This window comes from Antennarius striatus, chromosome 3 (genome assembly GCF_040054535.1).
Source record: "Antennarius striatus isolate MH-2024 chromosome 3, ASM4005453v1, whole genome shotgun sequence".
Lineage (NCBI taxonomy): Eukaryota > Metazoa > Chordata > Actinopteri > Lophiiformes > Antennariidae > Antennarius > Antennarius striatus.
The window spans coordinates 8,414,415-8,521,866 of NC_090778.1; the positions used below are offsets into that span (position 1 = coordinate 8,414,415).

Consider the following 107,452-nt stretch of genomic DNA (forward strand, 5'->3'; position numbering starts at 1 on the left):
GGCAACTACAGAGGAATAAAGCTGATGAGCCATACAATGAAGTTATGGGAGAGAGTAGTGGAAGCTAGACTAAGGGCAGAAGTGAACATTTGTGAGCAGCAGTATGGTTTCATGCCAAAAAAGAGTACTACAGATGCAGTATTTGCTTTGAGGATGTTGATAGAGAAGTACAGAGAAGGCCAGAGGGAGCTGCATTGTGTTTTTGTAGATCTGGAGAAAGCTTATGACAGGGTGCCCAGAGAGGAACTGTGGTATTGTATGAGGAAGTCTGGAGTGGCAGAGAAGTATGTTAGAATGGTGCAGGACATGTATGAAGACTGTAAGACAGTGGTGAGGTGTGCTGTAGGTGTGACAGAGGAGTTCAAGGTGGAGGTGGGACTGCATCAGGGATCAGCTCTGAGCCCCTTCTTGTTTGCCATGGTGATGGACAGGCTGACAGACGAGGTTAGACAGGAATCTCCATGGACTATGATGTTTGCAGATGACATTGTGATCTGTAGTGAGAGCAGGGAACAGGTGGAGGAGAAGCTAGAGAAGTGGAGGTTTGTCCTGGAAAGGAGAGGAATGAAGGTTAGCCGCAGTAAGACAGAGTACATGTGTGTGAATGAGAGGGACCCAAGTGGAATAGTGAGGTTACAGGGAGAAGAGATCAAGAAGGTGGAGGATTTTAAGTACTTAGGCTCAACAGTCCAGAGCAATGGAGAGTGTGGAAAAGAGGTGAAGAAGCGTGTCCAGGCAGGATGGAACGGGTGGAGGAAAGTGTCAGGTGTGATGTGTGATAGAAGAGTTTCAGCTAAAATGAAGGGAAAGGTGTACAAAACTGTGGTGAGACCAGCGATGTTGTTTGGTCTAGAGACAGTGTCACTGAAGAAAAGACAGGAGACAGAGCTAGAGGTAGCAGAGATGAAGATGCTGAGGTTCTCTCTGGGAGTGACCAGGAAGGATAGGATCATGAATGAGTACATCAGAGGGACAGCACATGTTAGAGGTTTTAGAGATAAAGTCAGAGAGGCCAGACTGAGATGGTTTGGACATGTCCAGAGGAGAGATAGTGAATATATTGGTAGAAGGATGCTGAGTTTTGAACTGCCAGGCAGGAGGTCTAGAGGAAGACCAAAGAGGAGGTTTATGGATGTAATGAGGGAAGACATGAAGGTAGTTGGTGTGAGAGAAGAGGATTCAAAGGACAGGGCTAGATGGAGGAAATTGATTCGCTGTGGCGACCCCTGAAGGGAAAAACCGAAAGGAAAAGAAGAAGAAAGAAAGAAACAGATGAAAAAATAATCCAGCTGTCAAGCATGTTTATCAACGTGTCTTCGACGTGGAGCTGTTACACATCAGCAAATAGCCGGTTTTAACTCCGTCCATTCTGTGTCCATGTGGACATGGGTCAGACACATTAACGTCACAGCGGTTTTTGTCACAGGGAGACGCTGCCTGGATAGAAAAAGTTTCGGTTACAGCGTCCACATGACAATGTAGAACCGGCGGTTTCAAAAAAACTTTGGACAGCGTTTTCGTCCCAGATTTTTGTGTTGTCATGTGAAAACTGCAACGTGATTCCTTCTGGCAGATGCGCTGTGATTGGTTGGGCACTTGATTGACAGTTAGTGGGTGGAGTTAAAAGCATGACACCGTGAGGTTTTCAAGTGAGCTTATTCAAATATGTAGGTAGGGAGATATCTCTCTCTACGTGTATATATGGTATAAACACACACACACACACACACACACACACACACACACACACACACACACACACGCACACACACACACACACACACACACACACACACACACACACACACATGTATAAGCATATACATATGCATCCCCAAGTTCCAGATACAAGCTGTTATTAAACTCAATACTTTTTGATAATTTTAGAGAGTATTGTGTCAAGTTTGACATAAGGAGGAGACACCATATGTGTCATAAACAACTTTAAATACTATGTGGGGCAATACTGTCATTGTATTTTGAGATTAAAAGTGGACAGTTTGATGTGATGTTGTCGGTGTCCTGGTGTTTATATTAGAAACTTATTTCTGATGTTTGCTGCCCTTCTGGGAAAGACAAGAAAACTGATGTCACTACCTTTTTAAAATGTTTTTAAAATGAATTTTCTCATTGATGTACTTTCAGTAAGAATCTTGTTTTTCTTCACAGACTTTAAAAACGGCATTTTTGTTTCTTTTTCTTCTTATTTCTGTGGTTGTGTTTATGATGCCTTTAATTCCTCTTTTGTCTGCATAAGCCAACCCTAATGACTGCAAATAGGCATGCACAGAAACACACTCAATAGATTGTTGTAAAATACACACTTTCTTTCTTGTTTCTTTCTTTTATTTGTCATGAGGAGAGTAGTGGATTTTAATTTGTGGCCGTAAGGGTTAGGGTTAGGGTCTAGCAGTCTCCATGAACCTTTTCAATCTGTTTAGAAGTCTGGTGAGCGAGCATAACATTGACTAATGTAGCCTACAGACACACCAGCAAATTTAGAAGAAGAGAAATGAATAGACAAGGATAGGAGGCAATGAAGGTCAGAATGATAAAGTCTAAAAAAAATTAAGGATTTCTGACTGGAATTGTTCACAGGGTGTTTGCCAAGCACAATGGTCAATATGTATTATCTCAAAAGAAATCTCAGGACTTGGATTAATAAAAAACAACCCAAGCCTTTCCAAATCATCAAGAACAAAAATCTTAAGGATTATTCACTTAAGCACTATGTATTCACATAATTCTATGAGAATTCAATCAATAGTAGAGATTAATATAGGAAACAAGTGTAAAGCTGCAGAGACAGCTGTAGAAACAGAGTGAACTTAAAGGAGTGTGGCAAAAAAAGAAAGAAACAAATGGGGGGAGGGGGGAGAAATAACAAAAAAAAGAAAAAAACATAAGAGAGGAGAACAGATATCTGAATAAAGCCAGAGGGAGGGAGACAGACAGATGAAGAAATGAAGAGGACGATATCATGGGCAGACATGGTGGTCTGAAGACGTCTGCTCATCCTCCTCTCATCATTCACTCTTCTCTCATTCTTCTGTCTACAGTGCTCTCCTCCCATCTGTTTCTGGCTTCCTCTGTCTTTCTCGGTGTGGTTTGAACAAAGAGAAATCCCAGTTCATTGTCACATAAAGGAGTATTTCACTTGAAATGATGCAATTTTTACCATAACATTCAACACACTGGTAGAGTGAATGTAGAAATGTCTTCTTTGAGATGCATTTTGAGTGTTTCCAAACTGACCTAGCATTTTCTGGTGTATAAAAATCTGTTTCTTAACTCTAAAAAACTCTTTATCAAGTTGTAGGCTTTAAGATTCTACTCTACTGATCCAGAAAATGGTTATCATATTTGACGGAGTTTTGACTAATATACAAATAATTTTCCAAATTTTTGTATTTTTTCCTGAAAACACAATCAGACTCCTGCATTTGCTTTTGGTTCAGAAAAGAAGATTTTCAGGCAAATATTTCATGTTTCAGCCTTTCCAGGGTTAATTCATTTAAATCTAAAATTTTGTCAACGGATTATTCCTCTAATTTTTTAGTGGATTTAATAGTTATAGTATACAAAAATGTGGCCTGAACATCATTTATTTATTCATTAAGAACCTCATTAGCATTACCTTGAAGCAAAAGATAGTCGTCTGATTATTCCACAGGTGTTCGTTGGAATGATCAGAATAAAAGGCCACTCCAGTATTTAGAGTTTAATTACACATTGCAATGCCACAGATGTTGCATGTTTTCATGCTGGCATGCTGACTGTTGGAATGTCCACCAGAGCTGTTTCATGTTAACTGAATAGTCTTTTCTCTAACATAAGCTGTTTCGACATTGTTTTGAGTGGTTTGGCTGTACATCCAATTAGCTGCACAACCACAGGTCACATGTATCTATGCCAGTCTGGAAACACACATGCGACTTCTGGACGGACAAGATTACATTTGTATTGTATTTACTCATGACACTTGAGGTCAATACTGCAGTTCCAAATAAATGTCGCTCTCTGTATACATTGAAGGGAGTAACCCTTTTGTCTGAGTAGACAAGGTCTGTGATATTTAACGTCAACCCAAGAAAAACTGGAACAAAGACAAGGCTCTTGCATGAGCATTTGTACCAAGTACACCAGTGGCTTGGGGCGGCAGTGGCTCAGTGGTAGAGCGGGCGGTAGAGCGGGTCATCCAATGTTCTGAGATTGGCAGATTGATTCACGCTCCCACCCAAAAAAACATTTGGAGTGTGAGCTGACAGCGGGAGGTGTAAGATCACTTCTGTAACACTGACGAGGCGCCCTTGAGCAAGGCGCCGTCCCCCTTACAAGTTGCTCATTTGGGCACACCACAAAGGAACTCTACCTCCCCCTGCATGCGTTGACACTCCACCTCCCTGTGTGCGTTTGTGTGTTCAGGGCCTGTACACACATATACAGTATATACAGTATATTCATGATTCAATTCAATTCAACTAGAGTGTGCCACTAATTTCCCTTCGGGGATTAAAATCATTATATAAAAGAAATTAAAAAAACATTGCCAACATGTTGTAGATAGATAGATAGATAGATAGATAGATAGATAGATAGATAGATAGATAGATAGATAGATAGATAGATAGATAGACAGACAGACAGACAGACAGACAGACAGACAGACAGATAGATAGATAGATAGATAGATAGATAGATAGATAGATAGATAGATAGATAGATAGATAGATAGATAGATAGATAGATACATACATACATACATACATACATACATACATACATACATACATACATACTTTATTAATCCCGGAGGAAATTGTATTATTTGAGTGCTTGTCCACTAGAGAGCGCTTCAAAGATACTAGCAGAATCGACAAATTCCGAACTTTTAAGCGAGAAAAAACTAAAGACAAAACTGTATTCGTGGAAACATAAAGAATACTGTATATGGTTTTCTTTTTGTTTTTTGCTTTCAAACAAAAATCATAACAAAATGTGTCATTTGTGACAAAAATATCTGTTTTGGTCGTTGTTTTCTCTTGTCTGTGTCTCTTATTGCAACTGTGTGGGTTTGTCTATGCTCTACTTGCCTTGCTTACCTTGTTTTTTTGTGAGCCATTTTGCTTACACTACAGCTGTAGTACCCAATCAGTGTAGCTGGTTGTTATATGGATGTCATGACATTATTTCTAATGTGACAAACACACAGGCGAGGTGCATCAAAAAAAGAAAAAAAACATCCACACCTACCCCCAAGATAACTGTGATTTTCCTCTATGTTATAACCAAACTCTACAACAAATGTAGCAGTATTAAAAGAAAAATATTACTAAAAACCTTGGGTGCAATTGCAACACTTTTAAGAAAGATGGGTTTGGTTTGTTCCGTCTCTCAGTGATGATACAAGGTAGTGAGCATTCTCTCTGACCAATCAATGGTTGACAGTGCTTCCATGCTCGCATTTGGTATTGCTTAAGCTCTATTGAACTAGGTGATACCAAACATTCTCCAGGTAGCAGGTTCCAAGATTAGAGCCCCATTCTGTATGGGGTTTGCATGCTCTCCCTGTATTTGCGTGGGTTCTCTCCAGGTTATGCCCACCTCCAAAAAAACAGGCCCTTCAGGTGGATTGGCAAGTATGAAGTTGCCCGTATGTGTGATTGTGTGCGTGAGTGTTTGTCTTGCTCGGAGTGCCACCTGCCCCGTGCTCCCGGTCATCTGGAATAGGCTCCAGCACACCCCGACCAGCCACAGCAATCAAAATGCAGGTATAGAAAATGGATGAGTGGATGGAGCAGGTTCCAAGTTTGTGAAGTAACTGCAAGGTAAATGGAGTAGAGGCGAGGTAAGCTGATACAATTTTATGTAAAAGGCCATTAGTTGCAGCCAGAGATAAGCTTTCTGGTAAACAACATATTGACATTAAAGATTGAGGTAGGCAGTAGGATGATGTAGTCTTTTTACGTATAATATGAACATGTAAAACAAATTATTTCAATCTATTTGACTTTAGGTGATAAACTTTAAACTCAGCCTTATTTAGAGAAAAATAGTCAGAGAAAATGAAAGCAGAGCAGTCTGCCAGGCTTTTTAAAAAAAAAAAAACTCCTATGATCCTCCCACCTTCTCCTTTTGCTGCCACTTTGCTGCTCCTGCTGACTGGGGAGAAGGAGGAGGAGGAGGAGGAAGAGAGATGCCGGGAGCGTACACCTTACCTCCCTCCTTTCCTCTCTTTTTTCCTCCCCTGTCTGTCTCTCTTCTTCACTCCACAGCGACAGCAGCACTCACCAAACACACTACAACACACCACCACTGTTGTTGGCACGCTAACACACACACACATACACACACACACACACACACACACACACACACACACACACACCTACACACACGCACACACACACACACACTTGCATACTGAGCAGCATCCTCATCCTCATCACAACCCGAGCCGCCCTTGGACTGCTGCAAGCGAGGTGAGTTGGTAAATATTTAAAACATTCTGTGTGTGAGTGTGTGTGTATGTGTATGTGTATGAGTGTGTGAGTGTGTTGTGTGCTTTATTTTGTGTTTTGTGTTTGCATTTGTGTGTATAGTTTTTTGTGTGTCTGTGCAGCTGTGTTCACTATTTGCATGTGCAAGTGTAGACTCTCTCTCCCCTTCTCCTTCTTCTCTTTCCCTCTCTCTTCTCTTGCTCTCTTGCGCTCTGTCTGAGTGTGTGTGTGTGTGTGTGTGTGTGTGTGTGTGTGTGTGTGTGTGTGTGTGTGTGCGTGCGCGTGCATGTGTGTGTTTGTGTGTGGGTCCGGAAACCTGTCAGCTTTGAGAAATCTCTATATGTGTGTCTATGTTTGCTAACTTGTAGAGGCAAACAGTTGTGCCAATGCTACTTGTCAAACAGTGAGTTGTGGTTGTTGTGGCTCTAAACCCTATGTGCGTGTGTGTGTGTCTGTGCGTAGATTGCTCCCTTCAGGTCACACACACTTTTAAAGCTTATTTGTACTATATGTACTGGCATTGATATAACACTCACGGCATCAAACACTTGCACCTGAGTAGGCAGATCTACTGAATAGAAAGAACTAGATGATCTTTTTATAGTGTAGAATCCCTCATTGATTGATTGATTGGTTCATTCATTCATCCATCCATCCATCCATCCATCCACCCATCCATCCATCCATCCATCCATCCATCCATCCATCCATCCATCCATCCATCCATCCATCTATCCATTCATTCATTCAGTTTTGATACCGGCTTTTGTCCACTGTCATGGGTCACAGTAGTGTAGAATCATGTAATATTTAATCATCCATTTTTTGCTTGTTAAATCTTACTGTTTCACTTTAACTTAAAGTTTTAATTTGAATTTGAATAATCTACTAGTTCTAATTCTACTATTGGTCTAACAGTGTGTGAAAACTTTGTGGAAAAAACAAAAAACAGGGAACCTTACTAGAAGAACCAGGGGCAGAACTGCTTGTCACTGTAAAAATTGAAAATGTGTTCAATACAGGCAGCCATTCCAAACTGATAAATGGGAAGAAATGCTTTCTCAATGTAAAGCCTGGCTTTAAAGTTTTTGTCTGCAGAATATAGTTGTGATCAGTGATGTGCAGTGAGGTTCATGGCTGGTGAGGCACTGATCTCATCATAATTACTGTAGATTTACAAACATATGAACCTACAGTGTAGCTTATTCACCATTTAATTATCAACTGTGAGTGGGTTATTTTTAAAGTCTCAGAGCAGAATTATTAGAATTATTTACACGTACAAACTGAAACACACAAATAAGCACATTTGATTAAAAAATATGTTATGTTGTTTCCTACATGTTTGTTTATATGTTACGTTTATTTATAAATGAAGTCCATGCGCCGCTCCTTCTGAACAAAAGCAGCGAAAAGAAATTATATAGTAAGGCAAGGCGAGTGGAAAATAAATGATGGCTGTAAGTGAGCTGTCACTTCTTCTACGGCCAAGGAAGAAGACTCCTAGACCGAATTCTTTGGATCACCAGCGCCCCCTACCAATGTGGCACGACAGCAGTGCCTTGTCCCAGCGGTTTCAGGACCGCTCAACTCAACAAAGACATCACACACATGCAGATGTTGACAAAAAAACACTGTAGATTATACACATTACCTAAATTATGGAAATTTAGTTCATAGAGCAAATGTGTTTGAACATTTTAATTAGTGCTGTCAGGTGATTAAAAAAATTAAACTAATTAATTATAGGATTTGTAATTAATTAATCTAATTAATCCTATTTTAATCTCATACCTGCTAAAGGCCCCCAAATAACATTACAAAATTGTAGTGCATGACTAATCAATAGAATACGGCACGGTGGCGTAGTGGTTAGCACTGCTGCCTCACTGCTGCCTCACAGCACGAAGGTCAGGGGTTTAAACCCCATCATTTCCAACGTGGCCTTTCTGTGAAGAGTTTGCATGTTCACTCTGTGTCTGAATGGGGGTTCTCTGGTTTCCCCCCATTATCAGGAAAAAACATGCATCTAAGAAATATTAGGTCATGTTGGACCTTAGTGGCGGAGCACCCAGGGTGCAGCAGCTCTGGACCAACTATCTGTTGGGCCTTGAAATGTTGTTGTACCATCCCTGTGTGTGTATAATGACAAATAAAGAAAGTTTGACTTTTGACTTTTTGTTTTGACTTTGAATACACCAAGGAGAGAAGATTTGAAATCCACATTTTTATTGGTTAAGTGTGCTTTATAAATGAAATTCAAAAGAAAAAAGGCCAAGCACATCAGCAAACCAATTAGGCCAGGTGCATTTCTCAAAAATGCAATACGAATACAGTTAAAGATAAATGAAATTCAGAAATAAAATAAGGCTGAGTCTCAAATAGGCACATAAGCAGACTTTCAATCAAAATGAATACTTAAGCTGACTCAATACAGCAATTCAAAATGAATAGTATAACATGCCTCTAAATAAGACACCATCAATAGCAAAATGCCAACAGGCATCTCCTTTAAAAGTCTAAGGCCCCGTCCACACGATGAAGGTTTTTTTAAAACGCGACTTTTTTGTTGCGTTTACGCCTTCCGTCCACACGACAACGCAGATATCCGAAACGAAAACGCAACTTTTCGAAAACGCTGGCCTAGGGGGATTTTTAAAAAAACGCTGGGTCTGCGTTGTCGTGTGCATGTTGTATCCGCAACTTTTAAAAAACGTTGACGTCTTACCTGCGACGAAAAACCACTGTGACGTCGTATTTATGGGCCCGTGTGTTGTGACAACAAAACATGGAGGATTCCTATTGGATAAAATTTGACTCAATACTGCCACCACGTGGTTTGGCATGCTTATAGCCGTCTTCGAAAATGCACTGCTGTGTTTACGTGTGGACGGAGATTTTTTGAAACACTGTCGTGTGGACGCGAATCGTTTTCGATGCGTTATTAAAAAGTTGCGTTTTAAAAAAAATCCGTCATCATGTGGACGGGGCCTAAGCTAACGTTCAACTCTGTGTCCTTGACATGTTTTGCATTTAAACGATACGTTAGGCTGGAGCTGCTTCGGTGATATGAAAATTCTCTTTTACAAAAGGTACATATAATAATTATTGTAATAATAATAATAATGGATTAGATTTATATAGCACTTTTCTGGACACTCAAAGATGCTTTACATCGGATCCATTATTCATTCACTCCTCATTCATACTTGGTGATGGTAAGCTCTGTGTGCAGCCACAGCTGCCCTGGGGCAGAATGACGGAGGCGTCTACAGCGCAGAATCACTGCGTTTTTGCTGATAGTCTCGTCTTTGTTCTTTTTAGAAATAAACTTTCCGCCCAAAGGTCCAAGTGGGCTTGCCTCGCTCTCCTGTGTCGCGTCCATCTCTGTTGTCAGTCACCCTGCTTTTGACTAGTGGCGCAGGTAGGAAGTGACGTCACTGCAACTTACGGGTCCCTCAATGGGCAAAATTTAAAGTGCTTGCGCATTGACTTGCCCCTCACGATTAATTGCGTTAATTTTAATAGCGCATTAATTTGCAGCGTAATTAATTAATCTAATTTATGCGTTAAACTGGCAGCCCAAATTTTAATAGCGACATATAGAGAGATGTATAGCATGCCAGCACACCTAGTCGATCCATTGTGCAATCCACAATGAGGCTCGGCTGGCTGGTGCAGGTCTCTTCTCCGTGTTTCAGTGGTAAATGCGAAAATTCAGCTATTTTGAGTAAAAAATAACCTAAAATTGGTGATGTTGAATAGAAAATAACTTTATAATACCATCACTTGATGAATATTACCATTTCATTTATTTATTCCATCTTTCTTTCTTTTTTTCTCTCATTATGGCAGGTGAGACCCGTAATTGTCTCTTCAATCATTTATCCGCTTATGTTTGTTTGGGTCATGGGTTTACTGGAGTGGGGTCCACCCATTGACAAGTCGCCAGTTCAGCTTCGGGCAACACATTGACAAACACCCATTCACACACACATTCACACCTGTGGCAAATTTGAGTAGTCAATTCACTCAAGTTGCATGTTTCTGGAGTAGTGAGGAAATCAGCGAACCAGAGAACCCATGCAGACAAGAAGAGAACATCCAATGCTGCACAGAAAGTAGAATTTAAACCAGTGAACTCCTTGCTGTGAGGCAACAGCGCTAGCCACTGTGCCACTATGCTGTCCTGAGTTGACTTTTCACACACTACATATTTTGACAGCAGTCATTGTGAAGTTTAAAAGACACAATTACTTTTTGTGTCTTGTTAAACTTTAAAAAGACACAAAAAGATATTTAAAATTTAAAAAAAAATTTTTTTTAAACAACTTGCTCCCAGGAGTCTGGTGGGAAGACCAACCATTAATGGGCTCACCTGCCTTTAGAAAACCAGCTCAGTAGTCATGTTGTTTTTGTGTTACTGCGAATGAACATGATTTCTGTACTAAGCCTTTTTTCTTTAAGCCTGAGGTTGAGTCATAAAAAGATCAGAGTTCAAATGGGAGGGGTTTACACTGATTTCCGTCTGCTCAAATTCAACTGAACTCTGCTGACCTCTCAACTTCTCAGACAGCTCTGAGAATCTGAAGGCTTCCCCTCCTTCTTTTCCCAACTCTGTATTTATCCATCATCTTTCCAGTTTCTTGATCTATCTGGCAATTCATGTCATCCCAAAACTAAGCAAAAATGAACAGATATGAACTTTGGAAAACTGGCAGAAACACTAATCTAAATAAGTCCTTTCACTTTTTCATTTAACAACTTAAAAAAGATTTTTTTTTAATTCAATGTTTCAACAAGAAAATAAGCAACAAGCTTGCATACACATGCAATGCTAAATCTCTTCACAGAAACTATTCTACTATGAAGTTTGAACCTTGGCGCTATATACACATACTGTATATCCAGTATGCTGATTTTATTACTGTGACAATACATTGCTGCTTCATCTGTTGAGCCAACATTCTGTTATACAATATTCCAATTTAATTCTAACCCTTACTAATTCTTAACTGAATGTTTGAAACAGGTGTGCTTTTTGTGTAATTAATAACTGGATTAAAAAAAGACTAATCCATCACAGGGGGTGATGTCCTTGAAAAGGTGAAAGAGGTCCTCTCTGGCTGGGCACCAGAGTGGATCAGATTTGTCTTAAAGACCTTAAGATTCACCTTGAGTACCATATTGTTGGAATGCATCTCCAGTATGGCCAGCAATAAATCTAACCTGTTCCCAGTGACATTTGGTCTTTGTCGGTGATTCTAGTTTTCAATAGAATTTCTAGATACCACAACAGAGTGAAGGGTGTACAGTTTAGGGAATCCAGACTTGCTTCCCTGTTTTTTGCAGACGATACAATACTGTAAGTTTCACAATGCTGTGATCTTTGTCTGCCTTTGGAATGGTTTTGCTGCTGCGTATGACATGTCTGGAATTAGAATCAGGACCTCAAAGTCTAAGGCCATTTTTCTCAGTTGGAAATGGATGGATGCTCCCTTCAGGTCAAGGATGAGTTACTGAGTTTAGGTATCTCAGGGGCTAGCTCGCGAGGGAGGGAGAATTGATAGATGAATTTGGGCAACATCTGTGGTGATGCAGGTGATCTACTGGTTTGTTGTGGTGAAAAGAGACTGAAGTCACAAGGCAACAGTACAGTACCTACCTACCTACCAAAAATCCACGATGAGGTGAAGTCACGAGTGATGATACGCAAATGTGCGAGGTCGCATTGTATGTCTCTTGGCTGGCCTTGGTGTACCCCCAGAAGAGCTGGAAGACATGGTTGTGACAGGAAAGTTTGGCGTGCTATGCCATGGATGGATGGATGGACGGATGGATGGATGATAGATGGATGGATAAAGAAATAGCTGGACGCAATTGAATGAAATTCACCCATGCTTTGTAAGACCCTGAAGACATGCATCTCACAAATGGTTTCCTTATTTTTTTTTATTTCAATCTCTTTTGAACTTTAGGAATTTTCACATCAGTTCACTCACATTTACCGATGGTACACGTTATGGTCCACATCCACAGAAGTCACAGAATCATCTGTGTCCCTGCACACAAATTTGGTAGTGATCAATTTTAACCCACAAAATGTAGATAAAAATTAAAACAGCATCCATTACAAGCTACCAGAGCCTGAGATTAAGTTTTCTAATTTCCTGTTTTCTCTAATCGACTGCTCAGAAATGAGGTTAAGGTTGCAACTCAGGTGTCAGTTAGAAAAAAAGTGGTAAACACTCATTCACATTTTTCATGCTTCTTGGATAAATGAATGTAACGATAATTCAATCATCAAAGGTGATCATGTGATACTGTGTCTGGCTGATGGCAAGCACTTGCTAATAAAGCTCCAGTATTGGTCTGGCATATTGGTCTAACTACTCCAGTCCAGCCTCCCAGGGGACAGACTACTGTTGTCTGTCTGTCTGTGGAGGTTGCCAGTGCTACAAAAACAAGACAGTGAGGCGAGGGGCCCCACGGGGCTGTCAGGGTGGGGATGGCAAAGGGGTAAGGGAGAGGGAGACAGTCAGGATGAGGGGACTGTGTTTACTTTTGTCCTCTGTGCTTGCTTTGCCTGGCTGCCTGGGAAATGACAGTAAGAGGGAGGAGGAAGGAGGAAGACTCTGTCTGGACTAGCAATAGGCAACAGGCCGATTACTGAGCAAGTGTGTTTGTGTGCATCTATGTGTGTGTTTGTGTGTGTGTGAGAGCGAGAGACAGAAACAGAGAGAGACAGAGAAACAGAGGGAGACACTCAGAATATGAGATGAAAATATGAATTTTGTGTGTTTTTGGCCATGGGTGCATGAAATTCAATATGTGTGAGCTCTTCTATATCTTTCTCTCTGAGGGCTGATTTCTGTTGCATGAAATACTTAAGGCCAAGTCCGAATATTTCAGCCAGTTGAAAATACTCTGGTAACATAAATTGTTGTGTCATAAATTTAGGACAAAGTGAAGACAGTCTGATAAACATGTCGCAAATAGAAGCTATTGTGGCCAAAGAAGAGTTTCTAATCAGAAGAAGAATACCATGTTGAAATGAGGAAGATTAACCTAGTGAAGCCCTTCTCACAACATGAAGATATTTAAGTGAGGACAAGGAACCCAAATAAGAATGTCTCTTCTGAATAAGGAAACTAAGAAACATTAGAATCTCCTTGGTTTGCCAAGGACAGTTTGCCAAGGAGAGTATACTAAGGTGAATTGAGGACGTTATGGTAAAGTTACATAACATAATGCTTTGGAAAACTTAGAACGTGTAAAAATTATAACTGTGGCAAGACAATATAATAGGTTGTTGAAATGGAGAACTGTCTTTAAATCCTACATTTCAACCACTTCCCACAGTAGTGGGCCTTTTGGAGCTGGCCGGAATGTCAGGTAAAGATTGTGACTCAGGTGTCTGTGATAACCAAAGTTATGGTTGTAGCATGGAGAAATGTTGTATTGTACCACTGATGGTCAAAAATTCTTAAAATCTTAAATTCTTGTGAGCAGCAAACTCAGAAGCCCCTGAGTGAACAGGACTGCGAATATGAGAAAGTCTGTGGCTGTGTGTGGTTTCCTTGTGAACTGTATTTGCATACCTGCATGCTCAGTATTCACTGTGTGTGTGTGTGTGTGTGTGTGTGTGTGTGTGTGTGTGTGTGTGTGTGTGTGTGTGTGTGTGTGTGTGTGTGTGTATTCAGTCACTACTGCCTGTGTGTATACACATGGGCGGTTGTGTCTGACTGAGTGTCCATCCCCACTCTCTCTCCCTGTATGTGTGCGTGTGTACGTCTACATGTGTGTGTGTGTGATTTTGTGTGTGCATGTGTGTGTGTTTGGATTTACTCCAGCTGTGTCTGGTTGGATAATGAAGTCCAGGTGTCTGCTGCGCCTGCTTTAAGACACCTGTCACCAATATTTAGTGCCAGAAAAAGCCAGACTGCAAACAGGGCGAGACGAGCGGCTTGCTTATTTTAACAAGGCTGCCTAACTGGACCTGTGGACACGAGATGTACTATGAACTGTTTCCTAGAAGGTCTGTATAAGATTATCTGAGGGCAGCCTACAGAAATCGTTCACCTCGCCACAACTTTTGCTGATGAGGACCGAAACCAAGAGTGTTTCCCTGACTTCAAAAAGTTTAATTTGTGTTTCCTCTTGTGTAGGGAATTTCATTATCATATATTTATTTTGTCTCTTGTTGAGGAATTCACAAATTTTTGATTGTTACAGCACACATCTGTTTATCAATGGTGCCTTGTGTAAGGGCAGTGTGTGTGTGCAATATAGTGTGTTTATGGATAAACGATCGCATATATTTGAATCTTTTCCACTTGTAGTTTTGAAAGGTCCTTAAAGTTCAGAGATGAACTCTGCAACCTAACTTACTTCTCCAATAATGATTTTTACACATAATAGGTTCAAAATAATTTTTTTTTTGCCAAAATGTGACAAAATACAGAACAGGTTGTTTGTCTGTCTCCTGTTCTCTTTTGGAGGGTTTCCCTGACAAAATCCTTGTGCAACTTACCTTGTGACCAGACTGGTTTACAGATGTTGACCTAAACAATATTATCATTCAAACATATCAAACATTCTTTTATGAAACTAAATAATATACTGTGTGTACTTTTACATTGCATATAGTATGAGAAATTTTGCATGGTAATCTACAAGTGACAATGAAATATCTAGTCTTGGGGAAAAGAACCATGCCTGAATTAATTCCCATTTCTGCTTAAATAGTATTTCAATCAAACAAGACAAGTGTTTTTAGTAAATTAAATTGTTTATTACATCAACATATATGTAATTATTAGTCTGTGGTGTCACAGAGTCTTTAGAATCTCAACTTCTCAGGAATATCTGTCATACCATCTGTCCTGAGCAGCATAAGATATGTATTCCTCTTTGACTCCAGATATTCGTGATGGTGGCTGATGATTCTGATAAACCTGATGAATGTCCAATTTTTTTTTTATGTCAGCCTGGATGATGATGGAAAAGTAGTCCATGCACAACATAGTAGCCTTAAAGTAAATAAACAATGGAGAGAGTCATAATTTTAAAAAAAATAGCATAGATAATGGTTGACAATATAAGAGTGTTGCTCTGCTATTGGAGAGATTGGTTGATGAGAACCACTGATATCTTGATTGACAACCACGGACAAAGACAGCAGGAAAGAAAGATTGAGCATGCCGTATAGTTGTGCAAAAATATAGATGACTGAATGTCTGCTGGAGCTTAATTTAATCTCGACTGATTAATTTCCTTCCTCTTTGACTCAGTTCCCTCCCCAAACCTTCACCTCTTATCCCTCCCTGCTTTCATCAAGCACCATTCATCCTTTCATTTCTCATCCCTTAAGTCCTTTTGGTCCCATCATGACAAATCCACAAAGCTGTAAGACAGAAACTTATACAGTATTCCGTTAAATCAAAAGCTTCATTGAATCATTAAAGTCATATACGCAACTATGCAACAGGAAAAGGAGGGTACTTGAAGTTCCCTCATTCTCCTGTGTCTGTGCCCGTTCATATAAGCCTTTACATACAGACGTCTAAATTTTGTTGTAGTCTGAGGAGCCAAACAAAGGACTACCTGTGCAAACCTGTGGAAAACTTACCATCGTTATTCCAGCACATTTAGGCCTGTTTAACTTTTGCATGGGCCCCTCTGCTGTCCAACTCCTGTCTCCAACACTTGTGCTTCTCAACAGCCTCTCTGTGTCACTCTCCACATGCCAGTGCCAGCCTGCCATTGACTGCCAACAAATTCAAATGCCCACAGCTGGCACTCTGATGTAAGCGTTTAAATGCATTGTCTGAGAAAATTCCCTTCACTTGACGTGTCATTGTTCCTTGGAAATCTGACGTTGCAAACTTGGTTTCATTCACAACAAGGTGCAAATGATTCTTTAATCCATGACATATTTCAGCTACCAGTTTTGAATGCAGCCACAAGAAACACCTTCAATTCCATCAAAGCAATAATTTATGTCAGGCAGGAGCCTTGTACACACAGTTTATGAAACTGTATTTGGGAAACTGCTGGTCAGAGCAAGAATGTCTTCATTGAGGGTTAGAATAAATAGCCTAAAACATAAGCAGCAATAAATGAAAACATTGTGTTTGTCAACTAATTTTGAATTGCAATGGGATTTATTTATTTTTTACATCAATTGCCATTTCTCATCTTTAGATTGCCTTCCCTAGCATGCATGTAAATTTGTATTTTAAAAATGTGTGCAGTGGTAAAACATACAGCAGCTTACGGAGTTCAGGTAGCCCCTGTTAACAACCGCAGATGCTTTTTGAGGCCAGAAATTTCTCAGGAGAATCAGAGAGGAAATAACATGACCACAATGTGTTCTCGCAGTGTAAAAAAAAAAATCCAACTTCATACCCTTTTGTGGGTTTGGAAGCTGAGAAGTTTCAATTTAGACAGGGAAAAGACATGAATGAACACCCACATGTCTCAGCAACATATTCAAAACCACAATCATATAAGTGTCTGGATGTGTGTTGTCTTTTTCAGACTTTGAAAACTCATTAGTGGTTATGATTTTCCTCTTCATATACTCCAGACTCATCATGGTGTACTTCCATCCAAAAACAAACAGATTTTTGGCCCAAATTCCCTCCATTAATCATAATGTTGACTGTTCAGTGTTTGGTGAAAACTGTCAAGTGTAATATTAGTTGAGCGCTGAACATTTGAGTGGTTCCTGGCAGGTGAGGCTTTTTCATCATGGAGAGGACATAAGGCAGACGCAGAAAGGAACATTAGTACTGCATATACACATTACCCTTACATTTGCCTCTGATGGTGGCTTACTGTTAGGCACTGACAAACATGCAATCATTTTAAAACTTAATTTAGGGTGGTATAAGTTTATTATTTTTTCTGCTATCAAAATCGCAATAGTAATATACAAAGCAGTACTTGATGAAGCTGGTCAGAGTCACATTTCAGATATTTTGGTGCACATATTAAGTGTCTCTGTCATTATTTTTAACTTTTTTTTCTCTCCAGGATGAGGGTGTGGTCATGGGAAAATTGCAGGGAGATGGTTGTGGTCCTGTTCTGTTTCCTGTCTCTGGCAGTGTCCATGGGTAACCTGTCCACCAGGGGGTTGCAGGTACACAACACACAGGAAAACACTCTGATAATGCTTTGGAGATCACATTTTAATTCAGCATTTACTGGCCAAAAAGCTTCTATTATTCTTTAGTTACCTGTTCAGCACAAATTTTGAAATAGCAGCTGTACACAGGTAGCCCTTTACGAGAGTGAATTAAGACGAAAATTCCCTATACATGTAGTTCAAAAGAGATTGAAATAATAAAAAAAACAACTTTGGCATGTAGATTTAATGATTAGACCTTTGAAACTATTGAAATACATATTTTCATTAATTACAGAATTAATATTATGAAATTGCTGCACATTTTATGGGCAGCATGATGGCGCGTGGTAAGTACTGTTGCCTCACAGCAAGAAAGTTCTGGTTCTCCTGCTTCATCTGACCTCCAAAAACATGCTATTTAGGTGAGCTGACTCTAAATTGACCGTAGGTGTGAGTGGTTCTTTTTCTTTGATTGTGGTTGTCTCAGCTTCAAGAAAGTAGGTGGATGAGTGTCACATTGTCCTGGTTTAAGAGTTTTCCAAAACCAACTGGTACAAAGAAAAGAACTGCTTCACTTAAGGATTCTTACAATTAAAAATACAAATAACTATGGGAGTATAGACAATGTGACAACTAACATGTTTACTACACTGGACCTATATTAATGCAAGAAGTTGGCCACTATTGTCACCAATAGTGGCCAACCTCAATTTGAAAGATGTAGAATGCATAGCCAAAACCTCCTACAGTGGAATTGCCCCAAGCCACTGGATCAAGCATGTGAATGACAGCTGGGTAAAAATGAAAATTTAGGAAAGGGAAGCATTCTCAATGTAGTGGACTGCAGCATTCAGTTCAAAAAGGAGATTTATTTGACAAAAGAATGTGGCGAGTTGGTGGACCAGATGACCAGGCTGAGCAAGTGAATCGGCAGGAGATAAGTAGTCAAGGCAGGCAGGCGGGCTGGACGGGTAACAGTCAACAGGCACGGACCGGAACTGGAACATGGAGAGAAAAGAGTTATCAAAAAGTCAAGGTTTGAGTTTACGAGAGCCACGGTGCAGATATTGACAAGCAGTACAAACGAACTGGAGATGAATGGTGGGAAGCTGGTCCTCATGAAGGTCTGGAGATTGGTGATTGGAGACAGGTCTGCTGCTCTGCTGCCAGCAACAGCCACACCCAGGTAGGTGGGAGCCAGGAGTGACTCAAAAGAGGAGGGAGAGAGAGAGAAGTAACTGCAAATCCTGACACTCAGGAGGATGACACTCAGGGACAACTGCTTTGGATTTCGGTACTGAGTGGTGCAGTCTGACAGGAACTGAACTGGACCCTCAGTGTTGAATAGAGGTTTATTGGAAACCCACCCACAGAGACCAATACCTACAATTCGACCCAAAACAGATCACAGAGAGGAAAGGCAAATGGAAAGATGTCATCGCCTCTTACGTGACGGGAGTATCATAGAACCTGAAATGGATCTTTTGTCAACACATCATCCATGTAAACTTTAAGCCCACCAACTGTCTTGGAAAGAGGTTGGTTTAACCCAAGATCATATTCCCAGACATAAGCTGAGTGGTGTAGTACACGCAGTTCAATGCAATGAGTTCTACCAGACTTCTACATTGGGTAGAAAAACACAACTAGTTCACAAGTGGATGGTGCAACACCTCAGGGCAGGACTCAGAAGTCCATTAGCCTAAAGGACAAAGGCCATTTGTTTGAAGATAACAATGTACGCATCTTGGCCAAGGAAGACAGATGGTTGGAGAAAGGGTTTAAAGATATGTTAAATATCTGGACTGCCACACCAGCCATTCAGAACTAAAGAAGTCTGTTGGATGGGAAGCAAAATATCTAGAAGAAGAATCTATTTGAATCTACATTAATCAGCTATGTATTGGTAACAGTTTGGTAACAAACAAAAAAACAATGCAGTTGAAACAGTCTACCATAACTCTGAATTACTGAAAGTCTCATAAAATTATACAGATGAAATCACATCTGTTGACATTTCATTGTTCAGTTGCTTTTGTACAGCAAGAGGTTTAATGTAACTTTTCCTCACCTTAATTGTCTTCATAATTCAGTATCAGATCAGTGAAACAAGCAGCGTCAGCTGTAGGCCGGTCCCAAACCCACATAAGTACAGATGATCGCAGCAGGAAGGGCATCGTGTGTAAAAAGCTTTGTAAAAATGCTGTGGTGACCCCTAAGAGGACAAGCAACACAAAAGTTAGTTAAGCTTCAAGGTACTTGTGCTTACCGTCAGTAAAGATACTTTCAGATACTATTTATGTTTGAAATTCAGTTTAGCAATGCTAATCTAAGAAGATCTAGTTAAAAAATCTAGTTAAAAAGATGCAAATCAAAGTTATTTCACTCTGTGAGATAGGACTTTATTAAGAAAATTCTCAAGCTATTCAACAGTTAGGTTAATTGCAGTAACTAAAAGCAGCTCTACATTTACCAGCTTTGCCAGAAAAGACAGACTTCATCTCAGGTAGGATATCTGCACTTCACCTTTACCTCAATGTCAAAGAACAGCTACTGTTTTAAATACATCCTACTTATGTTCATACAAAGAGGACTTACAGAACACAACAAAAGGGAAAGTCCATCTACTGGTAAAAACTGTGAAACAGACATTAATTTAAATGATTGTAACTGACCAAAACCAAGTCAATTTCAGGACCAAAAATTACCATTTTTTAAATAAGACTTCATTTGAAAAATCACTGAATAAAAAAATTATTTAATTATAAGGCAAACTGATTTAATATTAAATTTGAAAGGAACACACGCTATGTGAAAACTGATTTGAAGAAATGAAGTTGCTGACAGACTGACCTGTCTCTTTTCCTTCACTCTCTCTTGGTACCCATCCATCTTTCCCTGTCTCTCTCTCTCTCACTTACGCTGTCTGTCTGGTATTTCCAGTGTCTCTCACCCTCCCTTACAGCTGCTTTATCTCACACCTTTACAAGGAGCTCAGTGCACATTCCAGCAGTCACACAGATAAATCTGTCTGAATGAAGTGATGCAGCCATCGGCCTGAATTAATGCTGCTCCTGCACATCAGGAATGTGTGAAATGCTGACTCTCTTCACACGTTGGAGCACAAAACACTCTGACCCTTTTTGTCATTGTTTTTATGCCCCTGCCAATGAGGGCATTTAACTTGCCTCTCTGTACACAAAGCAGAATAGACTATCCACAGCACCTCAAAACAGATGGTCAGAATTCAATTACATTTTCCATATGCTTTAAAGGTCACTTAAAAATTGGAATTCAGTAATTGTTTTTTTTTGTAAATTTCTTTTTTTTCTTTTCATTTTTTTTTTAAATTTTAATTTTAGCATACTCACATTTGAGAGTTTTTACCTGTGGTGTGGATATTGGTGTGCTTGGGCACAAATTCTGTACAGGTATTTGATTTTGACACATTCTCCCATGATGATTCAATCAACAATTACTCAGTGGAATCAATGTATTAAATATCTTTTAAATAATGCAATATGTTGCTGTTATTTATACAAAAATATATGAAAACCACAACATGTTTTAAAACTGTTTTTATTCCTATGATGCCTAGCTTTTTGACAACTGCTCCTCCTTTTTTTCTTTCCTTTACTGTAATACAAATTAATACCACTCTTCTGAAACTACTTTAGCTTTGGATATGACTGTAACCATCATAGGAGATGTCTAAAAATACAATCAAATGGACCCAACACTAATTAGTTAATTTGCTACACGATTTAAGAGCTACGCTTCTTCTCTCCTTCAACTAGTGTAGAAGGATAAGTTATGGCTGATGGAAAACACAGCCAGAGTTCAAGGTTGTGTTGTTGCCATGTCATCCACCACATTCTGATGGTTTTATTTACACTCTGTTGTATGGGCCAAATGGACTTCAAAAGCACTGGGCCATCATTCACACTGAGTATTTAGTTTCATTCTGACATTCTCACAAATCAAAATGCACAGATACAGACATGGTGTGAACAAATGTAAAAAAACAACAACTGAATATTGTTTGATTCATTATGTTAGCTGAAAATATGCTCATTTGTATTTTCGATAGAAACCACTGCATCTCTACAGGTCCTAAAAATGTTGATATGTTATGCTATATACAACATATACACAGTACACACACATGCATGCAACCATGCACACACACACACACACACACACACACACACACACACACACACACACACACACACACACACACACAAAGAAGCCATAAATATTGTCTATAAGAAACAGATATGTGTTGTTTTTTTTTGTTTGTCTCTTTGTGTGTAAGGAGGAAAGTGTTGCATCCAACAGTCTGGAGGAAGAGCTGGAGGTGATCACACATTGGTGGGGCGAGTGGGCCAAGTGGACAGCATGCACTCGTACCTGTGGCGGGGGGGTGATGTCACAGGAGAGACACTGCCTCAAACAGAGGTATGCTACTGCTCCACACCTGGGCTGCACTTCTCAAGTTTTGAGATTTTATCAATAGAATAAAAATAACCAATTTTTACTTAACATATGAGACTTCATTACCAACTTTGGAACATTTTGCTGTTGATTTTAGCAATGACATTCACCTGTTACTATGTTCATCATTCAGCTGTTTTCATGCACATTTTCTCACTCAGACACACAAAAAGCTGAATGGAAATGTTGAAATTAGAAACGCTAATATTAATATTTTTATTACTATTATTATTGTATTATTATTGATATTAATAATATAATAATAATATAATGATAATATCAACTCCCCACCTATGTATTTGAATGAGCTTACTTGAAAACCTCATGCTGTCACGCTTTTTAATTCCACCCGAAGTCAATAATAACAATAATTATTGTTATTATTATTATTATTATTATTATTATTATTGCCAGTTTAGTATGTTTACAGATAAATGAAACCTAGATTTAAATTTTGCATATCCAAGTTGCATTATTAGAACATTATTATATTATTATAATATGTTGTTACTACTCCAAATGTTTTGTTGTTGTTCAAAGAAAAAAAGTTGCTGCTGGGAAGAACAACATGACTTGTACAGGAACTGCTAAGAAATATCACCTCTGCAATGCTAAAGTGAGTCACAGTTAATGTATTATCACTTTGTTAGTAGAGTCCGGCATCCATGAGTGACATATTATAGCATATTCCCAAGTGTCCCTGAGTAAATGTTTGAAAATAATTTAGTTGTGTACAATTATATAATAGTATAATATATAATATATAATATAAAGTGTTGACAAGGCCTCTAATGTCTCGCTGAAGGAATGTCCTGCTGCTGGGAGGAGCTTCAGAGAGGAGCAGTGTTGGTCTTTCAACTCTCAGCTTTACAATGGGAGGAACTATCATTGGAAATCTTTGTATCCTGGTAATAACATCCATATCATGCACTGCCATCCTCTAATTACTCCATGAAATGGGTCACAAGTGACCTGAGGTCATTGCAGTCTGTGCTGCAGCAACACAGCCTGCCTGCATCCAAACTAATAGCATCTTTCATATATACTTTGCAAGACATCAATCCACTGATACATGGATTTATGTCAGATTGATGTCATTTAGAAGACGTCCCTGTCTGTTCAAGCGGACATTTTTTCACAGTTGTAGTTACTATACTGACAAAAAAACTGTTGAAGTTGGTGATCACAACACTTATCCCACAGAGAATTTTTAAATGCATTTGCATCCCAGTATTTTTCAGCTCATAGTTTTTGTCTGACAGGAGATGCACTGTTCCCATTGACAGCAAACAGCTGTTATCATCAAACAATCTCTGATAAACCCATTGGATTCTGTTTAAAAGCAGTTTAAAATCCAGACATATTCCTTTTCAGTTGGTGGACAGCAAAACCAAAGCTAAAGGCAGTACAAGCATCTGATATTCAATTTGCAGCAATAATGGAATGAATAGGAAGTGGTACCAAAGATGTCAGTTGTCCTGGAACATGTGATTAAAGGTAGGACACTGCTTGCTTTGCACTGATAATGATTATCAGACAGTTACCTGTGTTCCTCCTCCACAGATGACTATGTTCACATCTCCAGTAACCCCTGTGACCTCCACTGCACAACCACCGATGGCCAGAGGCAGCTGATGGTCACGGCACGAGACGGCACGTCCTGCAAGTACAGCAGTTACCGTGGTGTCTGTGTGGATGGTAAGTGTGAGGTGAGTCCAGCATCTTCTTTACTTTGTCCTTGATTTACACCCCCTCAAAAGAGCTCACTCCAGTTTTACTTATCAGCACAAGAGAAGCTGTCATGCCTAGCAACACCTGCAGAACCACAGGGAGGAAGCCACTGCTTCATTATCTCAACTTTCTGACAAACAATGAATGTTTGAGGTACAAATCCATGAAAGTAACTTTATATCTTAACAGTTACAGATGATGCAGTGGTTTAAGTGTACCTAATGTGCAGAGTCCATGTGCAGTGGATGAGGGTTCAACTCTGGTTTGCGGCTCTTGCTGCATATGTTACACTCCGAAAAAGGGGGCATTAAAATCACCACACAAGCAATGCCATGTTTCTTAATCCAGTGGTGTATATTTTTTTAGTTTTTCATCCTTCTGTCCACACAATGCTCGCCAACTTTTTTGTCTGTCTCACTCTCTTTCTTTTCTCTATTTTTTTTTCTACAAAACCCAGTGAATCTTTCCCATTTTGTCGCAGACCGAACCGATCCATCTTCATATCCATAGATCCGGACATTCTTAGTCTACACAAATTACACGTAACAGATTTTCATTAAGCAATAAACAAAACTCCTGAAGTGAATAAATAATTGTTATAGCATTTTTTTGTTTCCTCTAACAAATAAAAACAATGAAATAAACAACAATTGTCCTAACCATGTTTTCTTACAACTGCGATAAACCCAAAATCAATTAAATTAATACATTACATTTGTCATTTTCTCATATACAAACTATGCCAAAGTATGAATGGTGATTTGAAATTCTAAATTGTGCAATTCATTGAAACAACTGCTTACTTAAATATCACCATATATCATAAATCAAACAGTTCCACATTCTTCAGGATGGACATTAATAAACACAAATTTGCATGTATGCTTTACTATTTGTATACTGTTCCTTTTTGTCACGTAATAGCATTTTTTTAAACTCATAGATTATTACTATCCTGTATTTTGCTTTTTCTTACAACCCAACTACTATCTCCTTTCTTCATCTCTTTACCCAATTTCTATTTATTGTACTCATTCCTTAACCTAATTAATATCTCTTTTCTTCATCTCTTAACCTAATTAATCTCTCTTTTCTTTAACTAACCTATTTCACTTGACCGTGTTGTGATATTTCCTTTAACATCTCTAACAGCTTTCAACTTCAAGTTTATTCTTATATATCCCAGATTCACAAAAAATGTCTCAAAGGGCTTTATAATCTGCACATGGACGATATCCCTCTGACCTTTGTGTACTGTGAGCAGTACAACCCTCACATCGGATAAGGAACAACTCCCCCCAAAACCTTTTAACAGGGGAAAAAAATGGATGGGAGAAACCTCAGGAAGACTGCAGAGGAGGGACCCCTCTTCCAGGAGTGGACAGATGAAGCAATAGATATCACATGTACAGATTAACAACACAATAATAGTAACAGTGACTGTAACAATAACAATAATAAATGTATGATAAAGTCACGCTGATCCATCCAGTGGAGTGAGTCACCACCAGCCAATGAAGCACACAGAGGTCACCAATTGCACAGGATCCACCACTCTTAGGACAGCCCAAATAATGCCTAAGTCATTGTTCTCAAAAAGTTGCAGTGTATGATTACCCCTGCCAAAACCCAAAAACCACAGCTGAACCAAATGAGATGGAACCAGACTCTCCTAGTGGATAGTGAAGCAAGTCCATTGTGTAGCTTTTGATATCGCCAGCCAAGGAAGCAGACAGAGGTCACCGATTGCCAATGATCCACCACACAAAGGCCTGAGGGAAAGAGCAGGAGAGGGAGAGAGATAGAGATAGCAGGGGCGAGAGTGGTGCAGGAGGGACCAGAATGGCAGAGGATTAATGGGAGACAGGGGCCTAAGTAAGAAATCCTACAGTTTGTTGACTAGGCTAACCTAAACATTGAGACTGCCCCCCCCCCTCAATATTAGTTATATGTTAGGGAGAACAGATATGTTTTGAGTCTAGATTTAAAGATATCTACGGATTCAGACTTTCTAATATCTATGGGGAGATTATTCCATAGGAAAGGGGCATGATAGGAGAAAGCCCTCTGGCCAGCTGACTTCTTTTTAACTCTAGGAACACACAAGAGACCTTCACTCTGAGAGCGGAGAGCCCTAATCGGAGTGTAAGGTTTAACCAGATCAGACAAGTAGGTGGGAGCAAGCTCATTAATGCTTTTGTACATCAATAGAAGTACCTTAAAGTTGGATTTAACATGAATCGGGAGCCAATGTAATGCAGCTAATACTGTGGTGATATGGTCAAATTTCCTAGTTTTAGTTAATATTCTTGCTGCTGTATTCTGAACCATCTGAAGGCCCCTAGTACCAGACCGAAGCAACCCCGATAACAGAACATTGCAATAGTCAAGTCTAGAGGACACAAAAGCATGAATCAGAATCTCTGCATCAGCCATGGCTAGAGAGGACCAAATTTTGGAAATATTACGTAGATGAAAGAAGGTGATCTTTGTCACCTCTTTAATATGCTGGTCAAAGGAGAGAATTGAATCTAACGTTACTCCAAGATTCTTGACTGTTGAACTTTGGGTTATTGAACAGTTATCTACAAATATTGTTAGCTGTTTATATTGGTTTCTATGTCGGGCAGGGCCATTGATTAACGTCTCTGTTTTGTCTGGGTTTAGGAGCAAGAAATAACTGGATATTCCAACTATTCATGGCAGAAAGACAGGCCTCTAGTTTAATTAATTCAGATTGATCATCTGCTTTTATGGACATGTAAAGTTGTGTGTCATCAGCATAACAATGTAAACTTATTCCAAAGCTGCATATAATTTGACCGAGAGGTGCAACATACAGGGAGAATAACAAAGGACCAAGTACAGACCCCTGAGGTACGCCGTACTTGACGTCGGAGAAGGCAGAAGTTTTATTATTGTAGGAGACACATTGTGTCCTATCAGATAGATAAGATTTTAACCATGCAAGAGCTAACTCACAGACACCAAACTGCCTCTCCAGTCAGTCAAGGAGTATACAGTGATCTATAATGTCAAACGCTGCACGAAGATCGAAAAATAAGAGAACAGAAGTGGCATCAGAGTCCATATTTAATAGGAGATCATTTACAACTTTAGTTAGTGCTGTTTCAGTGGAATGGTGGGCCCGAAAAGCGGATTACAATGGTTCGAAAAAGCCGCTTAATGATAAATAATCTAAGAGCTGTGGAGTTACTACCCTTTCTAGTATTTTAGATAAGTGGAAGATTAGAAACTGGTCTATAATTTTTAAAGACTCTTGGTCAAGATGTAGCTTTTTAAGCAGAGGATTAACTACGGCTGCCTTAAAGCTAATGGGAACAACACCAGTTGCAAGAGAAAGATTAACTACATTTAACATAGTAGGGCCCAGCAATGGCATAATTCTTTCACAAGTTTAGTTGGGAAAGGGTCTAAGAGGCATGTAGTAGGTTTAGGGGTTTAGACCAACTTTGATAATCCTTCAAGAGAGATGGTCTCAAAGTGTGTTATAAAGAGACTAATTGGGTTTTAACACCCAGAAAAGGAACCACATTAAACTTTGATCTGGGTGAAGCTGAAGAAGTAATCTTATGTCTAATGTTATCAATTTTACAGTAGAAGAAATCTTGGAAATCATGAGCTGTAAATAACAAGCTGCTTGCCGTTGGCTGTTTCTGGGTCAATCTGGCTACGGTGTTAAATAGAAATGGAGGATTGTGTTTATTTTTGCTTATTAGGCTGGAGAAATAGGCAGCTTTAGCGGTAGACAGAGCACGCTTGTAGTTTAAGACACACTCATGCCAAGAGATATAGCTTAATTTAGACTTCTTATCAATTATCCACTATTAACTATATTACTATCTATTAGACGCATACTACTACTATTACTATTACTATTACACACTATTACACATGGCTAGCCTTTTAATGATGACAAAGTAAAAAATTTTATTCATTGTAAAAAGATTACGTACACGATGACATTGAGTCAGGGAATAGATTTATACACAGAACAGTGCAGAGGATTTGGAGATCTCAAATGTAAAAAAAGGTAAAGCAACAGTTAGTGTTTTTTTCTCATGGAAGTAAATATATAAAGTGACCTCAAAGGAAAAATTCATGGATGTGAACATAAATGAATCAGAGAGTCTGTGTAAAGTATGTGTAGAGGGCTTGACCCAAACATAGTAATAGTCAACTTGGGTTCAACTAAGTTTTGTATATTTTTTTCACTCCAAATGATATATTGGGTCACCCAGTCCAAGAAACCACAAAAAGCTGAAACTGTTTTAAGGCCAGCAATTTTAATTTTTAAAAAACATGATTAATCCTCTTTTCTTCCACTTCCTGTTCTGCCGCCCAGCCAATCGGATGTGACGGAGTACTGTTTTCCTCCAACACCTTAGATAAGTGTGGCATCTGTCAGGGGGACGGTAGCAGCTGTAGCAGAGTTAATGGAAACTTCCGCAGAGGGGCTTCGACTCTAGGTGAGCCTCTAATTGCATTCCACGAAGCGGTGATGTACTGTATTGTAATTGTCAGTGTTTGTGTGTTCGTCCGTCCACCAAATATCTTCACAACCGTTGCAGATAGAAGGATAAAAGAAAAAGCACATTACTCGGGCAGCAAAGGGGATGAAAATGAGATGATGACCTTCACCTTGAGAAAACTAGGTCAAGGTCTAATTCCAACTTTTGTACATTTTTTTGCACATCTCAGGAACCAAATAAGATAGAAAGGAGAAACAAAAGGCGATATATTCAAGAAAGCAAGGGTATGAAAATTAGGTCACAATTAATTGACCTTGAAAAACTAGGTCAAGGTCAAATTCTCACTTTTATACCTTTTTAGGTACACGTCTCTGAAATCTGATGATATAACCACAAAACAAAAAGCAATATTTTCAGGAAGCCAGAGGCACAAAAAATGTGTAGGTCAGGGTAAAATTTTGAATTCAGGGGTGTTGTGGGATTTTGTAGTCTGTGACTGCCTTGTTTAATCCTGTGTTGTCACCAATATTTTAAAAAACAGATATGAGAGGCACGGTGGCGTAGTGGTTAGCACTGCTGCCTCACTGCTGCCTCACAGCAAGAAGGTCAGGGGTTCAAAGCCCATCATTTCCAACATGGCCTTTCTGTGAAGAGTTTGCATGTTCTCTCTGTGTCTGAATGGGTTTCCTCCGGGTTCTCCGGTTTCCCCTCATTATCAGGAAAAACATGCATCTAGGGAATATTAGGTCATGTTGGACCGTAGTGGCGGCGCATCCGAGGTGCAGTGGCCCTGGACCATTATCCATCTGGCCTTGAAATTTCGTTGTACCATCCCTGTGTATAATGACAAATAAAGAAAGTTAGACTTTGACTTTTGAGAGTTCTGATGTGAACTCAAAGAATTCATAAAATCTACACCAGTTTTTAGTCAAATAAATGAAATGTCAAAATCTTAACGCATGCATTGGCACTGATGACTACATGTTTTCTGTCTTTAAGGTTATTCTTTTATCACTCAAATCCCTGAAGGGTCATGGGACATTCAAATCATTGAGAGGAAGAAGTCAGCTGATGTTTTAGGCAAGTATTTCTATTTGTAGAACATGCTCACTGAAGACAACCATGCAATACTGAACTCTCAATTGCTAAATAAAAATGCATATTTTTACATGATGAATTTTCTTTTAACTTGTTCTTCAGCTGTTACTGACCAGGCAGGCAACTTCTTTTTTAATGGGGCTTATAAGTTGGACAGTCCACAGAACTTCCATGTTGCAGGAACTATTTTCAAATACCGTCGGCCCATGGATGTGTATGAGACTGGAATCGAATATATCGTCGCTAAAGGCCCCATCGACCAGGCCATCAATATTCTGGTACAACTAGTCTTCCTCTGTCCACTTCTCACCTTGTACTTCTATATGCTCACCTGCAACTTTTCAATGATGTGCCTGTACTTTTGACAAGGATATAGAGAGGATAGCAAGCCTTTCTGTCCACTGTGTTTCAACCAGCTTTATATCATCAGTATTAAGACTGCTCTTCTCAATGGGTCAGTAGGGAAGACTGACAACACCTCTGTCAATAAAAGGTTTCTCAAAATCTTTCCTGGCATTAAGATGGTCTTCATGCATTGATGTCTACGTAACTCAGGTTCCGTTGAGCATCAGATATGTTTAAGACATGTCGATGGTCATTTTAAGTGTCAGCCAGATGTCTTGGATGTGAATGTAATGCAGTCATAATATTAATCTGTCTCGGGTTGATTGAGTGCATGCCTTGGGTTCCAAGAGTCCATAAATCCCAAAAAATGTCGATGTCACAGTCCAGGTTTGACAGATTTCCCTGAAAAAGAATTGACAGATCTAGAGGATGCTAGAACATGTAGTTCCTCTGCTCCTGGTTCATCTCTTACACCGTTTATGTTACATCCAGTCATCTGTAGTTATCTGGGTGTAATAAGTGTGTCTTCTTTGGCAGAAAGATAACAGAACTTGTTTGTAAATGGGACATTTTATGACTGGTTAGACTCACATAAACTAAATTGACCTTGACTTGCCTCTCCTTCCATCCTTCAGGTGTGGAACCAGAATGGACGCATCCCATACATCACTTATGAGTACACTGTACTTCGAGAATCTCTGCCACCCATCCCACCTCCTCCTGTCTACACCGGATCAGATACTTCAGCGGGAGAAGCTTCCTTGGAGGATGGAGGTCTCCTAGCACCTAACAGCAGTGTATTTGACCAGACTGTCCCTGAGGGCCAGTTGGAGACCGGAGCTGCAGATGGGCAAAAGGAACAAGAGACCAATGAAGTGTATGAGACAGCGACCATAGATTGTGACCAGGATGAAGCAGTTGTCCAAAAATATTCAAGTAAGGACTGTTTGCAATGTGATCTAAGAGAATGAAATGCTTGGAAGGAAAAAGCAAACAACACGTTTACAAACTGTAAGCCTTGATTCATAAAAGCAATTATTTTCCTTATCTCATGAATACTGTTTTTACACACGAGTAAAAATAAAAATAGATTAAAAAATAAGATCCTCAAAAAGAAAAGCAGTAAATTATCCCATTCCAGAGCCTAGAATGCAGAAAATATTTTTTTTTTGAAAAACGGTCATAACTATGAATGAGCTGATTACCTAATATTTTCATTCATTACATGGTGGGTAACCTGGGAATCAGACACTCGTGCACGGTCATATTTAAATGGTTCTGACAGATACATTTGGCTACTGCCTTGTTCAAACAGAGTTTTTCTGTTCTTGTTGGAAACGGGTCAATAACTAACATTTATCAGTCAAGTTTGGTAGATCTCTGATAGAGTCCTATCAGCAGTCCAGATTTGTAAAGTCACATGTACCCTGTTGTGGTTGGCTAAAGGTCTATCCTGTTGTGTACAGTTCTGTAAAATGTTCTTGGAACTTAAACATTAACCTGTCTGTTTAGCTGTGTTCAGGCTACCATTTCTTTCCTTCAAGTAAAACTCGTGGACCTAACACTACTGCATGGGCCACATACTGTTTTATGACAGGTTTCATTGCTCTGGTTGGTTGTAGATCTGTCTATTTGTTTTTTTTGACTGTTGATATGGCCTTTATGAAAGCAGATACAAGCTGCCAAATTAAGCTTAAAATGCAGTGGAGAACTAAACAGTATGAAACTGAAATTATGCAAGGCCGAAGTGATCCTTGGATATATTTTATATATAAAATGGCACTCACTAATTTTATTACCACTGCATACTGTTTATGACAATATCAACTATATTATTCAATAATGAATTATCCATTCTTATATACTGGCTAGGTATGATAAAAATGACAAAATGACAATGGAAGGAAAGGTGTGACGTAAGGGAGAAAAGCTGAAAGCAATATAAAGTAAGATGGATAGTAATTCAGTGTTTTTCAGTGGTCCATCTGCAGATGAGACAAATGGGTCAGGTTTTACAGCTGATCCTCCATCAGTCTCTTTTGCTGTGTGTCTGTGAGATGGTCCTTTGGAGTTTTGCATTATTTATTGTACAGACACATAAAGGGGATCAGTAGTAGATGAAAAATTCAGACATTTTCTCCTTTTGAAAATGACTGCAGCACCGACATGAGCAGTAATGGTTTTCTTTTTGGGCTGTCAGTTCGCTCAGCTAACAGTTGAGCCCATTACGTTCTGAGCGCCACGCAGGGTGGTGAGAAGACATGGAAAGGTAGTTGAAAGGCTCTCTGCACACTTTCTAGCCAGGCTGATGTTATACTGTACTATAAACCAGGTGCCTATCTCTGCTGAAACCGTTTGAACTGAGTTTTGTAATTTTCTATATCCTGTTTCTTTCTTTCTTTCCTTTCGGCTTTTCCCTTCAGGGGTCGCCCCAGCGAATCAATTGCCTCCATCTAACCCTGTCTTCTGCATCCTCTAATTTGTATAATAACTTTGCATGAGATTACTCATAGACTGTCATTCATTCATTCATTCATTTTCTTGACTTGATTCATTCATTTTCTTCTTGATTCATTTTCATTTCATTTTCATTCATTTTCTTTATCCGCTTGCGCGGATCATGGGGAGCTGGAGCCTATCCCAGCTGACCGAAGGCGTGAGGTGGGGCAAACTCTGGATTGGAATGGCCAATTAACCTGAAGTTCATGTTTTTGGAGGTGGGAGTAAGCTGGAGAACCCAGAGAGAACCCACACAGATACAGGAGAACATGCAAACTCCGCACAGAGCGGGACTCGAACCAGACCCGCCTTGTTGTGCGGCAGCAGCACTACCCACAGCACCACTGTGCCGCCCTACTCATATCCTGTATTTAATACGATGAAAATAAAGAAAATATGAAATATTAATGTTGAGGCTTTGATTTTTGACTTAAAGTAAATTAATAATAACAACATTAACAACAATAATAATCATAGTAATAATATATTAAGTAATACAAATTTTAATAATAAGAATTTTATTTCTTTTGTCCATGAAAAGGAAACAGCAGCCATGCAGGCAGCACTGCCAAACCTGCCCCTGCAAGTGGGACCCTGGATACTGCGTCAGACCCACAAAATCTCATCTGGAGGGTCCTGGTGGATGGCCGAATTAGCCCTGATGAGCTACTCATCAACATCTCAACCAATCAGCTGCTAACAGATGGAGATGGTTTGTTCTCTTCAGAGGTGGGACCAGATGATGTTGGCCTTGCAAACCTCGAACAAGATGGGTCATTTGGTGACAATGAGACACTGGAGTTTACCCTGGGCCGTAAAGATAATGTCAGCGGAGATGGTTCATACCCAAACAAGACGCTGCAGAGTGGTGGAAGGACGTCCAGCCGCTCCAACAGAACCAGGTAATCAGACAGAAGGCGGTCGACAGTGTACCTTTAAAAAAAATCAAATGAGGTTTAAGATAATACACATATCAGATCCACTTTTCACCACTTCGGTCAGCTTTGGGTTCATGGAAAGCTGTTTCCCCTCAGGATGGATTAAATCTGGAATGAAGTGCTTCCAGGTTAGGGTCACACTGAGCCTGAATGTTCAGACATACTCAAGCTTATGGGTCTGCCGCTAGCTGTGGGAAATATGCTGCAGGTTGAGCGAGAAGCAATCTGGATGTGTGACCACTTTTCCTCTGAAGACTTCCTCGGGTCAGAGTATGTGGCAGGTATAAAATAAAGTAGTTAGACAGTTTTGCAGTCAGACAGGTTATAAGAAATTGAGGTGGTTAGATATACAGGCAGCTAAACAGTCCTGACAGGCAGGTGGACGGACAGACAGATGAACTGACGGGTGGCAGATTGGTAGGGCTACAGAAAGCTAAGAAGATATACATGTAATTCCTCTGGGATTAATAAAGTATCTATCTATCTATCTATCTATGTAGGATAAAAGAAGTTAAGAGTATTGACTGACAGAGACTTAATTAAGGAGGCAAAAGAATGTCTGAACTATACATAAATATCTTGATGATCATTTAGACATGCAGGTAGATGTATAGATTGTCAGTGAAGCACATGGACCAGTATTGAAGTGCCTGTACAGCCTGTAACACAGCATATATATATATATATATATATATATATATATATATATATATAAATAAAAATAAATACGGCAGTTAGACAGGTGGATGCACATGCTGAGGGCAGGCAGACATAGCATATTTATTGACATTGGCTTCCAAACTGTGTCCAAACATGGCTTACCATATCTGCAGCCAGCGGCTATAAAACGCATAACAACACGCCCTTCCCACTGAGAGACAGGGAGAGGAGAGGAAACGAGCAGAGCAGAGGACAGCAGGGTGGGGGGATTGCAAGAAAAATGAAAAATATGATATAAAGTGGGAAACCTGTGCTGTCAGACTGTAGTTAACTCTGGGGAGAAAATAATGTGAAGGAATCAGTCTGGCTTACAAGCCTGTAATTTCAAATACATGTCTGGTAAAAGTGGAGAGAATGACTGGTGTTCTGACAAAAATGTGCACATGACTTAAATGTGATGTGTTGAAATAACTAAGTGCATCTGCCAGGATGCAGGCTGTGAATCAGCTGTTGTGTTATGATCCGACTGAAGCAGACGGTCTCAGACTGTGTGTGTTGGTGATTGCTTAAATGTCATTAGAAGAGTACTCCACTGAAAATGTATGGACGATAAACTCCTGCAATATAATCTACTTCTCCACTGATGATTGACCAGACTGGGAATAGGTTTTTTAATGGTGCATGTTTAAAATGTGATCAGCTTGGAAAAGTTGCAGTTTGAAGTCTCTATCAATATTTTTACACCACTTCTCCTCATGCTAGACTTCTTCCATGGCCACTGGCACACACAGAACATGAGAGGAAATTCACAATAACCTGTGTAAATATGTGCAACAGATAAGGATAAATGTGTAAAGTTCTCCTTTCTTGATACGTGTGTGTGTGTGTGTGTGTGTGTGTGTGTGTGTGTGTGTGTGTGTGTGTGTGTGTGTGTGTGTGTGTGTGTGTGTGTGTGTGTGTTTCTATGTGTGTGTGCGTTTCTATGTCTGTGTTGGATAACAGGGGGAATCAAAGGATCAACCAGAAAAATCTGAAGCTAAGTGCTGCTGACATGTACCGCTGGAAACTCTCCTCTCAAGAGCCTTGCAGCATGACCTGCTCTATAGGTATGTGAATGTTACTAATAATAAGAACAAAAATACTGATGACATGAATATTGACTTAATTAAATTTAATATAAAATATTTTTCCTTTACAATGAGTTGAAAATATTAATTTGCCCTGTTGCTCAATATCCAGGAGTGTCAAAGTCTTTTGTCACATGTATTCGTTATGACGGCATTGAGGTGCATGACATGTACTGTGATGCACTTACCCGACCCGAGCCGGTCCATGATTTCTGTATTGGGAGAGAATGTCAGCCCAGGTACAGTTCACTGGAAAAAAAACATTTCAAGGAAGAAGAAATATTCCAACTGCTTAACAAGGCAGTGTGTAACTTTTCTCAGATGGGAGGCGAGCAGCTGGAGCGAGTGTTCCAGAACCTGCGGGGAAGGTTTCCAGTTTCGTCAAGTTCGCTGTTGGAAGATGCTCTCGCCGGGTCTGGACAGCTCTGTGTATAGCGACCTTTGCACCATGGCTGACTTGGAGAGACCTGTGGAGAGACGGGCCTGCAAGAGCCCTGCCTGTGGCCCACAGTGGGAAGTAGCCGAGTGGACAGAGGTATGGGGTGTTTGCATTGAGTTACCCCTGTGAGACTAAAACACATAGAATATCTAACATACAAGTCAAGAAAGAGGCGAGTGTGTCACATTTTTACAGTACCTATAGCTTTGTTTATTTGCAGATAATCTTTATTTTTATTTTATTTTTTTTAATATACTGTTTTGATCCCTGAAGGGAAGTTAAGAATGCACACTCTAGCTAATGAATCAAACGCATGCATACATATATATTTGTGAGTACAGGCCCCTGTATCACACACACACACAAGGGGGCCTGTGGGCATGCAGGGGAGGTAGAGTGGCAGGCAGCTCCTTCTTGGTGCGCTTTAATGAGCAATTTTGTAAAGGGGACGGCCTTGACCTTGCTCAAGGGCGCCTCGGCAGTGCTCCAGAGATGAGCTGACACCTCCCACTGTCAGCTCACCTCCAGGTATTTTTTTGGGCGGGAGCGGGAATCGAACCGCCGATCTTGAAATTATAGGATGACCCGCTCTACCTCTGCTTTACCACTGAGCCACTGCCGCCCCCCTTTAGAGACCATTTTTAGCTGCTCACATGTTTCTCTTTTTGTAGCTTATCTAAGTAATTTCATGTTTTTGACAACTTTTGAATTTTTGTATGTCCCTTTAGTTTTTCTTTTTAAATTGGCCATCATTCAGGGGAAAGCTTTTGTTGCAGCACAGACAGACGCAAACATCTCTCTGTCTCTGTCTCTGTCTCTCTCAGAATCGATTTGAACTATTTCAGAGCTATGAACGATTTAGACACTTTTACAAACCTATGGTGTGTCAAAGGTTTCTTATGCTCCTGTTAAATGAGGAACTCATGTTCAGTCAGTGTTTGGTTTAATTCAGGTATATTTTGCCCGCCTTTCATATGATAGTTTTTTTTAAAGTGTGAGTTCGTGTTTGAGTGAATCTCTCTTGGATGTTGTTAACCTAACTATCTTGTAATATCGACTTCATGAATAAATGTGATTTTAAAAATCAAAATCTCTATCTCTATCTCTCTCTCTTTCTATTGCTCTCTGTCTCTCTCTCTCTCTCTCTCTCTCTCTCTCTCTCTCTCTCTCATCAAGTTTATTAGCAGCGATGAAAATGAAAATGTTGATGTGATTGCGACACTGAACAGTGAAGATGACCTCTCCTACACAGTGTTTAATTTTTACACTGAAAATATGCACAGAAAACAACTCATGGTGTCTCATGCCCCCAGTCTTCAGGAGGTTGACTCCCCCTCAGGTCAAGCACATTACTATTATTTGACATCCGGCTCTAAATTGGAATAGAAATCTTTCTTCTGTCTCCTGTTGTCGCTATCTCTCTAACTCATTCTCATACTGACTCTCACTGACAATCTGCAAAATGACGAGACGCAGAGGGAAATCAGAGGAGGATGGGAACAAAAATATGAAGGATACTCTAGACCAGATGGTCCCTTCTATGAATGAGTTAAAGAGCAAGAGCGACTTTGATAAGTTAAGGAGTGACTTTGATGAAAAGTTGGAAGAAAAGCTAAAACCGGTGCTAGATGCCATGGAAGAAATGAAGGACGAAATGAAGAAATTGCGGAAAGGCATAGATGAAAAAGACTGAAGAATGGTTGTCTTAGAATCAGATTCAGAATCTTTATTTGTCATGCTGCCACACGTTTTCGCATGAGACAAAAATAAAAAAAATACCCCTCTGAAGGTCCCAGTTAGCCCGCCGGATAAATATAAGAAGAAAAAAAAAAGTAAAATATATACAGTATGTGAACAGCGATTTTATGTACAATGTGACAGATTAAAGTGTGTGAGTGTTCAGTCTATTTCAATTAAAAGACGCACCATATTACACTAAATCCCTGTGCGTTTGTGGTGACATTCGGGGCGTCGTGGTGTTGTGAGGGTGACTATAGAGCACCACTGGAGTGCAGCTGTCTAACAGCCTCCGGAAAGAAGCCTGGTGGTACTGCTCTGGAGGCTCCGTAGTCTCTTGCCCGAGGGGAGGGGTTGGAACAGACTGTGTGCCGTGTGGGTGGGGTCTGCCATGATGCCACACGGTGAAGTTAGTGGTGAGGATGCTCTCCACCGCACCCCTGTAGAAGGCCTTCAGGACGGGGCTCTCCAGTCCAGTATGCCTCAGCTTCCTGAGGAAGTAGAGCAGCTGGTGGACCCTCCTGGCCAGGTAAGAGGTGTTATAGCCCCAGGTGAGGTCCTTTGTGAGATGAACCCACAAGTACCTGTAGCTGGAGACCACTTCCACAGCTGCTCCTCCGATGTGCAGGGGGGGTAGGGAGTGTCTTTTCCTCCTGAAGTCCACCACCATCTCCTTGGTTTCCTCCTCGTTGATGCAGAGGTTGTTGCGTCTGCACCAGTGCACCGGGTGCTCCAACTCCTCTCTGTATTTGGACTCATTGTTGTTCTGGATGCGTCCTACCACTACTGTGTCATTTGCAAACTTTACTATATGACAGCTCGGGTGTTTTGCCGAGCAGTGATATGTCAGTAGGGTGAACAGGAGGGGGCTGAGCACTCAACCCTGTGGGGAGCCCGTGCTGAGGGTGATGGGGGAGGAGACGGTGTTGTGTATCCTGATAGTCTGTGATTTGTCTGCCAGGAAGTGCAGGATCCAGTTCCCTGTGGTTGCAGACAGTCCCAGCTCTGACAGCTGCTGCACCAGGGTCTGAGGGATGATGGTGTTGAACGCGGAGGTGAAATCCAGGAAGAGCAGGCGGATGTATGAGTCCCTGATCTCCAGATGGGTGAGGGGTGTGTGGACCACAGAGGAGATGGCGTCATCGGTGAAGCGGTTCCTCCTGTAGGCATATTGGTGGGGGTCCACAGTTATGTCTATGGAGTCCTTCATGTGTGCCATGACCAGCTTCTCAAAGCACTTCATGACTATCGGGGTGAAGGCCACAGGCCAATAGTCATTTAGGTCCTTCACTGAGTGGTTTTTCGGGACCGGGATGATGGTTGCGGACTTCAGGCAGGTGGGGGCCGTTGCTAGCTGCAGTGAGGTGTTAAAGATGTCTGTCAACACCTCTGCTAGCTGGTGGGAACAGTCTTTCAGCACTCTCACTGGGACGCCGTCGGGGCCTGGAACCTTGCGGTTAATCCCTTGCGAGGGTTAATCCTCCTTACATCCGCTGTGGTCACACTGAGGGGCACTTCGTCGGGGTGTGGTGTTCATCTGGTACTGGGTGGGTGTTGGGGTCCTCAAAGCGGGCATAGAACTTATTGAGGGCATCTGCTAGGGAGGGGTATGTCGGGCCCTGTGCATTCCTGGTGTTAAAGTTAGTGATGCACTTAGTGCCTTTAGTGCCACTGCCTCCACGCCCTGAACGCAGCATCCCTGGCTTTCATCAGAGCTCTCACCTCTGCATTCAGCCAGGGCTTCTGGTGTGGGTAGACAGTGATCGTTCTGGCGTTGGCAACATCATCCGCACACTTAGAGATGAACCCGAGGCCAGGGGAAGTGTATTCCTCCAGGTTCACCTCTCCCCCTTGTGTGACTGCCTCACTGAACATCTGCTAGTCTGTGTGCTGGAAGCAGTCGTGGAGCACCAGGGCTGCATCCTGGGGCCACACGGTAACAGTCCTCCTTGTGGGTCTGAGCTATTTCACCCGGGGACGATATGATGGCGCCAGCAGAATGGAGATGTGATCCGAGAAGCCGAGGTGTGGTTAGGGGAGGGACCTGTATGCGCCGCGCACATTAGTGTTCACACAGTCCAGAGTGTTGTCCCCACGTGTGGGAATGGTGACATGCTGGTAGAAGCTGGGAAGTGCGTCTGTTAGTTTTACGTGGTTAAAGTCCCCTGCTACCACGTAAAATGCCTCCGGGTGTCTGGTCTGCAGTGAGCTAACGGTGTCGTGCAGCTCCCGTAACGCTTCGTTTGCGTAAGCGTTAGCATTAGCACCCGGCGGGATGTAAACAATAGTGACGAACATAGCTGTAAACTCATAAGGCGGGTAACACGGTTGACATTTAACAGTCAAATGTCCTATTGCCTTGGAGCAGTAGCTCTTAACCAGCTCATTATTTGTACACCAACCTCTGTTAACGTATGCACACAGCCCCCCCCCCCCTATTTGTTTTTCTGGATCAATGGTCCCGGTCCGCTCAGAACAGTTGTAGTCTGTCAATCTGGAAAGCAGAGTCCGGCATGTTGTTGAGTAAAGTCTCCGCCCAGGCCCCTGGCCGGAGATGCAGCATGTCCATTTTGTTGTCCAAAGAACGGACGTTGGCCAAGAAGAGTGAGGGGATTGGTGGTCTTCTGGCTTTTAGCTGAGTTAGCCAGCCAGCCATCTTTCCCCTCTTCTGCCTCTGTGCACATCGCTTCCTCTTGCCCGTCCGTCCTCGGGCCCAGCCGCGCTGCTCCTGTGTTCTGAGTAGCCCCAGTCTGACGAGAGTAGGGACAACAAAGAATGGATGATTTGGAACAAAACATTCATATACTGGTAAATGATGTGATCATCACTGGCATCGAAATCAAGCCGAGGAATTATGCACATGCTGTGGCCAGGGGAGAGGGAACTGAGCACAGCGCTGACCTCGAGACTGTGGAGCAGCAAGTGAGTTCTCAACTGAGGGATCTGGAGATAACTAGAGATTAAGACCAAATTGAGACATGTTATCCATTACCATTTGGTGGTAGGAGACCACCTGCAGTGCTGATAAAATTCCAGAATTGTAAACACAAAATTGCTCTTCTGAAACGAGGCTTCAAGCTGAAAGGAAAAAAATTCTACATTAATGAGAATCTCACTAAAAAGAATGCTGAAGAAGAATGGGTTGATTGACAACACCTGGACAAACAACTGCAGGATCTTCATCAAAACAAAGGGGCTTTCTCCGGACCAGATGAAAACAATGGTGATCAGGAGTGCAGAGGAGTTGGAGAAATACGAGTAATTAAGATGGACAAGAGCTGTTACTACACCAAAGATCTGTACAACAGAATCACTTCAATAGTGGGAGCTCTACACTAATTTTGGACACATCAACTATTACATGAAACAGTTGAAAAACCATTCAACATCATCAATGTCAGAAACATGGATTAATGAAGAAGAAATGCATGGATTTCTGCTTCGAGGGATAACATTAAGTTTGAGACTTTAAAGAGCATGTTGATACCTTTCTATCTGGAAGTGGATAAGAGTGTGAACGTCTGTCAAAATTCAGTGGATGAAGTGGTTGAAAACATTTAATGTCTGAGTTTGTTGACAACATATTGTAATGAGAGGGATGATTGTTGATTCTGGGGGGTGGGAATTTCACAAGCCTATTGGCTTCTACCTGTCAGCTCTTTTTTTCCCCGTATGTTGTTGTTGATGTTGTAAATATGATGAAGGTGTGAAATCTGTTATATTAACATGTACGGAAAATAAACCTAAGTAAAAAAAATTATTAAGGGTTGCAGGGGAATTGGTACCAGATAACACACTCGATATAAAGAACTGTCTCCCCCTGACCTGCTTCCTTGAACCACCAACCCTCATGATCTCTGCTGTTGCTGAGCACAAACCACATCCTTACAGTCAGGCAGAACCAATTTTGTTCTCCTGTGAAAAACACAAAAATATAAAGCTGTAATCAACAGCATTTTCCGCTGTTTGCAAAGTCTGCCTGGGGTTCTTGCTTTCTGGTTCACTTTGAAACTTTTAACACTTCATTTTATAGAAACGTGTTGGTGACAGTCAACTTTATGTCTCTTCATCCAGTGTCCTGCCAAATGTGGCCACAAAGCTCAAGTGACCCGTGATGTCCGTTGTTCTGATGAGACCAGACCATGTGATCCAATGACCAAGCCACCAGACACCAAAAACTGCACTGGCCCGACCTGTGAACGCCACTGGACAGTGTCTGAGTGGGGGCCTGTGAGTGTCTTTACTCCCCATACACTGCGCATGTCAGTGTACTGTACATGAGCTGTAAATCTTCTGTTTTTGAGCTGTTGCTCAACTCAACTCAACTCAACTCAACTGTCCCAGTTTGTTTTTACCTCAGTGAAAAGCTGTTGTTCCACAATGGAAGTTTATGATTTTCCTTAGGATGTGGATGTCAAAATATTATAATGTGTCCTTGATTCAATGTCATGTGATAAAAAATAGTAGTGCTTCTTCTTGACCAATCATCCAGTGGCATTAACCATCCTCGTTGCAGTGTTCTGGGTCTTGTGGCCAGGGGCAGACGGTGCGTCACGTGTACTGTAAGGCTACAGAGGGTCGCGTGGTCCCGGAGAACCAGTGCCCTGCAGAGAACAAGCCTCTGGCCATCCACCCATGTGGAGAGAGAGACTGTGCTCCACATTGGCTCAGCCAAGACTGGGAGAGGGTGAGGCCTACGTAGAGTGTCAAAACTAAGCCTGAACTGTTTCTTAGTTTGTGGGAAACAATTATAGATTATTATAGATTATTAATTTGAGTTTTCATAATTCATTCGAAACATTTTCTCAGTCCAACACATCATATCGTCAAATCTGAAATGAAGAATGTAACATTTTATTGTTCAGTGGTTACAGTATTCACTTTGCTTTGAATGTTTTTTAATGTTTTGGTGCATAGTGTAACACAACCTGTGGTCGTGGGGTGAAGCGAAGGATGGTCCTGTGTGTCGGCATCAGTGGAGGAAAGTTCCAGATCTATGACGATGAGTCATGTGGAGGCGACGAAAAGCCTGACGAGGAAAGCACTTGTTTTGAGAGGCCGTGTTTCAAATGGTACAGCACCCCCTGGTCTGAGGTGAGGCCAACACAATGCACGCATCTGACATTGACAGCTGTAAAGGGTTGTCTTCGAGCTCGTCACTGATTTGTTTCTGCTCCTGTGTTTCCTCAGTGCACTAAGACGTGTGGAGTCGGTGTGAGGATGAGGGATGTGAAGTGTTACCAGGGCAGGGAGCTGGTCCGAGGTTGCGACCCCCTCACTAAACCAGTTTCTAAACAGACCTGCACTCTGCAGCCATGTCCCACTGAGCCACCAGGTAAGACACTACAAAACCTCCAGACTCCATTTTTTTCCTCCTCCAGCTGTCTGTCTGTCTGCTGGACGGAGTTACAAAAGCCCTGGTGTGAAGGTTGAGCATGAGTCAGGGATCTATAGATTCAATTTTGGAGTTGATCCACATAAATGAATTGGTTCAGACATTTTTGGGGGGTATTTTCCAAAAATGGAAGCACTGGATTGTGGCGAAGATCCAGGCAAAGATGTGGCTCCATGACATTTTATCACTAACACTAACAACAGAACCCTGAGGGAAGATTCTACCAAAATGCATCCTGTGTAGAAATTGCATCTGACTCCAGTTTGGAAGTATTGTAATATCCTATGAAATCAGGAACTTTGAACTGTACAAATACGTGAAAAGCAGATGCGTTTAAACAAGTAAATAAAGGAAGTATTAATCTTTACCCCACTCTGCATTCAGGTTGTTGTGATATTGTTAACATGAACCCCACCTTTTGTGAATTGTGTCCCAGATGAGAGCTGCCAGGATCGTCCTTCTACCAACTGTCTGCTGGCATTGAAGGTGAACCTGTGCAGCCACTGGTACTACAGCAAGGCCTGCTGCCACTCCTGCCGCGCTGTGCGACCTCCAGTCTCCTAGTCCAGGCTGGCACAGCCTCTCTCTACCTGACTTTAACTTAAGTACTTTATGTACATATGGTGTGAGCAGATAGAAGAAGCTGAAAGTCAAGTCTCTCATCTGTGTTTAAAAAGCAAAACATCCTTTAAAAATTTGTTAATTTGTTTAATAATGTCACATAAAAATGATTTGGCAAACAACAGTTTAAAAGTCTTGTAGAATCATTAATTACATCACTCACTCATATTTCATCAGGTATTTTGCCTTTCTTGACCTTTCTTTGAGCACCTCTCTTTCCAAGTACAACATATATTGTGCTTCTGATTATCTAGAGTAAATATAGATAGAAATGGACAAAAAACTATTTTAATTTTGTTGTTAACATCTCTCAATACAAAATTTGGATTGGTTACTTAGTCAATACGAGAGGAGAGTTAGTAACTGTATTAGGATACCAACCTTTTGCTGTTTGCGGAAAAATGTACAGTACATATACTTTTTTCCTTAACTGAGGATTTTTTAAAATCTGCGTATCAGCCAATTATTGATCATTCTGTACTATAAAAACATTTTGAGAACAACATTGTTATTTCTCAAAAGTTCTTACAAATCTCCATCGTCATTGTGTTCATCCATGCAATGAAGAGATGGATTAAATTATTTATGCATATACTGCATGACTAGAATATTTAATACAGACAGTTAATGAAATATGATTTCATTGTATTTCAGTTTGGTGTCTGGCATGTAAAAAGTTTATATTTACATTTCATCATCTGCAGCCTGGCATTGTGTTTGCCAAGTATGCCTGCGGGATGGAGCAGCATATTTATTAGTCATAGCACATTTTCATTTATTGTGACGCGCCTGATGTCAGCTGATGGCTGCTCATCGGGTCAACTGATGCCAGTTCTGGCCTGTGTGTGAGTACAAAAGAGTCGAGTACAAAACACAGAAAGAATCATTCCTGACACTTGAAGTATGCTTGAAATGTATTCTGATGTGTACATGTATGTCTCAATTTTAACTATTGTGTACTTTTTATATAACTGATCAGACCATCCACCAGATTAAAATGTTGGCATTGTATATTTGTACAACCACAGACATGTCAGATGTGTATATTTCATTTATTCATCTCATGTATGTGAGCTAAATGTCTTACTGGGTGGAGGACAGGAAGGTGGTTACGTGAAACCTAGAGCACCTTTAGAGCAACATTTGTGTTGGCCTAAAGCACTATTATGCAGAAGTGTCTATGGCAACAAATCATGTACTTTTATCAAGATATTAATCAGAACTCTTTCATAAATGTTAATGAAGACAACCAAGTGTTTTATGGACAGAACTAAACATTCACCACACCCTAGCCAAGTACGTACTTTTGTGCGTTAACCTAACAAGACCTTAAGAATGTTAACATTGTAAACAGTATCTAACATTGAATACTAAGACATAAATAGTTAACATGTCTTTGGTTTTCAGAACCACAAAGTACAAATGTTTGTTCTGGCTCATGGGTTGAAATTATACCTCTTTGTACAAAACTAATCTTGGGAAATGTTTACTGTCACTAATAAAGCGAATCCTTGGTATTGACTTGTGCTTCCATTAACATCTGTGTCTTTACTGTTTTTATGTAAATTATTATATTATTTCAGGCATCACAGCTGAAATCTGTCACTACGTTATTAGAGTTACTAGAGTTCTCATTCATGAATACCCATCCTGGGAACCTTACTGAGATTCCTGAAAAGCAGAGCAGCTTTCCAGGAACTGCTGTAGAGCATTTATGACTGGAGAAAAAAATCACTGATTATTGCAGACTGCTGTCCTCTTCTTTCGTTGACGCGAGGCTTGTCCTGACATAATCAAGTTATCTGAAATTTAATGGTGGATGAAAGCTAATAAAAAGACACTAAACAAACTCTGCCCACAATAATATATGTCGCTAGAGGTATAACCAAGATGCCAAACAGTTTACATCATTTTATTAACACTGTAAGTCACTTTCACACACAGAGCAACTCAAGTAGATGCAAGTTTGCTCTTGACGCCCTCAGCTGGTCAATGAACTACTAAACTGCAGATTAATGAAACTACATCAAAGAAATGAAGAGAAAAGATGCTCATGAAATTCCCATTACACTCTTTCTTCATCACTTTAACTTTGGAACCTGAAACATCAAGTAATCTTCATTCACCAATGTGATGGATATTTATTTTGCAGTGAGTTATTTGCCCAGACTGGAAACAGAGACATTAAAACCCCATGACATCTGTGAAACAGCTTAGAGTCGAATCACTGTCCAGCAGGCTAAATATGACAAGTTACCTTTCTCAGATTTGTGTTTTTAAAGAAGCTGGCAGGTGGAGAATGAAGTTCCACCACAAGTGTAGCAGAAACAGGTTTCTATATTTGCAAGTAAAACATAAAATGTCACACAATATTCTTTGCAAATCAATTGGTCATTTCATGGAGTTGTGTCGATACAGGTCAGATCCTGATCATTTCTCCATGGCTAGATATTGAAGATACCGTGCAGAGTTTGTTTTTGTGCAGCTGAAGGAAAGAAAACTCAGTTCACGTCTTATTCTGGAAAGTCGACAAAAAACAAAACAAAACAAAAAACGAAACTGGAAAAATGACCCCACAGTTTCACCTGGCAACAATATCATTCATCATTCACTTCATGTTTACAGTGACAGTCCTCTGTTATTATATTGGTCAATGTTCAAAACATGTCATGTCAGGCCATACATGTACAAAATCCAGTATTTAGTATATTACATGTAGTACATTCTAGCTATGTTTTAATTGATAGATACAGGATTTATAAAAACAGTTTTGCATTTTTCTAACTGGAAAAGAAATTTCTAACAGATATACACAAACACAGACACAAACACGACAATAACGCTACTGCAATGGGTCAGGTTAGTTTAGACAGTAATATTACAAACATGAGTGCAAACTGGATCTTCTGTTAGATTTTTTGCCATCAGCTCTATGTTGCTCATGTACTCAGCCTTATAGGACACACATACTAACTGCTGCTTCTTCTTCACAATGGTTCAATCAATCAACCAATCAATCAACCTTTATTTGTATAGCGCTTAATCAAATCAGCAGACATTTCAAGTGCTTTAACAGCCAAGAAACCCAACAGTTTCTGCATTTTTTTAAACCAGATAAAAACAATCAGTGTTAGACAGTTATGATGTGTTGCTTACACAGTCACTAAAAAGCATAGATGAGTCACACAACAGAGAACCCCCCCACACACACACATACACTGTACGACAGTCAGCAGAGTCTGTCTTTTTTTAGTAGTTTATCTAATCGTACGTTCCCAGTTTCATGGTTTACGGGGGCATCAGAACTGATTGCACTTCCATAATGGATTGTGCATCAACAGAATTAAATTTTTGCTCCAAATGAAGACGATCATTTTGGGACAAAGAAAAAAATTGAGATCTCAAACATTTCAAATCTCAGATTGAGATGTTTACTTTTGTGCTTTTACTTTTACTGTAATCTTTTTTGCTGTTGTTTGAAGAAAGCCCCTGCTTGGAGCCTATATCTATCTAGTATGGGGTGAAATAATCACTGAAAAGTTCAGAAAAGCCCTTTACAATGTAAATTGTTTTTGAACGTGAATTCAAAAAAGTAAAACAGTCCTACACAGCTAATTTCATTTAGTTGACTCTTGAAATATGAGTTGCAGAATAAGGAAAAATAATTGTTCAACATAAGAGAAGTTGTTGAAGCCAATAATATAATAAGACTAACCTTAGCCAATAACGTAATTACAGCCAATAATGTAATAAATTCATCCTCATTGATAATAAAATACCTACACAGCACTTTGATTGGTGTTATCAGGTGAGAAGTGAAAAAAATTTGACCATGAAAAAAAAATAAAGGTGTAATGTTATGATACATTCAGCTGTTGCTGCTGGAAAAACACAAATACAAGACAAATCAAAACCTATTTTGTGTGAATATCAACTTTTCTATTCTATATTTTTGCACTACATAAATATGTCAGACTGCTCAAAAAACAAAGAGAACAGTCAAAAACACCATTCCAGCTCTCAATGAATGAAAAATTCTTCATCTTTTCCATATTGTAAATTGGTGAGATCAAAAAGATGTAAAAAAAAAAAATTGAAGGACTCATTGAGGTATGGATTCATACCCAAATTAAAGTGGAAAATTCAGATTACAGACTGATCCAACTTGTGCGATTTTCTTCTAAATGTGTTTCAGCAATGTGTATGGCCTCCATGCATTCCCACAATGTCTGGATATGATCCTGATGATACAGCGGGGGTCTCCTCCCAGACTTGGATCATCTCCTGGACAGTCTGTGGTGCATTGTGGTGGCGCTGGATGCTTTGAAACACCAGTGCTTGATATAGTGAACAGGACACCATCTCAAGCATTGATATGGTGTCCTGCTATCAGAGGTATTGTTCAGGGTACCTCTGATAGCATGTGGAGATATGTGCAGAACTCCAAGGATATGTCTCTCCAGATGATCACTGACCAAACACCACACTGGTCATACTGGAGGATGTCGCATGCAGCGTAAAGTTCCCCACAACTTCTCCAGACGCTGTCATGTTGTCATGTTTGATACATGTGCTCTCATCTGTAAAGAGAACACAGCGTCAGGGCCAATCTGCCAATTATGGTGTTTCAGGGAAAACGCCAAATAGGGATGGACGGTATTGGGTTGTGAGCACAGGCCCCGATAGAGGACATCAAGCCTTCATCCACCCTCATGGAATCTGTTTCTGACAGTTTGGGCAGAAACATGCACAACAGTGGCCAGCTGGAGGGTATTTTGGAGGCCTCTGTCAGTGCTGGCAAGGGCAATGGGAAAATGAAAAACTAGCCAAGGGTCAATCAGAAGGGATGTAGAGAAGGAATGGTCGGTGACAAACACCTACAAAATCACTCCTTCATGGAGGCAACTGATTCGCTGTGGCGACCCCTGAAGGGAAAAGCCAAAAGGAAGATAATAATAATAATAATAATAATAATAATAATAATAATAATAATAATAATAATAATAATAATAATAATAATAAGTCTGTTCAATTTGCACTAAAATTGTATGCCTAATAAAACTGCTAACTAGCTGCCTAACTAGGCATGAACTATTTTTAGGAATCTTACAACTTGCACTTGACTTTCATTTTAAAAGTTTCCCTCTATCCCTGTCTCAGTTTGGTGCATTCAGACAAACACAGTCTGCATCACGTTTAACCTGCTGACAAACTGAACATTGTTCAACTCTGATCAGTCAGTCAAAGTGTCCAAAAGTTTGACAATGCTTTGAGCAGATGGTCTGGAGCTGTACATGTTCAGCAGCGTATGTCTGCCAGGAGATATGTTACATCACCCAAAAGCCCTCAGTGTTGGCGTATATAAGTAGAGTCTTAATGATGAAGATATGAACATATTTTTTGCCTACTTGCAGACTGTACTGCAGCTTGTATGACGCAGACTTTTCTCCAGGTCAGCAGGGTGGCGCTGTCTCTACCCTGCCTGTTCTTAAACATCAGTGCTGACACTGTGAGAGACCACTTCCCTCATGGTGACAGATCGAATCAGGTTCAGCTTCTGGTAGAAGCTAGCCAGGTCCATTGGCAGTTCCAGGTCCTCTTGCTGCACCGTCCTGTAGCTGATCCTGCGACCGCCATTGCACAACCTCTCCGGGTGCTGCAAGTAGAATGGTAGTGAGCAGCGGGCGCAGGAAGGGCAGAAGGCATGTGACCGGTGGCACCTTCGTGGTGGTGGTGGCGGCGTGGGGGAGTAGTTGGCAGGGCCGTTGGCCTCAGTGAGGAAGGTAGGGGGGTAGGTCTCTGCTTCTTCACCGTAGTGCTCCAGCATTGGAGGTGTCGGAGGAGCGGACAGAGCGAGGGGGTGGGTCGGTGACATGCTAGCGAGTTCTGGTTCTTCCTCTTCCCCCTTCTCGGACTCCTCCCTCTTGCAGCAGTAATACTTTAATAGTCAATAAGAGTAAAAGAGACAGAGTCATTGTCAAATGTTAGGATGTTGATGCTGCCATTTAGTATGTTAGCATGTTAGCATTTAGTTCAGTGCAACATTCATTATAGCTACTGTGCCCAAGACCGTACAGTGGCGACACTGTTCTTGACATGACGATCAGAAAGATGAGAATTTATCTCTATGCAAAATTTTCCAAATACATATAATTGTTTTGTAGTTTGTTAGCTTGTAGAAGGCTTTTTGGAAAAGAATAATTTAAACTTGGGGTCAGGAACTATATTTCATATAAATACTAAATTTGACAAACCCTTGACAGATGCTTTTTATACTTTAAATTTATTCTATATCTATGTGGCGGCTCTTCAATGATGGGACAGACAGAGGGAAGGCAAGCATCCTTAAAACAAGCCTACGCCACCAGAAGCATGTCAACAGTGACGGAAACTGCCAGAAGGGGGAGCTGTGAATCACACTGCTGCTTGGAATAGTCAGGAGGAAAATAATCATACCTGTAACCTACATAAACACAGGACAGCGACGATGGTCAGTAAGATGACTGTAGCCAGAATACCTCCTGCGATGACCACTGTACCGGCTGACATTCGAAATCCTCTCCATCAACAACCTGCAAGGAGAAAGAGAAAGAGGGAGGAGACAAGAAAGAGGGGGGATGAGAGTGGGGGTGGAGAAAAAGGAGAAATGAGAGGAAAGTGGCATAAAAAAGTTGAAGGGAGGAAAAGGAGGAGAAGAGTTAACAGTTGAACAAGAATGACAATGAAGGGGCAAAAAAAGAGAGAAATAAGGGGCAAGAGGAGAAGACAAGTAAGGACAGACTGTGGAACTGAATGATAGAGGGAGAGGGAGATGGGTAAGATCATAGAATGTTTATGAAGAAAGGGATGAACAGGATAATTGCTTGGGGGGATTATACTGTGGCACATGGAGAGGAGAAAAGATGAAAAGAAAGGAAAGAAGGATTTGAGATGTATTAAGAAGGAAACAAAGAACACAGATGAGAAGGTGTGACATCACAGATGATGGTTAAAATGCCACTGGCAAAAGGAAAACAGAAGAAAGACATGAAGAGGAAGAGGATAAAAAGCTGGAGGAGAGAAGACAATGTTTCTGTAAAGTTTTACAACCATACAGCGTAGTTGGTGATCAGTGTTACGGTTCTATCAGATACGATTCCAACCAAATGCTGCAGAAGCGAAACCTTCCACTCTCAAGGTTATTCCTCCTGCAGGACTAGTGAACATGAACCTACAGCTAGGCAGCTTCACTTTACACCAGACAGGAAACAGGTCTGTCTCAGGTAAACACAAATATACAACTCTTCAAATGACAGTTAACATAATTACTCTTGTGAGGACAGTTTCTAAAATTTAGAGGAGCCTCTGAAAATGTCTTGTTAAAATTCTGTAATTTCCATAACAATTTTAAAATCACGGAAAACTTCTGGAGAGCAGTTCTAAAACTGATCGTGAGCTACAGTTCAGGGAGAGTCCTGTCATTATGATTTCAGAGCATATTTATCTGTAGCGTACATGAAGATGTTGATATCCCTGGAAAGTGTAATCCGCACTGATCCATTCATGCATGCGAGTGCAGATTTGTATCAGTTATGACACTAAGAAGCAGCGCTAACTTATTAATGAAGATGAGAGAAACTCCAGGTGGGCCTTGAGGTTCAGACATATTTTAATGAGATGAGAATATAAATTAGCATCTATGTCATGGTTAGCATTTCAAGAGATAACTGTACTCCATTAAACATTTTACATTTTTTAGTTGAAATTCTGAGTGCTCCCAAAGCAACCTGACAATTAAACAATGAGGCGTTCAGCAGAGCGCAAACCTCCGTTAGCCGCTAACCACTAACCAACCAACCAGCCTCCCTTCTTTCACATTATGGATAAAATACTGACAAATTCTGCAGAGAAAGCAAATATCTACAATTTCACCACAGTGGAATGAGATCTGGCACAATCTAATTAAAAAATATAACATTTTGAGAACTACACCAACTGATATCTGTGATGTTTTGTTTTGTTTTTTTATTGTGATTTTGTTAAGAAAGTAAGAATAATTTAAGGAAATACGGCGTGAGTTCTTTCTGTTTGTCTAAGAGAACGAGTCAGGAAGTCCATTATGGTCTCCTTAGAATGAGAGCAACATTACACATTTCATTATTATTTTTGCGCCACGTTTTATGCAATGAGTGTGGTCCCAGACAAAATAAAATGTACATGAGCAAATGGAAAGAAAAATCAAAACGCTGAAGGAACAATAGTAAATAAGTTCCTCAACCAAAAACGTCATTACAGATTGAGAATAAACCAGGTCTCCCTGTAGGCTTCTGCACACACTCAGCAACAAAACAGCCTGCTGAGCAGTGAAACCTCTCATTCCCAATGGAAGATTTTGAATTTAAACCAGTAATATTTATCTTTCCCTTATGTTTAAACATTAAACAAGCACAACCAATGGTCGGTCAAACACTGGCAGACAAATGCAAAGAGTCCCATGACTAGAGATGTGACTCAAGCAAAGCCTTCGCCATCATCGCCTCATTTCCTGAATGCTTCCTGAACATTTTTGATGAGGACAGGTGAGAGCGTGGAACCTGCTGTGGAATTGTCACACTGTGATTTCTGTGGCCGACGTGACACAAGTGTGCAGAAATGACCCAAGCGAGGAAACTGAACAGCTGAAAATCTGGACAAAGAACAAACCTTGCCTGCTGATTTCACCTCATGGCAAATTCAAAGTTGGGATATTTTTAGTCAGGACATGACAGGAATATTTTACTGTTGTGAGGCAGCAGAATGGGGCTTTGTTTTCTGACTGAGATAATAAGAGATGTCCTTGAAAAAGATGTCTGAATGGCAGCATATGTTGTTCTAAAACCTATTTGGACATTTTAGCATCACTGGAGCCTTCACAAATGTGCAGTGTATCCACTAATACCCACCCACCTGCTCATGCCATCACACCTGGTGGCTTTAAACTCTGAGCTGGTAACAATCTGGATCCTTTCCTTTTTTTTTTTTTAGCCCAGGGGGCTAAAATCAATCACAATTTTACAAGCAAACCTTTTTACCTGTGCAATGATCCAATCAGATGTTTCTGAGTAATGTAATGTGATGTAATGTGATGTAATGTACTCAGTCTTTTGTTGCCTCTGTCCCAACATTTTCGAGATGTGTAGTCTGCTTCAAAATTCAAAACAAATAAAATTTACAAACGTCAATATGAGGGGCGGCAAAATGACGCAGTGGGTAGCCCCGTCGCCGCACAGCAAGGCGGTTTGGGGTTCGAGTCCCGCTCTGTGCGGAGTTTGCATGTTCTCCCCGTGTCTGCGTGGGTTCTCGTCGGGTTCTCCAGCTTCCTCCCACCTCCACAAACATGCGCTTCAGGTTAATTGGCCGTTCCAAAATTGCCCGTAGTGTGTGAGTGTGTGCTTGCGTGTTTGTCTCTGTCTCTGTGTGACTCCGCGGTGCACTGGTGTTGCATCCGGAGTTTCCCCTGCCTCACGCCCTCAGTCAGCTGGGATAGGCTGCAGCTCCCCGCCACCCACTACAGCAGATTAAGTGGTATGAAGATGAATGAATGAATGAACATCAATATGAATTTTGGAATCAAGGTCTGTGTTTTCATTGATGAAATTAATCGTGGAAATACCAGCAAGGAGAATTTTAAAGGTCCAGGGTTCAGCATCAGCAAAATGTTGTCTCTGACCTGTGTTGGGTTATTTTTCAGGTTTTGACATTCCACTACAGGGAAGTGAAGAAGTCCACATTTCTTCACTTAATCCCAGTTCCTCCTTCCTCATTTATTTTTCCTTATATTCTTATCTAAAGAACACATTTCCAGAAAAAAATTCATCTTTGGATAATCAAAAAATAAGTGTGAATCACTCCGTAGAGATTAAATCATCATTTAAAACAGAACAACGATTTTATTTATAATAAATCTGTGCTCATTCAGAGAAATAGTAAATGTTAAAAACTTGACTAGTTGCTATTTTTCATCTACTTGTGTCGAAGATGTGTGGAGCACCCACAGGGAACCCATATAGACACGAGGAGAAAATGTCAAACTCCTTAGAGCCCAATCAGAACCCAGAACCTCCAGGCAACAGCGCCAACCACCACACCGTAGCATCGCGTTAGGATTGTGCTGAGTGAATCAGTAAAACGCAGGCGTTATGACCAAAGGGAAGAAGTACCAACACATTAAAGGTTACACTGCCAGATTGTTATGATTTACAGACTCAGTATTCCAACATTTCTACTCCGATACCAGAGGAGATCCAGGGGCTCCATTAGAAAACACCATCGTCATCCATCCGTGAACTTATCGCCACTCACAGATTCGAACACTGACCAAAGATCACAATGAGCTTCCCTTCTCACAGACACCCTAAGGATCAACCCATCACTGGCTGTTGCATTGTTTCCATGGTGACAAAGCCCTGAACATCAGGATCCCCAAAGACCAGAGTCATTTACACCCACACAGCCAATCAGCATTACACACAAATCACAAACCAGACTCACACATAAAGGTCAGCATCCATCCATCCATCCATCCATCTTCAACAAATACAGTTTTTATTGTTGGACCTGAATAAATAAATCAATAGTGAATATAATAATTCATTAATAATATTATACAAATCTGATATAAGCAATAGGAAAATCACAATGTGACAAACATGTATCTTATTTTAACCCATTGCTCACTGGAAAGGATCTTTTGATGCCCCTTCATACTGATTTATTTTGAGATGTATCTAAGGAGTCACCTTTGCTGTTTATTCAAACATGGGGGCACTAGAAGGAGCATTTCCACCCCCAACCCTCCAAGAATGTGTCACAGACTCTAAATGTCTTTCCAGGACTACTACAGTATGACAGGCCAGGGTTTCAACGGATTAACATTATTTAAATATAATTCAACTTGTCTGCTTTCAGATCAGTAAATAGTAAATAGTAGTCCTAATTATGTTATATTACTGTTGACAGTATGAAGAGCACTTCAGAACTGTTTATTTGGGAATAACATCTACTGATGAGATAAGAGCTTCCCATACCTTAATTGAGTTTATTCAAAGTGAATCTCAACAGCAACCTGAATGAAAAGCTAAAGAAATTTATTTGAGATGGAAATTAATGATTTTATTTTGGTCTCCAGTAAACTCAGTAGATTCATAAATAATTTGTACAAATTCATGGAAAAAATTACTCATGTTCTTCTGATCTACACTTTTCATGAGACCAGTCACCTGACACGGGAACAGGGGACTATCTTCTATTTATCTAAACATTAGCAGTAACAAAAAACAAAAAAAAAGGTTAAAAAAAAATCTTAAAAAACTTAATTATTGAGTTGTGGTCAATAATCCATAAATTAAGGACACCAGAAGATATTAGTAGTGACCAACAATGTTAATATTAGTATTAACATTGTTGTATAATTTAGCCAAATGCATGATATTTAAAATGTCTGAAACATCAGAACGCTTTGAGACGACTTGGTGACGTTCTAGCGCGCTTTACGCACTGCTCTCCACAATGGAACAGACGTGGTATCGATTACCGTTTACCAATCACTGCGTCCCAGGAACCGCAAACGCTTCATAAAAACATCTGATCTTACCCTTCATATCAGTATTCGGATCGTCCCATCGCAGCACCTCCAGTTTGCGGCGCCACGGTTTGCGGGACGAGAGTCGAGTTACAGATGAGAGACGAGTAAAAAAGCCTTCAGCTGTCAGCCAGAAGCCCCGTTTACATCCACACACACATCTGAACGAGCGGACAACAGAAGCCTGTGTCGGCGCCTCGACCAAGGAGAATAAAGCAGATTCCTCTTTCCACAGCCGCACTTGTTTCAAACACAGCGACAAACTTTTACTTCGTTTTTTGTTCTTTCTTTTATTAATTTTCCAATAGATTTACATTAATTGCTTCAAAATAGCCTGGAATTTTTAAAGAAGCTGTTCAGATCATTAAAATCAGATCCCCAAATTTAAGAGTATTTCCTCTCTCGATCCGAGATCTGGTTTTCGTCCCAACAATCGCTTATAAAGGTGAACGAGGTCTCAGGTGAGCGCAGCAGGACGAGTGGTCCGGAGGAGAAGCTCAGGACCGCTTGTAATTAGCTGGGGGGGTCGGGGGGTGGGGGGGCATCCGCTCTCATCCTGTCGCATCATAACAGTGACCTGTGTGTCCGTACGTCACTGCTGCGTGTGCACACAGAGAGCACTGTGGCTGCAAGCAGGTCACTAAAAATCACGGCCGTGGAAATCTTATGTTTACAATATGGTCTAGATATGGTAATAATGTTATCTGTCCATCCATCATCCATCCATCCATCTATATCTATCTATACATACTATAATTTCATATATATACAGTACATATGATGATGAGCTTTACTCAGTGTTTATAAGATCAAGACCACTATTTAGCAGCATTCTAGCAAGGAACTTGGTAAACTAGTCACTAATTAATATTAATCAGTCGTGTCGCTAGGATCAGTCACCAGTACCGCAAGTCATCAATACTGACACATGTATCCTGTCAGATACTCGACCACTGGTTGTTGGCCCAACTTCCAGCACCAAAGGGATTCATACAACTTCAAGATATTATGGTTGCGATTCCCTGGTAGATGCCATGACATAGCTAGAATGGGATAGGTTTGTTGTGTTACTAATATCTAACATTTAGTTTATAATTTAAATTTCAAATCTAAATTTATTCTAAATAAAACATTTGTGATGTTTTGATTTGTTATGATAGACATGTCAGTAAGAATAGTAGTAGAAACTATTATTATTCTTTTTTTCTACCACTCTTGTTTGGATTTCAGTCAGGCAACAAAAAAAAAAACTCAACTGAAGCTAAATGAAACCAAATGGAATGTGTCCAAATAAAGTGTCTGAATTAATTATTTTCTAAAACAAAAAAAGAAAGAGAGTCAGTTGAGTGAACATCTCCATTCCTACAAGCCTTGTTAGCAATAAAATATTCTGGTTTCTTACTATTCTGTTCTTCCAGAAGGATTTACTGAAAATGGTTCATTATTTTTGAAAATATGTAAAATAAATGAATTGATACATTACAGGAAGCTTTTAAAAACCCAGCATCAGCGCCTGTATCCAGATCCACATTTAAAAATATTCGTTTCTTATTACCCTAATCCAGGGAAATAAGAACCTAATATTTTCGGTGGAAATCTACTGAGTTTTTTTTTTAAAGAAATTTGCTAAAAACCCAACCAATCTAGCAACCAAATGACCAGCCAACCATTCAACAAACAACCAAACAAACAAACAGACACACAAACGAAAAAACAAATGAACAACAAATTCTTACACACTACAGTAGTCATACGTAAGAACTTACACTACATTTTACACTTAGAAAGTAGAAAATGCGGAATTTTTTTTTGCATTTGAATTTCTAGACTGTTCAAACATCTGATGGTACAATATTTAAATCGGTGACGAACAGTTTACTCCTGTGTACTTTTCACCGTCTACCTCTCTCTACCTCTTCTCTCTCTTTCATGGCTCTACTTTGAGCAGCTCCAGGAAAAGACAAGAGAGGGCAGAGAATGAAGAGATTTTAGTGCTTGAATTATTTAGGAGTTAAAGCAAGCTGAGATTCCACTGTATTGTACAGACACGAGTGTGTAATATTAATGAGTGGAGATGCTCGAGGTTATTTCTTCTCTTATATGCTACTCCTGCTGTGCATCAACATTTGAGTAACCAACCATTCCAACAAGGAAGCTGCAGCACTGAGCATCAAAAATAGACTCAGGTTCATGCTGCAGAGTTTTGCCAATGAAATGGAACTGAAACTGTGACATTGTGGAGATGCATCCAAACAAAATATTTCTTGCCTTATCTCTTGTTAGTTATGTGACCAAAAAAAGCTGATCAGTATATCATGTGACTTAGAAGCATGACACTGCTGGTTGTCTTCTATTTTCTTTCAGCATATTTCTCTTTTACCATTATCTTTTTCTGAATGAACCTCCCTCGCAGCAGTTATAGATCAGAACATATTCTCACAGGAATCTGAGTAAGCTGATTTTCTGGACGTAAAGCTAACATTTTGCACAGGCAAAATTTGGAACAATAAACTCAACACAGGTAATTCCAATTAAAATCTGAACATCAAAGGCATGGGTCTACACAATACATATCAATGTATTCTAAACATTTAATAAATATTATAGAATTCAGCTAAAAAGAATCAGCAGCTCTTCGTTACCATCACCTGTTCTTTCCTCTCACCGTCCGTTTAATTACGTCGCTCAATGAGACAAGAAGGGCTTCACTGTAAGTCATCCACTTTGCATCGATTTGCACATCATGGCGATGGATTAGTTTACAGTGGGGACTGTCCACATGTGGCAAGGTCAGGTAACAGGTCGTCACTGATGAGTTGAAGTCCAATATGGTGATGCACAGAGACGAGTCACCTGAACTAACACAGGACAGGGTCGTGGATTTTTTATAAATGTAAAGAAATGAAAGATGTCGATATCAACACTTGACACTTATATGATCAAGAGATGTGTCATCAGAAACTTTGCAGGCGTCATCATCCATTCATCTTCAAATGAAAGCAATGAATTCAACTTGCCAGGGTTGATGATATCGTGCGAGGCCAGCAGCAACTCGGGGTGAGGTCCAGTTCAGCCCATCTGAATGTGCATCTTGCCCACCCAATCAAAAGTGACTAAAATTGTATTTTATTCATTTATGAATTAATTTATTTCATTTGTTCAGCAAATGGAAAAATAGAATAGAGTAAAACAGTGCCAATCCTGACTTCTGATGAGGTCACAGCTCCACATATCTTAATTTAGTTTATTCAAAGTGAATCTCATCGCCTGTGGTGTTGTATATCAATTATTTAATTCTGTAAATGAGCCTAGTGGTGCATCTAGTGATGCTGCCACCAGCTCAGTAATGGAACTGTCTACAAATGCAGCCCCAATGCTGGGTCCTCCATCGGTTGTCTCAATCCCACCTTCTGCTGTGGTCGGACATTTGAACGGGGTAAAAACCGTCTGCTGGTGTTATCTAGCTGTACATAACATACATTTTACTACTTACATTTATTCTGTATTTTATTTTTTCCATGTTTTTAAAGTCCAGTGCATGAAATATAGAAACAATTCAGATACTTTTTTTGGAGACCTAAAGATCCAAGTAGCATAAATAACAAAAAGACAAACTTCACAAGTGGGCCTGAGGTACTTAGCACTGTGGGGGCATCCCTTCTTCTCTTGGATGGACTTGAACAAAAGACACAGACTTTTATTCTATGTATGAGGTCTAGATGTTCCATCGACATGTTCCAGTTGATATACAGCAGTTCACCTTTACCTTTATTGTGTTCAGTTCCTGGTATAGCAGTAAACCGGCCACTCACAAGCAAAATATTTTCTTAGTTATCTATAGGAAGAGCGTGTGTGAGTGAGTTTTGCGTCCTTACCTGCTGCACCCGGGACATAAAAATAAGTTCAGATGGGACAAACTTTGATTTATGCATACTGCAGAGTTTTGAATTTGTAATAAACAGAAACTCGTTTGTGCACTTGTCAGCAGCATCAGTTATTCTTTTCTTCTTTTAAATGAGTATGAATAAAGGTTTTCTCCTCTGTTGTCTTTTTAAAGCATTTTTTTTGACCTTCTTGTTGAGCAGGACAGAATTAAAGTCCTTGGGTCTTTGTTCCGCTTCGGTTCATGAGCCTGACAGGCACAGAGGCACTGTGGAATCTTTAATGTGATGCATCATGATACCCACCAGACGCCATCGTCCTCCTTTCTCTCACATCCTGACAAGTCCGTGTTCAACAAACTCTGACTGATCCGAGTTCTTGTTCTCTCAGTCACAACATCATCTGAAACATGGCTGTAACAGAACGAGCAGCAGGCTGACAGGATGTTTCCATCTCTCTGGAGTTTTCAACACAAACTGTTTACAAGAAGAACATCAGCACAACAAGCTGCAGGAATGGACACCAAATGAATCATATGTCTGATCATTAAGTTTTGTTATCATAAAACACTTCAAGTTATGATCACCGGGACCTTAATTACCGTATAACAAAACTTACTTTTTACAACATTTTTTTAACAACACATCAAATTTTTGCCTTTTTTTTCTGCAACAGTATCTATAATTTACTGTCTATTGCAACTATTCATTACTTAACAAATAAGACATTTTAAATAGTATTTTTGATTTTAATGTAAAAGCAATGGTTTGAAATTGAAAAGCAGGATGTAGAAGTTGTTTTGTCACATATAATTAGATGCCATGTGTGCCTTTACATTTTGTTTATGAAGCAGAGTTACAAATGTGTGTGAGGGTGGGGGTGCTTAGGATGTGGACATATAGTATATGTTTTATATAGAATAAACTTTACAGAATAGAGGATTAGACCTGAATCAAATTATTCAGGTAGTACATTAAATACAATATTTTCATTTTCCAACAGTTGCATCAACATGCAGTAAAACACTGGCAGGAAAAAATAAAATTTTAAAAAATTTAATTAAATACAGAGATAATAGTTTCACATGCTGCTCATTCAGCTGTATAGTAAATAACATGCCAGACAACATAATAAACATATCAGATATACATGGAGCTGTGTGCAGTGAATTAGAGCGGCACAAAGTGCAGCACAGACAAGTCTCTGTGGCAGTCTACCTACCCTGACAGATCTCAGATCAGCTCTCATTAAAACAGTCTGTTTTTAGCAGGGATGACTCCTTAAGCTCCTGGCTTCCAGTCTCAGTTAAGTCAGTCCTGAAGAACTGGCCTGCAGGTTTAAATCCCGGCAGCATACTGGCTGTGACAGCATCAGAACCAACAAGGCAGTCGGAGACATCTCGTGCGCGACACCCCTGAATTCAACATTTTACCCTGACCTACACATTTTTGTGCCTTTGGCTTCCTGAAAATGTTGCTTTTTCTTTTCTGATTATATCTTATCAGGTTTAACAGATGTGTCCCCAAAAGGTATACTGTACGCTCTCGTTCCTCACAGTTAATGCGTTCTACGAACCACACGTGATTAACAAATTCTGTGATAGAGCCACCAACTATTTATTTTATTATTTACGGTGATTTAAACATTTATGAATCCTCCCAATGCTATATTATACCACCTTTTATCTGTATTACCTTTTCCCACACTCTTATCGACTGTTTAAAGCACTATTGTGTCTCACAGAAGTCCGGGACTCACAAAACATTAAAAAAAAAAAAAAATCCACGATGAGGTGAAGTCGATGCACGAATGCGCGAGGGTGCACTGTAAAAGTGAACATTTGACCTTGACTTTTTCAAGATTAAGGTTATGATCTAATTTTCATCCCCTTTGCCGCCCGAGAAATGTGCTTTTTGTTTCATATTTTTATCTGCAGCGGTTGTGAAGCGGTGGACAGACGGACGAACACACAAACTCTGACAATTACAATACATCACCGCTTCGCGGGATTTAACAATCCACAGGAGCAAAGTCCATTTGGATTCTTGAGAAAAGGTTGTACAAATCATGAATTCTATCATCTTTATGAATGCATAGAGGACTTTTTTGAGCACAAATATTTTTGGGCAGTTCTTATGGAAGGAAATTCCTCCCAAAAGTTCACAAACACAGTATGTTTTGTAAATAAAAATCACAATTAACAAACCTATGCAGTATGATTTGCTGATGCCAAAAGTTCTTCAAAACACAACACAAGAAGACTATCTCTGTACATGCTCTTTATACCTCAACCGCTTTCCTGCTATCTATGCCATCAGTACCTCATTATCCACTTATCCAATCACAGCCAGTCACATTCCCCTGATAGCCAATCAGCTGCAGGCTGTCAGAGTTTAAATATCTATCTCTGCTAACAACATCCTCCCAATCACACATCCCCTTCATTAAGTCACCCCAGCATCCAGCTCCATTCCTTACCACCACCAGTGTCTAGGCTCCCAGGGGGCCCTTAACCCTAACCCTAACAGTTTGAGTTGACTTCAGGAAGATGATCCTGTTTCTCAAATTGATGCACGCAGTGGTTCTAACCCTACCCCTTACCCTCACCCTAACTCTAGATGTCATCTGAAGTTCTGCTGTGTGTCTCCTTCAGCCACGTGAATGTCAGACTTCCTCCTTTGGGCTGGCCTGTCAGCACACAGGTGTCTACTGTTTCGTCTATTGTTTAGTCTAGGCATTCTTCTGTGAGAGGCGCCTCTGAGGGTGCTTTATTATCATTTCATCAACCTGCAGGTTGTCTGTGAAAGGTCAGACTCCAGGAACGCTACTGGCTGTTGGATGTGACGTGAATGTCCTCAATGTTGTGGTAAACTGGATCCCCTTCAAATGCCACAGGTATGATCTGTTGATTGAGCTCCTTGACTTTCCCACGAAACCCCAATGTTTATAAAATGTGTAGAGTTATCCTCACTTTACTGTGGTGATGTCAGACTGGCTCCCTGCAACCTCTCCCTGCGTCTTGGGACAATTTGGGCGGCAGAGGCTGCAGTCTGGATCCATTCGGACCCATCAGATTCTTTTCCCTGCACAAATCTCCCCTACCTTTCAGACAAAACAAAGGAAAGAACCTGTGTTTCTCTTGTCTTTCAGTCAAGACTTCTGTTTCTGCTTTAAATTAAGTTTAAAATATAATTTTTAAAGGATATATCAATTTCTATCCAGATGTGGGACCCAGTTCAGCCTCTAGAGTACAGTAATTTGAGAATAATCGTTTGTTACAATTTGAATCATTTGTACATTATTCACCCAAAATCTAACACCTAGATTTCAGTGTGGTAATACAGTACCTAATATGCAGTAGTATTATACACATATTACCCCTGCTGTATTTTGACATCGTAAAGCTCAAGAGTCTATAGGGTTAGCAAAACAATTTTGTAATCCCCACCTATTTATTTGAATAAGCTCACTTGAAAAACCTCACGCAATCACAATGTCACCAACTCCACCCACTACCTGTCAATCAAGTGCCCAACCAATCCCAGCGCCCAACCAATCACGGCGCATCTGCCAGAAGGGATCACATGAACAATTTGGCGTAATGTTAGGAGAAGAAATAACTGTACTTGGACTTCCCAGTTAACATCATTTTAGAGTGTCATAACTGTTCCAACAATTTTCATGTTTTTGAGCAGAGAGTCCGAACAGCAGGAACGAGACAGAAAACGGCAACAAATTCTGAGTGAAACTAACTGTTTAGCACCAACAGTCTGTCCAGCTATGGTTTCTGTTTGGATGGGACAATCGATGTAGTATCTAAAATGCTCCCACAGCACCTGACAAAGTAACTACATACAGTTCTGTTCATGTAGTCAGCTAACAGAACTATCACTTCTCTAAAATTTGTTTTCCACTTGTTCTTTTGACAAATGCAATTTCCTTTAACGTTAGCTCCTTTCCCAATCTCACAATTACCTAGCTTTCTTTCTCCAGTCACCCTGCTTCATCTATGGCTTTGCAATGCGCGACCAGCGCAATCCATGATTTGCCAACGCAAAGTCGTTACATCACCACGTTGATTTTTGACTACTTTGAGTGTGCTTTATAATGCCATGAAGTCTGATATTATTGTTTTATCGTGGAATTTCCACGGGATCTCGCTAGTTTTGGTTTAATTAAATTCTGAAGACATTTATAAATCAAGAAAAAGAAGTGGCCCTATATACATTAGGTCTGCCTTTGATTGTTTATGAACTCAGTTGTACAAAGTAGTTAGTTCCTGCATGATGTAAGAACAAAGAAAATAAAGCAAGACGGTAGTGAGAGTGCCCCTGCATGTATTTTTTAATGTGTTTGCAGTTAAATTACAAAATAAAATGAAAACCCCTTAACGAAGAGACAGCTTCTCCAAAAAAGGTTTCAGCAGATGTTTTCTCTTAGTTTTTGAATTCACATAAACACCATTACTTCATAGACATAGCAGACATGAAGACATTATTGTTCCTTTATCATTTCGAATTACTGAATTACTGAAACTGACAAAAGATAAATATCTGAACGAAATTTTATTTAATTATTTTCTTCCATATAAAAACAAAAAAAATCACTAATACCACCTGAAATATGACATTTCTTACCATTCTATATTTTGACTTTTGATAATTGTAGCAATAGATTAATTTACAAAGTAGAAATAATCAGTTAATCATAATAATTAAAACAGATTCTGCTGTAGTGACACAGATATGTGCTCTGTAGTTTTCTGAGTTTCTCATTTAAGTACAAAATACAACTGGTGACTGAGACACGTTCTGCCCTTCATGCAGGTCCAACAGCTTTATTAATAATAAAACAAAAAGATCTTTATTTGATGGTTTGGTCCTCTTCCTCATTCTCTGACCCCACTTACAGAAAAAGAAAACAGGTTTAAAAAAAAAGTGAAAAGGAAAAGAAAGACAAATCTCCACTGGAGCGCATGGAGAGCATCTCTCCCTAAAGAGGCTTTTATTGGTTGAGCGCATCTGACTGACCTGACCCATTTCAGCCTTCCTTCATATTCTTATGTTCACACTCAGGCTGCAGGAAAACCTTAAAGCATTCAGAAAAAATCTCTTGGTAAAATCTCTTCAGGTGCAACAAAGTAATTTATTTTATTGAAAAGATGAGGTAAGAAGGTTGTTGACGAGGTTCCATGTTGTGGACACTGTTGTGCTCTTAGTTTGTGTTAGTTTTGTTTGTCTTTTTTCCCCTCCTTGCACTGGTTTTGCTGTGCCCGCGGTGTGTGCGTGTGTGTGTGTGTGTGTGTGTGTGTGTGTGTGTGTGTGTGTGTGTGTGTGTGTGTGTGTGTGTGTGTGTGTGTGTGTGTGTCGCCCAACTGTTGCTGGGCGACACACACACACACACACACACCAGTCCATTGCTGCCCTGCAATGGACTGGCACCTTGTCCAGGTTGTACCCTGCCTCCCACCCGGTGTCAGCTGGGATAGGCTCCAGTGTAAACCTGTGACCCGGATTTGAATTACAGATCATCTTCAGGAAAATGAATGAATGATTGAATAAATAACAGATACAGTATATGATTCATGAAGCTGATTTTTTTTTTTATTCTGACACCACTTGCAGGCTGTACTTTAGGCTTATAAAATATTATAATGTGAAACAAAGTGAGAAGTTTAGCAGATGAGGAGCCTGCCACCATGTTAGAAATTATGTGAATACATAGCTCTATTTTTGTTGTTGATTTTTTGTTGTTGCTGTTGTTTTTTTGGTCCAAGATGAAATGTGTATAAAAACATACTGACAACCGGCCATGTTAATAATTTTTGCCTCCCTTCAGAATCAGAAAAAAGCCCACACCTCCACCCCTACAATTTTTTTTAACCTATTATCAACAAAAAGAAAGGAACCAGTTAATAAAAAGCAGACAGGTTTATTAGTTAATTTCTTCCCCAAGTTTAGGTTCATTCATAGTTGATATTTTCCCTTGGTTATCCACCTTCCTAAAGTGAGTCTCTGACCTCTGACCTCCCTCAAAATGACCTGTTCACCAGTTTGATAAACACTGGATTAGCCTGTGAGTATGCTAACCCCCCTATAATTATCTTGAAACAAAGTACAGCTGGGCTGAAGGGAAAGACACCGGAGGGAGACTCAGGTCACCCGGTGAGTGGAAGTTTGGACACAGCAGTCTTTAACTTTGGATGCACCTTTCCTCCAATGACATCAAGTCTAAGCTCCCAAATGTCACCTTGATTGTAGTCCAATGTGCTAATGAATATTCATAATGCTTTATTAACATATTGTTCTGATATTAGCATATGCAGTGACATAAACATCAGTGAGAGGAACAAATGATTCAGAGGGCATGCAGAGAAAGAGTGGGCAGATTGGGCCCCGAGGGGACAGCAGGCATGCATTCATTACTTTCATGAGCTGAATGGGTCACAGAAGACACGGTAAAGCTTGACAGAGAGTCACAGCGTCAGACGACACAACTCACAGCGCTGAGATTATAATAACATCCAGGCCAAGCAGATTTAGATTTTTTTGTATGGAGCCAACAACACTTTATGCTTCTTTGTGAGTTTGATGATGTTTGTTCCTTCAGAAATTTTCTCTATAAAAATGTATTGTTGGATGAATAGCAACTTTCATACGTGTATGATGCATTCAAGTCGTGTCAAAATAATCAGTAAAAATAATAAAAACTTACAGTTACAGAGAATTACATGTTAAAGTGAAGTGAATCAAATTTTGTATTTATGTGCAGCACTTGAGTGTTTTTAATTCATCACATTTCATCACTGTTAATGCGGAAATCTGTCTCATTTAACAGGTAATACAGTAATGATATACTATTGATAATATATTGATGAATTGAATCGTTTTTGTTTTTGTTTTGTTTTTTGTTTTTTCTGTTATGAGAGTAAAGAGAGTTCATTATGAGCTCTTCCCATCACCTATACTTAGTGACACTCAATGGACTGACTGTAATGTAAATAAAAAACAAAAACAAACTTGTGAATCTCCAGTCATAGTTACCACACAACATAGACACAGAAAGAGGCCAGTGCTGTCATTGTGCTGTGAGATGCCACATAAGATAAGTCTCTGTAATGCAAATGTGCTCAAGGATAAAACCAATGTATTTTTCATGGTGCACACAGCAGGTTCGCTTCTCTGAAATGACAATGAGCACTCATTGTTCCATGTGCCCAGATAAGCATGCAATTGCAGACACTATGACAATCTGCACCTTGCAAACTGGAACAGATTCAACCCTGCACAAAACAAACTGTCTTAAAGAAGTTTGTATCATTTAACATTAAGATAAATCTGATTAGGACATTAGGGTCAAAAGTGGAATCAGCTGAAATTTCCCTCCTCAAAGTTGGTACCAACTCGGGTAAGTTTGCTTTGGTATAGCTCAGGCGAGCGCAGCCTCACTGTGGTGAAAGCCCTGCCTTATACAACCAGATGACAACTTACAGTGGTTACAAAGGATCTAGTTCCCCTACAAGCATGTTAATATTTGCAACTGATATCTGAATACACAGTTGTCTGCAGCTGCAAGTCTTAGAATTGTTATTACTTACAGAGTTAGTTAGAAGTTATAAACCAAAGTTGGAAGCACACAGTTAAGGACCTGCAGATGGTACTCAATCACCAAAAACCTTTAAGATTCATTAAAAAAAAGTGAACACATGGTGACACCAGAGTTAAAGTGAGAGGGTAACCATAGTGAGTATGACTCACTTCTTCTGGAGAACATGATTATCTGCTACCACATTAAGAGTAATCCATTCAATAACTGTTATAAAACGGTTTGTCTCCAAACTATCAGACCAACTTAAGTTGGCATCTATAGTTACCGTATTTTCCACACTATAAGGCGCACCTAAAAGCCTAAAATGTTCTCATAAACCCGTAGTACGCCTCATAATCCGGTGCGTTTTATATATGGATTAATATTCATATTAATATTGGTTAAAAACATGATCGCTGAAAAAAAGCCGGCAGTCTGGCCGGCAGTCATGCCGCACTCCGCCACCAGAGGAGCCCCCTCACAAGGCATTCGGGCCTGCGCCCCCTAACAACGGTAGTCAAGGAGCGTCACCGAAGTCCCGGCTCTGACTGAGCTGCTCTCAGACGGTAGAGCAGACTGTAGGAGCACCGGTGATTACGTAGCAAAACTTAAGGAACTTTCAACAATTCTATTAATAAACTTTGACTGACTGACTGATCTCAGACTATTTGGCGTCGGAAATAACCCACTTTAAACTTAATTGGTCAAAAAAATGCCATTGTGCTGTCATCTGGAATCTAGTGACGGTCCATTCTATTAGTCTGTGGAAACACACGGAGAAACTGGCATAAAGGTGAATGAAAGACCCTCAAAGCTGAACTTCCAGCCTTTTCTGAAATTTCAAGAGCAGAGTCACTGCTAGACAAAGGTGTCTGATGTGCTGCAATTGATTTAAAAATGTAGTTGATAGCTCTGGACGGGCGGCGGAGGTGCGCATTCAGGCTTGGGTATTCTGTCTGCAGTGACGTGCTGTGAGATTCACGGAGGTGAGACACTGACGTTAAAGTCGGTTCTGGGAGGAAAACAGCGTCATATTTGACAGTAAATTAGCAGCCTGACATTAAAAACTAGTTAAAAATTGTTTAGGACACACAGCAGCAAATAGCTGCACCTCACCTCCGACTGGACTATCAATCGACTTTACTGGCAAATGTGACGCTGTTTTACTCATAGAACTGACTTTAACGTCGGTGTCTCACCGCCGTGAATCTCACAGCACGTCGCTGCAGACAGAATACACAAGCCTGAATGCGCCCCTCCGCCACCCGCCCAGAGCTATCAACTACATTTGTAAATCAATTGCAGCACACCTGACACCTTTATCTAGCAGTGACTCTGCTCTTGAAATTTCAGAAAAGGCTGGAAGTTCAGCTTTGAGGGTCTTTCTAGCAGCCTGACATTAAAAACTAGTTAAAAAATTGTTTAGGACACACAGCAGCAAATAGCTGCACCTCACCTCTGACTGGACTACCGATCGATCGAAACAATATTTAATTAATAAACGAAGACGAACGTCAGAGCTTAAATATTTGCTTCGAACTTCAGATCAGGAAATAATCCACTCTGTTGGCACTGACTGCACTCGTAATGAATTTAACCAGTTTTTAATGTCAGGTTTTTTAATATACGTGTTGACTTCTTTCTAAGATGGCAAAGTGATCAAGTGATCAGGTTTCCATGATGAGGCTCAGAATGGCTTATTGACATAACATTAGGGGCCATTCAAAGGAAAACAGGAAGTCATGAATGCAATCATGACTGCCTGAGCAGAAAAGGCTCAATCTAGTGGACGGATTGCGCAACTACAGCTGCTGCAGTTTATCAAATAAATGTTATTTCTTTTTTATTGTGTGCGCCTTATAATCCGGTGCGCCTTATATATGAAATAAATTATAAAACAAACAAATGATTGAGGGTGCGACTTATAGTCCAGTGCGCTTTATAGTGCGGAACGACTGTACTCTTTGATAGTCAATGCCCTCTTTAGAACTGTCTACACATCCACCCATTTGCTTTCACCGCTTTATCCACTGTCACAGGGAGCTGGAGCCTATCCCAGCTGGCTTAGCGCTGCCGCCTCACAACACGGCGGACCCGGGTTCGAGTCCCGCTCTGTGCGGAGTTCGCATGCTCTCCCCGTGTCTGCGTGGGTTCTCTCCGGGTTCTCCGGCTTCCTCCCACCTCTAAAAGCATGTGCTTCAGGTTGAGTGGCCGTTCCAAATTGTCCGTAGGAATGAGTGTGTGTGTGTGTGCATGGTTGTATGTCTTTGTGTGTGGCTCCGCGGTGCACTGGCGTTGTGCCAGGAGTGTCCCCTGCCTCATGCCTTATGCCGCCGAGATAGGCTCCGGCTCCCCGTGACCCGCTGCGGCGGATACAGCGTTGGTAATCTGAAGATGACTGTACCACTATGTGGCAATGATTTATGGTTACTATGTCATTAAGGCTGTTGTTTATTCTACAACAATTGAATAAATAAGATATTTGTGTGACAGAACAGGAAAAAAACAGCTCGCACACAGTTTATAAGCCCTTCAATTATTTGTTTACATGTTAAATTAGCATATACAGTATGTTCAATATGTTGGTGAGGTCAAAGTTCTGCACAGCTAACAGCCCAACAAAAGAGGGACCACAGATAATCACAAACCAACACATCGCAGAACAAGCCAACGCTACCGTGACAGTGGGTTAATGGGAGATTGTAGTCCTGAGATTAACCTCTCAGGCTGTAGAAAACTCCATCTCCGCTGATCAGTGGACCATCAGGATTCCATGTAAGATTATACGATGACAATAAAAACGATGGTAATAAAAATCAGTATTAAAATGAGAAACTAAATTTTAAAAATTACATTGTCATCAACATTATAAAATTACGTAAAATCATAAAGAACAAAAATAAAAGTAAATAAAGCCTTTAAACATTTATCAAAGTAAAGAGCAGATTGAAAGAACAAAATGACAAACGGCAGTGGCTCAGTGGTAAAGCAGGCGGTGGAGCGGGTTGTCCCATGATTCAAGATCAGCAGTTGGATTCCCGCTCCCGCCCAAAAATACCCGGAGGTGAGCTGACAGTGGGAGGTGTCAGCTCACCTCCGGAGCACTGCCGAGGCACCCTTGAGCAAGGTGCTGTCCCCTTTACAAATTGCTCATTTCAGGCGCACCAAGAAGGAGCTGCCTGCCACTCTATCTCCCTTGCATGCCTACAGGCCCCCTTGTGTGTGGTGTGTGTATTACAGGGGCCTGTACACACTAATATGCATGCATTTGATTTGATTGACTAACAAAAACTAGAGTGTGCGTTCTTAATTTCCCTTCAGGGATTATAACAGTGTATTAAATTAAATTTAAATTAAATTAAATTAAATTAAATTAAATTAAATTAAATTAAATTAAATTAAATTAAATTAAATTAAATTAAAAACTGGTTTGGAAACAAATCTTAAACATTAATTTCATTAAAGAAAAACTGTATCCCTAATATTGAAGAAAAAGTTGATAATAGAAATTTTGTAAAATGCAAAGGATTGTACTTCTAATGTTTAACAAACTTGATTGACACTATTTTATATCTATTAGCAGGACTTAATGTATTTTGGATATGTTCTGAATTCATTCAGCACATTAGATCATAACATACATCTCCTATATGCTTTACATCTTTTTTATTTGTCTGTGTGTCCAAAAATGACTTGAACAGTTGCTTCGGGCACAAAACTACTTCTTACTGTTTGTATCTCATTAAAATAGTCATGGCCTTGTAGTTCAGCTGCCTTTATGAGATGTTTCCCTGATCACTGTCACTCTGAGTGCAGGCAGCCATCTATCCAACCACCCCAACCAGAACTGCTCACTCAGCTGAAATGAAGCCTGACAGGACCTTCAAGGGCACCGCAAAGTGCAGGCCTGCTTAACACTCACATCAGTTGCTCTCTCCGGACTTCTAGTGTTCAACCAATCTGCAAAATGGGCTGCTTTAATGTCATCAGTGGAAAAAAAACAAAAACTAAGCATATCTATACAATGTTCAGTATGTTTTCTCCTGAATTGTATGCATCAAGGATAAATATATGACAATATATCCCTGGAACAACAACTATTCTCAGATCACACGTGAAGATTGCTGCACTGATAGAACCAAAGAAAGTTTTGGCTGAATATTTTGTCTTACTGAGAAACAAAAAAGTACCCATACCTCATTAGTATTACCATCATTAAATAAAATCTAAGTGTTTATGTATATATGCACCGGTAATATGAATACTTATCCATGGGCCTGGACACATAAACACACCATACGTAAAAAGAGTGTCAGATAGACTGATGAGTCTGAAGCTAGAAATTGAGGGTGTGATGTTCAGTGTTGCTAGTGGGTATGCTCCACAGGTAGGATGTGAGCTGGAGGACAAGGAGAAATTCTGGTTGGACTTTGATGAAGTGATGCAGAGCATACCTAGAAGTGAGAGAGTTGTCATTGGTGCAGACTTCAATGAACATGTTGGTGCAGGAAACAGAGGTGATGAGGAGGTGATGGGCAGGTTTGGTATCCAGGAGAAAAATGCAGGACAAATGGTGGTTGACTTTGCAAAAAGGATGGAAACGGCTATAGTGAATACTTTCTTCCAGAAGAGGCAGGAACATAGGGTGACCTATAAGAGTGGAGGTAGAAGTACACAATTAGACTACATCTTGTGTAGACGGTGTAATCTGAAGGAGATCAGTGACTGGAAAGTAGTGGCAGGCGAAAGTGTAGCCAAACAGCATAGGATGGTGGCATGTTGGATGACTTTGGTGGTGAGGAAGATGAAGAAGGCAAAGGCAAAGAAGAAGACGAAATGATGGAAGCTGAAAAAGGAAGAGTGTTGCATGACTTTTAGAAAGGAGTTAAGACAGGCTTTGGGTGGTCAGGAGGTGCTTCCAGATGACTGGACAACTACAGCTAATGTGATCAGGGAGACAGGTAGGAGAGTACTTGGTGTGTCATCTGGAAGGAAAGTAGATAAGGAGACTTGGTGGTGGAATGAGGAGGCACAGGAGTGTATACAGAGAAGAAGTGGGACACTGAAAGGACTGAGGAGAGTAGACAGGAGTACAGGGAGATACAGCATAAGGTGAAAGTAGAGGTAGAAGAGGACAAACAAGGGGCTCATGATGACTTCGATGCTAGGTTAGACAGTAAGGAGGGAGAGATTGATCTATACAGGCTGGCAAGACAAACAGACAGAGATGGGATGGACATGCAGCAGGTTAGGGTGATTTGGGATAGGGATGGAAGTGTATTGACAGGTGCCAGTAGTGTGATGGGAAGATGGAAAGAGCACTTTGAATAGTTGATTACAAATACTGCATCTGATACAGATGCAGTATTTGCTTTGAAGATTTTGATGGAGAAGTACAGAGAAGGTCAGAGGGAGATGCATTGGGTTTTTGAAGATCTGGAGAAAGCTTATGACAGGGTGCCCAGAGAGGAACTGCGGTATTGTATGAGGAAGTCTAGAGTGGCAGAGAACTAGGACGTGTATGAGGACTGTAAGACAGTGGTGAGGTGTGCTGTAGGTGTGACAGACGAGTTCAAGGTGGAGGTGGGACTGCATCAGGGATCAGCTCTGAGGCCCTTCTTGTTCGCTATGGTGATGGACAGGCTGACAGACGAGGTTAGACAGGAATCTCCATGGACTATGATGTTTGCAGATGACATTGTGATCTGTAGTGAGAGCAGGGAACAGGTGGAGGAGAAGCTAGAGAGGTGGAGGTTTGTCCTGGAAAGGAGAGGAATGAGGGTTAGCCACAGTAAGACAGAGTACATTTTTGTGAATCAGTTGGACCCAAGTGGAAGAGTGAGGTTACAGGGAGAAGAGATCAAGAAGGTGGAGGATTTTAAGTACGTAGGCTCAACAGTCCACAGCAATGGAGAGTGTGGAAAAGAGGTGAAGAAGCGTGTACAGGCAGGATGGAACGGGTGGAGGAAAGTGTCAGGTGTGATGTGTGATAGAAGAGTTTCAGCTAGAATGAAAGGAAAGGTGAACAAAACTGTGGTGAGACCAGTGAGGATGTTTGGTCTAGAGACAGTGTCACTGAGGAAAAGACAGGAGACAGAGCTGGAGGTAGCAGAGATGAAGATGCTGAGGTTCTCTTTGGGAGTGACCAGGAAGGATAGGATCAGGAATGAGTACATCAGAGGGACAGCACATGTTAGAGGTTTTGGAGATAAAGTCAGAGAGACAGGGTTAGATGGAGGCAAGTGATTTGCTGCGTCGACCCCTGATGGGAAAAGCTGGAAGGAGAAGAAGAAGAAGATGGTACAAACAAATGTTTTTCCTATCATGTTTGGAGAAACTTGATAGGAAAATATTAGGAACAGATCTGGTCTGTTCCTGTCTGTCCTGTGACTCCCTCCATTCCTGTCCACCTGATCCTTGAATGTGTGAATGTGTTTTTGCGTGATGATTTTGATACCTTTGCATAATTTTGACTGCCTTTTTGTGTACCAACCTGTGTTCAGGATTAAACCTATCTTTTGGATATAAGTTGGTCTTTGTCATCCAATGAGTCCTGCATTCCCTGTGCCACAATCTGGACCAAAAACTCTAACCCTATGCGTTAAGCCGTGTGCAAAAGGAACAGCCAAAGTCTCTGAGCAAAGGGCTGAGAGTCCTCACCAAATGACAGGATCTGTGGTGCTCTTCCTAGTCTTGAAACCATATTGTTGCTCGCAAATACTCACTTCTGTCCTGAGTCTAGCCTCTACTCCACATGTGTCAAACTCAAGGCTACATCATTTTATGTGGGCTGCAAGAACATAAAAGGTCACAGTGCATAAAAATAAATAGGTCAAAAGTGTGATTTGACCAAAAACTACATTTCCCACAATGCAGTAATTCAGCCTATTTGGACTTTGACAAACACATTTTGAACAAAGTTAATGTCCTAACATGTGTTTCTTTATTCATTGGATAGTTTGATCCTTGATTGATGGAGTTCTGTGGGTTTAATAACATGACATATTAAAAGGTTTTATGTTATAACAGATCAACGAGCAAACATATTTTTTCTATGTAATTGTAATGTTTGCAACTTGAAAACTTTAAATTCAGAGTTACGGTATTTAACATTAAGGAGTAGTTACATTTATATTACATTACACTGTTACATTTAGTTACATTTAGTTACATTTATAAGTTACACCTGGCCCTTTGAGAACAGCTTTTATACTGATGTGGCCCTCGCTGAAAATGAGTTTGACACCCCTGCTCTACTCATTCCCACAACTTTATTGGGGGACTCATCAACTTCATCCCTATATACTCCTGGAGTTGCACATCACCCTTGCTCTTGAATCCATATAACTGAAATTTAGTGCTAATTGGCTAATAATATCATGCTAACCATGGATGTATTTTAGAAGCTGAACATAATACCCATACCTGCTGCGAAGACTATAACATTTATAGATTCTAGGTTACATCCAGAGAAACTCCAAATGCTGCTGTGTTAATCCCATCATGCACCTGGTATGTGACCAACCACTCAAACCCATCCTCCAACTTCTTGGAACATTTTTCTATCACATTATACAGTAGCTCTGATCATTTGAAACAGATGCAGATGTATGCACAATGGAGATTACTTAAAGCTCACTTGCTGCATCTGAGATTCAATGACTTGACCATCTCTCATGGAGATTCAGCCTTTGTGAATTGATCAGTAAAGCTGCACAAAGACTGATAGGCCCATATTGGGTGGATGGATGTCACAATGTAATTAGGCTGACAGAGAGAGTGAGTTGTAGTCTGTCTCTACATTATATCACTTTCCTTTTCATGCTAATAAATGGTGTCATATAATTACAAAGTCTTATTTAGTTTGCCATAAAAATATTACATCTGAATGCAGCAGGATGTCATGGTCCTCCTTGTCTTTGTGCCAGAAAATACCTTTCTCTTCCTGTATGTACCTATCTCAAGTTGATCTCCTGTTTCTTGTGCCTTTAGATAGATAGATAGATAGATAGATAGATAGATAGATAGATAGATAGATAGATAGATAGATAGATAGATAGATAGATAGATAGATAGATAGATAGATAGATAGATAGATAGATAGATAGATAGATAGATAGATAGATAGATAGATAGATAGATAGATAGATAGATAGATAGATAGATAGATAGATAGATAGATAGATAGATAGATAGATAGATAGATAGATGTGCAGGGGGTGGCTGGTGTTGTTCATGATGGTCCTGAATTTAGACATGGTCTGTTAAGAGTCTGTTAAGACGATCCATATATCTTTTCCTGGCCCCGCCACCACAACACACAATGGCAACATTAATTTTAGTTTCTTGTAGTCGTATTGTTAATGTACATTAGATTATTTCTCCTGTTTCAAGTATGCTCCTGGATCTCTTTTATTACTTTATAAGTGAATCCCTTCAAGGTAACTTGAAGGTAACTTGTTTATTTCTTTTCCCCTCGTGGTGGTTTTGTGTTATTTTATGAATCTTTTTTTTTTCTGGGTCCTGGCTCTCCTTGTACTTCATGTACTGTAGCACAGGATATGGAGCGGCAATGTTCAACTCTAAGTTATGTAGTGGCATCACAGCTGGTAGTGTGTATGTATGTTTGACAAAGAGATGGAGATATAGATAGATGGATAGAGAGAATGTCTATGTTTTATTTATCTCTAGTTAAGTGCCTGTGAGAGCTGCAGTGAAGCTGCTAGATAAGACTATTTCAGTGGAACAGACGATCAGTCTGTTTCCTACTACAGTAATTGGATGGACTCTATTAGATTTTTGTTAAATTAAAACAGATTTCCATCATAACCCTATTAGCATTTTTCAATTTAGGGCTATGATGGAGAATAAATAAAATGGCTGTTGGTCAAAAACACTAGAAGTACTTTATTTTTTATTTATTTTATTTAACCTTTATTTATCCAGGTGAGTCCCATTGAAATTACAGATCTCTTTTGCTAGGGAGCCCTGGCCACATTCACGCTCACATTCACACCTACGGGCAATTTAGGCTGACCAATTCACCTATGGTGCATGTTTTTGGAGGAAGCCGGAGAACCCGGAGAGAACCCACGCAGACACGGGGAGAACATGCCAACTCCACACAGAAAGGTCCCCAGGTGGATTCGGACCTATGACCTTCTTGCTGTGAGGCGACAGTGCTAACCACTACACCACCGTGCTAGAAATACTGCTAGGGATTTTTCAACATGAAGCACTAATTGAATTATTATTCACTTATTTTAGTTTAGAGTTATATAGTTTTTTTTTAAATTTATCGCGCAAAAATAAAAATACGTTTTGTTTCAAATTAGCTTTGAAGGAATCACAGCTATACCTGAAAAATAACTGAATAAGCAATTACTGAAAAAGGAATGTTTTAATGTGAAGATGAAGATTATTTCATGAAGAAATACTGAACTGTTTCATTTTTTTAAATCAAAATGAGTAAATAAGTGAAAGTAAAAAAAATTTGATTAATATCAGCAAATAACATGCATCCTAAATTTTTGTCCATTTAGTTTTTTTCTTTGTCTATCTGTTGCTGCCCTCTGCTGTCCGGACATGCTCCTGGTGTCCTGAACACAACACAATGAGCAAACACAACAAATCTCAATTAAGTGACAATAAATTGCACAGATGTTCTTAGACAAATGAGGATTCACTCATTTAATTTTAACAATTTTTATTGCTTTATAGTGGGCTTTTTAAGCTTTCATAGTATTTCAAGAAAGGAGACCACATTCACTAGAAACTGCATGGAGCCTTTCAGAGTGTATCTGATTTTTTTTTCCAATTTCAGAAATGAAATAGTGGAATCTTTAATCTACCTGTTTAATGTGGGTGGTGTCTGTTGAATGTGCAGATTTGAAACCTGACAACAAAATTTTCTTTTAAGGGAACAAGCTTCATCACTGAAACCACAAAATGCACACATTGGGTTAGGGTGTTTAGGGTGTTTATCCCTCACATTCTAGAGTAGGCATGTGGGCAGGACCAGAAGATGCATATACGATTTGCAGGTTGACTTCTGCAACATGGACAAGACTGTGCTACATTTGAAAAGTCTTGACCAATTTGGCCCTAGTCCAATATACTCTTAGCGGGATTTTCAGTTGAATCAAGCTATGTCTAGCGTAAGGAGTGTACTGAGTACAGAGCAGGTTCCCACTGATCTTCTCTCATTACAGACCCCAAATCATCCTCCCAAAGCCGCTTTGTAGCTTGTAGCTGGGGTGGCAGTAGCTCAGTCCACTAGGTCTTGGACCGGGGACTGGAAGTCGCCTGGTGTGGATCAAAATCATTGGTCAATTTGATGAGCGATACACCATTGGTGTATTGCTCACAAAAGTGAAAATAAAAGTATGCAACATACAGACAGTTCAGGCCAGATGTCACCTGGAGGCGATTTATCAAATTAACATCTGTCCCTACAACATGGACTTCTGAAAACTGAGTCACTTTGTGGTAACAAACACATCAAAATGTTATGATGGAGTGTGTGTTCTAACATTTTTGCCAGTTGGTTTCCCTTGGCAGTGTGGATAACTCTTTATGTTTATTAGAGCAAGCTGTTATGTTGTAATGCAGGAAGTTAAAAGAGAGGAATCCTCCCCAAAGGTCATTATACGTACATTTAAAAGCCAGTCGTCAGCTGAAATATCTAATTCATCCAAGGGGTGGCGCTGAACAATTACACGATCGATAGACAGATACAGTATTGGAGGATGGCTTCACAAGCCATACCTGGAACACATTGTCCCAATATCACAATGCAGAATGTAAAGACTAAAATGTATTGATGTTTAAGCATATTGATTTGGTTAAATATTACATTGTGTACATAATTGGTCCATTCTGTTTGTTAGTACTTGGTAGTGTTGTAGGTTTTTTGATCTATCATTATTACTTTTTTTTGTTTATAAGGTATCTTATAAAGTTTCCATGTTGATTTCATCTACGTACGGACAAGCTGACTTTTGAAGAATTTAGAAGTTCAATTAATGATGTCAAGTCAATTTTCACGGAGTGTTCCTCTCAGATTTGGGAAAATGTTTACATTTTTACTGTTATTTAGTTTTACTCAATCAAAGTAAAGCATGCTGATGGAAAGCACTCTAAACTAAACATACTTTTCATTTCTCTGTTTATTGGATGTTGTTAGGGACAGTTCAGATGAGACTCGACCAGCCCTGTCATGAGTGTGATATACCGAAGGTCACTGATATAGAGCAGATAGGCAGAGTAAGCAGATAAGATACTGTCTTATCAGGCTGTTTTTTACCTGTTCATTAAGCTATCATGATGCCACTGCAGTAATTTCATAACAGGTCAGAAAATCAACACAAAAACAGCAGTGAAGTTAATGTAAATGCAGTAAAATGTACAAATATCTATTCCAATCTTGCTCCTTTTTCTTCTAAATCATTCAGAAATATTGAGTATAAGAGGTCACATTTATTAATTCAGTGTGGTTCTGTCATTTTAGAGTAGATAAATTGCATTCAATTTTCGCTCAATTTGGAATCTCATTTGCCCAAAAGGTAATCAAATTTAACACCTCCACATTACTGTAAGACTAGATACATAGCCATTTGTTTTAAATTTGTAGTTAAGAAACATGCAATAAATCTGTGCCATTTATGTTAACAATACATATAGTAATACAGAATAATATTTATCCAATCCTGTCACTGTCTAATCCAAAGGATGCGATGTTCCACCCCATGAGTCTTCTTCTTTTCCTTTCGGCTTTTCCCTTCAGGAGTCGCCACAGCGAATCAGTTGCCTCCATTTAACCCTGTCTTCTGCATTCTCTTCTCTCACACCAACTACCTTCATGTCTTCTTTCACTACATCCATAAACCTCCTCTTTGGTCTTCCTCGAGGCCTCCTGCCTGGCAGTTCAAAACTCAGCATCCTTCTACCAATATATTCACTCTCTCTCCTCTGGACATGTCCACACCATCACAGTCTGGCCTCTCTGACTTTATCTCCAAAACCTCTAACATGTGCTGTCCCTCTGATGTACTCATTCCTGATCCTATCCTTCCTGGTCACTCCCAAAGAGAACCTCAGCATCTTCATCTCTGCTACCTCCAGCTCTGTCTCCTGTCTTTTCCTCAGTGACACTGTCTCTAGACCAAACAACATCGCTGGTCTCACCACAGTTTTGTACACCTTTCCTTTCATTCTAGCTGAAACTCTTCTATCACACATCACACCTGACACTTTCCTCCACCCGTTCCATCCTGCCTGGACACGCTTCTTCACCTCTTTTCCACACTCTCCATTGCTCTGGACTGTTGACCCTAAGTACTTAAAATCCTCCGCCTTCTTGATCTCTTCTCCCTGTAACCTCACTCTTCCACTTGGATCCCTCTCATTCACACACATGTACTCTGTCTTACTGCGGCTAACCTTCATTCCTCTCCTTTCCAGAACAAACCTCCACCTCTCTAGCTTCTCCTCCACCTGTTCCCTGCTGTCACTACAGATCACAATGTCATCTGCAAACATCATAGTCCATGGAGATTCCTGTCTAACTTCGTCTGTCAGCCTGTCCATCACCATAGCGAACAAGAAGGGGCTCAGAGCTGATCCCTGATGCAGTCCCACCTCCACCTTGAACTCCTCTGTCACACCTACAGCACACCTCACCACTGTCTTACAGTCCTCATACATGTCCTGCACTGCTCTAACATACTTCTCTGCCACTCCAGAGTTCCTCATACAATACCACAGTTCCTCTCTGGGCACCCTGTCATCAGCTTTCTCCAGATCTACAAAAACACAATGCAGCTCCCTCTGGCCTTCTCTGTACTTCTCTATCAACATCCTCAAAGCAAATACTGCATCTGTACTACTCTTTTTTGGCATGAAACCATACTGCTCCTCGCAAATGATCACTTCTGCCCTTAGTCTAGCTTCAGCTACTCTTTCCCATAACTTCACTGAATGGACCATCAGCTTTATTCCTCTGTAGTTGCCACAACTCTGCACATCTCCCTTGAGATGAGATGAAACCCCATGAGTACTGTATGCCAAATTAATTTGTTGTTTGTTTGGGATTTTATTTTAAGGAATGCTATTTTAATTTAGCTCTTGCGCTCTCTTTCTTTTCCCCTTCACTTTCTTTTCCTATGACAACCCATCATGGCTGTCCACTCACAGAATTCCCTACTGCTCTTGCCTTGCTCAGTATGAGCAGTCTAGACCCGCTTTTTACTTTAAAAAATGCCCTCAGGTACATTCCTTGTTATTTTTATAATATTACAATGTTAATAAAATTGACTTGTAAGTTTTAAGTTGTTAAGAAACGTGCTGAGTTGCTGTCATGGAATCTAATTGATAACATCCTTAAAAAGACTTAATTGACCTCCAGACAGAAACCATCAGTTCAGATCTGTCTCATGCTCAACTACTGGCTGAAGCTCCTGCCTTGCTCCAAATTTATTGGAAACCCATGAATACTCTAAAATGAACAGTTAGAACACTTCTTGAGGAAATTAACCTCTCTATCACTTTCTGGTTTCTGGTTCATGTCAGACAGAGTGAAAGTACACAGTCTGATTTATGGTCGAGTCATAAACCACCACATATAAACCCTGAGGCTTCTAGCTGTAGACTCAGTGGGGAGCGACTGCAAGGGTGAGTGCTGCTTATAGTCTCTTCACTGTCCGTTAGGCTCATGACAGTTACTGGTGATCATGTGGCAAGAGTGGCAAGAGTCTGTTTTGATAAATATATATATTTAGTAATTGGTTGCAGTGTTAATCTTGTATATTATAAAATTTCTAATTTTATTTTGTAATTTTCTCTCAAGTTTGGTAAAACTGCATTTAATGAGTAAAAATCTGGGTCTCAAGTGCATGTATGTACACATTATTATGATAATGGCTTGATTATGATATTACTACGAAAATTTTATCTGCAAATCTACATTCGTGGAATATAAGGCAGAGGTATATGGAAGCAAAAATTCAACTACACACAAAGAATATAGCTCCTGCTCATACAAAATGATCGTTTTATAATGATGCCTGAAAAATTGTAATTTACCAGTAGGGTTTATGGGTCTGAAGCTTTCTGTGTTTAATTTCCAGATGAAGCTGTCGGCATTGCTGCTGCTGGCCCTGCTGGCTCTGTCCTCAGCCAGTCTGCAGGACATAGTGAAGAGGAGCTCTCAGCTCAGAAAGGGTAAACATTCATTTTTTGAGGCATACATACAAGGTACATAAACTGTAACTTGCGTTGCACTGATAGTAGTAGCGGAAACTGCAAGATCAATGTCATAATGATTTCTAACCTTGATTATGATTAATTAATTAAAATAAATTTTTTAGACTTGCTTCACAGTTGTCTAACAAGGTCTGCACTTTGGACATTCTGAACTATTAGAGCTGGGATATTTGTCTTTTTGTGTCATCTTCACTAAAATCAAAAGTTACCCAAATGTGGGACAAGACACTCCTTTTTGGAATAAGCCCATCTAGTTGGGGCCTGGTTGCTGGTCTAGTCTTTCTGTCTGTGTTATCCATGCTGAAGGACATGACTGTCCACTTTGGACAAAGTTTAAGTTAAATTTATACATATTAACAACATTAGGCAGGTGAGAGGTTTTAAAGTAATGGTGTATAAACATTTCATTGCCCAAACCTGTTTATATCTTTGTTAAAGAATAATATCTGATGTGAGGTCCTTCGTCTTACCATTCAGTTATTTTCTTGTTCCATTTAGACTATTGAACATTTATGGTACTATTTAAAATGTAAATGTTCTAACTTTGACTTTTACATAGCTTCCATACTGAACCCAGAGCTGGAAGACATGGTGCCTGAACCGACTGGTAACATCGTGGTGTCAGAACCTCTGACTCCTCCTGAGTTGGAGCAGCTGGAGAATCTACCGGCCAACATTTTTGGTGATAACGTTAACCTGGAGTGGTTGACTTGGAACGGCTCTCTGCCCAATGGAGCTATTGCAATCTACAATGGTTACACTGAGCGCACTGACTATGTGTGCAAGTATAAGTGTGAGGCCGGCTTCTTCAATCCAAGTTTGGGCCCATACTGTCGCTACCCCTATGGAGACCGCGAGTACTACGCTCCTGAGTTTGAGATCCTGGCAAATAAAGACAACTTTGAGTTCTTGGAGTGGAAGGAGGGTTCTTATGGTTCTGTGCCCCAGTATTCAGTCAGAACTTGTCTGGGTGTTGGCATCTATGTTGGGAAGAATAAGTATGGTCTTGGAAAGGTGGTTCCTCAGTTCGAAGCTTTCTTCCTTCCTTGGGAAGGCGATGAATATTGGTACAAAAAATACCAAGTCTTGTCCATCAACAGGGATGCCTATACCCAGCACATCAGTGATGTAAAATATGCCATTGATGATGTTGCCATCTTCCAGTATCCTCCTGAGACCATGCAAATTTCTGGGGTCACCAATAATGAGTGTCAGTCAGTGGTGAAGACTGTTACCATCTCAAAGACCACAGAGGTGGAGACCACCTGGAATATTGGAAGAGCCACCATGCTGGGTATCATGGGCAGTATTACTGCTAAAATCCCTCTTATTGGCTCAGGTGGTATTGAGATGAGTGGTGAGAAAACACTGCAGTTCTCCAGAGGAACCACTCTGGTGGAGGAACTCAGTCACACAGTATCCATTGAGCTAACGGTTCCACCAAACTACTCATGCAGAGTTCGTATGGAGGGACGCAAGATTAAAGCTGACATCCCCTACACAGCTCGCCTCAGCCGCACCTACCGCAACGGAGAGACCCAGTGGACGTCCATCTCTGGGACGTACGACGGCGTCCAGATCGGAGAAGTCCGGGCTGTGGTGGACCGCTGTGAACCTGTATCCGAAGCCCAGCCTTGCCCGTGAAAGATTGATGGACACACAAAAATAAATTTATGAACATCTGCTTGTCAAAACTAAATTGTTGCAAAATAACAATATATCCATGGATTTTTTTGTGGTAATTGAAAGATATGTTAAAGAGTATAATAAACGTCTAAACACTAACCAGCATGTGAAACTTATTAGTGATTTTACATTTTCCACAAAACAAAATCTAAACAAGAACCAATGCAGTCAGAGACGGCAACATCCCGTGACACCCCTGAATTCAAAATTTTACCCTGACCTACTTGCATAGATCAAAGGTCAAAGCTAGTGCTCTGACCTACTTTCATAGATTGATGCAATAGCTTTGATCTACGGTCTTACACTGGCCTTCTCTCTCGTCTTTCTATGTTATCCAGTTCCTGATTGTACAAAAGTTAAAATTTGACCTTTGTCTAGTTATCTCAAGGTCAAGGTCATCATCTCATTTTCATCCCCGTTGCCACCCAAGTAATGTGTAGTTTGTTTCATTTTTCTATCTGCAACAGTTGCGAAAATATTCGGTGGACGGACGGATGGACTGATGAACAGACTAACGGACGACCACACAAACGCTGACAATTACAATACATCATCACTTTGAAGCGGGATGTAGTAATTCAGTACATTTGCTCAAGGATATTTCTGGTTATTAATTTCAATTTTGTTTTTTTATAGATAAAAATTTTTCAACCACAAATTGTACATGCTTTTTGATAGTAAATTTGATAGTAGCTTGACCTCTTACATGAACTTAAGTTGACCTTGTCTTGACCTATTTCCCAAAATAGAGCTTCTAGTCCAAGACTTTTACTTTAAGTGGAATTTTTAATGTAGTGTTTATTGATAGTAATACAAAATAATGAGCATTCAGAGAGACTTAAGTTGTGCTTGGCTCTATGGAAGTTAATACAATTGTTGCTGGTTTTCATCAAAATGGAGGAGAAAACAATAAGAAAACAATAAGAACAAAACAATGGTGAACAATTAATAATGAGTGAATTAAAACGTGATTTGTGTGAGTCCAAAATTTGCAATTTGGGTTGAAAATACATTAGAATGTAAAAGTTCTGACTGTTGACTACTTTAAATTAATTGTATTGTATATTTCCAATAATATTATTAAACATATCATAAGATCCACAAACTTCCCCTTTAAAATTTCAATCTGCAGAGTGCCCTGTGAGAACAGTACCACTTCAAGGACCAATCAGATTTCATCTGGGCCAAACATCCCCGTCACCCAACCTTTGGATCCACACACACAAAACCTATTATATAAATTTGGATGAGACGTTTAAGTTCTCTTCAGGATAATGTTAACTCTTATCTCTCATCAAATGTTAGTTTGTCTATATTAATTTGTATGACAGAATACTTTTGAATATCTTAAAAGTCTCATTAGCCATTTCTAACAAGATTTTGTGTGGCTTTAACTCAGCTATACACTTACAACAGAATGTTAACATGATCACACTAAAAATGTCAGCAGATACTTATGCATTTAAATATCCTGTACATGTTAATATGGAAGAGAATCACTGCTTACCTTTCCATTCATAGATCAGGAATTTTTCTTTCATTGTTGCATTGTTGACTTTCTATCTGTAAAGCGCTTTGAAATTAAAATTAAAGGGGCGGCAGTGGCTCAGTGGTAAAGCAGGCGGTAGAGCAGGTCGTCCTATGATTTAAGATCGGCGGTTCGATTCCCGCTCCCGCCCCCCCAAAAATACCCGGAGGTGAGCTGACAGTGGGAGGTGTCAACTCATCTCCGGAGCACTGCCGAGGCACCCTTGAGCAAGGTGCCGTCCCCTTTACAAATTGCTCATTTGAGGCGCACCAAGAAGGAGCTGCCTGCCACTCTACCTCCCCTGCATGCCCACAGGCCCCCTTGTGTGTGTGTGTGATACAGGGGCCTGTACTCACAAACATATATGTATGCATGCGTTTGTAATCAGTAGCTAGAGTGTGCCTTCTTAATTTCCCTTCGGGGATCAAACCAGTATATAAAATTAAATTTAAAAAAATTAAAAAATTAAATGTCTTCAGATGTGATTAAGCGCTATATAAATAAAAGTTGATTGATTGATTAATTCTTTCTTATTTGACATTAAATATAGTCATTATTTTGTTTAACAAGGAAAGTCATAAAATACAGTAGATTTATAATTGGGAAACCTTTCAGAAACCAACCTAGAATGAAATAATTAGACACAAAAGACATCAACTTTGAATATAATTGAATCACTTCTTGTTCCAGTCACTGTATACATCTAAATGGTGCACTCAATCAGAACAACACAATACTGTATAAAGTCCATGAACTGTCAATGCGAAGTATTCACGGTGGTACTGATGTGGATGAACACAGACAGTCAAGTGAATTGAAATGACCTTCGCAAAGATTTGCAGACTCCTGATTCAGACTGAAGTAACTTGATAACACCTTTCTGTCTCAAGGACACACAAAGATGACCATGACATCAGTGATTTGCAGTGATACGCTTTTCGTGCAGAGCAATGTTTGGTTTAATCTTGGCAGCCAGTGGCCTTATGCAACAGGGACGTTCTTAATCAATAAGCCAGTATAGCATTGGATCTAATCATTGTGTTGCAGCCTGACCTTATCTGAACATACAGTATCTTGCCATCTATGAGGAAAGAGCACCGCAGCCCTTTGGACATCGTGCAATCCTCTATCACTCAGTAGATATGAGACATTAACTCCAGACAAATGTATTTATGAAGACTCATCAAAGGGTAAATTTGCAGAAAGTGACATAGAGGTTTGAAGGGAGGATCAATAAAATTATTGTTATCGCTGGAAACATGGATCATCCATTTTTATATTCTGAGCTGCTGGTAGATCTTTTTAATACAAGGAAAAAAATGGGTCAAAGCCCATCCTATAGGAACCTATCCCAGCTGACTTTGGGGCGGCGATGGCTCAGTGGTAGAGTGGGCGGTAGAGCAGGTTGTCCAATGTTTCAAGATCGGCTGTTAGATTCCCGCCCAAAAACACCTGGAGTGTGACCTAACAGTGGGAAGTGTCAGCTCACCTCCGGAGCACTGCCGAGGTGCCCTTGAGCAGGGTGCCATTACCCTTACAAGCTGTTCATTTGGGTGCACCACAAAGAGGCTGCCCTCACCCTACCTTCCCCTGCATGCGTACAGGCCTCTTGTGTGTGTTTGTGTGTTCAGGGCCTGTACACACTAATATATAAGATAGTGTACTAACTAGAGTGTGCCACTAATTGCCCTGTGGGGATCAATTCAGTATATAAATTTAAACAAAAAAAAAAAAAAGGAGGTGGTATTCACCCTGAACAACTCCTCAGTTTGTCACAAGAACAGGCAACAAACAATCACATTCTCAATCATGCCTCTGGAAAATTAGAGTCATTAATTCATATAAATGAAATGCTTTAGTGGTGGGAGGAAGCTGGAGAACCCAGAGGGGACCCAGGCAGACACAAGGAGAATGTGAAATTATATCCCCTGAACATCTTCTCCCTATTCTTGAGCATACAAAGTATGTTCATCAAAGTTGCATTATAACAAATAAGTCAAAGTTGATTAAATGTACCAAAAAATTCCTGCATGGCTGTCAGGTTGAACCACAAGTATTATGATTGTTATTGTCGTACCAAATGAGTTCTCATGTGATTGATTCCTTCAGTGTACAGGATGCTATCAAAACAATCAATCATCAAGTCGTCTTGTGTATTAGAACACTCCAGGGGAACTTGATCATATTTTAACATAGAAGCATTGAACTCCAAGCATCCAAGGCATTTTAGAATAACCCATCGATTTCATCTGTGGGCCCAACCCTATGCATTAGCCTGCAAAAATCAATGATAGAATGTACAGCAAAGAACATGTATTTAGGTGTCTAATTAAAAGAAATGAGGATTTGTCTATACATGCCAGTCCATGTTAGACCATGACCGGTCAAAACCCTTGTTCTCTTGTAATTCTTCATTTTTTTCTATCAGTATACAGTATTTTCTTTGAGTCTTTCCATTATCAGGAACACGGTAGATTAAAGTTGAGCAGAAGAAAAGTGTAAACACTGGGTTAACGGAGTGAAGCTGCTGCAACTCCCTCCTGTTTATTGCAGGTCATAATCTGCAGAGAGGTTTTAAAAATCAGCACACAGTGCAGGCGGTGTCGCAGCAGGAGGAACCTGTCAAGGTAAATACTGCTTCTCTACATACACTATGAATGAGGTGTGCGTTTGTAGTCCTATTTAACAACAATCAACACCATTAAAACGTTTGATTTGGTTCCGTAAGTGTACTGTAAGAAAATTATTACATGGAAATTTTATGATACAGATAAAGCAATTTTCTAAAGGCTAAACATTTTTCTCTTATTATGAGCATGACAAACATAAAAACATAAATGCATACATATGATTTTGAAGTTCATGTACTGATATATGATGTGTGTGTGTGCGTGCGCGTGCATGCATACGTGCGTGCATGCTTGCATTCGTGTGTAAACATCATTAACAGAGTTCTACCCCCTCTATTGGATTTGATTTGCTTCAAAAACAAAATCACATTCAAACATTTTTACTTTTAAAAGTTAGAATTTTTGAGTGCCTTTTGTTTTAAATAAATTCGACTCATACTAACAAAACAGCTGTTTTTCCTTTGTCCAGATGAGGTGGTGTGTTGCCGTTGTCTTTGCAGTGCTGCAGCTCTGCAGCCCCGCCCTCCAAGCTGACCAACAACTCTACATCTCACAGCTGCAATATGGGCATGAAAAACCCAGTGCGTTCCATCATTTTTGACAGACTTCCTCAGTCAGGCCCTTGAATAAATATTTAAATAGTTTTAAATTTACATTTTATACTAAAAGCTCCTACCTGTTTCCCATTGATTTGAATTGCAGAGCCATGGCTTAAACCCACGATGGAGAATGTTGTCCCTTCCCGGGAAGTTAACAAACCTCCTCAAATTAGAGAGATCCCAGCAACTGAGACATTCAACTCCTTCCCCATGTTTAGTGAGCATGTCAACCTCAAGTGGATCACATGGAATGGTTCCCTCCCAAATGGTGCTGTTGCCATCTTCAATGGCTACACTGAACGTACCGACTACGTGTGCAAGGTCAACTGCGAGGCAGGCTTCTACACTCCCAGCAAAGGGAACTTCTGCCAGTATCCGTACGCCGAAAAAGAGTATGCATCTTCCAAGTTTGAAGTGCTGGTCAACGTGGATCACTTTGAGTTCCTGGAGTGGGTTGAAGATTCATACGGATCTGTCCCCCCTTATGCTGTAAGAACTTGCCCCAAGACTGACATCTATGTGGGCAAAAACAAATATGGTCTTGGCAAAGTGGTGACCCAACACGAGGCCTTCTTCCTTCCATGGGAGGGTGATGAGTACTGGTACAAGAGCTACCAGGTTCTTGCCATAAACAGAGACAGCTACAGCCAGCACATCTCCCATGTGGAATATAACGTTGACCAGATGGAGCTGTTCTACCATCGTCCAGAGGCTCTGAAGCTCGCCAAAGTCACCAACCTGGAGTGCAAAAGTGTGGAGAAGACAGTTAATTTGGAGAAGACCAGTACTGTGGAGAAGACTTGGGACATTGGTAGAGACACCCGTAATGGTTCCATCTCCACCATGACGGCCAAAGTGCCCATCCTTGGGCCGGGAACTGTGGACTTCACCAAAGAACAGACAATGAGTTTGTCAGAGGGAACTAAACTGGTGGAATCTATCAGTCACACCGTCTCTGTGGGCCTGGTGGTCCCACCCAATCACTCCTGTGCAGTGAGGATGGAAGGCAGGAAGATGTCGGCTGACATTCCTTTCACTGGCAGGCTGAGCAGGACCAATCACAAAGGAGACACCCACTGGACGTTCATCACAGGCACCTACGATGGTGTGAGTGTTGGAGAAATTAATGCTGTGGTGGAGAGATGTCAGCCGGTAACTGATGCCGTTCCCTGCTCCCAAGCTGAAGACTGGTCAGAGGCCTAACCATTGTACTGCTGGAAAGACAAACATTAATCATAATTAAACCTCTGCAAATAAATACAAGAACATTGTCAATTAGTTTATTTGTTGTCTTCTTATGACTGAAATATTTTATTTGCTATCAGTGGCTCAACAATTGAAAGTAACTTTCAGACTAGTTACTTAGTTGGTTGACTTAGTTCACCATCTCTATGATATGCCGTTTGTTAACTCTACCTATAAAATTTGTTAAATGCATGTTTTATGCTTTTGTTTTAAATCAATCAATCGATTAATAAAGTTTTATTCATAAAGCACTTAATCACATCAGCAGACATTTCAAAGTGCTTTCACAGGCACAAAAACCAAACAGAACCCTCCCGAGTAAGCATAAGCAACATTGAGGAAGAAACTCCAGGCAGGACCCAGACTCTGGAGGGCGGCCAACCGCCTTGACCGGTTTGGGTGTAAAAGAAATACAATGGGGATAGGGACAGGGCAAGAGAGAGAGACAGAGAGAGAGACAGATAAAGAAAGTGGCAGATAGGCCAGACAGAGTTGTTGTAGATTTAGTTGTGTGTGGACTTGTCCATCCTTTCATCACTTGAACTGAATCATTACATCTTTGATGATGTTAAAATATATTCCCAAGATTTTCACTACTTCAGCAAACATAAATTGTCTATTTTACCAAATTATTAATCAGCAATTACAAAGTAGAACCTAATATGTAAAATTGACAGCAGTGTTGCATAGTCATGCAAAAACTGCAATATAGTAGCACTATAACATGTTCATGAATGAAAGCATGGACGGTTGTCTGGTTGAATAGGCTCCAGCCCACCCCCTTCCAAAATAAGCAGTAATGGAAATGAATGGACATGTATAATGCACACGGAGCAGATGGAGACAACAGGAGTCAATACATGTCAACTTTAGTATTTGATCTGGAGCCTCCACGTAGATTAATCCAGCCCATGGCCATTTCATGACGGTCTATGTTCTTATTTTAGTCTTATTTATTTAAGTCTTGCTCTTCCTTAAAAAAATGTAATAACGGCGATGTGGAAGTTGTGAGATCCATGACCATCCAATGATACGTATTGTAAATCATAAATATTTCATAGCACGTTTTAAATTCACTATAAAATTAAAAAAAATATTATAAAAAAATACAATTAAACAAACTAAACACAATCTTTTGATTCTGAAGTGTGAAAGTCTGTTTCTCCGTCAAGACGCTAGAGGGCGCTGCTGCCACTGAGAGCAGGACGACACCGGTCGAACACGCTTGTCTGCCTGACACTCGTTGACTCGCGTGTCAGAGACATGGCGGACGGGTGGCGGTAGGTTGATGGTTCCTCAGGAGAGTTTCAGAACACCTGTCCGCCTCAGTCAGCCGGTGTTTGGAGCCACACTGAGCTGGTTCTTTAGTGCTGGTGGTCATTGGTGTCATGCCGCCTTCGAGGTACAGTAACCTGCACGTTTCACTGAGGTTAAACGACGAGTTTGACACAGACAGATGGTCTCACTTGTTGTTTTTATTAATCCTTCTCGTTATCTTTCATTAAGAAGCTGTTGAACTCGGTCACAATGCGACGCCTTTTGACAAGAGCCATAAACCGATTTTTACTGGGTGAGCTGTTCTCAACACGGATGGGCATTCAGGCAGAAATAAACACACACAGCCCCCGCAGGCTGGTAAGTTCTTCTACACCGAACTCTTCTATAAAGAGTTTACTACGCCTCAATCACCGGCCACACCAAACTCCGTTCAAAAATCTAACAGCTTAATCTAATTTCTCTGATCAGACAAAATATCCATCCCATAATTTATTTTTCAATATATTTTCCGGATCAGCCAGAATCTCTCATCAGTTCGGTCTGCATTCCATTCCACTTTGTGCTAAATACCAAAAGATACATTGGCCTATTCAAATGTGGTTGTGGCCAGATGGGGTACTTTAAATAAAGAGAATATAATAATCAGAGCTGACCTCTGCTTGTCTAAGATCTGTACTGTGTCATGATCCAGAAGATAAAACCTCTGTGTGGAGGCGCACACAAGGTTTGCAGTGTGTCAGCAGCTGTAGAGTTCTATAAATGTGCTCCATAGTGTTTCTATAACAGAGCTGCTGCTGCCAATGGATCAGTACCATCAGTACAAGGCAGTGGGTGTGTGAGAGTTCTCTGAGCTGGCATGAAACTCTGAATCTGTGTTGCAGAAGTAATGGCACATTTGTTATATTATATACTGAGTATTTTATACGCACACATACATAAAGCCAGAATAATGAGCTGGATATATAATTATCCAGCTCATTAAATTTTAACATTGCTCAGGTTGTAAATATACGGACAAAACTTGTTTGTACTGTAAAATCATTATTCATGTCCACTTTTCACTATTCAGATAAAAATGAAATGAAACACAGACTAAGATATTGACTAAAATTTAAGATAAACAGATAAATGCTGCAGCTGAAACAACCACACAATAGGTTAATAAGTCAAAAGCAGTCAAAGCAGAGGTAGATCTTAAATGTTTGCATATAGAATTTTGTTTCCTTTAATGTGATGGTCCACAGCTATAAAAAGAACTCTGTTTGATTCTGACGGACTTTTCTGCATCTTATTTTGCTAAACCAAATTTAAAATGTAATCCAGGCTGAATCTACTGACTGCAACAAATCCTCAGAATAACAACACCACTGTTTCGCCGTGCACCTGGTGGCTTAATGTTGCAGGTGTGTGTTTGTGTGTCAGGTTGTAGGGCTGGGAAACCCAGGCATGGAGAACACCAGACACAGTGTTGGCATGGCTGTGCTTGGATTGCTTGCTGCCCGGCTCGGCATGTCCGATTGTTGGAAGGGGGACAAGTATGTGTCTGGTGAGGTCATTGTGTCGGAGGTGAAAGACACAAAAGTGGTGCTGCTCCGTTCCAAGCTGCCGATGAACATCAATGGAGTGTCGGTGGCGAAAGCAGGCGAGTTCACCGTCTACTTGTTAACAGACTGATGTACTTTATCTAATGAAGTATGTCAGGATGGGTTTGTGTTTGTTTTTCATTGTGAACATTTTGAACAGAGGTGAGCACAGGAACAGACCCTGCGGTCAACTTCTGTTTGTATCCTTGCAGGATGATCTCTTTGTTGCTACATGGTTTAGTTTTGTTCCTGTTTTTTGTGGGACAGACAAACGGCAGCAGAGTTATTCTGAAATCAGACTGTATTTGTTTACCACCACACAGAATTACAAGTTAAATTAAACTTTTCTTAAATGTGTTCAAAATCTCTTGCAAAATCTCTTGCAAAATCTCATTTTTAGCTAGAAACTCAGCAATAGCATTTAAAAGTTCTGGTGCAAGTTTATTAACATGTAGTATTTAGGCCTTTTTGTAGCCAAGTGATTCCACTTCTGATTTCACATCAAACATTTGGCCTCAAGTTCCTGTTTTTGCTCCTCTAGCTGGTAAATACGGCATCAAGCCTGAAGACATCCTGCTGGTACACGATGAACTGGACAAACCTCTGGGGAAGATCGCCATAAAACATGGAGGAAGCGCCAGGTTGGTTTGGTCTTAACCTATCAATACAACCTGATGTGTTGTACAAAGAACATCTTCACCGCGTTATGTTATTTCTAAGAAATGATAATATCCCTTTTTATGTGACTAACAGTTCTTGGGTGGTATAATTAAAAATGAGGATTACAGATTTCAGAAAGACCAATGATTATTCATATTTACGTGATTTGTATGTTTTTATATTAGTCATACATTGTGGAAAGTTTTAAGTACAAAAAAAACCTGAATGATTAATCATATATGATTTATATGTTTTTATATTAGTCATATTTTGTGGAAAGTTTTAAGTATAAGAAAAACTTTGACCTGAAGAATTCAGGATCACTTCTCTTCTTCCCAGAGGTCATAATGGAGTCCGTTCCTGTGTGGACTTACTTCAGACTGATGTGAGTTAATTGTGACATAAAGTATTTATTGTCATATTTTGTTTTTATCAATTATTTGGGTGAGAAACTTAATTAACTACATTCAACAGTGAATAAATAAGTTACAAATGCATTTAATGACTGAATGCAGAACACCTATTAACAAATGCTTTCCGAACAAAATTTGTATCTCTGCTGAAATTTTGCCATTTAACAATTAAGACAGTTGACAAATAAAAAATAATATGTATCTTCGTGTTAACCAATCAGCATCAGAGTTGTGTCATGTTTGTCTCACAGGTGATGCATAGACTTCGGGTTGGAATCGGTCGGCCAGCTAGTAGAACGTCAGTGGACCGTTACGTCTTGCAGCGGTTCTCTCCGGAGGAGCAAAAGGTTTTGGGTGCTGTTCTGTCCCAGAGTGTGGACCTCCTCCTTTCCCAGCTGTCCCCTCAAGAGTCCAGTCAAGTCTGCAAGTCCCCCTCCTCACCAGCAGGGGGCAGACGCAAATCACAGACTGTGAAGGAGACTTCTGCTTCTCTGGTTGAAGACTCCACTGCTGTCAGAGATGAGGCTTCTGAACTCAGACAGAAAGAGAAATCCTAAAGGAGAGGTGGTCTTTATTGAAGCTATTTATTAAAGAGACTTAAAGGAGATTCATTTGCAGAACACTATAATGAAGCACACCATATGACCATCAAAATAAGGGTTGGCATTCAAAATAAATGGATTCCACATCTTCCTGTAAAATATGAATGCAACACATCCATTTCAGATGTGGTAAGTCCACTGCTGTCCGGACGTTTGTGCATTCAGAAGAACTTACAGATTTAGACTGTTATAACAGGAGGTGTGAATGGGACAGAGAGACAGCCTATCAATATTTATTCCTACAAAAACTCATCCCCCAAATGTTTGAGAATTTATAAAAGAATTGTGAAAGATATTTGTTGAAATATTTCATTTGAAAAATAAACCAGGGTGGAGTTATAATAATACAGATTCAGTCATTCAAGTGGGTAGATGTAAGTAAGGTCACTATAGTGAGGTTATCATAGTGATGGTGATGCAAAAGACTGTTTATTGTACATGGTCAGAGGAATGCCCATGTCTCCTTTCAGAGGCCTGTGAGTATGAAGGTAAACGTTTCTACTTTCAGTCTGATAGGACTCGCAGTAGATTACCCGTGATGTCAAGAATGTCCAGTTTTATTTACAGCTAAGCTCAATACTGTTAATAATATACTAATTGTGATAATGTGTGTGTGTGTGTGTGCGCGCTTGCTGAGCTGCTGCAGGAACCTACAATCACCATGGTGGACTATAATATGGATATCCTCTGACACATTAGAGCAGGCATCTGTTTCCCTGGACAAAATATTTTATAGTTGTTACTTCAAGCAACCGGTCAAGTTTACCGTAATTTATGCAATTTTAAACTACGTCCACTTTGGATGCATGATAATTCTGTGAATGTCGTGTTTAGTGCTCAGTAAACCACAGCAGCACCACGTCTCATGTTGGTACAAGTTAAAAGGCAAGCTCTGTCCCAAGTCGTACAGTTTTCATCAGTTTAGAGTCAAGAAATGAGCTGTGAACACAACAAGAAGCTCCTTTGTTGGAGCTCACTTTCTCCTTTTTTATCTGAAAGTAAAGCAAGCCTCCTGCTGCTGTCACCCAAACATACGGTTCTCCTCACATGCTGCTCTCTTCCATCTTCTCCTCCCTGATGTGGCTCTTTTGGCTAAAACATATTGATTTCCCCTTCCGATTGTCACACTAATTACACTCTTCATCAATTAGGTGTCTTTAATGAGTTGCATCCAGTCAAGAGGCATACTACATTCTCACACTGTAGAGAATGCCAGGAGAAGGAGGAGTAGTGGGGGTGGAGGGGGTAATGGACAAAAAAGCCAAAAAGAGCACATAAAACAGCGGAAAGAGGCTGACTAGTCGCTGAATGAGGGAAATCATTACAAAGAAGGCCAGTAGATTGCAATGGAGGGCCGAAGAAGAAAGGCAGGGGAGAAACAAAAGGGGCCAAACATTGTTTAGACCCGGTTTGTTTGAGGCCTTCTGTCCTGCTGTAGCTCAGAGTCACAATAGCTGCAGGGATACACTCGTGGACATGGGGAGGGGGGCGCACACCACACACACACACACACATACACACAGCCTGGACTCCCCACACCCTCCTAAATCCCCCATATTTCTTAGCTGTGACCCCATTGAGCCACCCTTTGCCTCTATCAGGCCACTTTCCCAGCCCCTCCTCACTGGTCAGCTTTAGGAGGCTTCACCACTGGTCTCAATAACTTCTTCTGCAGGGGTCAGAGGGCAGCAGTGGGGCCGGACACCTGGGTCTTTAGAGAAACTCTTAATTTATTCAGGAATGGATATACTAACCTCCCCCTATGCACCACCAGCAGGAGTAGCTGGGCTAACGGTGGCCTAGTGGGGGGTCTTCCCAGATATGTGCAAACTTTGCAAAAACCTAAATCTTCCCATGACCACTGATCATGGGAAGATTACCTACATTAGTTTGACCTCACAAACACTTTTGCAATCTTAGAGCACTAGTTCTACATGGTGCTAATGTCCACCTCTTATATCTCAGTGTCCACTGGATGGTAGTGGACACTTTAATCCCCTAACTTCATCAAGAATCAGAATTCCTGTTAGTTTCTCCAGCATTTTTGGATCATTAAGTTTCCTGCACTACTTAGTAGAGTTCTTTAAACATTTATATAGTCTTGTTAAGACTGAAACATGAAAAAGAGAAACCTCACCAACTCTTTGCTCCTGGTGACAGTTTGATCCACCGTTCGCTGGTGTTTTTGGTTTTATGGCACACACAAATGAATGTCCAGCAGCAGACAACTATCCTACACTCCCCTACCAGCATCAAAATTAGGCAAAATTAGAGACCAGCCAGCAGAGCCGTTGAGATCAGGTCTGGTCGTGATGTATCTGAGGAGGTCGTCCTGTCTGTAAACTTCACCTCGTCTATATTCATCTGTTCAAACTATTCCTACGTTCATCGCTGACCTGTCATCAGTGTTAATAGTTTTACTTCTTCCAAATGACTCTGGCGTCCCAAGACCATTTCTTAACCACACTTACCGGCCGTTTCCTTGACAACCTTTTGCACCACCAACCTGTTGCAGAGGCATGTGGAGATAAGAGTGTCTGATCTGGCATCTGAGGAGTTAGTCCTGCAGACATCAATGGTTCCCAAACTGAGGTCAGGAAACCATTAGGGGCCCCATGACATCTAAAACCTTTGTTTCACATGTTTTACTGTCTCTTCATTCATCTTCATGTGCTATCAAAGTGCTACCAGCCCTTAACCGACGCTTTCCATATACGTACTGCATTTTTGGCAAAAACTGCGGTTTTACTGCCTTCTGGATTTTTCCTACATTGAACTCTCCTTGTAAACAAGCCACTGAAACCATAAAGACCAAACTGAAAAAACTGAATATAGGTTATTTGAATATCTTTTTGACTTAAAGTCATCTTTAAAATACAGAGCGCCATTAGCAATGTACTCGTCGTATAGAGTATTTGGTGAAAGTGTTCTGAATGAGAAGTCAGTTTTCTGAAGATGTTGAATGCAGCTCCAACAGCACATATGTGAGGAGAACACTGACCCTATCATCTCATGATGATGTTCAAACATGAGTTTCATTTATCAGTCTCATCCCAGCATGAAATCATGTCTGAATTACAGCGTTTCTTCAGTCCTCTTTGGACTACTTCCACCAGTTTTTTGAAAATCTTTTGGTGTTTGAGATCCAATGTCTTGCGTGTTTGTTAATAGGTACTTTTCTAAGTTCAGCAATTCAGACTGATTTGAATGCAATCGGTATGGTGTGTGTGTCATCGCTTTCAATCAACACATTTTACTCATTGCTGGTGCTGCGCTACCAGACTTGGGTTTCAGACAGGTGTTTCCTAACAGTGGTATCTTGTCTTTTTAAAACAAAAATACTTCCACACCTCTTCTCGCTTTGGCAGCTTTCTATAAACATTTTGTAGAGAGTGCGTGGACGCCCTGAGTCTCTTTCTAGTTTATAACTCATATCTTGAAAAGGTTACTTGAAAAGTCTCACAGTGTCACACACCCAACCAGTCACGGTGCATCTGCCAGAAGGAATCATATGAACAATATGGCATAAGGCATCAGGCAGCGAGGCTTTTTGTTGCGGTTACGCCTTTCGTCCACACGACAACGCAGCTACTCGGGACAAAAACTGGCCAAAGTGAAGTTTTTTGTCATGTGGACGTTGTAACAAACTTTTTCTATCCGGGGGCGTCTCCCTGTGATGAAAACCGCTGTGACGTTAGTGTGTGTGACCCGTGTCTACATGTACACACAGAATAAATGGATTTAAAACCGGCTATTTTCTGACATACAACTCCACGTCTATGACATGTTGATAAACATGCTTGACAGTTGGATATTTGTTCATCTGTTTTTTTCTTTATGAGTCATAAAGTTTATACATTCATTCATTCATGTTCGTCGTCCACGTCAGGTCTGGGTCAGACCGGTGGGAGAACTGCCTGCTGGTGGGAGAACTCTGTGATGGAGGTCATCCCCCAGGAGGAATGCCGTGAATTTCCACACATCTTGGTCCCGTTCTCGGAGTTGTTCTGCTTATAAACGTGTTGATCAACACACTTATGCGGCTAAGTGTGAACATGGCCTTATTCAGGTAGTGGTTCGGTTTGTGCCGCGAGTTTTGACAGAGATATAAGGTGTGTGTTTTCTAAAGCAGGGGAAATGTAAAAAAAAAATCACCTAAAACCTGCCACAGTGGACAAAAATGTTGTTTGTGAATAAAAATCAATGATATGACCCAAGCATAATCACTGGCTATACCTCAGTGTTACAAAAGTACAATCATTGTCCATTCACCAACCCCAACCCTCCCCTCATTGTACATGTTTACTGTATTTTTATTTTCATCATGTCCAAATGATCATTTACCATACTGCCAGTGTGTGTGTGTGTGTGTGTGTGTGAGTGTGTGTGTGTGTGTGTGTGTGTGTGTGTGTGTGTGTGTGTGTGTGTGTGTGTGTGTGTGTGTGTGTGTGTGTGTGTGTGTGTGTGTGTGTCTGTGTGTGTCTGTGTGTGTGTGTTTGTGTGTTTGTATTTACTGTATACATGTGCAAGCATTTGGAGTTAAACAAAAGTAATTTCCCTCCGGGAATTATTAATAGATTTATTTATTTGATCTTTTTATTTTATACACACACACATACACACACACACACACACACACACACACACACACACACACACACACACACACACACACACACACACACACACACACACACACACACTATTCTTTCTCCAGATCTACAAAAACACAGTGCAGCTCCCTCTGGCCTTCTCTGTACTTCTCTATTATTATCTTCAAAGCAAATACTGCATCTGTAGTACTCTTTTTTGGCATGAAATCATACTGCTGTTCACAAATGATCACTTCTGCCCTTGGTCTAGCTTCAACTACTCTTTTCCATAACTTAATTGTATGGCTCATCAGCTTTATTCCTCTGAAGTTGCCACAACTCTGCACATCTCCCTTGTTCTTAAAAATGGGCACCAGCACACTTCTCCTCCATTCCTCAGGCATCTTCTCACTATCTAAGATCCTGTTGAACAACCCAGTCAGAAACTCTACTGCCACCTCTCCTAAACACTTCCATACCTCCACAGGTATATCATCAGGACCGACTGCCTTTCCACTCTTCATCCTCTTCAATGCCCTCCTCACTTCATCCTGTTTAATCTTTGCTACTTCCTTCCACAACAGCCACCTCTTCTAGTCTTTGTTCTCTCTCATTTTGCTCATTCATCAACTTTTCAAAGTACTCTTTCCATCTTCCCATCACACTACTGGCACCTGTCAATATACTTCCATCCCTATCCTCAATCCCCCTAACCTGCTGCATGTCCTTCCCATTTCTCAACCTTTATAGATCACTCTCCCTCCTTACTGTCCAACCTAGCATACAAGTCATCATAAGCCCCTTGTTTGGCCTTTGCTACCTCTACTTTCACCTTACACTGCATCTCCCTGTACTCTTGTCTACTCTCCTCTTTCCTCTCAGTGTCCCACTTCTTCTCAGCTAACCTCTTTCTCTGTATACACTCCTGTACCTCCTCATTCCACCACCAAGTCTCCTTATCTACTTTCCTTCCAGATGACACACCAAATACTCTTCTACCAGTCTCCCTGATCACATTAGCTGTGGTTGTCCAGTTATCCGGAAGCACCTCCTGGCCACCCAGAGCCTGTCTTAACTCCTTCCTAAAAGTCATGCAACACTCTTCCTTATTCAGCTTCCACCATTTCAACCTCTGCTCTGCCTTTGTCCTCTCAATCTTCCTCACCACCAGAGTCATCCTACACACCAGCATCCTATGTTGTTTGACTACACTCTCGCTTACCACTACTTTGTAGTCACTGATCTCCTTCAGATTACATCGTCTACACAAGATGTAGTCTACCTGTATGCTTCTACCTCCACTCTTATAGGTCACCCTGTGTTCCTGCCTCTTCTGGAAGGCAGGAACACTATAGTCGTTTCCATCCTTTTTGCAAAGTCAACCACCATTTGTCCTGCATTTTTCTCCTGGATACCAAACCTGCCCATCACCTCCTCATCACCTCTGTTTCCTGCAACAACATGTTCATTGAAGTCTGGACCAATGACAACTCTCTCACTTCTAGGTATGTTGTACATCACTTTATCAAAGTCCAAACAGAATTTCTCCTTGTCCTCCAGCTCACATCCTACCTGTGGAGTATACCCACTAACAACATTAAACATCACACCTTCGATTTCTATCTTCAGACTCATCACTCTATCTGACACTCTTTTTACCTCCAGGACATTCCTAACAAACTCCTCCTTCAAGATAACTCCTACTGTACTGCATTTCTTCTTCCTATGTACACCATATTAGAACAAGTTGAACCCTGCTCCTAAACTTCTAACCTTGCTACCTTTCCTCCTGGTCTCCTGGACACACAGTATGTCTACCTTCCTCCTCTCCATCCTGTCAACCAGCTCTCTACTTTTTCCTGTGATCGTTCCAACATTCAACATGCCTAGTCTTAGGTCTATACTCTTGGTGTTCCTCGTCTCTGTCTTCCTACAAACGCACTTTCTTCCTCTCCTTCTTCGACAAACAGTAGTCCAATTTCCACCGGCACCCTGAGGGTGAACAGCACCGATGAGGGTGTTAACCCGGGCCTCGACCGATCCAGCATGGAAGTCATATATTTGATTCAGATGTTTGATTTGGCAAAAGTTTTACGTTGGATGCCCTTCCTGACACAACCCTCTGTATTTATCCGGGCTTGGGACCGGCACAATAAGGCACTGGCTTGTGCCCTATACATTGATGCGATATGGATTAATTCACTAAACTTATAATAACTGGATGACCACTCAACCTCCGGAGTTTTTGTTTTTTATTTATTTATTTAAAAGGGACGGTTTACGGTTCAATCATAATGTTGTCACTTCATGCACTGTACCAGATTGTATCTTAAAGCTATTGCACATCTGTATTCTCTTGGCAGGTTACATTAAAAATACAAGACTACAGCAAAACTCCAAATGTACTTGTAGCAGCGACACCTCTGAAAATACCTTATCCCTCCCAGTTACAGCCTCCTCAAAGCCAAATCAAGTCAGCCAGGAGTTCAACCTAGAATCTTCTGATCCGTAGTCAGACGCGTTATCCATTGTGCCACCGGCCCCTTAGAGTTTGGTGCCAAGTGAGAAAATTGTTGCTGCATCAACATTAAGCCATCAAGCAATGAGTGCAAATTTTGAGTTTTGAATTATTGTGGGAACATTCGGTTTTATTTAATACAGATTTTTTTAAAAACTTTTCATTCACCCTGTACTGAAGAAAACAGTTCAGTCATACTTTAAGGTATTTTTTTTAAATTCATACGATGAGATAGTCTTTTAAAATTCCTATTCTGTATAGCTAAGACTGGTTCATAGTGTCCCTATGGCCCAGAATTTGTCTTTGTTATTTCAATCACATTGGTCTTAAGGTGAACCTCATGATATGCCTTTAATATTTCTGTAGGGACTAGGTGGTAATTTACAGTGACCTTAATGCATTTCACCTCTTGGTGTATTCTTGTAATGATCCAGCAGAGACCTGTAGAACGAGTTTCATTATCACTACTGTTTCTCTTTTTATGAGGCTTTTATTTCCTCCAGCATTACAGAACAAAGTGACGCCATCCTGGTTTCCCATGGCAGAGCTGTGTGTCACAGGGAATCTGGGCCCTTTGGGGATCCTTTTCTCATTCGTCTCTTTCCGATGAGCAAGCATTAATAACGCGTCCTTTTCCCCTTTCATAGCTATAATCTCCAGTGATCTGGGCCTCCTGCACTAAATTATTCTAACAGGGCCATGAAAAGGTAGTGGTGGGGCCCTTTAAGAGGCAAATAAGCATCCAGCATGCAAAGATGTTCCCAGTAAGAGAAATGTTAACTAATAGTGCAGAGGAGACCAGGACCGAGGATCCTGGTAACATGTCTGAAGAGAAGGGAAGGATGGGTCTACCATAGGCCTGGAGGCAAATGCTGTTAGGTAATTTATCCCTTAAGCCCTTGTCTAACTGTTTACCTTTGCCTTTAAGTTGATGGCTCTGTATAAGGAGGCTCATAAGGAGTGCAACAGTAAAGAGGGAGGATTATCACACAGGGATGAACGATGTAGGCCTGACAAACACTACCTGTCACTTTACATTTTCCACATTTTAATGCCCGCGCTGCACTGGCATCGTGCCCGGAGTGTCCCCCGCCTCACACCCTATGCAGCCGAGATAGGCTCTGGCTCCCCATGACCCGCTGCGGCGGATATAGTGGTGATAATCTGAAAATGACTGACTGACTGACATTTTAATGCAGACAGTGATGAAAATGTTTTCTAATAAGGCCTCGGCTGTCAGGCCATCCACTAGTTTCTTTCTGGTATTAGGTGTGATTGTGAACCACATATGTTTGTGATTTTCAGTACATTCATTCAAGCTTTCAGATAACACAATATTTAAACTACAGTCATGATGGAAAATTTTGCAAATCAGTTTCTATCATCAGAAAGAAGGAAAGTGAAAACTTTGATCATATAAATATGCTGCAGTGGCCATGCATAGTTTGTGGGGAAAGGAAAGAAAATGAGCAGGAAATGCTGTGCTAGATTTAGCGTAGCACAAATACTGGAAAGAGGTGAAAACTAATAATCTACCTTTAAAATTTAACAAACAAAAAATTGAATGAAAAAGTTCTGCATTTTGATTAATGAAGCATCCTTGCTTGGTATTTTTCATTGCTTGCAAATCCTGGTCCTATAAGGGGAGGAAACATTCTTTAGCATCAGTTTAAGTCTTTTTATTATATTTAAGAGACGCATACAACAAATGGAGACAGAGGGATACAGGAACGGATTCCTATAATGTGGCCTTTCAGAGGAGAGCAAAAAATGATTTGAATTTGTAAAAATATCTGCTCTATACATGTAAGCTTCTGATATTTAGTCAATTTAAGTATTTTGTCTACGTTTGCTTTTCTTGAAAATCTAAGCAATTATCAAAGTTGCAATTAAAATGAATTGGAATTATATAAATTTTATTTGAAACAAGTTGTGTAAAAAATTATCCTTACTTATTTATGCAGTTAAATAACTTCAATGATCACTCTTCAATGAAATGAAATGTTTGTTTGTTTTGTTGCTTAGATTACAAAAATGATGTAATCAGGGCTAAATAATTGGGAAAAATAGATGTGTTAGTTTTTAGCAAATTAAATAATTAAGAACACTTTAGTTAGCTGAACTTTGCTTATTTTTTGTTTATTGTTGTTATTGTTAATTTTTTTTTTCCTACTGTGACATTATCACCCTCTGATATCCCCGCCTGTTACCGCAGCAGTCAAAAGGAAAACGTCATCTCGTGTGTGTGTGTGTGTGTGTGTGTGTGTGTGTGTGTGTGTGTGTGTGTGTGTGTGTGTGTGTGTGTGTGTGTGTGTGTGTGTGTGTGTGTGTGTGTGTGTGTGTGTGTGTGTGTGTGTGTGTGTGTGTGTGTGATGTGTTTATATAGGAGACAGTGTCTTGATTGTAGAACTGGAACAGATGAAACAGCGAGAGGAGAAAATAGGGGGAAAAATCAGACCTTTGTATCTTTAAGAGGTTTGATGGTGGTTCATTTACAGTCTGTCTCTCTCTCTCTTTCTCCTCTCTCTCCTCTCTCTCTCTCTCCTCTCTCTCTCTCTCTTTCTCCTCTCTCTCCTCTCTCTCCTCTCTCTCTCTCCTCTCTCTCTCTCCTCTCTCTCTCTCCTCTCTCTCTCTCTCTCTCTCTCTCTCTCTCTCTCTCTCTCTCTCTCTCTCTCTCTCTCTCTCTCTCTCTCTCTCTCTCTCTCTCTCTCTCTCTCCTCTCTCTCTCTCTCTCTCTCTCTCCTCTCTCTCTCTCTCTCTCTCTCTCTCTCTCTCTCTCTCTCTCTCTCTCTCTCTCTCTCCTCTCTCTCTCCTCTCTCTGTCTCTATTTCTAGCTCAGTGTGCAGATCCACTACTACTACTAATTCTTCTTCTTGTTGTTCTTCTTCTTCTTTTTCTTCTTCTCCTCCACCTCCTCTGGGCACAATGGGCATTTATCATCACCCCCGTGGTGTGTGTGAATGTGTGTGTTTATTCAAATCTCAGTACCAAGAACGGACCGGCCCCACTCTCGAGCTCTCTCCCAGTGACACGGACGCACCGGGGCTTATTGTCGGAGGACCACCAGAAAAAGCCCCTCAAATCGCCCAGTAGAGGAGGAGGAGGAGGAGGAGGAGGAGGAGGAGGAGGAGAGACCAGGAGCGACAGAAGGAACCAGAGCCGGTGGCAGTGTCGCTGGATGCGGTGTCCTCCCTGTGAACATCCGTGGGGAGCATCCAGCCTCCCTGGCCGCTTCCTCCTCCATCCTCCCCCCGCCGCGGGAGCAGCGCGCTGCCTCCAGGTCCTCCGCTGGAACCAGAACACGCGGAGGAGCAGGTGCATCACACCAACCGCAGCACACATCCCGTCATTCCCATGTTTCTTTTCAGGTTTTTGCGAGGAAAGCTGAAATGCTCAGCTGGAAAACAGACCACGGTTGTATATTTATTTTTCTGGGGAGATTTTTAAAAAAATGTTTTTGAACCAAAAAAGAGGATGAAGAAAGGAGGGATGGAGGACAGATACGTATTAACAGGTGCAGATATGGCGGAGAGGAGTTTTTTTTTTTTTTTGGGGCAAAACGTGTTTCGGGATTCTTCTCTTATTCTCCTGCCGATGAAGTCCAACTGTTCTATTTGAGAAGCAGAGTTGGTGTAGTCTGTACTGCTGCTGCTTGGAGACCGTCGGAGGTAAATTGAGCCTCTAATTAGTGGCTGTAATATGGCTGATGTGGCCTCTGGTGTGGAGTCGGTGTTTCCGCTGCTGACTCCAGCTCAGACCCAACGAGGATCGTGATGAAGGAGATCGGTTCATTTTGGGCCTTCACCATCCTTCACCTGTCTACTTTCACTTTGTGCTCAAAGGTGTATTTATTGAGCTCCAGCCGCTGATTGTCCAAACGCAATTCTTGTCAAAATTCAAATCTTACCCGAGAATTGTGCCTGGACATCTGTTGCTAGACGCTCCTGCACTTCTTCCGGTAAATAAATGTTTGCTGGTTTTTATTATCAATATGTTGCCCATTTGATCCATTATTTTTCCACGCGCGATCATGTTTTCCATGCTTCTTTTGAGTTTGAGCGGGGTTTTTTTCCATCGTTTTTTAAAATTTTTTAATTTTTTTATTTTTAATCCAGTTCACTTTAAAAGGACATAAATGACTCTGAAGCTCTAGTTGGACACCATGGTTAACTGTTTAACTCGAGCACATGAGTCCAAACTCTTTTTACATGTTGGATTTAATTGCTATAATTAACTATTTAAATGCTGGGACAGTTTTTTTTAAGTTGTTGGAGTGAAACTAATATTTAGCGCACAGGCCCAGCTCCACAGCTTCTTTATTCGCACTTTTCCTGCTGAAACGCTCGTAGGGAAGGTTTATTGTCGCTCCACCAGCGAGCTTTTGTTGCCGCCTTTTGTTGGCGTTTTGGGGATTATAATTTGCATAATTCTTCAGGAATGTATCATTTTAATTTTGTTTAACAATCCGTGACCATTTCCAAGCCCTTTATCCTTTTGATAAAGGATGCCATTACAAGCCAATAAAGACGGAATTCGTTTGTACTGATTCTATTGTTTATGAATAATAAAGAATTCATGATCATTGGAAGCAGCGGATTCGATTTTCCATGTATTTCTTTATTTTTATTTATTTATTTCATCCCATTCGCATTTACACGAATGAGACAAATTTCTTCTGTTTTTTATAGTTTATTAATTAGTGTAAAAGTCGAGAAAGAGTAGGTTGAAAGTTTGGACAAAATTCTATTGTGTTTTGTGTTATGTAGAGCAGATCGGATTTCTAATGTGAAAATGTCTGTTTATGGTTAAACGGGCCTCATTTTTATTTCTTTGGATGAAATGTCAGAACTGTGAGCCCTATCATCCTGACATTATTCATCAGAAATCAATAGAATATTAAACATGATATTTATGGTTAATTTTTTTTAATAATTAGAAGAGTTTGGTGGGGTGATACAAATACAGAATTTCTGTCAAAATCTAATTATATACTAAATTTAAAAAAAAATCAACAATTGTTCCATCTGTGGAAAAATTTTTTTTTTTTAATTTAGATTTTTAAAAGATTTTTTGTGAAACTTCCTGCTGAAAATATTTGATGCCTTTAACTTACATTTTTATTTCTTCTAATTTGTTTCAGAATTTCACTGTGCCATTACAGGAATCTTAAAAACTGTCAGCATCAGAGTAAACCAGCCATCAGTTTGACTTTGGCCTCTCAGGGTTTTGTGACAGGGGTCTGTTTGATTTTCACACTGCAGCATCACCTTGGCTAAGATGCTCCGAGTCTCCCCAGACTAATTTGCTACTGTAATCCGCTCTCAGCATGTTGCCCGAGGAGCAGAGTGGTTCTGGCATGAATCTGAGCCTCTGAACAGTGGATTAAAACTTGGGGAGGTGTGTGTGCTGAGTCCAAACACCACCCAAGTTGGGGAGGAGAGCACAGGTTGTCACAAGTTCTCAAACCTGACCTGATCAGAGAGGGTTCCGTTTTATAGGAGATTAAAAGTTTGATTTGAGATGTACGATTTCAAATACCAAATTTTTCATCCTTGCTTTGCCATATTGGAACATTTTTTTGTTTAAAATAAAAGATTCACAAAATTCTTAGTGCTGTCACAAAAAAGAAAGGAAAAAAAACAGGAACTTTTATTTGCTTCTAAATTGGGTGTGTGCTGACCAAAAAGTAGTCGTCTGGTATCTTAATTACATGAACTGTCAAAAAGTAAAGTGAAATTTAAAAAAAAAAAATTCATATAAAGTCTTAGTTTTAGGACTATTGACTATTTAAATATAATATAATGATATGAAAGACTTTTTAAAGTTTTTTTTATATAAAATATAGTAGATTTATTCACCATCCTACATCACAGTTGAAACCAATTTGATTTATTTTAAAGTAATTTCTATTGATAATTATAATCTGTGAAACCAAAATGAGCATATGGAGGAAATCTGTGGGACTGTCTTCCAACATTTCATTTCATATTAAAAAGCTAGAGAGAAAAATCTATTCTTCAAGTAGCTTGGTGAATGCATGAGGATTCAAACACCAAATAAGCACTTTGTTTATTTCACAATGGTTTATTTAAAAAATACAAATTCATAAAACCTTCATAGCAGTAAAGTATATGAATGTACTCACAAAAAGAGGTTTACTTCAGACACCTCGATGACCAACTGATCAGCATTGATGTTAAAGATATCTTGAGGAAACAATTAGGAGAGCAGTGTAATGATTAGCAGAATCATTGCAACCAATTAACCTCTGTGACATCTGCTCATGAGGTATAGACTGATCACCGGCATTTTTCACTCCCTTCAGAGACTATTAATCTAGAAGGTGTGGCTTTTTGTTGTTTTGTGCTTAGTTCAGTTCAATAGAAAATTGTCTTTCGCTTTGTCTCACTCCATAATGTCAACACTTTCTTTGAGATTCTTTCTTGGCTGGAAAATTTACTTACCTTTGGTAGAATCACAAACGGTCAAAATGAGCCTGTTTATATATGTTCAGGCTTAAATTGGTCATCAATGTGAGCTTATGAACACTTTGGCTACGTGGAAGTCTGTCCACTTCTTTTTCCAGCACAGAACATTGGCAAAAAAAAGAACAACTTAAAGGAAGGTTAATCTCTGTCTTCATCAGAGATCTGTAAGTGAATGGGGAGGGGGTGGTGAAGAGACACGTGATTACAGATAGTGAAATGCATCCTCTTTGGCGTTTTGGCCTCCATGTTGGACGGCGTTCAGCGGTTCCTTCTATGATCTGCTTCGAGTTGGTCACTTCCTCCTCCTCACCCTCTCCCCACTCACCTTCTCCCAGCTAACACCACCAACTCGATAGCAATATGACCTGGGCTATGTCATCACGGTGACACACATTTATACACCCACAACGCTGTCGAGTAAAAGGCAGGGAGGAAGAAAAGGGAGATGAAGGGAGGGGACCGGATGTGGGCGGAGGAGGAGGTGTGAGAGCATCGCAGGGGTGACGTCACATCACAACCTCCTTCCTGGCATCTATCCCTCCCTCCTCCTATCACACACACACACACACACACACACACACACACACACACACACACACACACACACACACACACACACACACACACACACACACACACACACACACAGCTCAGCAGCACCATCTCATAGATGTCTGAGGAACACAAGAATGTTGAGAGACCTGGAAATGACCTCCTGGCATTCCAGAAAGATGTCGATTTTAGCAACGAGCAAAGCGATCTCCATGTTCAGCTACAGCTGGAGGTGAATCATCTCTGAATGCCACCAAAGCTGCATCAGGTTAAGTAATGGGTTAATTTTTAGGAGGTGGGGGTGTCTGAAGGAGAGTAAATGTCCATATGATGTAGTACTCCCCATTCTATTGCTCACCACCTCTATCACCCACTTCCACACAGATATAAACGCCTGAATCATCAACTCCGGCCCATCACTTGTCAAATGTCACCACGACTCTGCTTGCCAGGTTTGGACAGGCAGACATGTTTGATGCTCAAAAATGCCAGAACCGCTCCTTCACGATTTCCATCACTACAGATGACGTCCAC

At 40.4% G+C, this 107,452-nt stretch overlaps 5 protein-coding genes and 1 long non-coding RNA gene across 10 annotated transcripts; 4 read left to right on the forward strand and 2 right to left on the reverse strand.

The window, feature by feature from the left end:
* The first annotated feature begins 6,403 nt into the window (after positions 1-6,403).
* On the forward strand, positions 6,404-44,686 carry adamtsl2 (ADAMTS-like 2). 2 transcript variants are annotated; one of them, XM_068311291.1, is made up of 20 exons: positions 6,417-6,482; positions 16,225-16,308; positions 17,541-17,646; positions 21,953-22,095; positions 22,672-22,747; positions 22,937-23,039; positions 23,695-23,840; positions 28,229-28,352; positions 29,355-29,435; positions 29,556-29,731; positions 30,434-30,734; positions 32,839-33,199; positions 34,898-35,001; positions 35,135-35,261; positions 35,344-35,557; positions 41,273-41,428; positions 41,715-41,885; positions 42,116-42,292; positions 42,389-42,533; positions 43,030-44,686. In XM_068311291.1, exons 2-20 carry the CDS (start codon positions 16,286-16,288, stop codon positions 43,155-43,157), a joined length of 2,862 nt encoding a protein of 953 aa, XP_068167392.1. In that variant the 5' UTR covers positions 6,417-6,482; positions 16,225-16,285; the 3' UTR covers positions 43,158-44,686. The 2 variants fall into 2 exon arrangements, with proteins under 2 accessions (XP_068167393.1, XP_068167392.1); XM_068311292.1 differs by lacking the exon at positions 16,225-16,308 and having other exon boundaries at positions 6,404-6,482.
* LOC137593159 (uncharacterized) lies at positions 18,497-20,638 on the reverse strand. 2 transcript variants are annotated; one of them, XR_011035089.1, is made up of 4 exons: positions 20,488-20,638; positions 19,706-19,849; positions 18,724-18,841; positions 18,497-18,632 (listed from the first exon to the last, which is right to left on the reverse strand). It is a non-coding gene; the product is annotated as an uncharacterized lncRNA (long non-coding RNA). The 2 variants fall into 2 exon arrangements; XR_011035088.1 differs by having other exon boundaries at positions 18,724-19,849.
* Positions 44,687-45,129: 443 nt separating the features above from the next.
* Positions 45,130-54,893, reverse strand: LOC137592821 (protein FAM163B). 2 transcript variants are annotated; one of them, XM_068311250.1, is made up of 4 exons: positions 54,826-54,893; positions 49,671-49,786; positions 48,623-49,152; positions 45,130-47,794 (listed from the first exon to the last, which is right to left on the reverse strand). In XM_068311250.1, the coding sequence occupies exons 2-3, from the start codon at positions 49,761-49,763 to the stop codon at positions 48,703-48,705; spliced, it is 543 nt and encodes a 180-aa protein (XP_068167351.1). In that variant the 5' UTR covers positions 49,764-49,786; positions 54,826-54,893; the 3' UTR covers positions 45,130-47,794; positions 48,623-48,702. The 2 variants fall into 2 exon arrangements, with proteins under 2 accessions (XP_068167351.1, XP_068167350.1); XM_068311249.1 differs by lacking the exon at positions 54,826-54,893 and having other exon boundaries at positions 49,671-49,879.
* On the forward strand, positions 53,211-82,188 carry LOC137592155 (natterin-3-like). The gene is made up of 3 exons (XM_068310087.1): positions 53,211-53,321; positions 80,409-80,502; positions 81,104-82,188. Exons 1-3 carry the CDS (start codon positions 53,211-53,213, stop codon positions 82,186-82,188), a joined length of 1,290 nt encoding a protein of 429 aa, XP_068166188.1.
* Positions 82,189-86,363: 4,175 nt separating this feature from the next.
* Positions 86,364-88,190, forward strand: LOC137592156 (natterin-3-like). The gene is made up of 3 exons (XM_068310088.1): positions 86,364-86,385; positions 86,858-86,969; positions 87,091-88,190. Exons 2-3 carry the CDS (start codon positions 86,858-86,860, stop codon positions 88,188-88,190), a joined length of 1,212 nt encoding a protein of 403 aa, XP_068166189.1. The 5' UTR covers positions 86,364-86,385.
* A 1,311-nt stretch (positions 88,191-89,501) lies between these two features.
* ptrh1 (peptidyl-tRNA hydrolase 1 homolog) lies at positions 89,502-93,512 on the forward strand. Of its 2 annotated transcripts, none has more exons than XM_068311332.1 (6): positions 89,502-89,634; positions 89,742-89,867; positions 90,933-91,152; positions 91,635-91,734; positions 92,093-92,138; positions 92,418-93,512. In XM_068311332.1, exons 1-6 carry the CDS (start codon positions 89,521-89,523, stop codon positions 92,721-92,723), a joined length of 912 nt encoding a protein of 303 aa, XP_068167433.1. In that variant the 5' UTR covers positions 89,502-89,520; the 3' UTR covers positions 92,724-93,512. The 2 variants fall into 2 exon arrangements, with proteins under 2 accessions (XP_068167433.1, XP_068167432.1); XM_068311331.1 differs by having other exon boundaries at positions 89,503-89,634; positions 89,739-89,867.
* The last annotated feature ends 13,940 nt before the right edge of the window (positions 93,513-107,452 follow it).

Bases quoted from the DNA above. Each gene is read 5' to 3' on its own strand.
- adamtsl2 (XM_068311291.1), top strand. From the start codon at position 16,286: ATGCCCACAGCTGGCACTCTGAT. The intron at 17,647-21,952 runs GTACACAACACA...TTTGTGTGTAAG, and splicing joins TGTCCACCAGGGGGTTGCAG to GAGGAAAGTGTTGCATCCAA. The intron at 23,040-23,694 runs GTAATAACATCC...CCTCCTCCACAG, and splicing joins TTGGAAATCTTTGTATCCTG to ATGACTATGTTCACATCTCC.
- LOC137592821 (XM_068311250.1), bottom strand. From the start codon at position 49,763: ATGTCAGCCGGTACAGTGGTCATCGCAGGAGGTATTCTGGCTACAGTC. The intron at 49,153-49,670 runs GTATGATTATTT...TGACTATTAAAG, and splicing joins TGTGTTTATGTAGGTTACAG to TATTACTGCTGCAAGAGGGA.
- LOC137592155 (XM_068310087.1), top strand. From the start codon at position 53,211: ATGTGTGGAGCACCCACAGGGAACCCATATAGACACGAGGAGAAAATG. The intron at 53,322-80,408 runs GTAGCATCGCGT...TTTAATTTCCAG, and splicing joins ACAGCGCCAACCACCACACC to ATGAAGCTGTCGGCATTGCT. The intron at 80,503-81,103 runs GTAAACATTCAT...ACTTTTACATAG, and splicing joins GAGCTCTCAGCTCAGAAAGG to CTTCCATACTGAACCCAGAG.
- LOC137592156 (XM_068310088.1), top strand. From the start codon at position 86,858: ATGAGGTGGTGTGTTGCCGTTGTCTTTGCAGTGCTGCAGCTCTGCAGC. The intron at 86,970-87,090 runs GTGCGTTCCATC...TTTGAATTGCAG, and splicing joins ATATGGGCATGAAAAACCCA to AGCCATGGCTTAAACCCACG.
- ptrh1 (XM_068311331.1), top strand. From the start codon at position 89,521: ATGGTTCCTCAGGAGAGTTTCAGAACACCTGTCCGCCTCAGTCAGCCG. The intron at 89,635-89,738 runs GTACAGTAACCT...TCTTTCATTAAG, and splicing joins GGTGTCATGCCGCCTTCGAG to AAGCTGTTGAACTCGGTCAC. The intron at 91,735-92,092 runs GTTGGTTTGGTC...TCTTCTTCCCAG, and splicing joins AAACATGGAGGAAGCGCCAG to AGGTCATAATGGAGTCCGTT.